The sequence below is a fragment of the Python bivittatus genome, unplaced genomic scaffold (assembly GCF_059951505.1).
Source record: "Python bivittatus isolate LINGU-HERP-01145 unplaced genomic scaffold, Pbiv_v1 ctg000700_np1212, whole genome shotgun sequence".
Taxonomy (NCBI): Eukaryota; Metazoa; Chordata; class Lepidosauria; order Squamata; family Pythonidae; genus Python; species Python bivittatus.
Window position 1 is genome coordinate 82,994,076 of NW_028277098.1, and position 144,179 is coordinate 83,138,254.

Here is a 144,179-nt window from a genome sequence, read left to right on the forward strand (position 1 = left end):
TTAAGTCTAGGTGGCTGCAACTTACTTCTATTAGTTCTGGTCCTAATTTCTGTGGCCATGGAAAATAGTTCAGCCAGAAGCTGCAACTGCTGAGACAACCACTTTTTAATTCAACGAGGTAGGTGCTGAATAGACATGTAGGGGTTGTCCTAAAAAGCACTCTTTTCTCCAGCCATCTGGTAGTGCAGCTAAATAATTCCAGAAGATGGATGATATTTAATATTCCATGTCGCGCTCTGGAGCCGAACCTCAGGAGCCTAAAACAGTGGGTAGCCGACTCCGAAAAGAAGCGAGAGCGCGTGCGCCTTTGCTTTCCGCTTAGCAACAACCCCCGCCAACCAGGGTAGTAGCTCGGCCCCTTTAAGACTAGCGTCCCCCCCCCCGCGCCTTTCTCCAGCCGGCTCTGATTGGAGGCGCTGCCTTCCAGGAATGACTTCACGGCAGACTCCGCCCCCGACGCTGGAGTGAATGAAGGAGCAAAGCGAGAGGAGCAGCCGCCGCAAGGAGTGCAAGGGACGTAGTGACTGGGAACCGGGCGGCGGAGTCGAGGGCGTCCGGGAGACAGGACTGAGCAGCAGGTGGTCCCCTCGCCTGCATCTCTGGAGAAGCGCGGAGTCAGCAACTTCAGCATCCCAGCAGCTGCCGCATCAGGGACAGTCGTAGCCTGTATCCCTCTGGTCGGGGCTGGCGGCTGCAGCATCAGCCTTCTCCGACTACAGCAGCTCAGCTCTCCTGACAGCATCCCTCCTCCCAGCCTCCTCTCCCCCCGGGTACCACTAGCCGCGTTTTTCTCTCCCGCCCCGCCGGCGTTTCTGCGGCTCTTTCCAGCCTTCCCATCGCCGCGTGGGTCCCGGCCCCTCTTTCCTCGCCGCCGCCCCCTCCTCCCATCTCGGCTCGCTTCATCTTTCCTCCTGCAACCCTTTTCTCACCGCCCCGAGGCCCCCCACAGCAGCCAAGACGCCGCGGGCTGTACTCCGAGTGAAGAATGGGGCGTCGAAGCTGGCCAAGCCGCAGGCGGCGGCCGAAGCTCCCGGCGGCGCCCCCGGCGCTGGGCTGTTCATGGAGCGTTCGCAAAGTCGCCTCAGCCTGTCCGCCTCCTTCGAGGCCCTCGCCATTTATTTTCCCTGCATGAACAGCTTCGATGAGGAAGAGACGGGTAAGGTTGGGGGGAAGGAGGACGAAGTGGACGCGAGTGGCTCAGTCCGCGGTTTGGAGAGGGAGCAGGGGAGGCATGAGATCTAGCGGAAGGGGTTAACGGCTGGAGTGAAGCAGAGGAGGCGGCCTACATTACAGGCACTACAGTGCCTGCGCCCGAACCCCTTTGTGAACTTTCTCCAACCAGGTGCCCTGATAAAACCCCTGAGCCTCAGACAGCAGGATGGGACACAGTAGAAGATTACTTTTCTCCTCCCTCAGATGTTTTTATTCCCCCCCCCCCCCATTTCTGGCTGAGGGTGTACAGCTGTAAGAGGGAAAGGACTGGGGTGAGAAAGAGGCTGTCTCCGGTAGTGCTGATCATCCTTTCCTTACTGTCTACATCAGGGTGCAAAGGGAGTGTTTCTGTGTGGTTTTTCCTCCTGGGTGCGTTTCAGCCTCCCACCGTTGCAGCTTGGCAGCGGTGAAAACCATCATGAATGGAACGGAAAAGGAGGAAGCTTACGTTTTTGTAAGGCTGCTGGCTGGGGAGAAGTTCACCCACTTTGTGAAAGCTTTTCTGCCTGTGATACGTGGAAGCAGGGTATTAGTGAAATTAAACAAGCTGGTAGGAAATAAGTAGGCTTCATGCTGAATGAGCCAAGGGCATTTTGCGGACAAGCAACCAGGAAAGGGAAAAGTGGAATCCAGTCATGTCAAAAAAAGAAAGTAAGAAAGATGGGGTGCCAGCTTTACCCAACTTCATGCCTTCCAGAGATGTTGAGTGACAGCTTCCACCCAATATGGCCATTAGCTATACTGGCTGCTGCTAAGAGGAGTTGCTGTTCAACACATCAGGTTGAGGAAAGCTATAATATGCAGTGGTTGAATTCTAGAGAGGAATGAATGGAATGTGGGAGTAAATGGTGAGGAGGTTAACATATCAATGAAACTGTGCTACAGGATAACAGTGTTCAAAACCAGAATGGTGAATAAGAAGCTTGGGCATGCGTGCAGTTTCCCTCTCACTGTCTTCGTCTGAGTTTGCAGAGCTAGGGCTGCTAATGTAGGACCAGTGACTGTTATTAGGTTGCAGGACAGCTGTCTGCAACCCGCTGGCCCCCAGATGTTGAACATCAGCTCCCATAATGCTCAGCCAGCACGACTAAAATGCTGAGTACAGGATGGAGTAGATTTTGGAGTTTTGCTGGCCTTTCAATAGAATGGTGCGGTCATAGATGCGCTGAGTCAATTTGTACCTGAGTCAGTATGATGACAGTCCTTATGTCATCTGGCTAATTCTTTTTCACAAACTGCCAGATGCTGCCCGCTGTGCATCTTGACTATGTGTCTTGTGAAGTGTGCTGAGGTAGATTCCAGAATTAGCGTGCATGGGACTAAAGGGTCATTCTTACCCATACTCAAATAAACTCCTTACTTTTTGATTTACATTGAAGTCAGTGTATTTATAAAAACATCATGCAAATCTTAGTCCTTCTACTAAACTCCTCAGCCTTCTGGAAAAAAACACTGAAAGGCAAAAGTTTAAATATGATGAAAAGGCTTCTACTGGCATTGTATCCTTCTAAGCATCCTAAACATCAGTTGTTGTCATAGGAATATACTGATTTGGCTCTTTACGCAGCAAACCCAGGAAATACTTTATACGTAGTAAATAGTTAAAACATGCTACTAATTGAAGAGCAAAATTTTAATGTATATTTATATTTGCAAATTAAAAGGAAACTTTATTGCATCAATACACTGGTCCACAACTGCAATAAAGATCTTGATTTAATTATTGAATCAATGTGGCTAAAATTCAAGCAAATTTATGCATTTTTAAAATAATCCTGGTTGTGAGGAATGCAACTGGGACTTGTTGACTTTGAAAAGCAGGAGGTGCACACACACACACACACACTCTGCTTTGGAGGAGCAACAAGTCTGCTTCCTGAGGGAGAGATAAAAGCATTAATTAATGGATTTACGCAAATTCATTTTAAAATGCCAGATATTAATACATCATAGATACACTTTTTATGAGCTAGTACTAGCTACCTCTTACAGTACAGCTTACATTTGGTGGCCCAGTGCGATTGTTTTGTAGAATCTAAGAAAAATGGCCATGTTTTAAAATGAACGAATCGTACATCCTTATATTCTTTGATCTGGTACTGAAGCTGTTCTCCAGCTTAAAGTTTTTGAATGTGGGAGAAAAAAATGGAGGCACCTCTAGGGGAAAAAAAAGCCAGTTTCTTTCTTATCTTTATTGTCTTGACATCCCATGTGTAGCAACTTCATGCTGTTTTATGCTGAAAGTATAAAACAGGAAAGAGGTTTCTAGATTTGCCTGCTTCAAGTACACACAAACTGCTCTGTAGAATCAGAGTTGCCAATTAATGAAGATAAATGTTCACCCATACTATCAGGTCAACTGTGCTGGCTGCCTCAGGCAGCAATAAATGCTTTGGGGAGGGGCTGATTCAGATGTTTTGGGACAAATATATGGATGCTATACCATCTGCCTTCCACTTCTAGATTTATCTTGTCATCTTCAAGCAGTGAAAATATTGCCCTTCTATATTTGGACTGGGTGGCATGCAATTTAAATTCTTTGCCTCAGTCAGTACAGTACCCTGGATTGGGCCCACATGTGTAAACTTGTGGCCCTGCTTTAAAAGTTTTCATTCAGTTTAACAGTAACCATCTTTGGATATTATACTGCTATTTTCATATTTCCTTTCTACGTATATTTCTAGTCTTGGATCTCTCTTTTAAGTGATGGTTAATGTGCAACCCTTGTAACCCTTGTTTATTAACTTTATTTCTAGTTAGGATTTCCCTAATGTGACATTCACTGATAATTTCAAATCTCTCTGACACAGAGTTGTTTCAAAAAGGCAGCATAAACTGCGTGGAAAGGGGAAGGATGAGGCCAATTTGATGAATAGCTGGGTGGAAATGCACATATTAAGCCTTACTTTAAGAAGAAAAATGGAAAAAAATCAGTTGTGGAAGAAGAGCAGTGTCCTAGGATGTTCTACAGAAATGAACATTCATAAAGAGCATCACACAGAGATTAGCGTGTGCTTTAAATCTGAACATGGACAACTAGTCACACAGAACGTGGGAAAACATGGGCTGAACAAATACTTTCAGTAACATAAGCTAATCACTTGAAAAGAACAACTGAATAAGTCAACATAGGAATAGTTTATACCACATATGAGAACATTCTATCTGGGACAGATTAGCCCCTAACTTAAAATTCTCCAGATGTGCTAGGGCTGTGGTTCCAGAAGTAAAACACCATTGTAGTGGAGGTGTAATGGATGGCACAAGCGGGGAAGATTCTGGAATGGAAGTTCAAGGTTGTCAGGAGGGGGGAGAGGCATTCCAGAGCATGCGCCTCCTCAGCCCGCAACAAGAGTGTGGGAAGGCAAAGAGGATGAGGCTGGCCCCTCCCTAGAGTCTCATGGGGTATAACCACTAGTTGATTTAGCATAGGTTTAGTCTGGCGAGATTCTGTCTATTAGATGCAAGCTAATAAAGGAACTGAACTGTACCGGATTGCCTCATTGTTGTTCTTGGGCTGAACCTGACAGGAGGTGATCTAATTCTAGGATTTCATCTTTCAAATGCATATGCTTTGATCAACTCAATCACTTCTGAGTAATGATATTAATCTAAACAGAATAATTTGGAAAGTGTGCATGCAACTGGGTAGCTAATTGATCATATAGACAGTGTGAAAAGAATAATATAATAGAGAAAACATTCTGTTTCCATCTGTTTACCCCTGTTTATTAATGAAGCCAATAGTGATATTAAGTTAGTAACCCCAAAGACTTTCTGTGCGTCCTGTGTGTATGTGACTTTAACTGCAGAACAGGTTGGGTACACAGGAAGTTTTTGGGGTCATTAATGTATCTGATTAGATGGAAGGTGACCAACGTAGTAGCTCTAAAAGGTTGCAGTTCAGCATGCATTAATCTTATGTTGCAGGGAGCATTGTGAGTTAGTTGAAAAGACAAAAACTAATATAGCATTAATACATTTTAAATAAGTACATGTACAACATGCTTACTGCCAGCAGATAGATTATTCTCTACTGAACAATTGGTCTTGTGTTCCTCCTACCCTTCTTAATTTTGGGGGGACTAATAAAAGCAAAAAAAACTGTGTCGTCTTCTGTGTGCAATCTGATGTTCCTCTAGAGAAATGCTAACTTAAGTAAGCAACTAAATGTTGTAAGATAGCTTTCTTTTTATTAACAAAGCCATATCTTGCCAAATGTCTTTCCTCTGTAATACCATTCCTGCTCTCATAATTCTGTATAATTTTTCTCTACTGACTTTTTCTTTGATATTAGTTTTCATATTACACTTTTTTTTCCTCTTCTTTTGTGAACAATTATGCTTGTAATTTCATTTTTCATACAGATGTAGTGGGATTACTGTTATATTTTTTCTGAGTGCTGAAAGGGAAATGGTGTGTGCCTAAAGTTGTGCTAGGCAAAATAATGGCTTTAACAAGTCTGACTTTCTGACAAATAAAGTGATTTCACAGCTGAATGGCCTTCCCAAATCTATCTCATAACTTCTGACCCTGTCATTCCAAACGTAACTCTTGGTGAGTTCTTTTATCTCCTTGAAAATATTTAACCAAGCCATCAAATAGGCTGAGTTCTGATAAGAGGCCCTCTTTGAAGGTTGACCTCTCTCTCTCTCTCTCTCTCTCTCCCTCCCTCCCTCCCTCCCTCCCTCCATATATATATATCATTTATTCTAAATTGTTTGTCATCCATGTTCTTTGTGAAACAAGATTATTTTCTGATTCATTTTCTTCCGTTACATCTAGAGAGGATAAGATAAAATGCATACTTTGACCGACAGGAGACCTTAAGACATTTCCTAAGGAGTAACAGAACAAACTACTGTAGTATTAAAAATACTATAAATCATATAAATATTATTTATATGGACAGTTAAAACAATGGCAATCCTGAAACAAATGGATAAAATAAAATATGTAATAATTTAATAAGGGGAAATAGAGGGAAGACTAAACGAGAACCAACTCTGCTTCGTTAGAGGTTTCTGGAAAGACAGACTACAGGCAGCTGAACAGTTTTATGGCATTTTTGAATGCATCATCCAAAATACTTTTGTATATGTTATTTCAGAATCCTTAAGATAGTCATTGAAAACACAGTAGCATGATCATTCTTCTATTATAGGTAAGAGCTGATGTTCAGTGTTAGTGTCTTGTTCCAACAGGTCAAAGCAATGAACCTGGTCTAACGGTCATGATCAGAAAAGCAGATGGAAGAGAGCAAGAATAATCAATCCCACCCATGGCTTAAAAAACAAAGAGGTTATTGTTGAACTCAGATGATAGACATAGAAAAGGTTCAGAAGTCTAGGTGTGAATTATAAGTCAAAGTCCTGGCCAGACCCCCCCGCCCCCAAACTGCAAAGCTGAAAAGGTTGTTATTTCTCACACTATCTCTTTTTTTTTAAAAATAATTTTATTAGAAGTTACAATTAAAAAGATAAAAGCTAATACAAACTAAAAAATAAGAGTAAAAATAAAAAAGTGCAGAAAAGAAATAAGAATAGGAAGATAGAAAAGAAAGAAAAAATCAGAATATAATAAAAAGAAAAGAAATATATAAAGAAATGACATCCTCCATCACAAGTCTAAACAATTTTAGTAACTTATCACTTTCTCTTAAAATACAATGATCTCATTTCCCCATATCTCATCTCTTATCTATAAACAAAACCTTAAAGCCTTGTCATTCAGTCCTGGTCAGCAAAAGTCCAGAGATAGCAGAATATCTATTTAGCCTTGATCAAATAAACCAACTTTATATTCCTTCCTTTACTTTTGACAATCTTGACCTTTAATCCCTTCAAATAATGTCCTAGAACTTGATTTCTTTGCATTTTTTCTTTGTCCCTTCTTACAAAATTGTTCAAAACTCTAACAGGTCTCTTTTGTAATTCCAATATACGAAAGTTATCCAAGTCACTCTTCTGGCTTGTTATTTGTATATCCCTTTTAATTATTAAGACATCAGCCAGTTTCATTTGTATATCCAGTATATCATCTTTTCCCATATCATTCTTATAGCCTGTCATTTTTAAAGCCACACTCAAATCAATTTCAGTCTTGTCCAGTAGAACCTGTTCCTCTTCTATAACATCATTTACACACAGGCTCTCTGTAATGGCAGACATTCTTTAAATTTACTTCTGAGTCCATTGTTCACAAATATCCTTCAATATGTCCAGTGTTAAAATATTTTGCTCCATTTTGTGTTAGCAAGTCAAATTTAAGTGTTCTTCTCCTTTAATTGTAACCTTTAATTCCTTCTGATTTCTTCCCGTGTTCAACCTTCAAAGTCCCATCCTATCATATTTTCTTTTTTAGAATTCAAAACAACAGCCATTTCCCATGGGAAGGATTCTTATAATTAATTTCAAAATCTTATTTCAAATTTCAAATCCATCTGGACCCTTAGTCTATTTATAACTTTCCAAAATTAACACTATAATCATCCTTTTGCTGTTTATTCAAAAAACATTTTTTTTCTGAGTCCTTAAACTCTTATTTAAAACTTCTTTTGCTAAGGATTGAAGGAAATTTACCCAGTGAATGCCATAAAACTTGCCATTTTAAAGGTTCTTAATATTTGAAAAACAGTAAAAAAGTAATTCTAGAAGTGTTTAAGAAATGGGGCTGGGCTGAACTTCATGTCCCAGCCGCTCAACTCACAAGGCAACTGCAAAAACCTTGGTTTCTATAGTCTACTCATGAGGAATGGCTGTCCGGAGTACATGTGGGCAATCTCACAATCTCTCCTTTCTCCGGAGAGATTTCACTGGCCAGGATCCACCATCTGGCTGCTGATCTCCACTGTAATGGCATCTCCACTCTTTCAGGGACATCTAGTTCACCATGTTCTCACCAGAAGTCTCACCATTATCTCCCACACTATTTTGAGAACTTTTTATATTAGTGTTCTCAGGCCTTCACTCCAGTTAATCCACATTCTTACTCAAAATGTAGTGCTATTTAGGAGTAATAGCAGCTCCTGAGTGTGTGTGTACACACCCCCCCCCCTTCATCACCTGAGGTTTGTGCAAGATAATCCAAACTGGAGTTTGAGGAGTCAGATCCTAGGCCTATGAGAATCTGCTTTCTCCAGTTTTTGAGTTGGGGACCAGCTCTGTGAGTGTAGTAGCTTCCTGAGTTACCCTTAAGTTTATCTTCCTCTGAAAACCAGTCATTTGAGGGACCCCTGAGAGATACTAGTTTGCCAAAGACAACTTTGCAAGTTTATTGTTGTGATAAATTTTGAATTAGGGAACTCCAAGGTCACATAATTGTTGCTATACCCCTAGTGACTATGATCCACTAGCTCTTGGGAAAGTTAAAAAGCAGAGAATAAAAGTAAGAGGCCAAAAAGCAGTGGACTTGAAACCTGCTTGATCCCAGTGGAATCATAAGCAAGCAAATGATTTGTAAGAGCAAGAAACCAAATTGTTGCTACTAAGAAATTATGTAAGAGCTCTAAACTAGGATCAGTTGTTTCCTGTATTAGAGCTGTAATCCCTCTTCCTCTCTTTTTTAATGGAGTTTGCACTGATGATTTTTTCAGGAAAGTATATGAACTGGGCTGGGAGCCAGTGTTTCAACTGATTTGTATGGAGATTAGTTGCAGGGGGATTAAAATAGTAGTACTTAACAAAGCTCAAACTTTGTAGGTCTTTATCTGAAGGAAGACCTTCCCCCTGTATATCTCTTCCATTTGGCTGAGATGTTTGAGAGAAGTCTTCTTCCAAAGTATGCTATTGAGTTGAGGCCAAGAGCATAGTTGTGTGGTAGAGTTTGGCTTGCAGAAAGTCAGTCCCTTGGATTTCCAGTTTAAAATAACTAGGTATCAAGTGATTGGAAAGTTCTCCATTTGAATCCTTAGAGGGTTTGATGAACAAATATTTTAATTGATTAATTTTTTTGTAGTTTTGTATTTATACTTTTTATTTGTATATTTTCTTAGTTGCTCATTGCAGTGGAGGGGTAATCCAAAATTGTCAGGCCTAGCCCAAGGAACTCCAGGAGACCATGCAGATTCAGTTCAGCAATGTTTATTAGCTACAACCTCTAGCAAGAATCTTCCCAGACTGAAACCTCAGTTCCCAAAGTCAGCCAGTCAAAACAGAGTGAATTCCTCAGGGAGGTGCCAGCCTCATCCTCTTATCTCTTCCTTGTCCCTCAGGAGACGAAAGCGCGTGCTTCCCTCCCTGAGTTTGGCCTTCATAATTCCATTCCATCACAAAAATACACCAAATAAAATTGTAAAAAATTAATTAAAGGTGTTTAAGGAAGTTCTCTATGTATAGCTAGATCCATTTTAACGTTATTTAAAGCTACAAGATTTACTAATACTCTCAAATTTTCAGCCCTTATGACAAATCCTGCTTGATTGGAATTATTAAGCATGTCATACTTTCTGTAGTTAGTTAGCAAGAATGCCAGATTGTATATTAACATTAGTGAATTAGTTCATTAGTGAAATACTGTAGGTCTAGATGTGCTGTATACCTGATTTAAAAATTGGAGTAATAGAAGCTGATAGAATAACATATACACACATGCTGTGATAAAGATGTAAAAGCGTTTTAAATGTAAAAATCTATATAGGCTTCATTCCATTCTATAGGAAAACCAGTCCTTGCATTTTAGTGTTCCCCGTATAATCAATCATCTTCTGTCTTAATAGGTTCAGAAAGTAACTCATTCTGTTGATATAGAATATTCCATTGAGAGAAAAAAAGGCCTATGCATTGTCCATCAAATTCTTATATTTTTATAAGAATTTGAATAAAACTTGTGAAATTTGAAGTTTATCTCTTCAGGAATTGTATGTATTGTGATTTCCTCAAATCATTTGAATAACATTCAGAGCTTGCTGCTGCTTAATAAATATGCCAAAGAGTCCCCTGTCATTTTCCAGAATGAGCAAACCTTAGACATGTTAATGCATAGTTTGTCTTAGTATAAATCAATTTATTCAATTTTTTTACTTAGAACTTTGCAGTTCCTTGAAAAATTCTAGAGAGGGATGAGTAGCAAATTAAGTTAATTTTTCTTCTTGGAAAAGCCATTTCCTTTCTTTTATGTGCAGCATATAAAATGATTTGTCTTGTATATGTCTTACATGTTTCCCATCATTAACACAAGAGAATGCTGAATCCTCATTCATATTACAATATTTGTGAAGCTCCCTTGTGTTTTGTTTTTTGAAATTATTGTTTCTTAGCCAGGAAGTATCCAAACACCAAGCATTCTCTATTTTATACGAATTCATCTGGAGTATGATCAGATATTGCAATTATATTTTAGATATCAAATTCATATATTATAAATAAAGATAAAGAAATATTTAAAAAATCCAGTGAGAATGGTTTTGATAATGGAGATATAATCTCTTTCAGTTAAGGTAATTTGACACATCTATAAAACTATGCTTGCCCTTATAAGCCATCAGTGCTAACTGAATTAAAGCCTGCAGTTTCTTAGATGAAAACCATTAAAATCCTCACCAATTATTGAAAAATTGTGGATAATAAGGGAAAGATTGTTTAGACAGTCATGAAATATACTAGGAGTATCAGATTTAAGGATTTAAATATTAATCAAAACATTTTTTTTCCAGGAGAATTACTCAGCATAAATAAAATAAATGTCTTCGGCATTCTGTCATTAGCAGCATGGAAAGAAAAATGTTTTTATTAATATGGCCACTTCCATTTTGTTTTTTTTTAATTCACTAATCCCATTCTTTCTGCAGCTAATCCTTATCATCCTTTAGGCATGTTTCTTGTAGAAAAAAAATCTGCTTGGAGTTCCTTAAGTTCAATAAAAGTTTGTTTCCTTTTATCGTGGCTATATAGCCCCCCATATATTCCACATGACAAGAAGGCCCCTTACCTGGCATCTTTTTCAATATTCTTTAATTGATTTTAACCAACAACCCATGTAATCTCCCCCTGTTCATGAGCTCACCAAAGTATATCTTCCTGGGTTGATAATTAAATGGCCAGGGATATCTATTCCTGTTCCAGCAAGGAGGGTGGAGGTAAATCGGATATTTCATACAAAAAGTTCTCAGTTAAAGCAACAATATGTCTATCAGTTGACTCTTTCCTTTAAAATTATGTTTATCTAATATCAAGAGGTTTTTTTTTAAATGTTTACTGGTGAGTGAAGGAGAAGATGGTCCTTTTTCCACCATTCCATGGATCGGAGGCTTCTTCTCTTATTATCCCCCTTTTAAAGATTTATAAACAGTTATAGGTTATAAACAGTTTCCCTACTGGACCCACAAAAGCAAAGTTTAGTCATTAATTCTAATGAAAGAGCATCACTGTTCTCTAGATGAAACAAACCAGAAGGGAACAGATGGCAGCAGGGTGTTACCACTGTCATCTTAATGAGAAGTCTTGGTATGTCATTGCTGAACACAGAATTTGGGATTAGGTGGATTCAGGGTGACACTTAGTGCCGCTCATCAAAAGAAATTCAATGTTTTTGTTTTGCCTTTTTAGTGGATTGTTTTAATGGTAGGTAACAAGCTAGTAGAAGAAGTAGGAAGATGGAAAAGGGATTAGTAAAGCAATGTTAGTTATGGCATCTGTTTATTTTATCTGTTTAATACTTCTCTGACCAGATTGGCGCTTTAAACTAAGAATTGGAAGGTCTAACTTTAGATCAGTCAATCCAGAGTTCTCACTCAAATTACAGATGACCTGGTTTATCATATTTTGGACACATTGTGCAAAAACTCAGCTCTTTTGAAAAGTCCATAATGCTGGGAAAGGTGGAAGAAAAGAGAAAAAGAGGGCAACCAGCAGCAAAGTGGATGGACATGATTTCAGCAGCGATGGTGCGCTGTTGGGAAAATTGAAGTGGGTGAACGATAATCTTGGAGAAGGTCTATCTACGTGGTCAACATTCACTTAGTGGCAAATAATCAGAGTTCAGGTTTTCATGAAAATAAGCCTCTTGCAGTCTTGAAATCTAACATAAAAGCCTGTATGTTGTAATAATCAAATCAGAACACAGATGTTCAGTTTAATCACTTTGATTTAAATCTTTACATTTCTGGGCCTGGGCAAGAATTCTGTAATCTAACATAACAACAATAATAATAGATTCCACTTTAAAAAAGGTAAGATAAGAAAAAAGTGAACATGAGAAATGAAATGCTGTGCTGTGTGGATACAATAGCACTGTTCATACAACATATTGAACCTAGTTATTGATTTAACCTATGTTCTGCATTTGCACAATATATAGGACCATAAACTAGCAAATTGACCCAAGTGTACACTTCAGGTTAAGTCACAAATCATTAGGCTAAACCAGCCCAGCTTTACATGCTGTAGATTTGCAGCTAGGTTTATAAATAACCTGTGGAGTCCTTGGTGCTCTCTGAGCTTGGTTGTTTGATTGCAGACGTTTCATTACCTGACTAGATAACATCATCACTGCTAGTTAGCGTGGGGTTTTCTCCCTGTTTATACACAGCAGCTTGCCCTGCCAGTGGTGGTGGGGGTGTTGTTTTCTCCTTGGTAGTTCCTTCTTGGTAGTATTGTTTTCTCTTTGTTTCCTTGGCAGTTTCTTGATTAGAGTATTGTTTTCTGCTTTATTGTTTGTCTGGTGTTAATCCCTGTTTATCTGGGTATAGGCTAGAGAGGATGTGTTCTGGTCTTTTTGTTTCCTTCTTAGCTTTCTTATTGTCTCTTTTGAATGGTGTGTAAATGTGGTTTATCTCTATGTGTCTGTTGATGGCTGATGTGTCTGAGTGCCAAGCTTCCAGGAATTCCCTAGCGTTTTTGGATTTAGCTTGGTCTAGGATGCTCAGAGTTTCCCAGCTGAAACTATGGCCGAGTCTGTCCATATGTTTTGAGATTAAAGAGTTTTAATTTGTCTTCTGACTGCCAGTTGGTGTTCATGGATGCACTCTGCTAGTCTTCTGCCTGTCTGTCCTACATAGTGGCTGTTACAGTCCTTACACTGTATGTTGTAAATGACTCCTATTTTTTCTTCTTGGGCTACTGGGTCTTTTGGATTACTTAGGATGTTTTGGAGGGCTTTAGTGGGTTGGGTGCTATGTGATGCCATGAGGTTCTAAAAGTCTGTTGGTTGTTTCTGAGATGTTTCTGATGTATGGCAGCATTATCCTTTTCATAGATTGTATTGGTTGTGCTCTTGTGGGTTGAATGGTCAGGAACTTTTTGTTAAAGTTGTCTGGGTATCCATTTTGTTGGAAGATGTTGTATAGGCAATCTGTTTCCTTTTTCTGGTGTTCTGGGTTGCTGTTGTGTGTTTGTGTTCATCTGAATAATGTTCTTAATACAGCTCCTCTTGTGGGAGGTTGGGTTGTTACTTTGGTAATGGAGTGCTTGGTTAGCGTGGGTTGTTTTTCGATAGACTTGTGTTTCTAATTTGCCATCATTTCCTTTGATGATGAGGATACCCAGGAAGGGTAGTGTGTTGTTTTCTTCTTCGCTTGTGAATTTTATTTCTTTGAAGATGTTGTTGATTGTTTCATGTGTCTTCTCTAGTTGTTCCTTTTTTATTATGACAAAGGTGTCATCTACATACTGGATCCATACTTTTGGTTGTACGTGTGGGAATACTATAGTTTCTAGATGCTGCATTACAGTCTCTGCTATGAGTCCTGAGAGTGGTGGTCCCATGGGTGTTCCTCTGATTTGTTGGTATATTTGTCCATCAAACTGAAAGTAGGTAGTGATGCAGAGGTTGATGAAGTCCATGATTCTGGATATTTTGATCTTCGTGTATTTGGTTAGGTCGGGTGTGTTGTGGTGTGTTGTGTAGTACTGCTGCCATGGATTCTTTTGCTAGTTCTGGGTTTTTGGATGTAAAGAGTGCTCACATCGAATGAAACCATAATTTCATCTTCATCTATTTTTAGGTCTTTGATTTTCTGGAGGCACTGTAGTGAGGAATTGATAGAATATTCACTCCCCTCTGTGAGATGTCCAAGCTTTTTTGTAAGTTCTTTTGCTATGTTGTATGTTGGAGTCCCTGGTAACAAAGAGGTGTGTCGGGCTTGTATTTTTGGGTGTCCATAGGAACGTGGGAGGATGAGTCCATTGCTTTTCATCCACCACTGTTCTTCTTTTGTGAATGACCTTTCTTGGTTAAGTCATTAAAGGTTCTCTTCATCAGGTTGTTTAGTTTTGGTATCGGGTTGGTGTTTACTGGGATGTAGGTTTCTTTGTCCTCCAGTAATTTGGCTTTTTGTATGTATTGTGATCTGTCCATGATAACTGTGGTTCAGCCTTTGTCTGCTGGGAAGTTGATGATGGTTTGGTCCTTATTTAGGTTTTTGAGGGCTGCTCTGTCCTCTGCTTTGAGTTGGTTCTGATTCTGTGTTCTTCTGGTCTGTGGTATGATTGTCTGCCTGTTTGTTTCTTGAGTCTCTGTGGGAAGTCCTTTCATTTTAAATGCTATTTCTAAGGCTGCAAAGAATTCTAACTGATTAGCGTCATTTGTGTTATAGTTGAGGCCTTTCCAGAGGATATTGTAGTCTGCAGTGGATAATGGGAAGCTGGACACATTGACTACCCATTCAAGTTCTTTACTTCTGGGGTTTAGCTTGAGTAGTTTGGTTTGGAGTTTTGTTTTCCTTTTTTCAGCTTTTCTTAAGGATGTAGTCTTGATGGTGGTTGTCAGCATTTTTGTGTGTTCTGGGGTCGTGATTTGTTCCAGTTGCTCTTTGAGGTTATCTATGGTGTGCTGGTATTTGTTGGTGTTTGTTTTTGTGTAGTGGTATTTGCTGGTACAAATACCAGCATGCATATGGTGTGCTGGTATTTGTTAGATTGTAAGTGACCTGGTTAAGCATGATGTGTGAACACAGCCATACATCAGCATAAGGCTTACCTTAACATATTTGAGTGGTAAAAACCATTGAGAATGTGCTACACAAGCTAATTTTCAGTAATTGCAATATTCAGTAATATTCAGGCAAACAAGCTAATATTCAGTAGTGCCCTAATAGATGTTGGGTCATGTGGTGATTTATGAGATTTTTCATTTAAAAAGGATTTCTTGGGTGCTTTAGAGGCAAGAGCTTTCAGAATGGTGGGAATCCAGTGGCCAGACAGCTTGAATGGTTTGTCTGTTGCTGCTGTAATTGTGGTGAGCGACTGAGGCTTTTTGATCTGAGTAGTATTGAAGCTGCTTGCAATGAAACTGCCTGTGTCAAAATGCTGCACTGTATGAGGACATTTCCATGGCAACGTGCAGATCCCAAGGTACACTGCCTTGAACTTCAAAATCAGCACAGGCTTCTGTAGCCACCTATGCATTCTTCTCCCATTAGATTGCTTGCAAACAGTATAGAAATTCTAAAATACTGTATGTTTTAGCGAGGGTACACCAGTGGGGTTATGCAACTTTGGCTGAGCAGGTGTAAAGAAGGTCAGATGGACTGTATTCTGGCAACCATATCTTATATGTAGTGGTATGATAGTACAGGTTCTGAGCAAGATGTGGGGAACCTGTCATTGTTTAGATCTGATTGTATTTGATATGCTTTGCCTACCTAGTAGCCAACACAATACATACAGTTTTTGTCTTAATATTCTACTGCCTCTGTACTGCCAGAACTCCTATTGGGATGATTATAGTGATTTATTTAAATTGTAAAAGATCTGTAGACTAGCCTTTTAATGCTTTATAACGTAACATGAAAATAATGCCAAGCAGTCATATTTAAGTGTAATTGTACAGTAATTGTAATTTAAAATAACAAAAGACTACTGAGAGAAATATAAATAATATAAATTGAGATGTATGTGGCTTTGTTAATGAAGATTGCAGGAAAAATAGTTCCAACTCCCTCCAGCTCAAAAGCTTCAGTTAACTTTTCATGCATCGCTAGGCCTCCCTCAAATGGCAAATAGCAGGTTCAGAAATTAGCTTCTTTTTGTGGTGTGGTGGTAGTTTAACCAACCCACCTCTAACTTCAGGATCTGTTCTAAATTGCTTTTTTTTATAGCAAAAAGTAATCCTCTTCGGTCCATTTTTCTTTCATAGCTTCTTTGAGCTGAAATGAAGCTCTTACCAGAAAGAACACAGGCACAACATAAATCTTAGATAGTGATGTTTAAAACAGTCCTCTTCATTTATTCGAAACGAAACGAAACGAAACGCAAGAGTATGTTACAATTTCATGGCAAACTCATCTGTCAATAAAGGCAGGCAACAGATGGAGAAGCAAAGTGGGGTTTTGTCTCCTCCTTCCTCCTCTTTTAACTCTTTATTAAAAGTTTAAATAAAACAGAGAAGCAAAACGTGCCTTTTCCACATTTCAGTGGGCTGTCTGTAGTTTTGAAGCCAGCCATGTGTCGCAGCTCAGCAGGGACTTGATAAACTTTCCGTCTTTTTTTCTGTGCGCGTGATCAGCCAAAACAGAAAAGTTGTGAAGCTCCTCATAAGCCGAAATGCATTGTTTAGCTGGGTAGTTAGAAGTTGCGTTAGACTTGTCGCCATTAATAGATGCTGAAGCAGTAAATGTGAAACAACTAAGCTCTTTAAAATACAGGCACCTGAACTTTCATGCAGTTAAAATCACATGAAGGCAAGAATAGGTTTGAACTCTCTGGCCCAGCTTCCTCCTTTTGTATCTTCCAATTGTCCTCTTTTTTTTTTTTGGTCCTTCGTAGATACAGAAAGTCTGAAAGGGGCACCGTGCTGTATTAGGGATATAAAGGCATTCTACATTGTTTCTGCTGGGAAACTATTTGGCTGCCATGATAGCACAGATCAAATGAAGTCCAGCTAACATTTGCTTGCCCTTAAAAAGATCTTTGAAGAAGTGGATAGGGAAGATTCCACTAATTCTTATCAGTGTCTTTATACTGTATGGCACTATTTTCCACTTGCCTTTTCTTTAATATTTAAAACATCAGTACAACTTACTGGAATGCATTGTGTGATCAAGTAATGTCACGCAATATAGGAATTCTATGAAGTTCTGTAGAAAGTGCAGCCTTTGAGCAAAAAGCCTCATATTCCTCTGAGTACTGTACACTGATCCTTAAGACTATAGTAAGGAGAAACAGAAGACTTCGTAATTGAGCTGGATATGGCTGTAGGGGAAAAAAAACTGCCCAGCAAAATCAGGCAGTGAAATAGAGCAGATCTTGAATGGATTTTGCATGTAGGCTCTTTGTATAATCTTCAGACTCAGATTATGCTTGGTATTAAATTGCATGCAGAATATGCACGTAACTAATTTTACATATTCCGTTTTTCAGGTGTGCTCCCTATATCAGCATGTTGATGAGGGGCGGGGCCTGTGAGCATGGCCCTATTTTCTCTTGATGCAGTGGCTAATCACAGGACTAGGAAGCCTAAATGGAGCTTTAGTCTTGTTGTTGCTGTATTTTAATGTTTGTTATAAAAAGCAGATTATTGTCTTTTTTTCCTTACTTTAAACAAATTTTCGTTTTTAGCTGTCTGTCTTTTCTGAAATATCCTGTTTCTCTATCTCTTCTTTGTACATTTCTTAAGAGCATCAACTTTATGTTACTTCTCCATTGCTTAGATCTACTCTCTCTCTGCCCACTCTTTAAGTTGTTTTGCAAAAATTAGTCTCATTTCAGTATGCCGGCTGACAGGGCACTGACTTTTCGCAGCCAAATATCAGGTATTCCTTGACACCACTGACATTTTTTCTTCTACAAGGGCCTGCAACCTTTTTATAGTATCTGCTTTCTCCCGTCTTTTGTCTACAATTCTACTTTGGTTTTGTTATGTCTTAATGTTTTTGGCATTCCTATAAATATTTGAAAGAGTGCTGCCATTTTGGCATACAGCCTGATTCCTCCAGGAGTTTTCAGTTCCCATCCATGCTACATAAATACTTTATGGTATTTGGATTTTTTTGTATTTATTACAGTACTGTAATACCTTTTCCCCATGGGTACATTTATTAGACTGTCTGTTATGAAGGACCTTTGCTTGTATTTGCAATTGTTTATCCTATTTATAAAAAAAGAATATGGTCTTTACATCTGTTACGTTCATTAACAGTTTGTAAGTACATAATTGCTATTTGCTGTGCATAAGTTATTTTTTTTAATTTGATCTTATTTTTTTCTCTTTTTCCAAACATAAGGTTGCAATACTCTGCAGTTAGATGGAAGAACATCCTATTTAACTTGTAATTTACTTCTACCAAAAAATATTGAAATGCCTATGCATCAGTTTCAATGGAAACAAAATAGTCTCTAACAGCACAATCCTGTACATGTCTACTTAGAAATAAATCACAGATTGGGATTTCTTTACACTCTTATATCCTGTTATATGGGGTTATATTCTTTTAATTCAATGGCTCCTCTTCTGAGTAGAGAATTATAGGATAGCTTCTAATTAAAATATTGTTGAGACCAAGCATAATCTGGTAGACTATAGTAAGGAGTTTAAAAGGAGTTTCCTTTTTTAAAATTATGGATACATTTTTTGTGCCATGAGACAATGCGAGAGTGCTAATATGTCAAGCAGAAGCTTTTCATTGAAATGTCATGCGCTAGAAAAGCTACAGAGTTAGGTTATCCATAAAACTTAACTGGATGAGCATGCTGCTGTACAGATTTAGGGACAGATAGATGTGGTTGTTCCTAGAAGCTATACATGGAGAATTTATCCTGCCTAGTTATTCAAGAAAAAATTAATCATCTCAAGTTAGCATATTATTCAAAAATCATCTTCTCCTTGTTACAGCTGACTTGGTTTATTTAACATGCTAAATCCTACACCATGGTTTATAAGACACAATAACTGGGTTCATACAACACATTGTCAAAACCAAGCACACCACTTCACTACAAATTCTTCTGTTTATAGTTCATTCATTCACTTTTACTTTCAGACATGCCACAGAGGCACATGTAGATTCCATCTCCCTTGCATTCTACCTAATCCAAGACTAGATAGATGTGGCTGAGGCTTTGTGGCGCATATCCTTGGTCATATGTGTCTCTGATTTATTAGTGGATATGCTCACACACTATCAAACGAAATGCTCAAGGGGACACACGTGGAGTCTCCGTTAACCTACAAAAGCTTTACTGAATACAATTTGGATTATGTTATATTACATTACATATTATACACTTTTACTCACACTTCCCCACTACAAATTGGCCAAGGGGTTTGGGACAGATGAGGTGCCAATGTCCAAATCGTCTCAAAGTGAGGTCCCTTATGGCAGAATTTTTAATCCCTTGCCAACAGCATTTGTGTAATGGTGTATGGGAATGACCTTGGGAAACAAGAAAGAGCTGCAGACTAGACAATAGTCAGATAAGAGGCAGCTGTGTCCCGCAGAAGGAATGGGGGCATGGCAAAGGTCTCAGAAGGGACCCTCCCTAGTTTATTGGAGTGTAAAGGGGAGGGGGGAGAGGTGTACTTTCAGACGTGCAAGTTTCTGTTCATATGATCTTACAGTAAAGTTAGAGCTAGTACTTCTGGGTGTGCTTCTTGTCTGGACTACCTCGCAAGGGTGACAGTTTGTCACACATTCCTTTCCAGGTTGTCTCAGCCTTTGGTTGACCTTATGTGATCTGAGAATGGATTGTTTCCCCATGGTATGCTGCATGGTCATTCATATCTCTGGTGGCTAGTATCCAGACCTGGTCTGGTTGCCTCCTTGCTTCTAAACCTCTTTCACCTTTTACCTCAGGTTCAAATTCCATTTTTCTATGTCTCCCAATATTTTGTTTCTTGTGACAATGTTTGGCTCAGTGCAATATCCGGGATCTGTTGTAGTGTGAGCGTTACCTCATAAAGAATGCTGTTGAGATTGCTGCTGAAGTGACAATTTGTACAACTGTAGATTTAATACCAGAATTATCACTTCAGTTAGTTCATTCACACATTCAGAGGCTGCTGATACACTTCAAGCCAATCTACATGTGTGACTGTTGACTACTGTTCTTATGAACTTGGCTCTGAATATTTGGTGATGCCATCTGTGGAAGAGTGGAAAGTCTTGCTTTTGTGTTTCAGTTTCATAATGTGATTAGTTTATTTGTCCAAATTGTGAGAGATTAGCCAATAGCCTGAGGTTCTCAGGTTAGATATGCCAATAGCCACTTGGCTTCAAGGCCATGAAACAGAGGGCAGAGAGTCTGTTGAAACATAGGAAAAACTGAAAGAAGCAGTAGGTTTAAATAGGCACACTACATTTATTTATTTATTTGATTGCATTATTTCTATACCTCCTCCCCCCCAATTCATCAAGTGACTCTGGACACCTTACTAAGAATTAAAAACATTAACATTACAAGAAGCAAAATATGAAAAAAGTAAAACATCTATTAAAAATGTGATGGAGGCAAGTTCTCTCCAAATGCACATTATTAGATAGGTTCACACAGCGTCCTGGCCCAGTGCCTGAGGGAAGAACCAGATCTTCTGGGCACTCTAATGGTCATTAGGGTCAGGGCCATCTGGGTCTTGAGGGGAGGGATGCTGTACCAGAGAGCAGGCACAGCATCAGAGAAGTCACACTTCCTGGGACCCATGAGAGGACATTGTTTTATTAATGGGACCTGGAGAATGCCAAACCTTTCAAATCTAGTAGGGTAGGCAAAAAGAATTTGAGAAAGACAGTCCCATAAACATCCAGGCCCTGTACCATGTAAGGCTGAATAGGTGACCATCAGCATCTTGGATGGCACATGGAAAACAATTTACAACCATGCAACTTGTAAGAGGACCATCAGGTTGCACATCAATTCTGTCTGGTGAAGTGCAATCCCATCCAGAACAAACAATGGAAAGTCTCTAGAGCCAGATGGCCCCTGAATTCATAGCCACACTATGACGGGGAATTGCACTCTCATACCGACATGTGGCAATCATCTGTTTAATATAGCTATAATCTAGTTGCAGTAAAAATTACTGTCCAGCCATGCCATGTCAAGTGTCTGAGGCATGAGTCTGAACCTAGCAGCTAAATTAACCTGTGTAAAGTTGGTGGTTGTGATTTACAGCTGGCTCCTGGCCTGGGGAGCCTGACACAAGTGGCATTTGGAACAGGATTATATAAAAATAGATGCAAAAGATACATATTTTGAATTAAGCAATTCTTAGCAAATTGTTATTTGCTAAGATATTCTGATTAAGCATTTTGCTTCTTTGTTCTGCTTGACTCTCAAATGTGCTTCACTGACAACCTGGGAAATTTAAATGTCATTGGTGCTGAAGTTGTTGAAAATGTTATCTCTGAGAATTTTTTTTTTTTAACCTCTGGTATTCAGTGTGTGTGTGTGAAGATTTAACTGCAAGTTATGACTACACTGTTTTACACAGACCATGCTTTTTAATAAGATGGTAGGAGATGGACATCTTGTATTACATCTTTACTGTCTACTGATTTTTCTCTGCCATAGGGTCACAGTTGATATTTTTCACACTGTGTTTAAACAAGGAATAAATGGGCTGTCGGATGGTAGGGTAGAAATGGCATTGGGGAGAATTATAAGGGAGAATTGATGAGTAAGAGATGTCCATTTTCTTCCCTGCATCATTTCAATAAACATCAGAAAATGCATTGGTAAAGATAGGGCCATCTTCTGCCCTCAAATGGCAGTCTTGCCAGCTGTAGTCCAGTAGCAACCATGCCAATTAGCCAGTTAACCGAGTGATGTATCAATTAACAAGTTGACATCTCTCTATCACTTCTGGCAAACCTCAGTTCCTATGGAGTCCAAATCTTCCAGAAATTCTTCTGCAGTACTCATATCCATTTAATTCAAAGGGTCACATCTGAAGGTTTTGTCAGTTAGTTTATTTGTTCTTGAGTGATAATATTTTCAACAACACTCTAAAGGCTGTTTCTGGATAGTGTCATTATGTAGATTAGCCACTGGATTTAGCAGCATATGTAAGGAATCAAGAGTTTCTCTTGGTTGTTCTTGCTGGAAAGTGACAATACACTTTTTCCTCTAATTTTCTGATTGATATCCAAATGATGGTGATGTGGTGACTTCACAAGGCAGGTTTGTAATAACATTATTATATTCACACATACATTTGTGATTTATAAAGCTTCAAATGATATTTAAAACCAGTTTTATCTAGTCTTAGAGGGGTATGGTCGTGTAGAGGGAAGAAGGAATTGCCTTGAGGAATAGGAGGAAGAGCTGCTGCTAAGAGCTCAGATAAAAGAAACCTGAATCTAGGGCAGGAATGTAACATACAAACATCTGAGACAAACCCCTCCCTAGTTCACATGAAGATAAAAGGAGGGAGAGGGGAACTGCATTCAGACTTGCAAGATTCTGTTGTTATAACTTTACAATAAAAGTAATATTGGCCCACAAGACTGTAGTTTCCTAGTGTGGTCTACCTTGAAGGGCTGACATGTTTATTAGTATTAGTATTATCTAAGAAAACAAAGCTGAAGAAAGCAGAAGGTGTAATATTTTGCTCCAAGATTTAGATTTCTGTTCTGTTTTATCATTTTATGACATCTTTACCATGTTGATAACCACAAGTCTTAATCAAATTTCAGCACTTTTCTGCACTTCAGATGACTCTATTGTGTACACAAGCAACCCTGAATATAGTGATTGCTAGAGGATGGCTCTTTTTCCCTTGAGAGGTGATAGAAGAGCTTCCATGTTCTCATCTGTGGGAACTTTTCAGGGGCAGTGTTAAGAAACACAGTATATACAGCTCCATGTTTGCACAAGCCCTAACTCACTGAGTTTCTGTTTTTTAATATTCATTTCGTATTAGATAAACCAGCCTTCTGATCTGGAATTCAGATGTAGTGCTAGTTCAGATCAGTGATAGACAGCTATCTTCTTCTCATCTCTTCTTGTCTACCTCATTGTTTATGACATTGCAGAGAATTGCTTAGTGAGAGCAAACATCCTGCCAGAGAAACTCCTGCTGTTAGATTACTTTTAAAGGTTTTGCAGCATTTCGAAGGCATTTTCACAGTAATTTTCTATGTAGAGTGTCTATAACCAAAAATTTAGAAAATGTACTACAGTTATGGTGAAATATAAGAACTGTCCTTCTGGGCTATCTCTGTAATCTATCTCCATTTATTACTGAAAAGTATTTCAGTGAATCATAGAGTTGAAGGCAGCCAGATCTGGGTTTAATCCCCTTTTCATTGCAGGAATTCAAATTAAAGTTACCTCAACAAATCTGTGCACACTACATCTCTTTGCAAACAATCCCAGAGCAGTTTGTAATATTTCGGAATAAAACCAATCTATTAAATCACAAGTATTATGTGGAGTTAACAACTGTGGAAAGCCAACATAAAAATGTAGTTTTAAGGATGAGTGAAACAGAAGGCAGGCAGCTAGGAAGGCTATACAATCTGTTTCATTGCTATACTCATTCCCCATCAAGTATGTGGTGCCGGAAGAAGATTTTGGCTGATGGACTATCTGTGCCAAGAGGTTTGTGTGGTGGAAGAAGGATATTTGAGTGTAGGGTCTGCAACTCACTGAACAGGTAAAGTACTTAAGTTTAATAGAGTTGAGGCAGGAGAATATTGTGTATGAACATTTGGGCTTTGTGGGGGCTTCTTGATCAAATGCTAAAACTCCAAAAATGTTGCCATGTAATTGATCAAGTGCACAAGAAAGCTTGTCATGATTCTCTGGAAGAAATTATACTGATATTTCTATTTCTGTAGACTGAAGTCAAGACAAAGCACGATTTCTTGCTAGGCATAAATTCATCTTTCTTGGGTCAAGTTTCATAAAGTATTTCCTTTTTGTAATGCTTCTTTGTATTTTTGGTAGGAGAAAAACTGGAAGCACAAAGTGGATCTTGTTTAATTATACTGATAAAAAAAATAGCACATTTTAGTTTAAGTGGCTCTTGTCCTGGTTTCTTGGTGCTTACATTGTAAGTCCTGCAGCTGTACAAGCCTCTCAAGCTACTTTTATTGTTATTTTTTAAAGACAAAATCTAGGCCAGATCTGGATTATATTTAACACTGTTCTGTTTCAACTTGACAACTAGTTATCAAGCTGATAACCGGAATGAGATTTGAATCCATGAAACACTCCAAAAGGGATGTGATTAATTTCATTGGGTATATATAGCCACATAATTGTACCCACATTTAGGAAAGAGCTTCATTAATTACTTCCACAAACAAATACAAGTGATTTGAACAACACGGACATGAGATATATGCAAAAAGGCATGCTTTTTCTACAGCCATTTTTTTCTGTTTACATCCTCCTTTGCTAGGCATCACTCTCATTTAAAATAGGTAGGTATTTTTTTTTTTTTAATGTGTGCTTTGGAATAATGGAGCTGTAATGGGAAACAGATCCCCAGGGTTCTGTTTATAAAATAACTTAATTGAATAAAAGTGTTATTTGCTTGTAAGGCATCTTTACATTGCTTGGTAATGGGCAGACTAGGTCATAATACTATTATAGTGGCTTTGATTTGTTTTGTGAGTTTACAATTTTTGTTTAAATTGTATGATGGAATCTGCTTTATAGATGGCATTTGATCCATCTGGGTAATATTGTTTAGGGTTTCAAACATGTAGCCTGAAGTCATTGTGGACTGAACTGATTTTTCATGCAAATCATAGACACCAACTTATAGGCTCTTCCCAGTGGACTATTTCACAAGAAACATTAAACCATGGTTTAATGCTATCAAAACTAACATGTGGCTGTTCAACTCTTTGCATCTTTGATTTCAGTTCCTTTTCTAGTTTAATGGTAGTTTGTTACATACAGTTTTATAGTTATTGTTCATTCCATCCAAAATCATGGCCTATGCATATATTCTATATCTAAACTGGACAATACCTTTAAGTCATGGATTACCATTTCAATTTGCAGGTCAAGCATAAACCATTGAGCCAGCTGAGATGGGCTGTATATGACTAATTAAACATAAAGAGGTCAAACAATATGAAACAAAAAGCCAACCGAGAAACAAACAAAAAGACACAATAAAAATTAGAAGCAACAATAAGAAGGACAATGAATATAGCACACAATCACAATAAAGTAACTACAAAATATTAAAATTGTAAAACAGCAAAATGGTTTTTGAATGCTTGGGAAAATAAAATGTTTCACCTTGAACTCCACTATATTCACCTTGCCCTATATTTCACCTTGCCCTGCAAGCCTCTCTAGAGAGACCATTCCACAGAAGGAACACAACCCCTGAAAAGATCCTTCCTCTGGTAGTCACCCATCTTGCCTTACCAGGAGGTGAAAATTAAGGTTCTAATTAGTGAATATGGAGAAGATGCCCCTTGAGATAGCTCTCCCAAAGCCAAACGTGGCTGATTTCAGAGAGTTAAGTAGGGTTGGACCTGATTACTACTTGAATGTGAAGACTGTAAAGGTTGAAGCTTCCAAATCTGGAAGCAAAGAGCTTGAGACTAGACAAGACTATTATCAAAATATTATACAGGAAAGATGAGAGGCAAGAAATCCATTATCATGAAAAAACAGGAGAAAGAGATGTAAGATTTATACCTGAGTCTATTATAGTGAGCAGTATTGCTAGATTCCACAGTAGCTGATCTTCTTCATTATTAGGGTTTCTGGTATCTGTAATAAAAGCAACTTTTCTATATGAGTGGGACCTTTGACACTTCTGCTGCTAGCACATCTGAGTGCTGGCTAAGTTTCTAGAGAGAGATTCATTGTTCTAAAGAAATTCCAAGGTTTCAGGCTAGACTGCAAAGTTTTAAAAATATGCTAAAAGAAGGCAATAACAAACCATTTCCATATTGTTGTCAAGAAAACTAAATGGATGTAGCCGGTAAGTCATTATGAGGTGATCTTGACCTGAGACATTTGAGCCATTCTTTAGGTTAATGCCTGCTGAAAGATGGACTTGTAGCCAGTACTGATGCTAAAATATTGGCATAATATCATAGTTCTTGCCAGTCCCAGTTAGCCATTTAGCTGGCCTGTTTATAATTAATTGAAGTTTCTGGACTGTTTTGAAAGACAGCCCCATATAGAACATATTGCTTCCTCCAGTTTTCTCCAGTGTTGTTAATATTTGGGAAGCAAGATAGCTCTGGAATGCAGAGTCAGGTGAGTCTAATAGTTTACATGAAGTCTCTCTTATCAGCCTCCTAATACTTGACTGGGGAAGAGAATGTCCCCCTCAAGATTTTACAGCACAGACCCTGGGAAAATGATGGCCTAAATACATAATAACAACTTTGCAGTCTCCTTTCCATAAAGGAGTGCAGCTTCATTGGATAAGATGGTATACTTTATTTTGCTTTAGATACTGTGTTTATTGCAAAAGAATTGATTGTAAGCTATCCCATGAAAACTCTCTGCTTTTTATGGTGGTAGAAAAGTAATTAAATGAATTAAGATTACAGATGTGCAAAACATTCCATGCCCAATGTGTTTTGTCCATAGGACTGCCACTTTCAGGGAATCTTTTTCAGTCTGAAACAGGGGTGTTCTAGGTTTAAGTGTTTTGGGGTGGGGTAACTGGGAAAACGATGAGGCCAGCAATGGTGGGTGGCATGTGGCAGTGGTAATGGCTGGGGGAAAGGAAGGTCCTGGGAAGTTCAGGGGAGAAGCAGGTAGGTCAATCGTTATGCTGGGTTTGTTTTCAAGGGTGGCAGTACATAGCAGCTAAGTGGAGGTGGGAAAAGGAAAGGACTGGGAAGATAAAGAGGAGCAGCAGGCAGGCTGCCACCCTTGCATTCCAATGCAGTTTATCCAACTGAACTGCTGATCTCTTTCCCCCACCCCCCAAACATCTTCTCCACCTCCCTTTTTAGTTGCTGCCAACTCTGCATTCAAGCAAGGCATATTCAACCCGGTAGCAGGCAGGCCAGCTGGATAAGCTGCCTGTGAATTCACAGGAGGCAGTGGTGGACAGTAGCTAAGCGAAGCATGGAAAAGATGATGCTGGGAAGGTTGGTGAGTGGGCCAGCACATACTTATTCCAGTTTATTTGAAACTGACTTAAAGCACGCTGCTCCAAGCTGGAAACATGAGGTTATTTTTGATCAACAAAGATAATATGAGCTATTGTTCCCATGATTTGGAAACTATACTTTTATTGATGAAGGCTAAAACTAGTGTTAGTGATCTTTGTTTTTGTTACATCACACTGCTGATTCGTATTCAATTTATGATCAACTATTATTCTAAGATATATTTATAAGTAATACAACCAAACCAGATATACCTTGTTCTATATCGGTTTATTTGATCTGTGTTTCTGTGAATTACTTCTCAATTTTGTCAGTTAATCTTTGTTCTGTTATTCTCAGCTCTTCCCTAGCTGTCAAGTTCAAATTTTATTTCTATCTTCTAATGTACTGTTTTAGTTATTCCCCTCACTATTAATATCAGCTGCAATTTGGTAAGCATTCTCTTTACTTTCTCATTCAAGTCATCCATAAATGTGGAGAAATGCATGGACCAAGATTGAGCCTTGTGGCTTCCCATTGTAAACCTCACTCTAGTTTGAGGAAGAACTGTTCATGAATACTCTGAATATGATTTTTTACCTTTTGTTTTCATTTTTGAGAAATGTTTTCAGAAGTTGCTCCTATATTCCCCATCATTGTTGTTTGATAGCACACATAGTTGAAAAAAGTTCAGATCAAAGGAAAAGCCATGTTTTCCATGTTGAAAGCTCAAAGAATGAAGAACAGTCTTTGTAATTTTTCAAGCCAGCAGTGTATCCACTCAGTTGTCAGGTTATCCCATTCACATTTAACTAGTTTGCTAATCAGACTGTCATGGAGTACTTTGTCAAATGCTTTGCTGAAATCAAGATATATATCCTCCATAGCACTTGAAAAATCTACTAAGGAAGTGACCCAATTAAAGAATTACATGTTTTTTAATAAATCTGTACTGACTTCTGATCATTATTTCATTGTTTTCAAGCTCTTTATGATCCTTCTTTTTCTCTAGTCTGAATGCAGGGACATTTATCCTCCTCCAGTCATTTGACACTTCAGGATTTCTCAAAGATAATAAATAAAGTTTCAGCCAGGCCATCAGCAAATTCCTTCAGCACCCTAAAATGCAATTCATCTAGCTGCAGAGATTTAAACTGATTCAAGGTAATTAATTAATTAATTATCTACCATCTCAGTCCAAAGTGACTTCTCTGACTGCATCTCAAACATACTGTATATCTTGCCACTCCATCCAGCCCATCATAGTTACATTTTTAACAGCATGGAATTAGTGGCTGGTGTGTCTCAAGTACCACTGTTGTTTGTAGGGGATGGTGAGTTGCATAATTTCCTGTGATTTCACTCTTTTTAGCTATCCTTATTTTCCTTGTTTCTGTTTTGCTTTCTTTTTTTCCCCCTCCTTCTGATAATGAATAATTCATCCACATTTCTAAAGATTTGCAGGCTGACTGGTTCTTCACCATCTGTCATTCTGTCTTTAATATTTATAAAAGCACTTGTCACCTTGATATGACTTTGTTTTTCCTGACCTAAAGCTATTAGGAAAAATTCAGTGATTATCTGTTTTTCTTGTAGAACTAGAAACAGGCAACTTAGAAAATTAAGTAAATACAAACCACTACCACCCTGCCCCCCAAAATCTCTGAAGATAGGCATAGATCATATATTTGCCCTATTGGAAGGTCTTTGATACTTATTTATTTTTTAAACTAGGTTTATATGCCACTTGCTGCCAGCTTTCCACTTCTGCAAGATGTAGGACCTAATCTTTATCCTCTCCTCTCTATCTGTGGCGGTCATCCAATTATATTCTACTCTATTTTTTATTTATATTATTATCTGATTAAAATATTTCTTACCTGACCTGTGTCCTAGAGTTGTTTCTAGGTGGGTGCAATCAGTGAAATAACAGCTTTAAAGAAAGCAGTAAGGCATGCTATTTTGGGCACAATAAGTACACACACTATTGTTGTGTGTACTAGCTTCTAGTATGCTTCTGGGTACAATTCAAGTTGCTGGTTATCACCTTTAAAGTCCTGCATGGCATAGGATTGCCTCTCCCCATGGTTTTCTGCCCATTCCTGAGATCCAGGAGGCCATAATTCTCTTGGCCTTCCAGAAGGCTGTGAAGACCTGGCTTGGCCCCAGGCATTGGCCTGGGAAGTTTTTTGAGCCCAATATAGATGTAGATGTATTGGCAATGTGTTATGATGCCTCAGATATGTTTATGTTTTATCGTTTTTTGTTTTTTTTTTAATGTGTGGCTTGTTATGAGCTGCCCAGAGTTATGTATTTATGGTGGGCAGGCATGTTGTTGTTTAGTCGTTAAGTCGTGTCCGACTCTTCGTGACCCCATGAACCATATTGCGCCAGGCCTTCCTGTCCTTCACTGCCTCCCTGAGTTTGCTCAGTTTCATGCTCATTGCTTCAGTGATGCTATCTAACCATCTCATCCTCTGCCATCCTCTTCTCCTTTTGCCTTCAATCTTTCCCAGCTTCAGGGTCTTCTCCAAAGAGATCTCTCTTCGCATTAGGTGACCAAAGTATCTGAGCTTGAGCTTCATTATCGATCCTTCCAATGAGCAATCAGGGTTGATTTCCTTTAAGATTGACTGGTTTGACCTCCTAGCAGTCCAGGGGACTCTCAAGAGTCTTCTCCAGCACCACAGTTCAAAGGCATCAATTCTTCGGCGCTCAGCCTTCTTTATGGTCCAGCTCTCACAGCCATACATTACTACTGGAAAAACCATAGCTTTGACTATGCGGATCTTTGTCGGCAAGGTGACGTCTCTGCTTTTTAATATGCTATCTAGGCTTGCCATAGCTTTCCTCCCAAGGAGCAAGCGTCTTTTAATTTCATGGCTGCAGTCTCCGTCTGCGGTGATCTTGGAGCCCAAATAAATGAAGTCTGTTACTGCTTCCATTTCTATCCCTTCTATTTGCCAGGAATTGATGGGTCCAGATGCCATGATCTTAGTTTTTTTAATGTTGAGTTTCAAGCCAGCTTTTGCACTCTCCTCTTTCACCCTCATCAAGAGGCTCTTTAGTTCTTCTTCACTTTCTGCCATTAGGGTGGTATCGTCCGCATATCTGAGGTTGTTGATGATTCTCCCTGCAATCTTAATTCCGGCTTGTGATTCTTCCAGCCTGGCATTTCTCATGATGTACTCTGCATATAGGTTAAATAAGCAGGGTGACAGTATACAGCCTTGTCGTACACCTTTCCCTATTTTGAACCAATCGGTTGTTCCATGACCGGTTCTAACTGTTGCTTCTTGGCCCGCATACAGATTTCTCAGGAGACAGGTAAGGTGGTCTGGTACTCCCATCTCTTTAAGAATTTGCCACAGTTTGTTGTGATCCACGCAATCAAAGGCTTTTGCATAGTCAATGAAGCAGAAGTAGATATTTTTCTGGAACTCTCGTGCTTTCTCCATGATCCAGTGAATGTTGGCGATTTGATCTCTAGTTCCTCTGCCTCTTCGAAACCCAGCTTGTACATCCGGTAGTTCTCGGTTCATGTATTGCTGAAGCCTAGCTTGTAGGATTTTGAGCATAACCTTGCTAGCATGTGAAATGAGTACAATTGTGCGATAGTTTGAGCATTCTTTGGCATTGCCCTTCTTTGGAATTGGAACATAAACTGACCTTTTCCAATCCCGTGGCCACTGTTGTGTTTTCCAAACTTGCTGGCATATTGAGTGCAGCACTTTAACACCATCGTCTTTTAGTATTTTAAATAACTCAGCTGGAATACTGTCATCTCCACTAGCTTTGTTGTTAGCAATGTTTCCTAAGGCCCACTTGACTTCACTCTCTAGGATGTCTGGCTCAAGGTCAGTGATCACACCAGCGTGGACATCAGGGACATTAAGATCTTTCTTGTATAGTTCTTCTGTGTATTCTTGCCACCTCTTCTTAATCTCTTCTGCTTCTGTTAGGTCCCTGCCTTTTTTGTCCTTTATCATGCCCATCTTTAGGAACTAAACGTTCCTTTCATATCTCCAATTTTCTTGTAGAGATCTCTAGTCTTCCCCATTCTATTGTTTTCCTTGATTTCTTTGCATTGTTCATTTAAGAAGGCCTTCTTATCTCTCCTTGCTATTCTCTGGAAATCTGCATTCAGTTGCTTATATCTTTCCCTTTCATCCTTGCTTTTCGCATTCCTTCTTTCCACAGCTATTTGTAAAGCCTCATCAGACAGCCATTTTGCTTTCTTGCATTTCTTTTTCTTTGGGATGGTTTTAGTTGCTGCCTCCTGTACAATGTTACGGACCTCCGTCCATAGTTCTTCAGGCACTCTGTCTACCAAATCTAATCCTCTAAATCTATTCATCACCTTCACTATGTACTCACAAGGAATATGATCTAAGTCATACCTGAGTGGTCTAGTGGTTTTCCCTACATTCTTCAATTTAAGCCTAAATTTTGCAGTAAGAAGCTCATGATCTGAGCCACAGTCAGCTCCTGGTCTTGTTTTTGCTGTCTGTATAGAGCTTCTCCATCTTTGGCGGGCAGGCATGTAAATTTTGTAAATAAATAAATGAATGAAGCAGCACAATATACAACTTGCAGAATAAAACACACTGAACTGCAGACTTGTTCCAATAGCCAAATCTTGAACTGATGCTGAAATGAAATTAATCTGTACCAGAGTAGAAAACTAATTAGAGTACCACAGCTGAGAATGCTTTCTCCCATATCTCTTCATGATGTGCAGTTCCTGGTGAAGTGATGACCACTTATTCTCACACCAGAGATCTCTGCTTGATAAATGGAATAATGGCACAGAGCTTCAAGGCTGAGAAAAGCTTGTCAGCATTCAAGGTGGGAGAAACAGACCCAGATATATAGGGCAAGTTTCCTGTGTGCTGCTCTATGCAGAACCTCTTCGTATGTATACTTTCCTAATTCCCTACACCAAAGTTCTAGTCTAATGTTCTTGTATTTGCTTGGGAATCAGAAAGAGCTTTATTGGTGTGCCTAGTAGGAAGCCCTGACAGCACCTATTGATGAGATAATCCCCTGGATTAGTTTTTTGGCAATGGCAGTGCAACAGATATGGAAAAATTAGGTGGCCACTTTCACTCTCACAAATTAGAAGTACCTTTTATTGATACAGAGCTGTCACTCAATACATGTCCTCCTATTCTGTCAGTGTATAAATTAATAGCCATCTAGTCTTCCAAGTCACAGAAACACTTTATTGATTATATTTAGATCCTACTTTTCCTCTGCAAGCTAAAAGTTGAGGGTTAGTACCAGATACAAAGGAACCAAGTAAACAGCATTGCCTAACAGGAACTTTAGTTGGGATCTCCCCAGTCCCAGTTTAATACTTTAAAGCAGGGGTCTCCAAACTCTTCAGCTTATTGACCTCTTCATGAAGTTTCAGATTGTTCATTGACTCCCCAAACAATTATTATATGAAAATAATTTAATAAATACTACTTTAATAGTACTATGAATAACAGCAACAACAACAATAATAATAGAGCAACTCAGGGCCACTCTTGCTGGTGGCTGACCATCCAACCCTGGATATCACCATCTTGCTGCTAGCCACCTCACCTTTAAGACTAGGGACTGGCATGGAGCTCTACAGAGACCTAAAAGGTTAACTGACCCCAATTGACCTTCCATCATTTATCAACCACCTATTGACCCCCAGACATTTACTCAGCCTCTTTTGATCCCCAGATATTTATTGACCCCTTGGATAGTCCCATCGACCCTTGCAGGTCAAAATTGACCACTTTGGGGAACCCTGCTTTAAAGTAAAAAGAGCTTATACATTGGACCTGCCCATTTGCTGTGTGATCAGTATACTCATTTAAGCTTCCATTGGCTTGCTACAAATTATTACTTTATACATTCTCTAGTGAACTATAAGAACTCATTGTATTATTCTCAACTTGTATCCTCCACTTGATTAAAGCCAGGGCTGAGAGTTGTAGTCCAAGCACATTTGGAGGAGACAAGGTAGGGAAAGCTGTTCCAGAGACTAAAAAAATGCTTATTTATTTTTTTAAGGTGATTTATTACATCATTTTTCCTCAATGTCCATGAGTAGTATGCCTACATAATTCAAATATTCTAGAGACATCTTTTTACACATAACATACCTTTTAAAGTAAATTAACAAAAAAATTTCTGTCATTTAGAGACAGGCTCAATATAAGTATGGGGGAAAATCTTTGCTAGTCTTCCCGTTTTCAGATCTCTGCAAACAGGTTGTGATATAAATGGGCCATTTATTTGCTCTCTACTCCTGCATGGGCTGCCAATGACCTGTTAGCAAGCTGAATTATATTTAATAATAAATTTCATTTATATTGCATAAATGTTTTAGAAATTGGTGATATACTGTGCATTTAAAGCATCAAGCCATTTTCCGGCGTAAATTTGGTGGGTTTCATCAGCATGTGATACTGAAAGGTGTAATTAACAAGGTATGTAACACCAACTTTGAAAAAGAGAGAGGTGAAAATAAAAAGAATTTGAAAGGGATAAAGTGGAGGTTAATGATGCATGATAAATGCCAGGTAAAAGAGTTCACTAAGCTATTGTGATTTAATGATGCCTGCTCAGATGCATAAAGAAATCTTGCAAGTGGTTCATGACTTTCCTAACTTGGATCTTAAAGAATACATGGACAGAGCTGGTGCTAGTAGCCAGTCCTTGAGCCAGAGGACAGTAAAAGTCATTACCAAATGACTTAGTGTCTCTGTTAGCTGGTATAGGATATGAATCAGGAAATCCCTGATCCAAATTCTGCCTCTGCCATAACAAGGTTCAGTGCTAGGCCATTTGCCTTTCCATCCAATTTTTTTTTTTCCCCAATGGGAAAGAGGCTTCCAGAATCTTCCCATAAAAAGATACAGTTTATTCAATCTATGCCAGTAATAGCATATTTACCCAAAGGATTTTTTTCCCCCTAAGTAACTGCCTGAGAATTGAGGACAGGTCAACTTAGACTCACCAAGAATAGAGAGAGATAGTGAAACGCTGGAAGGTGCAAAATGGCTGAAAGAGAAGCCGAAGAGAGCCAGAAGCTCCTGCTTGGAGCTTCAAGGAAGAAAACAGGCCCTGCTCTTATCACCTTCACATATAAAGGAACAATGAATGTTTGCAGTGGAGAGACTCTTCACTCCTTCTCACACAAATGAGGACCCAATAAAATCAGAATCCACATTTGATGTATGTCTCCATTGATAGAAAAGTTATCATCACCGGAACAGGATGAGAAATCCCACATATGCTTAGCTGAGAGTAAGAGCTGCTGCACTCAATGGGACGTGGTACAGAGGAAGCATAAATAGCTTATCTTGTGCTTTCAGTCCAAAGGACTTTATTGACTCATTTCCTTCTGCAAATAGGAATTAAAAACAGCTCAGTGCCTCAGGGATCTCTTCCTTTGTTTCCGCACTAACTTACAAGGAGTAAGTTGGGCTAAAGCAGAGCAGCAGCCTAGACATGCTTACCTGGGAATAAAAGCTGTTGAAGTTGGTGCTTGCTGAACCCAGATTTCTGCAAGCAGCCTCTCACACTCATTGGTGGTCTTCAAGCAGGAGCCATGAGTCCAGGAGGATCCCCAAGTTATATACCAGTTCAGACTGGGGGAGTGCTACCCTATCCAGAAAGCTGTGATGGAAAGTCCTCAGATCTAGATGGCCCTAAAACCCATAGGTACTCAGTCTTGATAGAGTTGAGCCTAAGCCTATTCCACCCCATTTGGTCCCCCTCAGTCCAGACATTGAGAAAGAACCTTGACAGAATCATTTAATCAGCCCAGGATAGAGTTGTATAACTGGATATCATCATCATATTGATGATAATCAACCCATGCTGTCAGGTGACTTCATCCAGTGGTTTCACATAGATGTTGAATAAGAATAGAGAAAGTAGAGCCCTGTGGAATTCTGCAAGGCAGGACTTAAGACCAGACTTCTTCCCCTCTACCAAAACCATCCCAAACTGTCTGCGAAGGAACAAGAACCATTACAACATTGTGCCTCTCCTTCCAGCCTTCTGAGCTGGCCCAATCCCATGATGTAGACCAGACCAAAAAAAAAAAAACCTCCACAAAAGTATAATACTACTTTTATTAAGATGGACTATAGTAACAGAATCTTGCAAGTCTGATTATACTTTACATCCTCCCTTTCCGATATTATGTGAATTAGGGGTGTGTGTGTTGGGAGCAAGTGTTCTGTATGACCTTCTTGTTTTGGGCCCAAGTCATGTTTTGCTCCTCACTGCTTTGGCAACTCTTCTGTCTCTGGCATCTCTTTGGCATCTCTTCTCTCTCTATCAAGGCCATCCTCTTTACTCTCTATATCAGATAATCTATTTCCTCCAGGGACCTCTGAAGCTGAAGCTAACAACCTTCTCAACAACTTTTGCCAGAAAGGTATGGTTGGAGACAGGATAAAAATTATCTAGCACCATTGGATCCAACAATGGTTTTTCAAAGAGGGACAGATCACTGCCTCCTTAAGCACAGGTGGGACTTCCTTATTCAAGGATGAATGTCCCACTACCTGGACCTAACCACACAATATCTCCAGGGAGGTCTTGACCAACCAGGAGGGATATGGATCTAACACATAAGTGGCTTCATGAACAACCTCAATGATCTTATCCACTTCCTTGGGACCAACACACTCAAACTCTTCCCAGATAACCAAGAAGTCAACTCAACAGCACTGTGCAGTCAGAGTCCATCTCAGAGCTGATCCAAGTGACTTTATCCATCAGATGCCTCAAATATTCTTCACAGTAGTCCTGTGGATTTTCCTCTGGCCCTTCCCTCCCTAGGAAGGACTGTGTCATCTTAAGTAGGACTCCTGGCCAGCAATCTGCAGTCATGATAACAATGGGAAAATAGTTGACACAAGGTAATCCTTAATAAAGGCTCTTACCTGTGTTCAGTCAGATCTGCTTTTTGTTTCCTCTAGGGCACTCTAAAATGTCTTTTCTGACATTTTGTCTCCTGGAGTTTCTCCAAAAATCAGGTAGCTCTCTGGGATCTGCAAGCAGGCAGAGGCTACCAGTCACAATCCAATCCAGGACCATCATCATTTTCTCATTCCAAGTGGTAACTAAGTCCTCAGTTGAACTGTGCATCAGAGCCTCAGGAACAATCCCAAGCTCCCTCTGAAATGCCACTGGAGAGGACTAATTGAATGGGTCCTATCTATTTGTAGGGGAAGCAACTGTAGGAGAATTCCAAGGCAATCAAAAAGTGATCTGTCCATGACGAGAGACATCCCTCACTTCCAGACCACACTGGTACTGCTGTAAGGAAAAAAACAAAACAAAAACAAAACAGGTCTGATGTGTGACCTCTACTGTGTGTCAAGTCCTCAATGATCTGGACCAAGTCATGATTACCATGGTGGCTGTGAACTCCTGACCTGCCTTAGACTCTACATCCAGGGAAATTAGGTTGAAGTCTCCCAGTGCTGTAAATCTAGAAAACTCCACTGCCAACCTGACCACACAGCAAGTAGCTCAGGCAGGGAAGCCACTTTATAGCAGGGAGGCTGATACTATAGTAGCAGTCTAAATCCTAGAGTCCAATTTCACAAACAAGGTCTCAAGAGTCTCCTCAATGACCATAGCCACACTATGCCCTGCATTCACAGCTGGTGCCACTTTTTAATCTTGGGCACATTTCTGAGAGGCGGAACCTCCTCATGCCCACTCAGGAACTGGTAATGCTAAGTCAGCTCTCTCATCTATAATTAGGTCCTGGATGAGATCACCATATTATAGGCCAATCTGGCATTCAGTAGCAGTAGCCAGAAACCAGAACCACTGAAGGTCCAATGGCTGGGCATTGGGCAGAGATCAGGAGGATGGAACATGGAATTGGCATAAGACATCAAGTCTGCCTTTCTCAAGAGCAGCAGTCCCCCCCCCCCCATTCCCCCTCAACTCCCTTTCATTTTTACGAACACATATATCCTAGGAACTAAATGTCTCTCAGTGAAGAAATTAAAGTTGAAAAGAGGTTGGATATTTCAGCATGAGTCTGAAACATGCTTCCAAATTAAAAGTGAACTACACGAAAGAAATAGCAAGATTTGAGAATGCTCTTCACAGTCCCCAGACTTCAAAATTATTAAAACTCTGTGGAAAGATCTTAACATGCAGTGCATGCAAGCAAACCTAAGAATATTTCTGAGCTATAAAGTTCTGCAAGAAAGATTGGAGAAAACATTCCAGAAGTAAGGACAGAAAGACTTGGTTGGCTATGGAAAATATTTGGAAGCTGTTATTTTTGCTAGAGGAGGTCTTGGAAAGTACTTTGGAAAGAAACCCTACCCCTAACTCTTAAGTTCTGCACCTGCTGTATTCAGTTTTCTTATTCTGAATCTCTAAACAACTGCCATAACTAGTTGATATTCATTCAAGTTTGCTGAAAGATGTGTTTAACTTTTTTGTCATGCAGGAGATGTGTCAACTTCTATTCTATTAGGGCAGTGTTGTCCAAACTTGGCCACTTTAAGATGAGTGGACTTCAACACATGCTGGCTGGGGAATTCTGGAAGTTGAAGTCCACTCATCTTAAAGTGGCCAAGTTTGGACAACACTGTCTTAGGGAATCATTGAAACATACAGCTTGATTAGAGGAGCCTAAACATTTGCATGCAGCTGTACAATAGTTCATATCAAGCAATTAAAATACTGGAAAAACAAATTGGTTTTGCATTGGTACTGAAAAGCAACATTCCTGACCACAACAAAGAAGACACATTATTGACTTGTTCTATAAATGTACCTGGAGGTCCTTGAAAAAGTGTCTGAACTCATGGAATATCTGATACAGGAAAAATACTATTTTGTGTATTTCAGTTCCAAGCCATCTAGGTTTTAAAGGAAGGACGTAAAAGACTCTGAGAAATACATGCAATTTGTTAAAAAAAAAAATCATGTTTTTGTCTGCTTTTTTAAAAAAAACCTTCCACAAAGTCTTAGAGGCATTAAAATGGAAGATTGGGTAAGTTCTAATGCTCAAATTGCAGCAAACCTAGTACATACACATAAGAGTTCCCTAATGATTTATTTATACAGGTGTAAAACCCTGCCTTGTTACATTAAAGAAATATTGATTTTCTCTCTTGCTTTCTTTGTATAGAATGTCATTGTTACTCCTACTTTAATGATGGAGTCCAAAAGTGTTATTTCAATCCCAATTAATATTTGCTAGATTGGCAATTTATAACTCATCAATAAAAGCATCCCTGGGCAATCGGTTTCTGCATTAGTTAGTTATTTGCTTATGCACTTTAGGTTTGTGCCTGGCTTAGTAAATTACTTTCTGTCAATAATTCATTGCCCTCTAACTGTTTATTGTCATTTTGATTTATTAACATGTTTGGCTGTCCTTGTACTGGGGAGTGAAACAGAGCCTTGCAGTGATCACATTTTGCAAATTCACAGCCTTTCCTTTAAGAACACCATGCGTAACTGTGGCTAAGAGAGCCTGACTGTGATATCCCATGTAATTTGAAAAAAGGAAAAGCTACAATTTTCCATACAGTAAGTGGCAAATAAATTTGGAGTTCTCCTACCACTAGCATTCTCAATTGAGCATCTCAGGCCACAGATGGCAGGAAGAGTGAACTGAATCCATTTTCTGTGCTGGATTGACTGTGACCTCTTCTCCCTTGAGGAGGGCTGTTTACAATAAGACAGGTTAAGCTGCTAGTACCAAGATCAGCATCTCACTCCCCCCCCCACTCTTTATTTCAGGCAAGTTTGCTTGTAGCCCCCCGAGCCCAGAAAATGTGCTCATGGAGGAATGATGTCCAGGATCAGATATAAATCTCCAGAATGAACTTTTTTTTTTACAGCTCTCATTTGCAATGTATTTGAAAACTAGGATTGGTGCAGTGTTGGAAACTCCAATGGCCTGTTTCACGCGTAATGCTGAATCATAGAGTGGTTTGCACTGAAAAAAACAATACAACAAAATGTCTGTGAACCAAGCCAGCATGGATGAAAATAAACCATTCCAGTTCATAAATTGCCATTACATGATTGTAGCCTCAAACCATGACTTCCAAACTCAGAAAGTACTGTGCATAATAAAGAAAAGGGTAAAAATAGAAGAAATGATGTGTATTAGCTCAAGATTACATTTTCTTTCATGAATATATTTAAAACATTTTATCTCTTTTATTAAAATAATATACAGTACACATTTGTCTGGGGTCTGATGAGTGCATAGCAAATACTATCAATTGCTGTTGTCTTTCCTTAGCATTTGCGGGAAATATGTAGACCTTTCTCTTTCTTTCTTTCTTGCATCTATCCTTCTTTCCTTTCCTCTTCTCTTTTCCTTTAGCTGCTCCTGGAACGATAAGGCTATGTATATATTTAAAGTAGTAGGAACATTAAAAATTACCCTTTGTGCTCAGCAATTCTTATGTCTGTCATGGCTCAGTCAATCCAACATGTGATTTGCTGATTGATTATGGCTTTGACTTTGGTGGGTTTTCTTGCAGAAACCGAATGGGCTGCCTTACATGTTAATAAATGATGAGAATTATGTTGCAGTAATTCTTGCCAGCTCTTGCATTTTGAATTCTGTATGGGAAGAATGATTAATTTGCTCCACACAAGCTATAACATGTGCTACCAGCAATATTAGGATAGATGGATAGCAGAAAATATTTAAAATGGCATACAGTTCCTATTTTATCTAACAAGTATGATTCACTGATATTTTCTTTTGGAATATAAAGGGGGCAATCTCATACTTCATATTAAGGGGCAATTGTAAGTCTTCCTTCTGCCTCTGCAAATGCAAGAACAGGGCAAACAATGGCTGACATGTTTCAACATACTGAAAATCGAAATAAGTTGCAACTGGAATATGATTAAGTTCTGAACACATCTTGGGTAGAACAGAAAGGCCTTTTGAAAACCAAATTAGGGAATTATGTGATTTCTCAAAGAACAAACTGCAGAGATTAAATAGTTCAAATGCCAATAAAAAAAGATTCACTTAGATCTAACCCAATAATATTCTGCAATAGAAAAAAATGAGTCCAGTCATTATTTAACATTACAGGTAGTCCTTATTTAGCAACCACAATTGGGACCAGCAACTTGGCCGTTAAGCGAAGCGGTTGCTAAGTGAAACCCTGACTCTGCTTATGATCTTACTTAAGCTAAGTTACTATAGTGTTGTTTTGTAATGTAATAATATCTTTAAAAGGCAGGGTTTCCCCGTTACTGCTCAAGGTTGAATAGAGCCAGCACAGAAAACAGCTATCTATATTTTTATAGAAACAAGACAAAAATCCAGTGCATGCAGCTTATGACACCAGGGTGAAAAAAAGTCAGTACCCACCCTGGCATAGCATGGTATCTGAACTCAGAGAATTGTGATTCATGCAAGAAATCAGGGTTTAAAAAATTATGGCCAGGATATATCAATCCACCTTCAGTGCAGAACAGTGGTTTGATTTAATCATGGTTTGCTGAACAAGCCACAATACTTTGGTTCATATTTCAGACTAAGTTATAATTTATAGTTCAGAAAAGTCTTGGTTCATGCAATGTGCCAAACCGAATCATATTATGGCTTTGTTAGTGTGGGGTGTGGATGTAGCCTCTCTCTTGTTAGGAATGCATCTGCATCTTATCTTAGGGGGCTAAGTAAAAAATACCTCCTGTTTCTCTTTTCTGCAGTTCTTTGTAAAATTGAACCCGTTTCTGTTCTGTTCTGATATTATTTTACTGAATCACAGGGTATTTAATACTGGCTTTAACTGAAATAGTCAAATAGTTACTATAACAGATGTTCATCAAAACAAAGGTCACGGTGTCTTCGCTTCTTTTGCATTTGTAGTTTTCTCTTCCTCTGACTGAGCTGGCTCCAGCTCAAACATTTTATGGCCACTTATGAGCCAAGTCAGACACATTTGCATTTATGGAAATGTTCTGCACAGAATCCACCTAAGCTTGCCAGAGGTCTGCCAGACTACATAGAACAAATTGCTATAGTTTATGATCTGGCATTGTCAATTGGATGCTACAAAACGCATATTATGAATGCAAAATCCCACCTCGGCCAGGAGACTATTAGATGAACTTTGCACAAGTCACAATCTCTCTCGCACACTCCTGCAATTGCATAACCATAAAATATAAGAATAATTGACACAATAATTGAAATCTGTCTCTTGGCAGAGATACATTGTAAATTTGGGTGGGTAGTTTTCCTTCCTACATTTTTTAAAAAATTATAGTCTGGGTTGGTGATGTTTTACTAACAGCAAACAGGCAGCACAGTGCTAACAACGTAACGAGAGCCCATTGGGGGTAGTGGTTAAAGGCACCAGGCTAGAAACTGGGAGACTCTGAGTTCCAGACCTGCCTGAGCCAATGGCAAAACCACATCTGAAAAATCATGGACTTGTCTGGCAGTCTCCAGGGGTCAAGACTGACTTGAAGGCGCACAGACAGAAACACATGAAACCAACTTAATACTTGATTGCATCAGAAACTATATTCTGCACTAAAAGATGTACTGTATTTGTTTATTTTATTGATTAAGGATGCCTGTGTTTACTATTGCTGCTTTGTCACTTTATCCTTGTCCATAACTCATTGAAGTTATGGAAATTTTGGTAAACAGCAGAAAAACCTGCTTCTGGCTCAAGTGTGTCTTGGTGGGGCAGTAGAAAAGACACAAGATAAGTCACCACCTAATTAGGGATTACAAAGACTCAGCTCCTAAATCTGAATAAATTGTTGCACACAACTGCTTCTTAGAATCAAGTCAGGGACATAATACAGTTGAAAAATAAGCAAAATACTGATCTCCTTTTGAGACACAGTAAGTACATACCATCTCATTCTCAGTCCATTGCTCTATAGTGCAAGTTAAAGTCAGATATGTGCTCTTAAGCAATCTGTGCTTTTATGTCCATTGCTTTAGAACAGAATGTGCAACTTTCTGTTAACCAAAGGATGTGCTTGGTCTTTGCATAGAAAACATGAAGTGTGCTAAGTGATGACAAAAATTGTATTGCATTTAATTTTAAGATGTTATTGAACTTTAATTAAATTAAGTATAATTTAAATGATTATGATTATTCCCATGCATTTAATAATTTTCGTCTATTACATTAAAACTAAAGATTTTGGAAGTACTCTTAGGATCCAGTCAAGGTTTCTGATCATGTATCTCTGTTCTAGTGATCATACCTGGTTGATTCCTAAGGAGAAATAACCTGAAGTGAAAATGATACTGTATGCCAATGAGTTTTTCCCTGTGCCATGTAGTAACTATGATATTTTCAAATGCCAAATTAAGTACAAATAGAATTATGCATCCTTAACACCAATAAGCCCATTTCAGTGAACTGCAGGTATTCCTTTGAGACTTTTTGTAGACATGTTGTCAGCATTGAATCAGTTGTGTGATAAATTATTTTTGCGTTACCTCTGAGCCAGTGGGGTTTTGGTGCTTACCCTGAATAGCTGCTGGCAGCCACAATGTAACTGAATCTGTACAGAACCATAGCACAATTACAGTGCCTGTCAGAAGAAAGTTCATGTTGCTCCAGATTTTCAGACAGGAAATTTGTTGTGCTGTATATTAAATTAATTTTCTTTGCTGCCATCATCCACCCTTCCACAGAAAAAGAGAAAAATCCAGTGTGTGTTAGATTCCCAAAAGCTCCTCAGTTAATTATGAGAACCTGTAAACATGAATAATGACAAAAAGATGACAGGAATAAAGGCAAGCAAGCTGCATCATTGGCACAGCATCAAAATAATTTACAGGGCCTTCAATAATCCAGACTTTCCCTACAGGCTGACCTTGTTTTAATCACAGTTTATTGCAGATTGTTTCCAGTGCGCTCTATAAATCTGTCCCCATGAAATCTATTTCGATAGCAATGGCAAAATGAAAATTTCCCTTCCCCCTCCTTTGAGACTGCATGCTGATACGTGACAAATGAGTTTCACAAAATTATATTTAGGCACAGGTATGACATGCTTCCTTTCCATATTGCAAGCGCTTGTGATGAGAAGCCTGAAGCTATTCCTATAGTCAGAAAAAGCAGGATGGACTTAGTTTTAGGGCTGATTGCTTTCAGGCTTGGCTAATAACCGGTCTTTCTCTTTCTCGGTGATCCATGGTTGAGATTTGGCATAGTAAGGCAACAAATGCTAGACAGGAGTGGTGGGGTAGGCAATAGAGAATGACAGAGCTCTGTTTTGTCATTGGATCTGTCCTGTGTCACTCAGCTCAGCTGTTGCACTCAGATGCAACAGAAAGGGTGCAACATCACCAGCGCTAGAGTAAAATTTGGCTAATTTGGGCAACATTTCTTGGGCCAGCAAGCCCTGATAGTTCTGTGACTTCCCCTCAAAAAAGGCAAGAATGTGTGACCTTTTCAGATGGTGCAGAAAGCTCTGCACATTCTAGCAAGGTTGTTGTGGTCTCTGCTTGTGACCTTGATTATCAGTTTGCGTACAGGCCCAGTTTATGGTGCAGCACTTCAAGCTTTAACACTTCTTTATTCTCACATCATTAGCTAAAGTTCACTTACTTGGTAAGCCAGAGGATTACACAAAGGTGACATTTTTTCAAGTACATTATTTACTTTTATTTTATCTGCATGCCGAGTTCGTTTCTATCTACCACCTTGTTCCCAGCACACAGGGTCAAAGAAAGTGGTTTGAAGCTTTCTGTTGTGCTGGAAAGATAGCAACCCCCATCATTTGACTCTAAATTTGGACAGTTTATACCACTTATTTCTTCATCTATGTCTGAATTTAATTAAATCCCTGTTAAAAAGCCTTTTGTACCTAATGCTCATTAGAGCACATTTGCAAATTCAAGTCAACATAGTTCCCAGTTCCATTTCTACAGTGGATTTGGATGGTTTGAATTAAATTCAGCTAAGAATTTAATTTTCTGCAATGATTGCCATAAAATATAGAACTGCCTCCATGAAGAACTTAGAAGTGTTTTCTCCTGGGTTTGGGGGTTGGTTGTGAGCTCTCCCAATTAGGCTTTCATGGAGAAATTGCCTTTCTGTGGCTGTCTTAATTGGTAATGTTGTAGTGCTACTATTTGGATTCATGCAGTATAAAACTCCTTATGAACTGTTTCTGTGATTCTATGGGGATGCTTTAATTTGAATTCCTGCACCAAGCAGGGTATTGGACTCAACGGTGTAAATTGAGTCCGTTCCATTCCTGTGATTCTCCTGAAAAAATAGCATGGAGATATTCTAACACAATAAACAATTTTAGTAGACATTGGCCTCACCTGAGTCCAGAATTTTTGGCTGATCCCAGAGTACAGAAACAACATTCTGGCATTCATTCTAACAAATCGGTTTTACCAGGGTTGAAAAATTGCACTGTGTTTAGAGTATTGTGTCATCAAGTCCAGAGGTACTGACCTCTGGAACCTAAACTTAATTGTTTGGAAGTGAGACATCTAATACATTGTCAGTTTTTTGAACATAATCAATAAAACTAAATGCTCTTATATGTTCAGGTTGAGTAACTGTACACTTGGAAATTCTTTCATTGAATAATGGCCAGTTGTCAGACAACAGCTAAAGGTCTTGGAAGAGTGAAAAGTCATGCCAGTGGCTTTTGGACATTTGAGGATAGACTTGTTCAGGAACCTAGCACAACAAAAGAGAAGTTCTAATATAGTCATTTCCCCCAATGAGTTTTTTCTTCTACACCCAGGGAATTCTGAGTATATAGGAGTATGGAGTCATTCTTTCTGATTTTGGCATTTGACTCCTAATTCATGAAAAGATATGTCTGTATAGATGGATCTTTCTGGTGCATTCACAAGTTCATTTCCAGGTTCCAAGATGAATAGGAAGAGCTCATTAATAGTTTTTATTTCTTCTGATTTTCAAAATTTAGATAGTTAGAAAAATTATTGGCCTGGTCAATGGTTGTTTTTTTTTAAATGAAGCAAAGAATCATAGATAATTTCATAATGATTTAGCTTTCATTTTCAACTGCTTTTTAGATATAGGAAACTTTGGTCATTTTTAATGCTGTCTCTTAAAGTTCTGTTTAACCGCTAGCACAGGAACAATTGTTTAATATGATTGCCAGAAGAAAAGGTCAATCCAAAGATAATGAAATTGTATTACTACAGAAGATTAGTTCCACCCCAGAGAAGGGGTATTGATGGGGCAGGGGGCAAGGCCATCTCAGTTGAGCTCCCCTCAGTCTGGCAATAACTTCTGCTCTTCTCCCTTGTCATTAGAGGAAAATGACTTGCATTTATTTACTTTTTGACTTCCAGTCTGCCCTGCAATCCTGATATTCCTTGGTAGTCTCCCTTCCAAGTACTAACAAATCCAGTCTTGTTTAGCTTTGGAAGTCAGTCAAGGTCAACTATTTATTGACCCTAGCTGGGCTTCTTAAGAATAAAGACTTTGAAATGTTTGACAATGACACTTTAGCTCTTCTACACACTCAGTTACTTAAACTGCATTGACTACATTTTTTTCATTAAACCTCAGGGGCATCTCACAGAACTGGAAGCAGATTCAGAATGCATAATTAGAGAATTCATTGCCATAGGATATGGCAATACCAAACTGGCTTAGATGGAATAAATATAGTCTTAGATATGGAGTCTAATAAGCATTAGATCTGATATCTAAATGACATCAGAGAATAGCAGTTGCTAGCACCAACAGTGGAGGACTATCATCTGCCTTTGTGCTTTGATGTGGACTTCCTAAATGCATTCTTCTGGCAAACATGGAATAAAGTTTGCTGCACTAAAAAGAACAGATTAGTCTGTTCCACTAGAGCTTTTCTTGTGTTCCTCTGACTTCAGTCATTGATTTTGGCTTCTCCCTACTAAAGAGTGAGCTCTTTTATTCACCCTCCTTCCTTCTTTGTCAAAAGTATAACATTTATCCTTGTATGCTCCTGGCACAACAGTCCACAGGGGTTAAACATACTAATACAAGAAAATGAAAACCTGCATAAAATACCCAGTGAAAATAAATCATTTTGTGAACTTAGAGTTTGCAGCAGGATGTTAAGTATTCATGTCATTCGGCTGAGTTACTATTTTTATCGCTTGTATTTTGGACGAAAGGGATTTTTTTTTTAAATTCAGCAAAGAATGAATGTGTAATGAAATACCTCCTGGCAAATAATCCATTGGATTTCTGTTCTCTGCATGTGAATTAGAGAGAAAAGGAAAATTAAAAAACAAATTGAACCCATCTCCCTGAGACTAAAGCAAGAATCAAAAATAAAATTGGAAGAAAAACTGTGTCTGTTCAAGACTAGGGGAGGCTCATCCTTGAAGCTCAGAGGATGACCTTGAGCCAGTATGCTTGTCACAGGGAAAGCTGGAGAGAATATTGTTCACTGATTTGAGCTCCTTGGAAGAAAGGTGACAGATGCAAATACACGAAGTTTTGGATGTGACCTCTGAAAATATGAGCTGAGCTTGTTAAAGAAGAGGGAACCTGTTAGGATTCAGCAAAAGAGCTTTACATTCTTAATTCACTAAGAAGCCTTGGTGTATGTTAATGTGGCCACTTTTATATTGTCACACCAGAAGAAAGACATCATTAAAAAACCATCATCCTCCTGATAATTTTTGCATGTATTAATTTACAAGGATGAATGCATCTTTTTAAAATTTAAAAAATTAAATACGATACATCTTACCATAAAATGGGAACTTATGCCCAAGTGACCTGTAAGTCTGCTCAGTTTGTTGTTGATGGGCACCATTGATGGGCACCTTTAAAACACCTACTGGAATTCCTTTTTATAGTTATTTATTCTTAAATTGATTTGGACCAGATGGACCTCCAAACAAGACTGCCTTCAAACAATGTTCTCCTTTTAAAGCCCCCTTTAAAAAATTAAAAACTGCCCTGTGTAAAGTAGGACATATCACCACCCAGTATCCAGATAGTATGCAACTGGGCACAAGAGCAGTTTCCTAAACTAGTCTAAGAAAATAGATGAAAAAATGGGAACAGTGACCTAGTTGGAGATGAGAAAACTGGATTTCTTGCCTATTTCTTAAAAATAGGCAGAAGATACAGCCCACAGAAATAAGCTGAGCTAGAAGATGACTGTTTAATAGTTCTCATGTATCTCAAGATATCTGGCTGTTGCTGATGAGAACTCAAGTCATTGCTGGTGCATTGCTGGACTTTTGTTGACATAAACTTTGGCTATATTAATGCACGCTGTGCTTCAGAGCAAAATAAAAACTCTTGGAAGGTAAGCTAATCTTCTTTATACCAAATGTTTTCTCTCTTTTTTTAGTCTTGAATCAATAGTACTTAATTTAACTGTTAGAAAAGGCACTTCTCAAATGAAACTTTTCTAAATTACTAAATAAATTTAATCCAGTGGTATGAGAATAGAAGCCAAGTATGGACCCAAACAGAAAAACTAGATGATGATCACAGCAAATGGAATTTATAATAAGAAAGGTCTAAAAGGGAAGGTGAGAAATGGCTTTTGGCTAAAAAGAAGAAATTACTTATTATAGCACAACTGAATAAAACAAAGATCAGCTGACTTCTGTGAGCAAGATATATTCAGTTTGGGCTGAATCAAGTCAATATTTTCATGAAGTTTCCCCCAAGTATTCACAAATGTTATTTCAGTAATTCATACATGTGAAGTAAATGTGATCTTTTAAAATTTATTTGTTATTAGAATGCAATAAAAAAATTAAAGGAAAAATAAGAAAAAGGGGAAAAAAGAAAAGAAGAAAGAAAAAAGAAAGAAAATATAGAATTATGAGTTCTGCCCTTCTTTCTATCTAGTTGCCATCTTACTCTTTCCCCTCCCTCTTTAACCCTTTAACCCAAATCCATAAATCATCAATTCAGTCTTTTCTTCTTTCAAAAAAAAAGTTCATATAAGGTTTCCAGTCTTTCAAAAAAAGTCTTTATTGTTTTTTCCCCGACCAAATTAGTCAGCTTTGCCATTTCCCTAAGCTCTGTCAATTTTATATTCTAATCTTCTACTGTGGGTATTTCATTATTCTTCCATATGCAATATTAATTTCCCATATTTCTTTTCTAGTTCAATGTCCGTAAAACCCAATAGAAATAATTCTGGTTTCATCATAATGTTAATCCACAATATCTTTTGCATCATTGCATGGATTTGCACCCAAAATTTCTTTGCTTTTTCACAAGTCTACCATGCATGATAAAAAGTCCCTTCTTCCTTTTCACATTTCCAACACTGATTTGATATTCCTTTGTACATTTTTCATAGCTTGACCAGTGTCATTTACCAATGATACATCACTTTATAAAAAATTTCTCTTAAATTATGACACAGTGTAAATTTAACACAAGTTTCTCACATATTCTCCCATGTATCCATATCTATATTATAACCAAAATTTGCAGCCCAAAGTAAATGCAACCTGGATGGCATTACAGTTAGGTAGCTTGAAAACTGTACTCAAGCAGTGTTCATCAATGGTTGCTCATCATACTGAAGAAGTATCAAGTCGTGCGCCACAAAGATCAGTCCTGGGTTCTCTTCAGCATTTTTATTAATAACATGGATCAAGAGGAATAGGAAATGGTTATCAAATTTACAGATGTTACAAAATTGGGTGGCATCACTGATACTGTAGACGACAGAAATACCATTATATGACCTTCGTATGTTGGAGAAATGGGCTGAAAATAAGAGAATAAAATAAAATAGAGTCATGCAGAATATTTCACTTAGAAGCAAAATTCAAATGCCAGGTGTAGGATCAGATAATAGAACTTGTGAAAAAGATCTTGGAATAGTAGTTGGCAAATTGAATCTCAGCCAGCAATGTGAATTGGCTGGAAGGAATGGAAATGCAGTTCTGGGCTGCATCAACAAAAGTATATTTCCAGATCATGGGATGTAATTAATAAATATTCTGCTTTGCTCAGATCCTACTTCAAGTACTATGTTCAGTTCCAGGTATGACGTTTTAAGAAGGACTCTGAGAAACTGGAATAGGTTTAGGAAAGGTCAGCAAAAAAATCTAGAAGTTAAACCCTATGAAGAGGGATTGAAGGATCTGGGCAGATTTAGACTTGAGAAAAGACAGCTGAGAGCAGATATGATAGTATGCTTCAGTTACCTGAAAGTATTTCACATAGATAGTAAAGACCTGTTTTCCCTCATCCCAGAGTGCAGAACATGGAATAATGGATATAAGTTACAGGAAAGGAGATTTTGATTGAATATTAAAAAAAAAAAATCCCTAATAGTAAGAGCAGTTCAACAGTGGAACCAATTACCCATGTAGGGAAGGGCTCCTTTTCATTAGTTGTGTTCAAAGGAAGGCTAGAGAGCCATCTGCCTGTGATGCTTTAATTTGGATTCCTAAATTGAGAAAAAAATTAAAAGCATCGAGAGTAGTCATGTTGTATTTAGTTAATTTGATCAGGTCAAATTTAGTGGTTCTTCTCACTTCTTTGCTCTGTTCCCACCCATTTTTTGAACCTAGTACACTACTAAAATGCTCTGGGTGGCCTTAGCCCCCCAAAAAGTATACTCCACCCCCTTGACCTAGAACTACTTAATGAGTTTAGAGCTGAATGAGGTTTTCACATCACTTAATCTTTTTTAATCACTGCATGACACGAGCCTTTGATAAGGAACAGCAAACAGGTTCCCAGAAGACTGGAATAAATAATCATTACAGATTCTAGTTTTAGATAAGTGGTGGCTTCATATGTAATTACTGCTTGTAAGAACTCCCACGGTAGTTAAATTGATATACAGTAAGAAAGAAAGGCTTTGACAGGCTTTGACTTCTGCAGAAGCTAAACTTAACTGATATATTAGTGGGTCAAGCATTCATCATTTTACCAACCATCACTTGGTGGCACTGTGTAAGACATTTTGTCTGGTCATATTTTTCTGGAATGGTTAACTGCCTCAGAAAGAGCTTCATCTGAATGCGGTATAAAGTTAAGAAACAGGAAGAAAAATGAAACAGAGAACCACATGCAAGGAGGAAATAAAATAGAGTGGCTGAAAAGGAAGGGAAAGGAATTGTTGCATATGTAGATATTAAAATCCCCATCTTATTGGCTACATATGCTTTTCCTTACTCACACGTTTTTAAATTTTACCAGGAACAGAAGCAACAGGTGCTCATGAAAATAAATGCATAAATCCAACATTTTAATCTAGTTTTGGCTGAGTTCAAACATGGTACTTGGGCTCTATTTCCCATTAAGCAAGCAAACAAATAATAGATGTATGGGAAGATTTTTTTTTAGACTCTTGTTTTTTTATATACACTTGCTGTTTTAATACGTATATTTTAATGTCTTCTAGCTTTTCATAATTTTTCTTTTAGATCCCTTTTAAATATATATTTTCAATTTTATAACTTTTAGCTTTTAATTATTATTTTTCTGAAGTATTTTCTATACTTTTTAAACTGACTGTACCCTATCCTCCTTATGCTAGTCTTGGCCATAATAAAGATTTGATTGATTGATTGATTGATTGATTGATTGATTGATTGATTGATGTGCAGTTTCCCTAGATCAGTGTTTTTCAACCTTGACAACTTTAAGATGTGTGGTGGCTGGGGAATTCTGGGAGTTAAAGTCCACACATCTTAAAGTTGCCAAGGTTGAGAAACACTGCCCTAGATGAATCATACCTTTACATTCCTGGGCTCCTTTTGTTATCTCATTGGCAAGATACTTTCCTCATTAGCAAAATCTCTGAATCCATTGATAGCTTTTTAATTAACTAAATCCTTTTATGTCAAAATATTCCTTGGGCCAAAAATTGTATACAGAATTATATACATCTCTTCCCTCAAACATAAATGATTAATAATAATAATAATAATAATAATGATGATGATGATGATGATGATAAATATTATTATTTATGCTGACTATATCACCATAATCACTTAATCTCCTCTACCACTACTCCAACTTTCAGAAGGGGTTTTACTCTGTAGAACAGCCTTCAGGGACTGTTCTAAGGTTTCTTTACAGTGGAAAATGGTTCTAAAAGCCATGAGATGCTTTGGGACATTTCCACACCACCAGGGCTTCCAGTCTCATCAAGATCTTTGGTTGCTCTCTCTTCTGCCATTCTCACAACACCAAGATCAAGGACCAAACAACTACTTTACCACTTCAGCTCAGCAGATAGTAGAGCAGCAAAAATCGAATTATCCACACTCCATGTATAATGGAAATAAGATAATCTGCCTGTGCATGTGAAGACATGACATGTACAACTCACCCATACTCTTATTTTATAAATCTGTATACCTAGCCCTGTTTTAATAAAAATCTTAGTGGTTCCCTTGAGGGAGAGCTGAAGAAATGGTGAAGCCCTCATTCTCCTTGAAAGATCAAGCTTGGAGCAAGGAGGAAGGTAAGGGAAGAGTCCTAAAAATAGGAAAATAGACTGCCCCAAACTCCACAAAACCACAGTGTTTTTTGTAAACACAGCTGGAAAAAAATAAATCAGCTTAGATTTCTGACATGACTAGTCGCATGAGCTCAAAGAGGACTGGAGTTAGTTTCAGATTTGCACAAACTCCTTGTACTGAAGTGGCCTTTGCCATTTCTTGTGTGTCTCATCACTCCCAACAGAAATTCAAGCAGTCATGTCATGTATTATTTGATATATTACTACAGAACTACCCATAGTTATTTTTTATCTACCACAGCAAGGTTTTATAAACCATCTGAAAGTGTCTCCATTGAGGGTGCTTTGATCCAAGGTTTTAGCTGTTATTTCCAAAATAAAGTACAGCTTAGAGTTGTTTCACTCAAAATGGGGAATATTGTACAGCAGTTTTGCCCAGCTTGATGTCCCCCAGATGTATTGAACTTCAGCATCCATAACTGCCAGGATACATTTGAAGAGCATCAGATTAGAAAGGTCTGTTTTATATAATATATAAGTATGTAATTACTTTTATGTAAGTAATGCTCGGGGATACCAGCACGAGAAGTGACCTTCAGCTGTTCTTCCTTATCTAATAGTCTGATATTCTCTGCTTCCTATCTGTAGGAATTGCAATAGCAACAATTGAGGTAGGTCATTTTGTTTTTCCTCTCTCTCTCTTTTGGGGCCATATATGGCATTGCTACCTGAAAGACAGTGCAGAAACTAAGATGCTACCTCTGAATTTGTTCACAATTCCAAAGCAGCTTTAATAATGGTAATTTTGGCTTTAATAATTGTGGGTATGTAGGTTTAGGGAAAGACAAAAGCAAAACAAAAGACAACATTTGAGCAACGCGGGTAGGAGGCTTCAGTTTGTGAGCCCTTCAGTTTATAATGCTTGAGCAGGCTAAAAATATGTATTTTAAAAAAAAATTATTGAAAAGTTTTATTACAGTTGTAAAAGCAAATACAAACTCAGAGAGAGAAAGAGAGATAGAATAAAAAGTGCAAGGAAAGAAAAAAAGAAAAAGAAAAGATAAAGAAAAAGAAAAAGAAAAGAAATATTTAAAGAACTGACTTCTGATCTTCATCACAACAAGTATAAACAAACTTAATAACTCTTCATGCCTATAAAGTTACAAACAAATCTCTTCTTCCCATAACTCATCCCTTATCTGTATTCATAAATCCATAAATCATCAACTTTTCAGTCCTGGTATCAGCAAAAAATCTGTATAGGGTTACCAGAGCTTTATAGAAAGATATCTTATTTCAACCTTGGTCAAACAAACCAACTTTATATTTCCTTTCTTTTACTTCCAACAATCTTGATCTTTAATTCATGCAGATGTTGTCATAGGATTTGATCGCTCTTCAATTTTTCTTTTTCCCATCCCAAAGGCTTCTTCAACGTGCCCCTTATTCATGCCACCTACTCGTTTAGCACGTAGAAGGAGGAGTTCTGCATATTCCTGTGTACATGCAAAGGTTTCTTCCATGCAAGAGGAAATATTGGCTCAGCCAGAGTCTATCCTAATGTACAAAAGTGCTGTGTATGTCAGTCAGTCTAGTATCTTTTGCTTGAAGTTTAAAGTTTATTTACAGTCCAAGACCAATAATTAAAAACACATCAAATATAGCAGATAAAGCACATAATTACTGTATATATTTTTTAAAAGTGTAAGACGTGCCTGAAACAATTATTATAATGAAGAGGGCATTAGACAGCTTCTATAAGCCATAGCTATAAATAAAAAATTTGCAACCTTCTTGGAGATATCTGAAAATTGGTCACACAGAAGGAGAATAGTCACCTCATGATCATAAAAGAAACCAAGTTTTCTAACAATAGGTAGGATGAGATATGTTTGACATTGTGTATAAACTGAGCATATTAATAATGCATGTGATACAGTTTTTATATACATATCTAAGCATGCACAAGTGTGATTTTCATTAGGGAGGCTGATATCTTTTGTCACCTTTGCTAACAGATAAACAGTGGAGATGGGTGATTACCAGGCACATCAGTTGCAGAGAGGAGACCGCTTGTCCACGCAACTCTGCAGCCCTCTCACTTTCTTAAATAATACTGGGCTTTAGGAAACAACTGTCTGATTCTCCAAAATGTGTATTTAAGAAGTTGAGTTTTAAACCTTGAACAGTGTTATGGTAAAACATCCAAAAGAGCAATCTACTTCAAGTTAAATATTACCTATGCTAGCTTCAAATTCCAGATTTCTTAGTACTGGTGTTTTGGCCATGCTATTAGTATGTAGTGTTTCATTATTGGATACTCTTCACACAATGTCTAAATGCCTAATCCTTTTTCTTTTCTCTCTCTCTTCTCCCTTTCCCTTTCCCTCTCCCTCTTTGCTTTAGAAGGAGATGGCCGGAAACTCAAAGGTGCTATCCAGCGGAGTACAGAAACTGGACTTGCTGTCGAAATGCCAAGTCGAACTATCCGGCAAGCCAGTCATGAATCCATTGAGGAAAGTATGAACAGCTATGGATCAGAAGGAAAGTAAGTAGTGAGCAAGGAGGCAAACTAGTGCACATTGGAAAAACAAGTGGTTCTACGTTCCCTGCAATTAACTGTAAATGTTTTTGATACAGTTTTCCATCAGCGTATATGTGAAGGTAGGGTTTCCTTTACTCCATATGCATCCCTTTACATTTCTTTATATTGAATTGCATGAATCATTTTATCCCCAGTTTGGGGAGACCCTTTTTGAGTTCCTCATGATTATTTTTTGTTTTCATCAACTGAAATAACTATTTAACTGTTTTCTCTGTTTTTCTTAAAAAAAAAAATCCCAATCCATGTTCCTCTTATCCCAAGGCTGCCTTGCAAAAGTTTTTTTTAACATATCCAAGTGTTATTCAGCCAGACTTGTCCTTCAGTATGGTTTATAATGTTATCTTTAAACAACATGTGATATCTACAAGCCACAGGTTCAGATAAACGAAGTTCTGAGAAAGATCCAGTCACCTAGATAAAACAGTGGAATTTCATATTCTTAAAATCCTGTTTTTAAGGATCAGTGTAGGTCTCTTCTGCCCTCCCTAACAATTATATTTCTTCTTTATTCATTACTGCTATCCTTAATTTTAGCAGCTGTGGCCTCTCAGTGTCTTTGAGGATGGAAAAATCAGCAATATTCCTCCTACGAGATCCGCATCACTATTGTTCAGAGCCATTCTGTCCCATAAAAATCTGGTAGCAATCTGGTTAAATCTTTTATTTAAGATCAAAGAATCATGATAAACCCATGCTGGCTCCTGCCAAATAATGTTACATTACACAAACTGGGTGCTTAATAATCTGTTGTATTGATATCAAGCTGACCACCTGTAGTTATCAGGGCGCTCTTTTGTCTTCTTTTTGAAGATAGGAACAGTATTGCCCATTCTTCAGTCCTCTGGAACTATGCCCATCTTTTATGATTTTCAAAGTTCATAGAAAAGGACTCCAGGATTATAGCCACAAGGTCCTTCAAAGACTCTTGGATGCAATTGATCTGGCCCTTATGACCCATTTATGGTAGCCTGTCTCTTTGCTTATCTACTACCTGTCTCTTTTTCTTATCTTTTTCTGTTGTTTCTGCTTTGGTGCATTGGAACATAGTGCCTCCTGCAGGGGAAGACTGAGGCAAAATGGACACTGAGGTACTCTAGCCTCTCCCATCACCTATAAGTATCATGCCATCTTATCCAAGCAGCAGACAACACCCCCCCCCTTTAAAATTTCCTTTTACTGCTGACAACCCAAAATCACCCCTTTTTTGTTTCTTTTAACCTAAATTCCTTTTGCATTTTTGTCTTTTTGACTTTCTTTTTCCAGGTATGAGCTCCTTGCTGTTATTCCTCCTTGATGATTTCACCTATCTTCCATTTCCTACACATGTTTCTTTTAACTCTTAGCTTGGTCAAAAGCTCCTTGTGTATCCATAGCAGGTATCCATACCTGCCCCTCATTGTTTTCTTCTTATTGGAATGGTGACAATGATGTTGACTCATTTCTGAATCTGCTGAAGACACCATTTTTCTCTTCTTCCTCCTTTCTCCAATTGCTCTTTAAAACTGCTCTTCACTGTACATTCCATCCCCTTAGCAACCATCTCCTAGCACCAGTTGCTGGGACTAGTCTTCTTCCCAATGTTCCATTTTCTTGGACCACTTTTAACCAATGTCCCCTATGCTGCAATTTTTTTCCCACCAATTTGCTTAAAACAGACATTTAAGCTAGTCAGCCTGTAATTTTCTTCATCTCTTCTCCATTCTTTTTTTAAAATGGGTGTTAACACTGGCCACTTTCCAGTTCTCCAATATAAAGGACAAACAGAGGGGTGTGTTAGTGTTTTTATTGGAAAGTTTGAAATTTCACATTTGCATTCTTTAAGAATTCACAGATGACTCTTATGTGGACCTGGTGATTGTCTTCAGTTTGTCAATAAAATCTAGGTTTTAGATCCTAGACCCTCACCTCATGTCATGACTATTTGCCTTATTGCCTCTTTCTTCCTGAAAAGGCAGCTGCAAATAATTCACTCAGCTCCTCTACAATGTCCTTATTTGATTTTTGCCATCTCTGTCACTCCCCTGTCATATTTTGGCTGTCTCCCTAGATAGTTTCCTTCTACTGATATACAGAGAAGTGACTCTTAATTTTTGAAGGATGATTTAAAACTAGGAATCTTCACAGGGTTGCTTTTTTCATCATCATATTACACTATCACTGCCACCAAGTTGCTTTCCTTTGCAACTATAATACAACTTACAGTGTCCATGAAAATGCCTTCAGCAAATAATTCTCCTGTGTAATTCCAATCGTGTAGCTCTGCTCCTTGTCTGTATTACAAAACTGAGATGAACAGAAATTGATTTTTATGCCTTTGACAGTGCTAAAGCTGTTCACCATATGACAGCAGTTCTTCCTATTCAGTGTATTCAGATTTTTCCTTAGAAACAACAAGCAAACACCTTGCATCGTCTGAGCAGCCGTATGGCAGAGTGTGCCGCTTTCACTTTCCAGCTGTGATTAGAGGGGAGAAGGCAACAGCAGTGCAATCCTAAAAATAGGATTGCATCTGGACAAAATATAAAGTTGCTCCGTTACAGCATGCACCTGTACTCTTGGTTTTGGCAGTAAAGTCATGAGAATAAGAGGAGGGATGAGAGGATAAAAGAGGTGCCGCATATTCAGGGCCTTCTCTTGTATTGACCCACAAAGGATTCTTTTACATTATGCTGAAAATAACATGCTTTTAGTATTTTTAAATAAATCAATGGGATGTGGCATAATTGTGTGGATTTGTGCTTATCTGTGAACACTCATTTTCATTCTTGATCTTTTGCTTCCCTGCAGGTTATGTTCTTTTCCTTAATGCAAAATGTCAGTTGATGCCTCTAAGATATTCATGTCATGGGATTAATAGCTGTTATACAACAGAAAAACCAATGGCTCCATAAAGCATGATAAAAGCAGAATTATTACCTTGTACGATTCCTTAGTGAAAGCTTTCTCCCAGATGAAAAGGTTAAGGTTCCCAAATTCAGGTAGACTCTCAGGTTTCTGATAGTATCTCACTGTTGCAAAATTTATAGGCAGTTTAAGGAAGGTGTGAGATATGTGTCCTTAAATTTATTCTAGTACCAATCTCTCTTTTTTTCCTGGGCTTGTAAACCGTTTACTGTACCAGAGAATCTTCTATCTTTATTACTGCCCTTTCCTGTGCAAGGAAGGAGGGCACTTAATAAATATTTGCCATGGAATCTTCATTTTAATTTCCCTTTCAGCTGATTGCCAAAACCAAGCAATGCTAAAGAATTAATAAAGAAGTGCTTGAGTTAAGATTTCAGTTATTGGCTGACCAAACCTGTACTGTGGAAAGTAGTATTGGGCAATGATTTCTTAAGGCTGTATTTGATTGATTGATTGATTGATTGATTGATTGATTGATTGATTTTGTGCCATCAAGTCATTTTCGACTCCTAGCGACCACATAGATTTTCTCCATGACAATCTGTCCCTAACCTGTTGTTTCAAGTGTCCCAACAATGTACTCATTGACACTGTAATTGAATTAATTGCCAAAGACAAATGTATGGTATGTATAATTTAAATGATGTAATTATGGAGTCCTTGGTGCTCTGAGCTTGGTCATTTGCTTGCAAATAATGATATAATTACATTATTCATAACCTATGGCTTGAAGTAGTACATTCAGAATATATATTACTATATGGTAATAATGACAATGCATCTTCTACCTCCCATCATTGTCTTGTGATAGCACACATAGATTAAGATGGCTGATGTTATGATTCAGTAGAAGAACACATACTTTCCATGCTGAAAGTTCAAGATTCAGTCCTGGCATTTTTACTAGGGATTGAACCTTGGAAAAACATTGCTGCCAGTCAGTGCTTAAAATACTAGGCTAGATCTTACATAGTAGAATGCAGTTTTCAACGTTCCTGACTTTCATACAGGTAGTCCCCAGTTTAAGAACAAGTTCCATTCCCAAGGTCTGTCCTTAAGTCAAATTTGTACATAAGCCAGAATAGTATTATTGCATAATACTGTATAAGTAGTATTGTGTAATGAACTCAAACCATTGTGTATTTAACCTGAACCATTGTGTATTTAACTCAAATTTTGCTACAGTAGGCTCTTAATTATGGGTCGTCTGTAACCCGAGCATTCTTAACGTGGAGACTACGTGTACTCTTTAAATTAGGAGACTTGAATTCTTAGAAAAGCAATAGCTTAAGAAGCTAGCAAGCAGTTAAATTGATTCTCCTGTCTTTTGCACTGTCTTGCCCTTGGGATAGATTATCTGGAGATGAGTGCCCTTCATACACAAAGCCATGAAGCTGTTAAGGTATAGATTTGATCCCTTTTAATTAATCGTATTCAGATTGGAAGCCATCTTTGAAAATGTGCACCTCTTCCTTTTTTTTATGCTTTCAACTATGACCCTCCTTTACCTTGTCTCCTATTAACTATGGTTCAGTATTACATCTGAACTGATGCTAATCTTGTATAATATTTATTAGGGTGCCTGATGTTCTTGAGGCTGGCTTCTGATTTCCGAACTATGTCTGACAGAAAGATAGCAAGAAACCAGATTAAGTTACTGCAAAGCACTCTGCATGGGGATGCCTTTACAAAGTGTTCACGAATTTCATCCAGCGTGAAATGCAGAGCTAAACTGCTGGCTGTTATTTGCTTTGTAGAGTGCATTATCTTGCTCCATCTGCATTGGTTTCAAAGGTCTAAGAACAGCTTATTTGAAGGGCTAGTCTCTCCCACATGAATCTGTTCCATATAACATGAATTCATGCCTTACTCATATAAGAATTGTAAGAAAGTCCACAGGACATGAGCTATAGCCACACGGACTAGCCCATCCAGACATAGTCCACTTCGTAAAATGGCATTATGTATACATTGAAGCACATAATGAAGTATGAAAACAAATCTCCACCCAGTCAGAATCCATCCTTTATAGAGAATCATACCTGGAGTACTGTGTACGACTCTAAGCACCACATTTTCAGAAGAATGCTGACAAGCCATTCAGAGGAAGGCAACAAAGATGATACAGGGACTTGGGAATGTGCCTTATGAAGATAGGTGAAAGGAAATGTGGATGTTCAGTCTGGAGAAAAGAAGACTGAAGGAGACATGATAGCCATGTTCAGGTATATAAAGGAAAGTTATAGGGTAGCTGGCTGAGAACTATTTTCCATGTCCACAGAAACTAGAACCAGAAACAAAGGATTTAAATTGTAGCTACCTAGATTTCTTTTAAATATAAGGAAACACTTCCTAACAATGGAGCAAACCACCTAGGGAGGTTTTGGGATCTCCATTTCTGGAAGTTTCTAAGAAGAGGGTCTCATGGATGGTTTTCCTGCACATCACAGGGGATTGGATTAGATGATCTTTGTGATCTCTTCCAACATGGCAGTTCTATGATTCTAGATGGGCTATATGTGTATATATCAGTACATGTCTAAAATTCCTTCATTGGCTTACAGACATCATTTTAGCTGGAAAGCACAGACTGTAGCTAATTCCCATAACCTTGTAACCCTTTGCATATTCAGTCTATATGAAGGGGGTCTTCAGAATACTTTTATGATTTTCTTTCATGTACTACTGCCTTCAGAACTCTGGTTGGCAGTGAAGAAAGAGAAGATCCATGTAAGAGTAACACTGTTGTCCTGCAGATTTGGAACTAACTCTGATAGAAACTCAGCAGGCTTTTGTTGTTGTTATTTTTGTTTTTCCAGCAGATTATTTTTCTTTTATTGACCCTGTGGGATGCTTCCAATCCACTGCAGGAATAGACTGTTGAACTGGACCTCTGCGCTCATTCAGCATAGTTTTTATGATGCTTTCATGATTGTATATGTATCAGTATATGTCTGAGAGAGATGTTTTCTTGTTTTAATTATTGTAATCCTTTTGAGGAAGAGGTTGATTTGGCCGGAAAGTGGAGTATAAGTGTTTAAATGAAGTACAAGAGCCCTAATGTGTGAGAGAGCTTATGGGTCCTTGCAGACACAGAAAAGAGAATTTTATGCATACCATCCTAAAACATTTTCCAAGCCTACAGTGTGCCAACCAGTCTACAGTGCACCAATCATCCACCAGCGCAAAAGGTTCTTACAGCCCACAATGAGTAGTATTTAAAGGCTTTCTTGTTTTCTAATTTACCACTGGTTTGTTTTGCTTGCTGAAGCTAAGATAGCCTTTTTTAGAATACTCAACAGGCTGACACTGTGAGAAGAAGAGGAGACATAGTCTTGTTTCATATGGGGAAGTAAAAAGAAAGACATTATTCAAGGACACTTTGTCACTGTGTTTCACCTTCCCTTTCAGGCTTTATTTGAACTCTTAAAACAAAATGTTCTCTTGCTGCTTCCCTAGAGACTTGTGTGAGCCTGTTTCTCATCTACTCCACTCAAAAAGGCAACTTGAGTGGTTGAAGAGCCTGCAACTCTGTTTGTTACACATCTGCTTGTGACACATTTCTGTTGATAGCACACACAGGTGTGCTACAGCACACTCAGAAAATTAATCTGGGTGCAACCCCCATCCAGCTGGACAAAATTAAAGCAACATGAATTATACAGACTGCAGGAAGGTATCTTTTATACTAGTACTAAGGGTAAATATAGAATCTGGGAAACTCTATGTTTATTAAGGCAGAGTGTCTCAGAATGATTTGAACCCATTCTTCCCAGATTTCTGGCCACCTCAATTAAATTGTCATTTGAGATAACTCTGCTGCTCTCTTTTGATTGTTCATGTCTAACATTCCTTTCGGCATTCTCACATATCTCACACTGGACTAAAGCAGTGGTAGATGCAACCTTGGATTGCAGAATATAAGGGTTAAAAAACACCTCCCTGCCAATGCCCAGTGAATGTCTAGGATGCATAATATATTGAAGTGGCAGATCAGGAAGACGAAGAAGTCCGTTAGCTGCTGAAGTCTTGGTATTTAACCCTGGTGATGGGATAGAAAAGAAAAGGAAAACAAAAAACAAAAAAACAAAATGAAAATATCTATTCTTCTACTGTATAGGACTTTTTTTCAGGTGAAAGAAAGGAAAAAGGCCACCTACTCTCAAGAAAATCTACCTTTAGTGATCTTATTGAGATCAAGGTCATACTGACAGTCAGATTCAATCCCATTCCTCCCAGCATAGGTCTCTTTCCTTTTCTTCTTCTTGAAGCTCTTTCTCTTCCATTTCCAAAGATGTCTGCATGCTACTGCGAGACTTCTGGTCTAAGGTGACCAAGTTCTCCTCTTAAAGGGAGACATGCATTGCAACATTTAATCGCAGGGCCCACCTGTATTTATTGTTGACCCTGCTTATCACCATCAATATTTGCAGATTTAATTTATATTTATGTATTTATTTCATTAGATTTATGTACGTATGTTGTAGATATATGGATGGTATATATAATACATAATACTTGCATACATAATATGTTATGCACATATATTGTGCATACATATATAAGTAGTATCATAACAATTAGTCATTGTTAGCTGACCTTGATCAATCTTGAAAAAGCTAAGCAGGGTCAGTCCTAGTTAGCACATGGATGGGAGATCCCAGGATGGTCAAATAGACTGGGTAATTAAAACAAAAAAAATCCGGATGGAAAAAGCAAACTACTTTCATTTTGTTGCCAAGAAAATACATGACCATGTCCATGTAGTCACGAAGAGTGGAGCTTGACTCCAGGGAGGACTTCTCTGTATACTGTAACTAGTAATGTTTCCTCTCTATAGCTCTATAATGGTTATTAGTCACTGCAGAGTCTAACCAGTTCAGTTTTTAAATGGGAATTCCAATAACTCTAAAGGACAATGTGTTGGGAAAGGCTGTTTTGGAAAAAATAAATGACAAGGTGGTCCAGGGCTGCTTAACAATAAGAAGGAAAATGCTTCTGAAAATTGCCTGGGAAGAAGAGAGAATAGAAATACATTTAATTATCCATACAGTATTATATAACATCAGAAACAGCAAGGGCTAATCCCTTTTAAGGAGTAAAGCAGTAAACAAAAAGCAAGTTCTAACATTATTTGCTCCATTTATTATGTTAGGTGATTAATCAGGCAACTCAGTGCCCACAGATTTTGAAAAATGCCAATTTTGGAAAAACTTTGATGCAGCATTTAATAGTTAAGACAATGATTTCCACTTCCTTTCTCTTCTGATCATTAGTGCTTGATTTATAAACCATGGACCTCGATAAATAACCTGCAGGAATAAAGGGGAGCCACTGCAAATCTCTTTCTTTTGACTACATACTATAACACTATCTTTGATTCAGCTTCTATCAGTTCTCGGGTCAATGTCCAATAAGCAGAAGTATGAAACTCACCCCCTTCATGGATCACTGCCTTGTCGTGGCGAAGGGGCTTGCGTAACTCAGTGAAGCCATGAGCTATACCGTGCAGGGCCACCCAAGACGGACAGGTCATGACAGAGAGTTCTGACAAAATGTGGTCCACTGGAGAAGGAAATGGCAACCCACTCCAGTATCCTTGCCAAGAAAACCCCATGGACAATGTTAAAAGGCTAAAAGATATGATGCCGGAAGATGAGCCCCTCAGGTCGGAAGGTGTCCAATATGCTACTGGGGAAGAGCGGAGGGCATTTCCAAGTAGCTCCAGAAAGAGTGAAGCGGCTGGGCCAAAGCCGAAAGGACGTTCAGCTGTGGATGTATCTGGAAGCGAAAAGAAGGTCCGATGCTGTAAAGAACAATATTGTATAGGTACCTGGAATGTAAGATCTATGAACCAAGGCAAGCTGGATGTGGTCAAACATGAGATGACAAGATTGAACGTCGACATCTTGGGAATCAGCGAACTGAAATGGACGGGAATGGGTGAATTTAATTCGGGTGACCATTATATCTACTACTGTGGGCAAGAAACCCTTAGAAGAAATGGAGTTGCACTCATAGTGAATAAGAGAGTGGGAAAGGCAGTAATGGGGTACAACCTCAAAAACGACAGAATGATCTCAGTGCGTATCCAAGGCAAACCATTCAATATCACAGTCATCCAAGTCTATGCCCCAACCACTGATGCTGAAGAAGCTGAAGTTGACCACTTCTATGAAGACCTACAACACCTTCTAGAACTGGCCCAACCAAAAGATGTCCTTTTCATCATAGGGGATTGGAATGCTAAAGTAGGAAGTCAAGGAGTAATCGGAATAACAGGCAAATTTGGCCTTGGAGTACAAAATGAAGCAGGGCAAAGGCTAATAGAGTTCTGTCAAGAGAACAAGCTAGTCATAGCAAACACTCTTTTCCAACAACACAAGAGACGACTCTACACATGGACATCACCAGATGGTCAATACCGAAACCAGATTGATTATATACTTTGCAGCCAAAGATGGAGAAGCTCTATACAGACAGCAAAAACAAGACCAGGAGCTGACTGTGGCTCAGATCATGAGCTTCTTACTGCAAAATTTAGGCTTAAATTGAAGAATGTAGGGAAAACCACTAGACCACTCAGGTATGACTTAGATCATATTCCTTGTGAGTACACAGTGAAGGTGATGAATAGATTTAGAGGATTAGATTTGGTAGACAGAGTGCCTGAAGAACTATGGATGGAGGTCCGTAACATTGTACAGGAGGCAGCAACTAAAACCATCCCAAAGAAAAAGAAATGCAAGAAAGCAAAATGGCTGTCTGATGAGGCTTTACAAATAGCTGTGGAAAGAAGGAATGCGAAAAGCAAGGGTGAAAGGGAAAGATATAAGCAACTGAATGCAGATTTCCAGAGAATAGCCAGGAGAGATAAGAAGGCCTTCTTAAATGAACAATGCAAAGAAATTGAGGAAAACAATAGAATGGGGAAGACTAGAGATCTCTACAAGAAAATTGGAGATATGAAAGGAACGTTTAGTGCAAAGATGGGCATGATAAAGGACAAAAAAGGCAGGGACCTAACAGAAGCAGAAGAGATTAAGAAGAGGTGGCAAGAATACACAGAAGAACTATACAAGAAAGATCTTAATGTCCCTGATGTCCACGCTGGTGTGATCACTGACCTTGAGCCAGACATCCTAGAGAGTGAAGTCAAGTGGGCCTTAGGAAGCATTGCTAACAACAAAGCTAGTGGAGATGACAGTATTCCAGCTGAGTTATTTAAAATACTAAAAGATGATGGTGTTAAAGTGCTGCACTCAATATGCCAGCAAGTTTGGAAAACGCAACAGTGGCCACGGGATTGGAAAAGGTCAGTTTACGTTCCAATTCCAAAGAAGGGCAATGCCAAAGAATGCTCAAACTATCGCACAATTGCACTCATTTCACATGCTAGCAAGGTTATGCTCAAAATCCTACAAGCTAGGCTTCAGCAATACATGAACCGAGAACTACCGGATGTACAAGCTGGGTTTCGAAGAGGCAGAGGAACTAGAGATCAAATCGCCAACGTTCGCTGGATCATGGAGAAAGCACGAGAGTTCCAGAAAAATATCTACTTCTGCTTCATTGACTATGCAAAAGCCTTTGATTGTGTGGATCACAACAAACTGTGGCAAATTCTTAAAGAGATGGGAATACCAGACCACCTTACCTGTCTCCTGAGAAATCTGTATGCGGGCCAAGAAGCAACAGTTAGAACCGGTCATGGAACAACCGATTGGTTCAAAATAGGGAAAGGTGTACGACAAGGCTGTATACTGTCACCCTGCTTATTTAACCTATATGCAGAGTACATCATGAGAAATGCCAGGCTGGAAGAATCACAAGCCGGAATTAAGATTGCAGGGAGAATCATCAACAACCTCAGATATGCGGACGATACCACCCTAATGGCAGAAAGTGAAGAAGAACTAAAGAGCCTCTTGATGAGGGTGAAAGAGGAGAGTGCAAAAGCTGGCTTGAAACTCAACATTAAAAAAACTAAGATCATGGCATCTGGACCCATCAATTCCTGGCAAATAGAAGGGGTAGAAATGGAAGCAGTAACAGACTTCATTTATTTGGGCTCCAAGATCACCGCAGATGGAGACTGCAGCCATGAAATTAAAAGACGCTTGCTCCTTGGGAGGAAAGCTATGGCAAGCCTAGATAGCATATTAAAAAGCAGAGACGTCACCTTGCCGACAAAGATCCGCATAGTCAAAGCTATGGTTTTTCCAGTAGTAATGTATGGCTGTGAGAGCTGGACCATAAAAAAGGCTGAGCGCCGAAGAATTGATGCCTTTGAACTGTGGTGCTGGAGAAGACTCTTGAGAGTCCCCTGGACTGCTAGGAGGTCAAACCAGTCAATCTTAAAGGAAATCAACCCTGATTGCTCATTGGAAGGATCGATAATGAAGCTCAAGCTCAGATATTTTGGCCACCTAATGCGAAGAGAGATCTCTTTGGAGAAGACCCTGATGCTGGGAAAGATTGAAGGCAAAAGGAGAAGAGGACGGCAGAGGATGAGATGTTAGATAGCATCACTGAAGCAATGAGCATGAAACTGAGCAAACTCAGGGAGGCAGTGAAGGACAGGAAGGCCTGGCGCAATATGGTTCATGGGGTCACGAAGAGTCGGACACGACTTAACGACTAAACAACAATGAAACTCACAGCAGTGATGAAACAATATTCTTGGTATTGGACATCTGCTAGCGTGCTCTCCATTATATTCCCTCTCAGTGGTGATGGCATTTTGAATTCTCTTATGATCATATATTGGAAACTTCACTTTCTTCTCTTCCATTTAACCAAATTATTGGGGCTTGTGACTATTAGATGTCCAACCATCATGGTTGGGCTACCAGATTTTTACACCCTTGTAGCTTTGATGCCATCTAGTAGTCATCTATAGTTTTGTGGTCCATATCTGGAGTATAGTTGTTATCTTCCTGACCAATCAAAAGCACAGAATGATGGTTTGAACTTCTCTCCATTAGGTCTCATTCCATTTCATTTTACATCCAGCAGCAAATCCTGTATATGTTCCCTAATTCTTCCTGCACTTTTCCAGTAGCATGCTTTTTCTAGATTAATGACCCCTGGGCTGGAAATTTCTTTTATTATTCTACTTCAATTTGGTGGGGTGAAATAGGCTTGCTGAGTGGCAGAAAGGTGCAGGATTTTGTCACCTACTTTAGTTATCTGGTGGCATGAAGTATGAGCATATTCTCTCTTTCTGTGTAACATCATTTCCCCAAAGTCAGTGGCTGGAATTTTACTGAATTTCCTATGTAAAATCCTTTCAACTAAAGTTGCCCTGATTGAACTTGAGACTCTTTACATAGAAAACAAGGGTAGTCTTGCTGAGTTTAAGGCCTTCACCTGCTACAAAATGCCATAATGTAAGCCCAGGTAGGTAATAAAGGATAGAGCTTTTGAATGTCATTGAGGAGGATCTTCAACCTGTTTTTGCTACATGAATCTCTTTTTGAGATTTGGATCAATAGCTGTTGGCTATTGGGGTTGTTGGGGAATTTAGAAAGCTGAGAAAGACAGAGTTAGAAAAATACTAAGTTCTTGGTCTGGCATTGCATAGCAGTGCTTGGCATGCAATATCTTAGAAGCGCATTAAAAATAGATTTGAAAAGAGGTCACAAACTCCACACAGTCAAGAAAAGAAATTAATGATATGTTGGACTAAACTTAGCTGTGCAAAAGATGCTTTCCACCTGCTAATGTGTCACATTTGGCACATTGGAGAGGAACTGCTCCCACTTGGGATTTCTTCAAAGCCATTCCTTGCTGCAGGCGATTTCTTTCATTAGGCTCTTTGAAGACTACGACTTTCCAAAATAAGAGTTTAAAAACAGGTCAAGAATACAGATAATTTATAAGGGAGTGTATGGAAAAAAGATTATTAAATCCAGCAAACACAGCAGGGTGGTCTCTTTGAATATCTAACTGATTTATGTCACAGAACAAATATGATGCTGAGAACACTGAGCTAGGAGAGTATTTACGAGTTAGAAATATGTCAGGTTCAACTAAGAGCAGAAGAGCAGGTTAACCAAGCTGGGATTAGCCACTAGGTAAGCATTAAAGTAATGACTGACCTAGTATTGTCATGAACAACTGCAACATCTGTGACATTGTTTTGCGTTAACTTTATTGTTGATGCTGCTATTGCTTCTGCCTGTACAGAGTTAAGTTTTTCAACATGCTTTGTTGTTATTTAATATATTTTTATGCCACTTCTTGTTAAAAAGCACCTCAAAGTGGTTTACAAAATATAAAATACAGAATAAGAGCAATACACACACACACACATACATACATACATACATGCATACACACACATACACGCACACCATAAACAGTAGAAAGGGGGGGAAAGCTGGAAAAAAATAATGTAACTTTCACATAGAGAACGCCCAGGTGAAGAGAGAGGTTTTCAGCAGAGGTGTAAAAGATGTAGTAATAGGCACCTCATGAATTTCAGGGAGAAGATCATTCTGGAGCATAGGTGCCACTCCAGATTGGCTTTCCATGACAGTGAAATCTGTAGGAGCCCCCCTCCCCATATTATTTAGCTGTTCTTTCTGACAACAAACAAACTTCCTACTTTGCACACCCAAAAACTACAGGTCATGATCTTGTCATGATTTATTTTTAATTTATTGGCTCTCATCCACCCTATTGCTGTCTTCAGGCACTAATTTGGAACATGCTCACACTCCTGATTCATGTTATATGGAGAAATATAGCATCATCAGCATAATGATGACACCCTGCCACAGATCTCTTGATATAAATGTTAAGTATCATTGAGGACAAATTAGTGATCTGTGGTACCCCTGTCAGTCATCTAATACTAATCTTCAAGCCTATCCCTGCAACTAAGAGCAGAACTAGTGGGCACTTTCATAACACCATTGTTTCTAATCTTGAATCCTTCAAAAGCAGCTTCAATCAATCCATAATTCTCTTCTCTTCCAACATAAGGAACAAATAATCGCTGGTGGTGGCCCTGGGGAAACAAAAATCCGCTAAGATCCTAATCCATGCAAAAGAAGAAAAAAAAACACATTGCTTGTGCCCGCCCTCTGGCCCTATGTCAATATTTCAGCTGGTGTGCATTTATCTGCCCCCCAAAAATCAGATCAGTTCCTTTGAGAGGCAGTTGAAAAGCCATCAAGCTACCCTTCCCTTTGAAAGAACTGTAGGAGTTTGAAACTCAAGAACTGGGAGGTAGGGTGAGGCAAGAGTTCTTCAAATAAGGAAATGGTCTACTCGCAAGCTTCAGAGAGCCTAGCTTTTAAAAGAAAATATGAGCTGTACTGCAGTTTCAAATAAAGAATGGCGAAACCAGAAATAAGTCAGCTCAGCAATCCATCACAACCAACGTCATGTGATCAAAAAGGATCAGAGATTATTTCAAATTTACAGATTCTTTACATGGAACTGCCCTTTATCCTTTTTTTAAAAATGTCTCCTAGTTAGCAGGATATAGCAGTTCAACAGAATTACTCACAGTCATTCTCAAAATACTATTTTTGAAGGTACTCTGATCCAAGGTTTCAGCCGATAATTCTGAAAGTAAGAGACAGCTTGAAGCTATCTAATTCAAATGAAATTTTGCATGGTTGCTTTCACTAACCTGATGTTTCCTATTGTGTGTGTGTGTGTGTGTATGTGTGTGTTTGTGTGTGCCTTTGGGTCATTGTTGAGTCCTGGTGACTACTTGGCCTAGTCCCTGCAGTTTTCTTGGCAAAGGTTTTTGGGAGTTGTTTGCCATTGCCTCCTTCCTAGGGCTGAGAAAGAGTGACTGGTCCAAGGTCACCCAGCTGGCTTTGGGTCTAAGGCAGGACTAGAACACACGGTCTCCTGATTTCTAGCCTGGTGCCTTAAGAACTACACCAAACTGGCTCTCCCAAATATCTATATACACCTATAAATCAGTGCCTATACTGTAATCCCCAGGCCAATAAATCTGAATGGTACCAGATTAGAAGAGGCTTTTCAACTATGTTTTAGTAACAGAAGTTCTAGAAGCTGTTCCTTCTTATCTATCAGTCTGCTTTTTTCTTCTCATCTGGCAGGCAGTAGGGGATGCAGAAAATATGAAGTGGAAATTGCAGTAGCGACAACAGCATCATAAAATCTTAAGGTGGAAGGGGCCTTGGAGGTCTTCTAGTCCGATCTCCTGTCCAAGGCAGGAATCTTCAGACCATCACAGACAAATAGCTGTCCAACCTTTGTTTGAAAATCCCCAGAAATGGAGCACCCATGATCCAGGAAACAAGCTGTTCCACTGCTTAATAGCTGTCACAGTCAGGAAATTCCTCCTTATTTGGGGTTTGGGTGTCACTCTGTAACGCTTCCACCTGGTTGGCTCTTGTTCTACCCTTTGGTACTACAGAGAATAAATCCACACCCTCTTTCCTGTGATAGTCCTTCAAGTATTAGAAGATTGCTATCATGTCTCCCATTATCTTCTGTAAGAAACTTGCCTAGTTCCTTTAACCATTCTTCATAGGATTTCCTTTACATCTATGTTGCTTTTCTCTATATTCTTTCCAGTTTCTCAGCATCCTTCAATGTATTGTGATGACCAAAACAGGATGCAGTGTTCCAGGTGCAGTCTGACCAGTGCAGCATAGTCCAAAATGATCACTTCCTATGATCTTGACATTATACCTCTGTTGATGCAGTCCCAGATAGCACTGGCTCTTTTAATAGCACGGCACTATTGGCTCATGCTTAATCTGCACTTTACCAGGACATCCACGTTCTTTTCATAAGCTCTATCATGCTGTTTCCAAATCTGAGGCCACATATAGTATTTATAAAAGGGGGGGACAATGTAGCAACACTTTCAATTTGTTCATACCTCCTAATTCTGCTAACTGACTGACCAACATGGCAGAACTAATGATCACATGAATGTGGGCAAGAATTATATACCCAGGTCAGAAAGATTTGGGACTGCTATTGTTATCCACTTTCTATTAGACATGACTTGGACTTTTACCTGATTTTTCCACACAGAAATGGATTCTTATTTTGCAGTCGTTTCAAAGCTCCATTGGCAAAAAGAACATGATTTGCTAATTCCCCACTTCAGCCTTGCTATCCCTTCTCCTCCCCTCCACTTCCTCCATCTTTCAGCTTCTGTGCTAATCTGTAGGGTTTCTGGTAAAATGCAGATCTCTTAAGGTCACTGAAAATGACGTTAGGTATGTCCTGTGATCAAGTTCCAAGCTGAGATTTTTTTGAACTGGTCTATAGGAAAGCTCCCAGTGCCTGAATGAATATGGGCTCATTTCTCCATTACATCCTCCTTTTCTTGCTGATAGCTTTCTCGCCACTACAGTGCCCCAGCAACCATTTCTGACCTCTGCTGACTTTGTTCAGACCTGATGATACAGCACATATTGGTTCATCAGCTCTTCAGGGCAGGTTTTTCCATCAGTATAAAGTTTTGAGGAGGACTCTTCCTAAAGGCCATCTGATCTAATTTTATAAAAATCATTAACATGCTGCTGAAATTAGTACATCGTTAATTATACTGACTAGAAGGCAAAAGTGATAGAAGGCAAGAGATTGGATTTTTTTTTTATGGACAAAAGAGGTGGTTCATTGAATTCAGTGCTGTTTTTGTTCCTTGTGCTTGGATATGTAAAGATTAGACATTGTTAAATAAGGAATGCAGAGGTTTCTTCAGGATTGGTAGAATTAATAGAACTGTGAACTTAACATTTTATGTAATAGGGCAGGGTTCCTCAACCCTGGCAACTTGAAGATGTGTGGACTACAACTCCCAGAATTCCCCACCCAGCATGGGTGGGGAATTCTGGGAGTTGAAGTCCACACATCTTCAAGTCGCCAAGGTTGAGGAACCCTGTAATAGGGAATGGGTGAGAGCCTCCCCCCTCCCCCAATTTTCTTCTTGCCTGATTTATGCTTTTCTGTGGAAGAAACAATTTGTAATACTTTTTTTTTTGCTAGGTTGCACAGGAACCCATTTATGATTTAGTTAACTGCTTCACGTCAGACTTAACTTCTAGTGATTATATGGACAAATCCCTGTAAATTTTCCCCAGTTTTGTTTCTGCAAGTCACCAAATTCTGGGAGAAATATCTGCTGATCACAGTGCTGCAGCAGGAGTCGGGTGGGTCTGGCAGCAAGACTATCCATTTTCCCATTATCCCATAGTGTCATAATCAGATGTGAACTGCTCCCATTACTTTCCTGGCTTTATATAGGCTAGGAAATAAATAATGACTTCCAAATTTCTCCATGTTCTGTTGGGAGATAATGGAGGAGATTAGACTGTCATTCCTCTGTTCCATGATAGCGCTAAACTATTGGGCTAAAGAATAAGAGCCATAGAATTAAAGCACATACACTTCTGGTGGCTGAGTGATTCTGCTATTACTGTGAGGTTCTGGCTCCCTGTAGGTTCTGCTAGGTCACCAACACAGCATTGCTAAGCTGTTTAGGGAATGAACAGGAGAATGGTAGCCTATAGGCTGACCAGGAACTGGAAGGGAAAGGATGTGCCCACATCAGCCCAGAACAACTACCATGGCATCTAGTAAAAACCAGTCAGGCAAAAATGATGACACAGCTTACATCATAACACAAACCCCGGCCTTTCAGCCTCATATTGGACCCAAATACATAAGAAGTACATAAGTTAAATAGTTTGCATTGTGAGATCACAATGCACTTTTCATCATTTGCTCCACTCTCACCCCCAGCTATAAGTGGTCCCTCACACACAACTGGTCACTTGACATTGTCTCTGATGTAATAGGTAGCAAAGCATGACAGATCTTCATATGCTTTGTGTTAGTCATCTTATTTTAACACCAGCTAAGAATGATTTAAGCCTGCCTCACTCAAGGGCTAGAAACAAAATGAAGGCAACATGATGGGACACAATAGAAAACAAGATGTTGCCAGACAAGTCTGTGCTATGATTAAGTGAAAGTGGGGAAAGGCCCTTTCTTTCATCCAGGACTGGCCGACCAATTCACTTGCAGTCCATGGTACTATTATCAACCATCTTCAAACCCAGCTTTCAAATATAATTGAAACTTAATAAATTGAAATTAATTCAATTTGTTTATATTTTTATTTATTTTTATATGGTCAGAATCTATTCTGACTCCACATATTACTAGTGGAAAGATATTACTTTATTCTGATATTTGTTATCAGTGAAATCGCCTTATCTTTCAGGAATTTGTCTATGATATTCATTCTCCCAGGGATTAGTCTTCTCTCCATCTTTATTTTTTCTTGAGCCCAAGAAAACAAAACTTTTCACCATCAATTATATATGTAACCTAGCAGTACATAATTTACTTTATTATGTAAATTATATATATCAGAAGCAAAAAACCCAAAACATTAAATATAGATCTTCAGGGAAGAAGAAATGCCTTATGGTTTTGTCAATGTGCTATGTTATAGTGAAGCTTAATGTGGACAAGAATTCAAATCTTGAGCCAGTCCTGGAATTCTTGAGCACTATTTAAAACAGTGTTTCTCAAGCTTGACAACTGGAAGATGTGTGGACTTCAACTCCCAGAATTCCCCAGCCAGCATGGGTGGGGAATTCTGGGAGTTGAAGTCCACACATCTTCAAGTTGACAAGCTTGAGAAACACTGATTTAGTATATACAAAATACCATTCTGTTCCATTACACGGTCTTCCCCAACAGGATATCCTTAAGATGTACTGGGACTACAACTTCCAGAATTCCCAGCCAGTATCAGGAAGGTCACATCACAGCAGCAATATTTTTAGGTCATTATGAAATGGTTAAATTATATCCAAATTAATAATGAAAAAGCTATGTGCAGTGACTATTTCGATAATGAAAAAACATAGAAGATCTATGCACCTCTAGAATAAAGGGAAATTTTTGGATTAATGCATCCAAATCAAGAGTTGAGGATTCTAACACCTCTGATTATAAATTAACCACCATCTAGCAGGACTTATTTTATTTTTATCCCTTTGGGTTTATTTCAGTATGTGAAATAGACCAGCTACTGATTGTTAGTTAACTACATAAGTCTCTTCTTACAATCCACACATGTTGCACTCTATATTCATATAATTTAGTTGAATGGAATGTTTCTTAATGTGCCATTGAAACAAATATATTTTGCAGGAAATTTGTTGTTATCAGCATTCTGCTGTGCAGACTGATTCTATTTATTTTTACACTGTTGACTAAAGACTACACTTGGGTCACTTTCTCATTAGTGATTTCCACAGTCTTTATGTCATCCAAACATCACTGTACTGATATAACGATAATGAGGACAGGTTTTGTACTGTCTCAGTGATTCTTAGATGATGCTGTAAAAATGCTTTAGCTTCTTAATGAGGAAGAGCAGAAGGTATAGCATAAGGCAAAAACAAGTGGTAGAACAGAATGTATCACTTTAAATTGCAAGTAGAGATGATGTTATTCATGAAGGTTTCCTTACATAAAATTCTGGAGCTCTTCAAACAGAACTCTAGTACAGTATGTTGGGTTGGGATCTTTCAGCTTCCCCCCTCCTCCAGTTTTTTTTTTTTAAATTTACAAAGGATTTGGAGGTAAAAGTTAGAAATCTCCGTTCCAAAGGGATTCCCACCAACTGATTGAAGTGGTATAATTAAATTTTCTCCTCAACTTTCTGCCATTTTCCTTTGTTGGATGTGTTGATCAGGCATCTGTCAAAGGAGCTTACTGCTATGAAATTCCCAATAAAAGGAACTTCTAGACCATATAGACATATTGAAAGCAAACAGGCACAGTATCTATCTGAGAATTCTAAAAAAACCTCAAATGTGGAGGCGATAATGTTTTCCTAAGACCAATTTCTATAATACTGGAAAATAGCCAATGCAATTCCAGTTTATAAAAAAGGGCCCCAAAAGGATGTTACTGGCCTACAGTCTATTCTAGATCATTATCAAGAAAAAGTCAAGGACAGATCTTAAGGATCAATATGGCTTCTGCAAAGAAAGTCTGCAAACTTAATAAAGTTCTTATTTCCTCAAGACTGTCAAAAGCATGTAGACTGAGGATTTTGCAGTTATTGTTAACTTAGAATTTCAAAGAAGCATATGATTAAAATCCCTCAAAAAACATACAGTTAAAATATAGGATAGAAGTGGAGGTCCTCTAGTGGTCAATATCTAGCTAAAGAACATACATAAGTGAAAGGGTATAAAAAGTGTTATTCCCTTGGATCTGTCTTAGAACTAGAAATTGTTAATTATTTCATAAATGCTCTACAGTTTATGACAAGAAGTGAAGTGTCCAGATTATTTTTATATTCTTAAATTCCAATTACTGTATTGTGAACTTATTGATGGTATAAAAAAAAGTATAAGAAAAAGAAGAATCCAAATAATAGAAATAGGAAGAGTGTTAGTATAGAAATGGAAAAAATACAGGGACAAAGAGGTGCCAAAATAAAATTAATACAATTAAGAAAATTATCAACTTGTTCCTTAGCAGATTCAGTATGTCACACCATGTTATTTTAATTTCTGAACAGGATCTATTAAGCTTAGCAATTTTTTAAAATTCTGTGAGGGTAAATAGATTTTTTTCCCATCTCCTGCACTTTCATTGAATATAAATAACGAAAAGCTGGTCTGTGCAATGTTAGATTCATTCCCAAAATTTATACCTCAGAAGAGAGATTCATTAAAACATTAATTGCAAACTACTTGGCTCTGCAGGCTAGATATTTTGTGTTTTTCTACAGTGTTGGTAGGGGAAGGGGAGTAGAGTTGAGAAGGGGCAAACATCTAAGATTGGTCTAGAAAATTATATTTTCCCCAAATTGTTTTACTAAGAAGAGAACTCTTTGCCTGTAATTATCTGTACCTGCTCAAACATGTATCCTTTCTGAATTAGAATTAACTGAGAATTAATGTAACAACCTGTGTGAAAATCAGTGAGAATGGTATCTATAGAAATAGTTACTCATTCCATGTATATATCCAATAATTGAAGGCTATTTAATTATCAGGTCATTGTAAAGACTTGAAATAATAGTTAGTGCTAACCTACTGATTTTGCAGCTTGAATTTCAATGGAGTTCATCTGGCATCTGCTGGACAGTTCAGTGATTTCTTGGGGAGCATGGGACCAGCACAGTTTGTGGGTCGCCAGACCTTGGCCACTACCTCCATGGGTAAGAAACAAAAAAGTTCTTTTTCCCTGCATGTAAGTATTCATTTAGCCTTATCTGTCTTGATTGTGCTTTAGAAAGAATAAGTTTGATGGATCCATATCACAAGAAGTCAGGGAAAACAATGGGGGGAGAGAGATGAACAAAAACAGGAATGACTAAGTCCTAATTACAATGACATATACTCTGTCTTAGCAATTAAATGGATATAGAGACTAAAGGGTTTTCCAATGTTCACAAGGAAGCCACCAGTGTAACTGAGACTGGGAGATGAAGCTGAAGGAGAAGCAAATGAAAAGGTTTAAACTATATTCTCTTCAACTCAACGTCAAAGCCTCTGCTGCCATAATCTTCTGTTCTATAAATGCTATATCGTTGTTTTATGAAAGTGGCCCCATTTTCTTCCTAGCTTGCCAACACTCCCTTAGATATAGGATAGCTAAAGGATCAAGACCATCCTTTCCTCTGTCATCACAGTCCCCACTGTTTAAAACCCAGGGCCCAGCCCTTGATCCCAAAAGAATCATTCAAAGCTATGGTAGACAGCATGATGACCATAGAGACAAATGTGTTTCTTGTTGATTGCTGGACTTGGTTCCCCTTCTTACCTTTTTTAAAAGAGGGAGGGAGGGAAGGAAGGAAGGAAGGAAGGATGGACAGACGGATGGACCAATCTTATTATTAGCATTCAAGGAAGCAAATGAAAAATTGCTGCATAAATAATTGATACATTTTTGTTAGTGCCTTCTAGACAACTTATAAATCATGAATAGAGGGAGTAATCTTTCAGTGACCATGGTGGCCAATAGTCCTAGGGAAAAGCTGATGAGAAAAAAAGAGAGAGAGAGAAAAAAAGGCTTTGTGTAACTGAAGATGATTTTCTAACAGTTTGATATAGCTTTATTGAGTATAAACAAGGTAGTAGCAGGGGTACCTGCTAGGAGTTGCATGTGTCAGAATCTGTAAATAGTGGGCATTACATCGCAATCAAAGCCCTGACCATATTGGGCATGGATGCAAGGGGGCATAGCTTCTGACACAATGCCATGGCCACCATCTTGTAGATTTTGCCACTCCACCCCATACCATGGATGTCCCTAGGTGGTACCAACTTACACGGTAATCTATGATCAGATATTTATTAGTTTAAAAAGAGGTACTGAATAATGTACTACTCTGTAGTACATGGTCTAGTACCATATTTTACATATTAGGAAATTCTGTTGAATAACAACATTATCTAATTGTGCTATGAACTGAGGGAGGGAGGGAGGGAGGGAGGGAGGGAGGGAGGAAGGAAGGAAGGAAGGAAGGAAGGAAGGAAGGAAGGAAGGAAGGAAGGAAGGAAGGAAGGAAGGAAGGAAGGAAGGAAGATCTGCTGCAAAACAATCCCTTTGGTGTTTCTCCTTCAGCAGCAACCCCTTCTTTATAACTCTACCCCATAAATGGCAAGGATTGCTGGAATTAGCTGAGGCAAGGAGGGAAAGCAGAATGATTAGCAGTATTTCTGAGCATATCTTGAGGAAAAGGTCACAGAGAAGCAGATGGAAAAAGTGCAAGCATGTTCTTCCTGGGCAGATGGTCTCCCCCCCCCCCCCTTTGTTGATGCAGATACTGTCTGTAATTGCAGCCATCTTCTCCCATCGTTTTTGCACTGTTGCCACTATAGTATTGTTAGAGGAAATGTAGCAGTTAAGATGCTGCCCTTTGATCAAAGCGACCCAGGTTTGGGTCCTCACTTGATCACAGAGCTTACTGAGTGATCTTGGGCTAGTTCTTTTGTTCCAGCCTAAGCTACTTCACAAGACTGATATTGGATAAAATCACATGGAAATCTCCATGCAACTGCCTTGAACTTCCCAAGAAAAGGTGGTATGTAAAATAAACAAACACCAATAAAAGTATTTGAGGATTTAGGTCTCACATGAATATGTGTGTCTGATGGTGTGTGTGGGATATTGTGAGGTAATTACATCTAATTTTAAAACTAAGGACTATTTGACTTTTAACTTACATCTTGCTTGGTGCACAGGAGATGTGGAAATCGGATTACAAGAACGAAATGGACAACTGGAAGTGGATATTATTCAAGCCCGAGGATTGACCCCGAAGCCTGGCTCCAAAACTCTTCCAGGTACTATATTTCAATCTCTCTCAGTTGTTTCTTCCCTTTAATAAACTGTTCTTTCCTCTTTGTTGCTACAAAATGCTCGACGATCACTGGATGCCTGTTGTGGTTAAAAGGAGGCGCTGGATTCTAGAAAAAATAATAGGTTGGATGATTTTACAACAATTTATTTCTCTGTTTATACAGTGCAGCCACTTTAGGCAGATTGAACAGAATATATTTTTTAATGCCATTGTCTAAAATGATCTGATGTCACAGAGATGATAAGAAGCTTTCCTAGCTTTTTGGTGCTCAGGGTCAGCAAAGAGATTCATGTACTTTGATTCCTAAATCCAAAACCAACTTTTGATTTCATGCTAAATATTTTAGCAATAGCTGAGTGATTTTAAATCCTTCTGGTGAGAAGTTATCAGAGACGGAATGAGTGTTTAAAATGAAATCCACACCATTTGAAAAATTGCAATCCATTCTAAGGCAGTCCCAGCCCCAAGCAAGTCTAGATTAAGCCTTGAAATCTTTTGCCAATGTTCTACCTCACCCAGCTAGTCTTTTCCTGCTAATCCCCCTCTGAAGTGCCCCTTCACACTTCATTAGCATTGTGCAGGGTATAACCTGGGGACTAACTGGAGAAGGACACTGATTTGCTACCATATAAGCAGATAGACCAACTTACCAGTTGGACAATTTACCCAAACAATTCCTGAATTTACAGTGACATTCCTAAGATTTCAAGATAGGAGGTGGCTGGATAGGCAGGACTGTTAGTTAGTCTACATGGAGTAAACAATCTATTATGGCACTTCTTTGCTTGCAAAAGGGATGAGGAAAGGCATGAGAAACAGGAGGTCAAGCAGTTTTGTTATTTTCCTTATACAGTAGTTCCCACTTTGTTGCATTTCTGGTTTCAAGGCATTGAGGAGTACTGTTGCAAGATGATGAACCATGAGTAATATATCTTACATTAAAACTTAGCAAGACCTCTTGGTTGGTATCATCTAATTGGCTAAATTTATAACAAAAATCTCTTATAGAGATAAAAAGTCCGTGCAAGATAGTGAGTAAAACTCTTCCAAGCTTCATTAAAAATGGTACTTTTCAGTATGTTTGTGAACTGTCATTGTAGCTGTAGGTAAATCAAGCGATCACCATGGGAAATTAATTGCGCTCCAGGTAATGCAATTAAATTAATTACAGATATGAGTGGTCTTATGATGTATCAGCCATAGCAGAAACACAGTACATGGAGAGTAGAGGCATATCTCTTTCCCCTCCCCAGAATGATTGGAACAAAAATCTATCTCCTTGTGCTACCAGGAGCTCTAGGAAGAAAATCCATTTCTTACTTTTCTTACTGGGAAACTTACTGTCCAAGCTCTCTAGCTATGAGAATGGAATGCAATTTTGTTCCAATAGGAAGAAATAAGGTGTTCTGTCTCCATGCACTGCTTTCCCAGTAAGGACTGAATACATACATATTTGCATATCTACCAGCAGCCAATGCAACTCCCAAAGATAGGTGTTAATTCTACTGAACTGACTAATGTTGGTCACTATATGAGGAGTTGCATTCTGCACCAGCTGCAACTTCTGAGTTGCCATCAAGGGGAGGCCCACATACAGCAATTGCATAGTTTAACTGGGAGATGAGTCACTGTTTTCAGCACTTCCTGGTCCAGGAAAAGTTGCAACTGACAAACCAACCAGAGCTGGCTGAAAGTTCCCTGGCCATGGCCTCCACTTGCTGCTCTAGTAAAGCTGTGAGACCAGAAGAACCCATAGACTATATACCAGCTTCTTCAGGAAAGTGCAACTCCATCAAGAGTAGTAAATGGAGTAACTAGGCACCAGAAGGCATCTGTATAAACAGTAACTTTGGCTTAATGGGATTCAGTCTCAGTTTGTTCATCCCTGTCCAATCCCTCACAACTTTCAGGTACTAGGTCAGGGCAGCCATCAAGCAAAGTGAAAATTGAAGTCTTTAAGTTAAGCTCAACTTCAGTTGAATTTCTTGCTAGTGATACAGAAATGGTTTGCCATTGCCTTTTTCCAGAAAATATTTTTGATTTCTCAGCCTAGCTTACAGCCTTGGTATTACCTGGAGATCCAACTATTAGTCAGTTTTGACCTTGGTTAGCTTCTAAGCACAGATCAGCTAAGCCAAGTGCTACCCTTTGCTGAGGCACACCAAGCAAAGGATCCTTCTTTCTTTGACTTCTTAAAAATAAAGCCAGTAATTACATAGGAAATTCTTTCCACAAAATAACCACATTATCTTCATGGTGGATTTTTAAAAAGTAGGCTTTGAACTTATCATGAATCCCATGCTTTTCTTGCAGCGGCATACATCAAGGCCTATCTACTAGAAAATGGGGTTTGCGTTGCAAAGAAGAAAACTAAAGTGGCTCGCAAATCTTTAGACCCCCTATACAATCAAGTGTTACTTTTTCCCGAGAGCCCACAAGGCAAAGTACTTCAGGTAAGGTGCAATTCGTTCACTTCGTTTATATTCCTCCTTTCCACTAAAATTGTCCTCAAGGCACAATAACAAATTAGATAAGATAACATTATGATCAAACTCTAAAAAATGATAAAAAGCACACCGATAGGTAAGAAAAAGCAAGCACCAAAACCTAACTAAGAAGCAAGACAGTTTAGCCATGAAAAGTCTGTGGGAATGAAATGTGTTTGCTTGCTGGCCAAAGGTCAGGAGAGTGCACACAAGGATGCTGCACCACTTGGAAAGTATCTCAAGACCTCTGTGTTCTCACAATGTCAGCAAACCAATTTCTCTCTGACTCTTCTGCAGAATGAAACTAGTATTTTTCTGCTGCAATGTTGTGTCTGTTTGTTGATCTTGAGCAGCAGCAGCTGGAGGAATTTGCTCCATGTTCTCAGCATTTCAAGTCAATAGAAACACACATAATCACAATTGGTCTACAAACAGCTTTTGAGATCTGGGGAAGTGAAAATAATAGTCATCTGGAGTACTTGAAAACAAAGCTACATTTCCCTTCTTTTGCAGGGAATTTCTGAAAGCTATCTCTGGTATTCCTGGCAAATATGCTCCCAGCTTGTTTGTTTGTTTTATTTGATGTATATGGCCACCAATTTGCAAGACTGACTCTGGGCAACTTACAACTGAAGAAACATGAAAACGAGAAGTTAATAATAAATCAAAACACAGTCTAAAATAATAAGTCATTGGAATATTAAAAAACAAACAGGATAATGAAATAGAAGTAACAATAATAACAGAAGCAACTGAGGCCAACTAACACAAATCTCATTCAAGGGTCTTACACTCTACATAAGCTCATCCCATGTTCTGGTGCAATGCTCAGGGGGAAAGTCAGAGTCTTTAGGGCCTTGTGAAAAGAGACACCTCGATCTATTCCGGAGCTTGGGGGAAAAGATCAGGTTTTCAAGAGTCATTTAAAAGCAGTTGAAACTTCTGAAAGGATGGTATTGCAGAGGGCAGGCACTGTGGCAGAAAAGATGTGCTTCCTAGGATCCATCAGATGACATTATTGGATGGATGGAACACAAAGCATGCCTGCTCTGTTGGATCTTACAGGATGGGCAGAAACAGTGGAGAAAGGCAGTCCCTTAGACAGCCAGGCCCTGTGATATGAAGGTCATGTAGATATGTCATATAACCAGTATTCTGAAGTGCCTTCAGAAAAAACTCAGTGACCAGGGGAGTCATATACTTCCCATAATCAGCAGTCTTGGTGCAGAATGGACCAGCTGAACCTTCTAAACACTTTTCAGAGGTACACCCTAGCCCTATAATTAAGAATGACAGCAGTATAATTAAATTAGTAACAGTTACTAGCCTTAAATATGTTGAAATATTTATAGTCCTTCATTTATTTATAAAATTTATGAATGCCTCAGTCCCCAAAGACTCTAGATGGTATACAAAATTTAATCTTCAAAAACATTGTTCAGTGTAGCCCATAAAAGGGTAGATCTCTTCAAAGTGGCTTGAGTAATACATATGCATTACAAAAGTGGGATATAATGAACCATTCCCCAACCCCACTACTTTCCGTAATTAGGAATCGTTCCTTTTCCCATCTGTACCCTAAATTCTTTTTGCTGGTTATAGTAGAAAATGACAGAAAGTGGAAGGGACCATAACTCAATAGGTAGTCCATTCTATGCAGGAGATCTTCAGGCATCTTGTAATTAGAGAAAAATAGGTCAGAAAGTAGGTGATAGTGAGACCCCAGGCAGCCACTGTAAGTAAGAGTAGACAATATTGGGCTAGGGGGACCGAATAATCTAATGTGGCTTAAGACAGATGTCTATGTTCATATAGCTGGGCTGTTAGAAACTGTCCTTTCTCTCCTTTTGCTATGCCTGGTGTAGACACAGATCTTTATTTGTAAGTAGAAGTGCTGGAAATAAACCAACAGTTTGGTTTTTCCACCTTGACAATACTGGACACACCTGATGTGCAGCTCCACTGAACTTTCCCTCAAGTCCTTCCTTTTGATGTTGATTAGATATCAGTCTGGGACAAGACTTTGTCAAAAGTAAAATCCCATACTAATCTCTCATCATCCATGGTTAGTGCTCCTGGATCAAACACAATCCCCATCCTTTTTGTTCCCAAGGTGATCGTCTGGGGAAACTATGGGCGCATGGAACGCAAGTACTTCATGGGCGTTGCTCGGGTCCTTTTGGAAGAACTGGATCTGTCTACTTTGGCAGTTGGTTGGTACAAGCTTTTCCCAACCTCTTCAATGGTGGATCCTACTACTGCTCCCCTTCTGCGCCAGTCCTCACAGCTTTCCCTGGAGAGTACAGTAGGACCTTGTTGTGACAGATCTTAATGAGCAAGGAAGTACTAGGGGTACTGATTCTATTTTTAAGATCATGATCTCAAGGTTTTATTTGCCAGAACGCTGTCCTCAAGTGCATTGCATCTTCAATCAGTCCCTGGGGGAGTCTGAAGGTGAGGATAGCCAAGTAACCTTGATGAAATCAAGATGGAGGCCGATGACCTTTCTCCATCCAAGTAGGAGGAGCTGTGGGGCACAAGTCCTAATTATGAAATGATACTCATAAGACACACTTTTCTGTTTTTCATTTGTTCACTGTCATCTACACATCTTTTCTTCAGATCAATGTAACATCTTGAAATGTTGCAACCATTTATTTTCATTGGGGAAGATGTTCTTTTTTAATACTATTTTACAAATTTGAAAATAAAATGAACTTTTGGCAATTCTTAAATCTTCAAAGCAAACATCTGACCTAAATAATGGCAGTTTCAGGGAAACTTTATGGGGTTTGTAAATTGTTCTTTTTCCTTTTAAAGAGTGGGGAGTAGGGGGAAAGAACTGCAACTATTTCTTAGAGGAAGTTGCATAGTACTATTCAAGGTACAAGCACCATTGCTGTATTTTTTTAATACTGTGCCAAATTACCAGCAGTGTCTTCTACTACTATAGGACTTAGGTCAACAATACTGCTGAAGCATTTTTGTGGGAAGAACTAGAAAAGATTCTAGTTCACTCAGTTGCAACACAGAACATAGCAAACCACTTAGCTGGAACACTGCACAGAAATTGCAAATTGGAAAATTTGTAGAGATTAGACTTATTATTGGATATGAACATTGTCAACACACAAAGACACACACCATACCTTACCTCAGCTTTTGCTGTGCTTTTTCTTGTTGTGTCTTCTTATTCCCACATTCTAGCCATGCTTTGAATTTTCTAATGCATATCTTTTGATGTGGAATAGGCTTTGGTTTCAAGGACAATCGTTTATTCCACTATTACAAGTAAAATTACAATATAAAAGGTTTGTTTTATTTAAAGGGAAGATACAAGAAGATGACATTCCATTTATCATCTGAGAGACGTGTGCAAAGGATCTTGGGAAGCTACATTTAACAGAAGCTAATTTTATTTGGTCTACCAGTGTTGTGAAGCTACCTGGGGGAAGAGGAGGAGGAGCAGTTAGATTTTTCCAAAGTTCAGTTGCAGGAAGTGGTAAAGGCATTTTCACAAGTGACTCTAAAAGCATCATGTGGTCTTTGAAATTATTTGTGTTCATATGTGAATTATTATAATGCACTTTTGAGTTAGTGGGAGCAGGGAATAATTAAAATTGGCATTTTAGCTTTCATGTGGCTTTGTATGCTTGTACATATAGCTGATTTATGAGTGAACTTGCCCCACTCATACAATATTCTTGATTCTTCCATGCATCATTATACAACTGTACATGTCCCAGAACCAGCAAATAAGAGTATGTCTTCTACTGTGCTAGCTATACTGATTCAGAAGGAGAATTTTTACTTTTTAACAGAGTTACTTTGAATCAGCAGAAGATGTGGAACCACTATTGAAGGATTACAGATGGAATAATGACTTTCTAACAGGTCACTTGTGAAAATGCTCTAGTCACTGCAGATTACCTTTGGGAGAGTTTGAAACTGTAAGAATAATATAATGTAAATATTTTAAGTTAGCCAATAAAGAAGATAGCTATATATATACAATATACAGCTAGACAGCAATTATCAACAAGAGTTGGTGGTGATAATTTAATTGCTATCCTAGATTACCTGGACATTGTTCTAGATAAAGGCTGTAGAATCGCCTTTCCCAACATGGTCCTCCCCAAATGTTTAGATTATATGGCCCTAAATTCCCAAGCAGCATGATCAATGTCCATATTTGGCTGGGAATTCTGGGATTTACACTTCAACACATCTAGGAGGTAACATTTTAAAGAAGACTGCATCAGAGGCAGCAGATTTAGAAGGTGTTTCAGGCAGGATCACAAATTCTATTTAGATTTTGTTAGATGTTCCTTTTAGTTCCCACTTTAATTATTGCTACGTTTTTCTGTTCGAAGGGCAACAGTTGACTTCATTTCACAGTTTAAGATGCTAAACTGTGTATTAATATTTAGGAGCCATCTGAAAATGGCTTCCTAACCTGTAATTACAGCACAACGTAGTAATCAGGGGACACCAAAATAAGCATGGCTAAAGCATGACTATAGGGGTGCCTATAGAATGAAACTTAGACAGATGTATGTTATATGTAGCATTTTAATGGTTTGTGAAATAACAGCCAAATGACTGCAAAATCAATAGGTCCAATAATGAACTCTGCTAGGAATAATCTAATATAGATAATAGAATACAGGAATGATATTAATTTTAAGCATATTAAAATCATAAAAGCTCCAGAGTTTCAGTCTGTCTAAATCTGTTTTATTTATGTGCTTTCCAGAGAATTTCTTTCCTCGTTCATATCAGAGAATTTCTATGTACAGACTGAAGGAAGATAGTTGCAGGGTAGATGCTGGTCAAAATATGTTATGACTCTTTCAGTTTATTTTTAAAACACATTAACTATACTTCAAGTTGATATGTATTCATATTTATGTATAGTAAATATTAGGCAATATTGTACAATATCTGTATGAATTAGAATAGTTTAGGTTAGATTTAGTAGTTGGTAGCCATGGACTTTTCTAACAATCTTGTTCTTTAGAAGAACTATAGGAAACTGATGCATTTCAGGATTGGGAACTGAAGAGCAGCTGTTCACGTTTTATAAACTCAGAAGATGTTTTGGTTATTTAAACCTATAAATCTGATCGATCATATTTTGTATGTTCATTGACAGTCGCTGTCAATTCTTACTGCAAATTTAAATATTTTTATTCTTATTTTGCCTTTTAATCAAAGGATTCCCAGGATAATTATCAACAAAATAAAAAAGGCAACAAAAGCTGTAACCAAAAAAGACAAAAACAAAAAACCCAAGGACTCTAGTAAGAGTCTCAATTAAATATAGCAAAATAGAAGATTAAGATTGTTAAAATTCAGATCTTAATGAATGAAAGCCCTGGGAGCATAAAAGAGTTTTGCATGCGTGGGGCAAAAATCACTGATAAAAAGCTGAGTGGGACAAAGATGACGGAGTTTTCAAAATGTTCTCATCCTCTGAGAAATTCCGCCTATTGGTGTCTTGATCGAGAAGTACTGTATACATTATGGCTTATGATTTAATATATGTAAATGTATACCCTGCATTTGGAAATCGGCAATGAAATATAAAATTAACTTACACAGTTGTAGTTTAAACATTTATTTACTGTAACGTACAGCTATCTAACCTGGAAGGTTGCAAACAACAATTAATATGCAAACTTGTACAGGAGGGTACCCAAAGTAGTAGAATACTAGCTGTATTGAAATACTTCTGTTAATTCAAGCTCATTTCAGTATGGGCTTTACGGATCAGGATGAAAGCTTGTTCCAAGCCCGCTGAATAAAACACTTTTAAAATTAGATGCAAATTTCTATTTGATCCAGAATGATTTGGAATGCATTATTAAGCCATATACATCGTGCACACGATTGTTTTTAAATGAAAAATTAGAAATTGATTTATTGAAATTCAGACTTTATGCCCTTTGTAAGCATGCAATTCTATTAACTAGTCTCTATACAAATTATTTGCAAATTATCTGAAATCTGTTGAAAACCAGGCAAGGCTGCTAACTCCTCTGTAAAGCTACATTAGGGGCAGCATTAAAGAAAAATGGTGCAAGTGGGTAAACAGATTTTATAGTGCTCCTCAGAGTCATTTTGTGTGCCCTGCACCTCAATCACATGCAGAGCGGGACAGCAACAGTCACAAGCAGTAGTTTGCACGTCTCGGCCAGGTCTATGGATCCTCTAGAAGAGAGTATGGCTCTGCGCCTGGGTGGGGCAGGCCACCTGCTAGCCCTCCATCAAAGTAGCATCACAACTCAGGGCGAGGCAGGGCCAGTTTTCAGTGCTACTTTGCAGCTATTCCATCCTGTGGTGTTATTGGGCATAGCATAGCTCCATCCCATATGGAGCATCTGCACCATCTGAGCTGGGATGGTGCCAGCTGCAGGGTGGTTTGGCTTGCCCCACCCCGGTGCAGAGCAGTGCTTTCTTCTAGTGACTAAGGGAGGATCTTCCACCTGGCCAGGATTGGCAAGCTGTTGCCCTGCTTCCAGCCATCACTTTCCTATTGCGTGTGCGAGAAATGGATGGCAGCAAATGAACCAGATGGAGTTTCTTGTACGAGGCTGGGCATGGAGTCCTGGGAAAATCCAGATTCAGTATGCCATTTGTGGGTACAGTTTGGATTTTGCCCACTGCATATCAAGGCCTTTTCAGTTTTCAGAATGGGGCACCCCTGGCATCCATCTTTAAGACACGTTGGTCCTGGTTTTGCAAATGTTTGAACTTGTGCTAAATGGGGGCAATGTCAGCTCATAGTTTCAGCGAAATAATAAAGTTATACTACTACAGCAGACCCAGAAATGATATCAGCAGATTGTTTTAATGCAGGCTGCAGGTATTAAGTAACACAAGAATTACATTTAAAAACTGCCTTGAAAGTGTTTTTCCAATTTTGCTCATTGCAATTGAATGGTTGGGTTTGGGACTGTTACTGCTTAGAACCGTGTTTCTCAATGTCAGCAAGTTTAAGATGTCTGGACTTCAGCTGGGAGTTGAAGTCCACATATCTTAAAGTTGCTGACATTGAGAAACACTGGCTTGGAACTATTTTGTGCTCTGATGTTCTAAATTAGCTATCACTATGTCCTCATCATCTGCCAGAGCGCACAGCCTCCAGGTATTCCTTATACAGAAGCAGCCAAATGGTGTGCACACTTTTACACACTGTTTTTGTTTGTTTGTTCGTTTAAGGAATTTATGTTTAATAGCACCACATGATACTATTCCTTTTCTTCATTTTTGACTTACTAGAGATTTTTGTATCACTGTAGGAAAAAGCTTCAAGGTTGCAATCTTGAAACTAATAAACTAGTCCTCATGTGATCCTTGTGAGAATTGGAGGGAGACCTCTGATCTATATCAAATGCCTTATGTGTAATCTAGTCCTTGATGGTTCAGAGAGAGAAAGAGAAAACAAGAGGGGGAAATGGAATCTCCATAGTGCAAATATTAACCAGTTGATTTATTGTAGCTGGAAGCAGAAATATTTAATGTATATTTCCAAACAGTAGCCAAAAATGGTAATTATATTAGCCTAGTAGGGTTTTTTTCTAAATCCAATCCTTGCAATTTTAAGCCTTACTGCATGGCTAGATGCAGGAATTTTCTGTTGAGAGCTGCTAAGCCTAATTTTAAAAAATATATGAAATATGAACAGTGGTGTAATAAGGAGGAGGCAGGGGGAAAGGAAAGCAGAAAGATGTGGTGGTTACAGCCACAGAACAGAAAATGATGGGTGCCTCATCACAGATTGATGGGTGGAGAACATCTAAACATTTCAAACAATAGAAATAAACTTTTGTGCTTGAAAATGACATTGTATTTGCATATTTACCACGTGTGTAGATTGCCCATTCCACCCACTCCTTTGGTGATTATTCCTAAGCAGGGACATCCTGACACCCTGAGATCAAAACAAAATTTCAAGATGGCAGCCACGACCACACAAAGTCCCACCGTGAAGTCCTGCAGTTGCAATGCATGTAGGAAAAAGGGGGGAAAGCCTTCTAAGCTTATAGACATTTTTTTTAGCCCCTTCTCATCCCTACTATTCAAGCCAAAAGACTGCCCCTGAAGATGGAGATATTATAGAAGTAGTATTATTAATAGTGACAAAACTCTGTCATCAGAAGGAATTAGCATCTCACACAGATTTGTGCAAGATTCTGACCATTATTATAAACATGAATGGAAAGGCATCCAGCTAATTATAATTAGGTGCAGTTTTTCTTCATCTGTATACACCTGTCAACAGTTGAGCTATACCAAATGCATTTTTTTTTTTAACTGGGAGAGACAAAGGTGGTGTAGAAATTTGCAAGGATAAAGAGTAAAGTGATATCAATACATTTTTCCATAAGCCCCTTTTCACTAAAGCTCAGACTAAGCCTTTTTCCATTTGGGTGATATTGTCCTGTACCACAATACGATCTACCATGATATGGTCTAAAAATACGATCTTGTCTTGATATGCAAACAAGAAGGGTATTTTTCCCCCCTCTCCATATATATCAACACAGCAATTCTTGATACTGAGCTGGAGTTTTCTGTAGCCTGTCTAAAATCTCAGGAGCTAAAGATCTAATTTCTGCCATTTGAGCTTCGTAAAGTCAGTGTTTAGCATGTTAACCCTGCTGTCTTGCTGTTTTTCAAAAGTTTAGAACATATTTTTATCTGACCGTAACATTTAATTATCACTTCTCTAATGTGGAAGTGGTTGCTTTGTTTGAAACAATCAATCAATTTGTATTGTTTCTGTACTCATGTTTCCTAAAATTCTCCTTATTGAGAGGAACTATTTTATATCATTTTTACACACACACACACAAAGCTTTGTTCTTTGATTTAATCATTATAAAAGCTATGACTGCTAGGAGAAAAAAAAATGATTTTCTCACATACCAACTTGAGAACAAAACATTGGCTCTAAAATCCATTCCTCTTTTCACGTGAGTGATATATCCGTAGTTAGTTCTTTAAAAATGTGTATTTTTAAAAAGATCTCTATCGATGCCACATCTCCCTTTAATTCTCCATCTTCCTAATGGTAGAAAAAGAGAAACTTAGATTTTTCAAGAGTGAAAGGATCTGTCCATAAGAGTAGATGCTAACAGTTCTCATTGCACAGGATGCACCCAGGTTCAGACTAGAAGTCGGTTTTTGAAAGAGGAAACTGAATCTGGATTTCCAGTGCCTCAAAATATCTGATTATTCTTTGTAAGTAGAATTGCTTTTGAAGATCAGAGATAAAACAAAATCCAGACTGCTATAGTTCAACCCATAATTTCTAGCTCTGGGATGAGAGTTCCGAAGAAAGAAAATAACAAATCATGAATGGCTTTGTTGTGTATATAATGCCTTTTTAATGTTTCTAATACTGGATCCCTTATAAATGTACTGTTTAAAAGGTAGTCATAAATTAATGTAGAGAATGAAATTTTGTAGATGTTGAGGCAGTAAGAATCTCAGTGTAAGCATGTGTAGTAGAATCCATCTTAGACAGCAGGGCAACTTTTTAAATGAAATACATTTTAAGTTAGTTTATTACAGGCTATTTAATAATTTTGACATGTCACTGGAGAAATATGTTCTTTAAAAACAAAAAAAATGCTGTATTTTTTTTTTAACAGAGGCTATAATTTAATCTTTTTTTTTTAAACAGAAAATGTTTTATGCTCTTGGTATAATGTATATTAATTCTTTTTCCTTATCCATGGAAACATGTTTAAAAGCCACTAGAAATAAATGGATTACAAGATCATCATAACTGATTTGTCCCACTGAATTAAAATGGAACTTCAGCACAACTAATAATTTAACGTTGAAAGACTTTATTGGTTTAGTATTAGATAATCTACAGTATGTTATAATTTAATCATTTTAATCTGGGAATGCAGAAATATGTAAATAGCTACCAGGAAATCTTCCTATAGAAATTTCACTTGAAATTATAATTTAGTATTATTAATATTGTGTAAGAATATTTGCAATTCTTTATTAAATCACTGCTAACAATCTTAAGAACCAAGCCTTTCCTGAAGGAATCGATGTTGTATTTTGAAGATGAGAAAGAAAAAAAAAAACCCACTTTGCTAGTTTGTCCTAATCCTATATCCTATAAACAACACAAAGTCTTTTTTATAAAGAGTTTAAATAGTCTTACAAGCAATAACATTTTTTTTTTTTTTTTGGTGTGTATTGGTTGCGATGTGCAGATGGCAGTACATGGACAAGAATATACAATGACAGACTTAGTTCTTTGGGATTTCAGCTCTGGAATAGCCATATTAACCATGATCTTTTAGGTGTGTTTTTAGTAATGGAGACAGTGCTTTGCCAACAGTTTAATTCTCAAATTACTTGTGCAAGCAAATCCATTCACTGACCATAACATTTCTGTAAGTTAACTTTCATGATACAGGGTTCAATATCAAATTTACAGATGTGTCAACTTTTCTAGTTTGGAGATCATTAACATTTGTCATTGTTATTCCAGGCACTGCCACTGCCAAAATGTGAACTCTGAATTTGATAGCAGTACTGCCCCCTCTAATGGCCTATTTGGCAAATATTCCTCATTGGAAGAAATAGGAGCAGTGCATATATTTTTTTCCCTGATATATATTCCAATAATATTTCTAACATGACACCAAAGCAGAGAAATACATGCACCTTGATAAACTGCAAGCAGGAATCAATGGCCAAACCTGCAAAAATTGGCTGGTTGTGTGTATTTTCACAAAATTGCAAATAATCCCTGGGAGCTTTTACCTAAGGCTTCTGCCAAATGACAGTGGCAGAATCTACTTCACTGTTAAATAGCATCCAAAATAAATCAGCCCAGTTTACAAAATAAATATTATTCTGCTCCATCCAGTGCCAAATGAGATTGCTGTAGTGCAATCAGAAGGGAAGAAAATGAGCAAGCAAAATCTTACAGAAACTTTCAAGATGGTAAAACATTTTTTTTCCTTGTGCTAAAATTTAGCTCAGGTAGCCCTATTTTTGGCAATCCCATGGAAAATTAAATACCTTTGTGCTGATTATAAACTTATTTAATCACCAGCTACATTTAGAGTGCCAAATTTAAAATAGCTGTCAGGGAATCATCATTCTGGGGCCAAATCCATTTCCTTGCATGCTTTCATCTGCCATCCCCAGAGGCAAAACAGAAAAGTAGATTGTTATTCCCTGACTAGAAAAATTTACCACTTTAATGCCAAGGCCTTGCCTGAAAAGACATATTGTATATACAGTAGTTAAATCATGGAATTCACCATGATAAAGTGATGGCTGCCAACTTAGGGCTAGAATATAAAACTAGCTACAATACCTGCCTCAGCTTGCTTCTGCTGAGGAACAAGAGTAGAGGGGCCTTGTCTTCAGATTGCACCTTTGGCCACAGTGGGAAACAGAATATAAAAGAGAAAGCCCTTTTTTATAAGAATCATTGTGGCAATGGATGAAGCAGCCAACTAACTTAGTAAGCCTTGACCAGTTTGATTATTATACTGTTTTAAGCTAATGTATAGGAAGTGGTATATAAATGTTTTAAACAAATAAACGCTGTATATGTTCCCTTTGCACAGCAACTAAAACAGGAAGTGATGGAAAGCTTGTGGAATTCCTATGTAGTGAATGAGAACATTAGATCATCCAGTTTAAACAAAAACTCTCCAAAGTTTCTGACAGGGGCAGGAGAATTTGTGTGTGTGTGTGTGTGTGTGTGTGTGTGTGTTTAATCTGGAGAAACTAGTGATGAATCTGGAATTGCTTATACGCAAAGGAAGTTTAAGCCAGAGTACATTTGTTTAGTAAAATAGCATGCCCAGAACCAAAATAAACTAAGAGGGATGACTCTTGAAGCTATTTGTTATGTCTTACGTTTGTCTCATAATGAAATTTTTAGGGGTGTTACTTTTATGACTAGTTCAACATCCTAAAGTTGATCAATATTGAACAAGCATCCAGAAATCTAAGTTGCTCAACCCATGCAGTTATAATTATGTATTATAATTTTCTCCCTTTCTGTTTTTTCTCCCCAAAATGAACATTAAGTATGGTTATATAGCCAAGAAGGACTTCAAGATGATAAAAACTCATATATGGAAGGGTCATTGCTTTCAGTGGGACTTGATTAAGTCCAACTTTGTCTGCATTGTACACAATAGCTCTAGGTGTGAAGTCTGTTAAAATTTACCATGTAGAAGGATAAGATCTTGCCAGTCATCTAGTCTGTCCTTCCCTGGTCAAGGTAGGATATGTCATGTCCATCAGCATGCTTAGCTTGTGTTAGAATTTAACAACTAGCACAAGAGAATCCCAGCAGCTGAGCAAATAAAACACTTAGGCTACAAAGAAATTTGGTCTGTTTTATCACCCATTTGCAACCACACTACACAGCACAAGCTCTCCTCCAAATGACCCAGTCCACTAACTTCTACTAATAAATACGATTAAATTTTTACTAAGGTGCATGTATTTCCCTGGTTGGAATCTTCTGTAGCAGATTGCTCTGTTCACAGTAGCAGTGCTGTACATGTGGCAAAGTGTGATTTCGCACATAGTGTCTGGCACCTTAATGTTGGATACTGTTTTTTGTCTTTAAGGGAAGATTCTGATATACTGTTTTCTTTGTTAATTTTATCTGGCAAATACACAATGGTTGGGTAATTTACAATTAAGTGTTAAGCTAATGAAACTGTTGAAAATAATAATAATAAAAATCTTCCTTCATTTCTTAAAATGATTCTGAGGCTTTTTATTGAATGTATGTTTTTTACCGTGTTCCATTGGAATTAAGGACAAGTGTCCCTTTTTCAAGAAAAAATGATATAGAGGGAGCATGCCCGGCTTGCACCATACATATTAAGTTCACTGCTTACAAGGCTGTGAAAAATGTTCACTTGATCTGTTGATTTCATTTAGATTTAACTGTTGTAAAATGCATTTTAGAAAGTGTTGTATAATTTCATTATAACCTTGGTATTAAGTATGTCTAAAATACATTTCTGGCCTGGGACTGTTACTGCTGCTATAAATCTGGGTGTTTTGCAGGTTTGACAAAGGTGTGTCCTCTTCAACAGTAATTGGAAAGAGTAGGGGCAGGAATTCCAACATATAAGACACAATTCCCTACTCTTTTGACCAGTTTTTCTTTATTCAGTGGCTGCTATTCCAAATCAGTTTAAGTCTTATAGTTCTTACCTGTTTTTTGTACAATAAGAGACCCTGGCCACACAAACTTTTCTATACAGTGGTACCTCGGGATACGAACGCCTCTACTAATGAACATTTCGGGTTACGACCAGCTTCAGCAGGAAAATTTTACCTCGGGTTACGAACTTGCCTCTACTTACGAACCGGATCTGCGGCCATTTTCCCTGCTGCCACGCAGTCGCGGCTTCCTGTGGGTGAGGTCGCGGTAGCAAGGAGACATTCAGTGAGGCTTGTGGTGTGTTTTGCGGTGTTTTGTGAAGGTTTTTGGTGTGTGTGTTAGCATGGCTCCAAAGAAAATGCAGAGCAGGCTTGGCGGGAGTCAGGCTCTGAAGAGAAAATTGCCTCGGGTTGCGACCAAATTCGGGCGGAGGGCGGAACGGATTAACCGGATTTACATTGAACCCTATGGGGAAATTCGCCTCGGGTTGCGACCAAATTCGGAGGGTGGAACGGATTAACCGGATTTACATTGAACCCTACGGGAAACTTTACCTCGACTTGAGACCAACTCGAGTTGCAACCAGAGTCACGGAACAGATTAAGTTCGTATCCCGAGGTACCACTGTAGTTTGCATCGCTGGATTCTCTCCAAATTGAGCCACACTTAGAACCACTGAGCTTGCTTCTAGAGGAAGTGATGGAACTAGATAAGTGATATACATAAGATCAATTTAGAGAACCAACTCAATATTCACTATTTTGAGTGGGGAGCTCAGGTTTTTCCTGGGAATTCTTTAATGGGTTATAATGTTCTCACATGTATTACATAATCTATTGAATAGGTAGCATACACATGTTTGGAAACAAATATGAAGTACGTTGCATATTGCTTTCTGGAAATGTATTCATTTCATAATCATCTTCAAAAGCAACAGACCCAGGAAAAGCCAAAAATTTGCATCCCCTGAAAAACAGCAAGAAAAAAAAAATGAAGATAATTGATCTGGCTAGAAAAAATATCAATCAAAATAATACTTGCTTGGCTGAGTTGATCATATACTTTTAATGCAGTCCACAAGCATTTCAAAAGTTAAAGTTCTTGTCTCATTGTATATAGATTAATTTGTATATTCTGCTAACAGAGTCATTAATATTGTATCATGGTTTTGCCTTGTAAGAAGCCCAGAGTAACATTTATATAATTTGAGGTTTAGATTGTGGCTTCTCTTGAGGAATTCAAGACAGTATATTTTACCCACCTTCCTCCTTTTTTCCTCCTTAACATCCCTTCAGGATAAGTTTGAGTAAGGGAGAAGCACTGACTCACATTGACCCTCATTCTTCCTACCCTTAACTACTTAACACCTTAACTAATATACCAAACTGTTTCTCCCTACAACATACCACAGAAGAATGTTAAGGTGAGAATCAGTGGTGAGTCCAAAGTTCATAAATTCACTTAAGAGAGAATCTGAGTTCAGATGCTTCAGCTCCCATTCTTAGCCACTAATCACATTAAAGTGGTGCTCCATATTGGAACAATGCAGGTATCCAGCCGTTCTTGTTAGGGCTTAACCAGGAAATAACCCATTTCAACTGGAGGTTGAGTCATGGCAACTGTTCTTCTTTTCTTTTGGTCTGATACGTTTCGCTGCTTGCCAAAACTCAGAATAATTTAGAATCCTATTTTAAATACTGCATATTTTAAATACTGCATATGATGCCAGTGATGAGATACAGTTTATAGGTAAACATCTCAGATTTTTATGGGTTGTTACATGCTTTTTAGTATTGCATATTCAAGGATCTGAGGTGGAGTGTGAAGCCACAATGGCATTTAAATGAACTTCATCAACATGGGAGTTACCTTCAGAAATGTAGATTTAAATGTCCAAAATTGCTCAACCAGAATAGCCATTGATGAAAACTCTGGAGGTTGATGTCCATTTACAAAGACAATGCTCTCTTTAAGGGAGGCCACACTAGAAATTCTAAAAATGGGATCTTATAATTCAGTTCTACTTCCATGATATTTTCATTCCAGTCTGCCTTCCAAAGCAGTTACTGTATCTCCTTCTTTCCTCCAAATATAGTTAGCATTTTGTGACCACAAAGCACATTCAGATATTGCCTGAAATTTCCAATCATAAGGTATTTTTCCCCTAAATATTTTTAGCATTTCTTCTAAATTCCTCCTTGACATAGATGATGCCATAGCAGAGAGGTTACTGATAAGCCACATTGACTGAGAATAGTGTTATTACTAGACCAGTAAATCTGAAGGGCCTACCAAGTTAGATAAAACTGAATATATGATATAAATAGTGATGGATAAATGCATTGTCTTTATCTGAAGTCAACTACAGCCTCATCCAAAGGTCTTACTCAAATTAAACCTCCCATTGGTCACAGCAATGGAAGATGGAAGGAAACGTTGAAAGGAATGAAAGGAAGAAATAAAAACCAGAAAGAAGATAAGGTAAGGAAGAGGTGGTGCTAAGTTTGCTCCCTTCTTGTTAATCAAAAGTTTAACAAAGGAATGTGAGAGCGCCAACATAAACTCCCTCATCCCAGTTTCCAAAAGCAACATCAATTTCTGACAGTTGCTAGGCAACTAGTGGCCTTAGCATCAATATCACCTAGCAACCTCAGCATGGTAATGGCAACAAATAACAAATGGGTGTTTTGCTTGATGGTTTGCCAGATTCTATATGGCCAACAGTCACATTGCTTTGTGGAACTAACACAGCCCAATGGAAGTCCCACTTAGCAATTTCATCAATTCTGGAGAGACTGCAAAAAGACAACAGTGCAAAAAGGAAAACCATTAAGGGAATAGCAAGCAATCTCTGTTTCACAGCATCTGTTTCTGCATCACTGTGATCATACACAAATATATGATCCACAAAACAGAAGCAGTTCAGAAAAAAAAAAAATCTGGATCCTGATTCTACCTCCTGAAAATTCCTTTTAGCTACATTAGATATCTGTAACCTTTCTGGGCTACTGAGGCACTTTTAGATCTTTGAGAACATATTGTGAGGGCACTCACAAAAATGGCTGCTGGAGGAAGTTTCCAATTCACAAAATGGTTACTATAGGGAACATGACCATGCATAAACTCTTCTACCATCTCAAGATGTTCCTACAACCTCTGCTTACCTTTTCCTACGTCTGGGCTGCATCCACCAATCCTTTTTATTTTTTCAGAAAGCTTCCAGAAGCATTCATGGAAATAAAGATGATGCCAGAGGCTATTGCTTTTAGCATGCCAGTTTCCCTTTTCTTTTTTTAACTAATTTCAACGTAAGAAGGTGATTGAAGCAGGGAGCCCAAGGGAAGTGACTGGAGACATCAAGATAAGCCAAACCATGGTCTGAACCCACCCATCACAGTGGGTGGGTTCAGACTGATTTACACAAGATCCAAACTAAACAAAGTACACTATGTCTTAGCACAGTTTGTAAACTGCTTTCTTGCATTATGGGCTATCCACTCACTAATTTGTATCATCTGCAAATTTAATTAGACTTCCCTAAACCATTTCATCCAAGTCATTAATAAAACATTCTGAATAGTAGAGGATCCAAGACTGATTCTTCTAGAACCTACTGGATACCTATATCTAGTTTGATGAGGAACCATGTTATTGGTCCTGCAAGACTTGTTCCTGATGATTCCTTGCTGACTTCTAGCCAGATGTAATTCATCTGGTCATTGAGATTTAAACTCATTCAAAATAAAGAGGCATTTTCTGACCATATTCCTAAAAATCTCTAGCTTCAATCCTGCCTTTCATCTTGCTCTTCACAATTTCCTGGTGGAACACGTACTTTTTTGGTGGAGAGGAATAATCCAAAAGGACAGTTGGATTATTCTGCTTTCCCTTAGTTACCTTGTTAGGGTCTTGCCATCTTCATTAAGCAATGATATGCTTCATTCCTTTCTTTTTATTTTGAGGGAAACAATAACCCTTTTTTGTTATTCTTAACATCCTTTGCTCATGCCTGGCTTTTATTTTCCTGACACCAACTCTGTAGTTCCAGACTATTGAAACTCTTCCTTTGTAAACAAGTTGTCTTTCCTGCATGTCCGTCCTTGTTTACCAGTCTTCATTAAGTCTACAACCATGAAAAGCCACCAACCTTTGTTTCTGGATCCAAAAAAAGTCCAAGGTGCTGCTCTGTTTAGCACACCAGCAGCATACCAGCTTATTCTGCTGAAGCCTACTGAAGTGGTAGGCACTGCGAAATAAGGAGTGATGGCTTGTGTGTGTGTGTGTGTATGTGAGAGAGAGAAAGAGAGAAAGAGAGAATGAGAGAGAGAGAGATGCAGTAGAGAGTGCAACCTTGCAAGGAGTTAAGTGCCAGTCTTGTGATTTTATATGTACCAAAGTGAGGAGAGGTCCCCATCCTAAGAAGTCCTTTGGGCTGGCTGTGCAACCATGTCAAAAAACCCTTCCTGCTTGACAAAATTCTGGAATCATTGGATATTGTTGAATAGTTGTTCTGCCTGTAGACCACAAGATGGCACTCATTTCTGTGAAATGATAACTCTTCTTCATCAACTATTCCCTTTCCATGGCTTTGCATTACTTTCTTCCCACAAGAACACAGTAGCTACGTAGCCTTCATATGCCATGCCATTACAAAGATTTATAGGCTTGATACCATACATCATACCCATAAATGGATCTCCCTATTTCTGAGAATTGGAGGAATGTAACCAAAAAATGGGATTCAATTCTATTCCAATATTTGCTACCATGTTTTCATATAAGTCTACTGTATTGCAAACATCTGAACAAGCACTAGATGACAGCAAAGAGATACAAATTACTCTCATGGTTCCTATCTAGTGGCTATCTGAATTTTTGCAGCCTTGCTATGGTATACCTAGGTGGGGTTGTGCTTTGGTCCCCCCCCCCCAGCTTTATTTAATTAAACTAGGGGGGGGGGGAACCAGAAAAGAAAAAAAAATTACAAAGGCATCTCATGCATATGTATAAATGTAGAGAATTTGACACAAACATTTCAATAAAGGACAACCATATTATGGTCTGGATCTGTAAGGAACTCTTAGTTCCAAGTCTTGAGTCCATTGAGAAATTGGTGCCATAAATGTATCTTTCTAAAGTTAAAAATCAAGCCTCTTAGCAATTAGAAGGTGAAGAATCCATTTTTGTTGTCCAGTCATCAATTTCCGAAAATATGAAAGCCTGTCTCAAAGTATACTTTAACTATCCAGCCACATTCATAATTAGGTCAATAAAGCAGGTCAGTGGAGAAATGAAATTTTAGCAAAGGGGAATGGGGGAAATTCAAAATGGTCCAACCCCCCCATACCTCTTGTGGATTAATTCAAGGTAGAATTGCAAATGCCAATCTATTTTGAGATCACTGAACAAAAAAAAGCACTCAAAATAATTGCAGTATGTGTTATCAGAGTGTATTTTCAGATAATTTGTATTTTTAAATCCCTCACAATTAATTACAGCAGTGTTATCAACATAGCAGTTACTTTTTTTTAGCAACATACCAAGTATGTTGACCTACTTACTTCTTCATAAAGTATTAACACGCTGAAGCTGGATTGAAGTTGGATGTTTTTTTAACTGCTTTCAAGCAATGTACAGAAATTGGCTTGGTTTGCCCCTCCCATTAGATGAAAACATGGTTGACTGCTTTGTGATTCAGAATGTGTGAGAATGTGCTAATTTGATTAGTTAGATTAAGAAAACCAGGGTGGTATGTTATGGCCTAAACAGGATAGGAACAATGAAATTGCCTACCATGTAGAAAAATACAAGGTGTTCCCTCAGCTGTTCTGAATACTTTCATTATTTCAGCAAAATTTAAAAAGGCATGATGCCAATGATCTCTTGCACCAGGTCTAATGAGCAAGAGAATCAGAGTTATTTTATCACAGAAAGTCTATCAGGTATACTCTATCTGGTCCAGCAATTTGGTCTCTGATTAAATGCACATTGAGATTCCCAAATCTATAATCTATTACTTCTTCTTTTAGCTAGGGTTAAGGCAGAAATTTGCTCTGGATTTAGAAATTTGCCCAGCTACTTTGCCTATGATAAGAAAATAAAGCAGGATATCCTATGAAACAGCAAAAGCTGAATCAGAAAAATTTGTATATGATTTGATGCTTTAGAGCAGTGTTTCTCAACCTTGGCAACTTTATGATGTGTGGAGTGCAACTCTCTGGCTGGGGCATTCTGGGAGTTGAAGTCCACACATCTTCAAGTTGCCAAGGTTGAGAAACACTGCTTTAGAGGACAGAAAAAAAGGGAGACACTTTATCAGCAAAAATCAATTGTTAATTTTGTTTTTTTGTTTTTGTTTTTCCTGTAAAGCATCATGATGGGAAAAGAGAGAAAGGCAGGAATAGGGATGTCCAAAAAGTTCTGGGTAAGGAACAGCCTGTGCCTGAATGGAAACACCTGTTTTGTCTGTGCACAGAATAAAATGAGGATCTTTTGGTCCAGGCAGAATGGTTTGGGCAGTGGAGAGAAAAAGTTGAGGGGATCAGCAATTGAAAGGGAGATAGGAAGGGAAGATTGGGTTGGAGGAATTTGCCTTGGTGGCCCTTTTGAGGGGCGAGACTGAGCAATAGGCACCAGCCTTGAATACTCACCCCCATTCTGAGTTTCAGTTCTACAGAACCACGGCTGGCCTGAAATGTTCAGCATGATGGTTTGGAGGCAGGTTTGAAACAAAGCACTTTCCCATTTTGGGGACCCTTGTAGACTGGAATAAAGTGACTAGGAAGTCACGCAGTAATTTGAAATAGTTCTTTACTTAGAGCAAGTAGAGAAATATTTGAAGGAAGAATATGGAATAGCTTTCCTCATGAAGGTGGTCCTTCTGAATGGACATAAGGATCCACTGGAAAAGTTTAGGCACCCTCCACATGTAATAACAAAATGGATCTGAGTGGTTTTCTCTTTTTAGGAAGCCTACCCAAATTAGAACATTTGTTTGAACAGAGTCTTCCAGGCAAACTCATTTAAACCAGTACTAAACTTTGCTTCAATTTTGATATTTGCTGAAATCATTTTTTATTCCCTGGATATTTGATGTTCCATGCTGCTGCTGCGCCCACATTATTTAGGCTTGGTAGTTTACATGTTTTAATATAGATTAATCTTTGAATTGCTTTAGGTGGGTTGTCGTTGTCGTTATTATTATTATTATTTTAGATTTTTTATGCCGCCTTTATTATTTTTATAAATACCTCAAGACAGTGAACATATCTAATACTCCTTCCTCCTCTTTTTTTCCCCACAACAACAACCCTGTGAGGTGAGTTGGGCTGAGAGAGTGACTGGCCCACAGTCACCCACCCGGCTTTCATGCCTAAGGCAGGACTAGAACTCACTGTCTCCTGCTCTCTAGCCTGGTGCCTTAACCACTTGTTCAGCATCTGGTGCGTATAGCATAGAAAAGTTAAAATAAATAACAAAAACCTCCTTCTATTGTTAGAATTTGCAGGTTCCTTGCCTTAAACTCTACAGTGAGACTATATTAACATCATCCATTAAACAATCGGTTAGATTAACACTTTCTCCCTCCCCACTATCAAATTAGCACCACTCTAAATTTGGGTAAGATTTATACTCACAGGAGTAACCTGCAAGTGCTGTTAAACCATTTCCAAAAATAATATTGCAGTCATTAAAAAAAACAAAAAAACAAGGAATTTAAAGGGGCAGCTTTGCTCCTTCAGATATACTTACTGTTTCTTCACAGTAAATGCATCTGTTGAAAAAGATGCAGCCATTTATGGTTTCCTTCATGCTAATTGATGGGAGACACAAACCTGGTTTCAGATCAGGCCCAAAGTCAAAGCAGATAACCTCTGATTCAAGGAAAGGGGATTTTTTTCTAAAATGCCAGATCAAGCCCAGAATCAAATCATGTGTTCACTGTACATCCTGAGATTAAATCGCCTACAGGCAAGCATAGAGGCTCTGCTTCCAACTACCACATAATGTGATTTTCAGCTTCCACATTAGCAAGACTGTGTGTTTGCAGAAACACATATCATACACGCACAACATGCCACAAAATTGGGATTTTTAAAAAGGAAAAGTATGCTCATCATACATGCCTTTCAGCAATCATTAGGAGACTTCATATCATAGCTTCACAGGCCCACGTTGTTCAGCAACTCATAAGTGAGTGCCAAGCAATAAATAGAGTCATTTTTTTGTGAAAGAAATAAGAAAGTTTCCTCAACAGCAAAGCACCTGCTTTGCATGTAAAAGGGTACACGTAAGACTCTAGCTAAAAAAGATCACGGATAAAAGGCGTCTAGAAATTTCCCTCATCACCAGATAGGCTAGCTAGGTTATTCTGGACTAGACGGGCAAATTGACCTTGTTTAAGAAACAGCAACTTCTCATGTACTAGCAAGTTTCATGTGTCACGCTAAGCCACTGTTAACCAGAGGCTGTTGAATAAGTCACAAATAACGAGGTCCACACATCATCCTAAGCCCGATTTGCAATAATTACTCAACTTAGTTTGAAGCAATTTAGGACCCTGCTCACTGCTTGCAGAAGCCTCTTTATGAGCAAGCCCTACTGAATTCCTAGGGAGTGGGAGCTCCTGTCCTCACTGTACAAGAAACTAGATTGAAAGGTGATCAACCATTGTGCCAAATTAGTCATTACGCTTAAGACTGGAACTCAGTGTTAAGACATTACCGCTGCTCTCCGCTTTTTCTGTATAACGCCTATTTTAATTATCTAAATGAAAAAGGTGCCATTTTTGCTCCCAGTGCTGTAGTTAACATTCCCAGTTTCAGACAATGGAGGCCAATCTTCTAATGCCTAGGGATGAAGGTGAGCTTCCCAACTGTAGGAAAGATGTAGAAGACTGGGAAGAGTCAGCATAAATCACAGAACATGTTCTATCAATGCAGAAGGACACACAAAGTATCTGAACTGGCCTGAATCCAAAGGGTATGTGGGTGCTGCCCAATGAGAAAATGTAGCTTAGGGTTTTCTATGATGGAGGGTCCCCATATTTTGGATACATTTTTAAGGCCGAGAGATGGGAGTTATTTTTTTTGACAAGCAAATATTTGTGTATATCAATCAAAGCACACTGAAAGTTCAACAGAAAAGTTGCTTGGGAGGAGGTAGCAATAACAGAAGTAGCAAATCACAACGGGCCGCTCCAGTATTCCCCAATCTGTTGCCCCTCAAATATGTGAGTGCTGCAATTCCCAGCAGGAATGGTTGAGGAAAACCTCCATTTGCTCTTCTAAGCAGGAAGGGAAAACGAGGAAATTTTTGTAACACTGACTGGGATTTGCAGAGGACCAGGAGAGGTGTTCTGATGGTTAGCAAGGATTGCTTGCTTGCAGAGGTCACTAAGGATTGCAGAGAGGAACTGAAGAAAGAGTGAGCAAATGTAAACTCAGGGGCCTCAAGGGGCAATGCCACCTTAGGTGCTTCGTCCAGTTTTATACTGGGAGAAAGGCAGTTGTTAGATCCTTGCAACACTGAAGACTTGGAATATAAATAATGAAGAGAACGGCTTGAGACCTGATTGGATCCTGTCTATATATGAAAGTTGGCTGTATAAACTGCTGCTGTGTTACCAACATCTTTATGGCTTAAAAAAGCCACACAGCCTGTTTATAGCACTTTTCTTCCCACTCCTCTTGAATACTGCCTGCAGTCCTCAAACTGATATCACTGTACAATTTTATTTCCTACCACTGTGTATGCAAACACATTTCTAAAGACATCATTTATATGGCCAAAATGAAGTGAGATGCGTAGCCTGAGTGATGAGACCATTATAGATCATCATCCATGCCTGTTTGGACAGCTGTACGGCTGTTTTCAGTGGCCTAAAAGCACTTGTAAATACAAGTAAATAAATAAATTTGATTGAGACACCATTAGTCCTCCCCATTTCCAGATGATAGAGGTTACGGAGAAGCTGATTGGCTGGAAAAAGCCATCTCTTTCCCTCCCCTCCTACAAGCTGAGTATAGTCTAGATACTCTGGTTCCTGACACCACCCTTAAAGCGAGCCCACCCCCACCCCCACCCACCTTCAACCGTGAATAGCATTTCACATCCAGAACACCAAATGGCAGATCAATTAAAATGTGAAAGAAGGATCTCCTATCAACCTCTCCGCAAATTACTTTGATGTTTAAACATGTGCACCATTACAGTAGAAGAACAAAGACAGATGTGATGAGAAAGCAGAACTTCCCCACAGTAATTATTACAAAGGGGCCCCAGTGGGGCACAAGTACAGGTAGTCCTTGTTTAGCAACCACAGTTGGGACCAGCAACTTGGTTATTAAGCAAAGCAGTCACTAAGTGAAATTGTGACTGTGCTTATGATTTTACTTCAGCTTTCCTTTGCTTTACAGACCTGTGAAGGTTGTACATGGGAGGATTGGTTGTAAAGTTACTTTTTCATCACTGTCGTAACTGTGAACAGTCACTAAATGAGGACCACCTGTAGCCACAAGGCAGATCTGGCTTTGCTACTAGAATTGAGTGATTTGAACTAGAGCTATAAGGATTTTCAGTTCCCAATTCTTTAACATTAGCAATACTCGTAGCCTGAATTTTACCTGCAGAAATTAGGACTTGCGATAATCAGGAGCGGATTTTTGTGGGGAAGGACAATGAACTCTGTTTATGTTTGATTCTTATGATACGCTTCTAGAAAGAATCCTTTCTTCCCAAATGGAGATCAAAAGGTGGGATGGGGGTGGAAAGAACCATGTTTGTCTATGGCAATAAAAGTCTGATAATACCTTCAGAACTAACCAACTTTATTATGCCCCAAAGCTTATGCCTTATTAAAGTTGGTTAGACTTGAAGATGCTCCCAGACTTTGTGTTCATCCTTTGCTCTATTGAATACTGGAGTTCAGTAAAGCCCACAAGCCTGACATCTGCTCATTGTTGCTGTTAGGGTGTAGGTCTATAGATTCCTTCAGCAAAGAATCCTTGAGCATACAGGCTGTCTTGATACAACTGGGTATTATCTGTATATTTCCCCCAAAGGAATAATTAGAACTCTCTACAGATGATATGGCAACTCAGATGCATTGTGGGGTTCTATTATTTAAATCCCTTGAACACTTGGCTTCTAATGCAAACGTTGTGACATATGCTGGTGGGAGAACTATTATTCAGCATTAGTTTTCAAAAGGCATTGCTCAGGCAGTATTTCACGGGCTTGGCAGGAATGCAATACACATGGGTAGCCATTTCAGAATGTGCCTGCAAAGAAAAGGGGAGAAGAAAGAAAGGAGGGCACTCCACAACTATCTGACAATTCAATTCACAATTTATCATCAAAACACATGTTCAGTAGCAGGACACAGGTCAGAGTAAAAATTAAAACAAAAACAAAAAAGTTCCAAAGAGCATGCATGTTTTCAGATAGACTTTCTCCGGACTCTGGAGTGCCCTCGGCAACTGGGACTATCAGATGACAAAGTACTGCCAGGGGAAGACAAGCCAGTGTGATCCTTACCACCCAGCGAGACTTCCATGATTTTGTAAGAAATTGAGTTATAATAAACAAGATTAGTATGACAGTTGAAGGGTTCTGGGTGGGGAGGATCTGGGCTTCTGCTCAGCCGTGGCCTGTAACATAGACATGTACAAAAGGAAGGGACTTTCGTGGTAGAAACCAAGGATTTGCCCCTCTGCCGCTCAGCATCATCATGGATCAATGGAATGAGGTTCATCTGACTGGTCCTATCTTCTACAGGGAGCAAGATCTCGTTTGTATTCCTGCTATCTTCCCTGGGTTTCAAGTTGATGTAATTTCTGGCTCTTCTTAAAGATGCCTTCTCTTCTTCATCCCGACGCTCATCTTCTGAGTTCATGATCAAAAATCTAAAGACAACTAAGTTAAGAAAAGCCCCAATCACAGTCAAGCCCACTAGGATGTACATAAAGCTGAATGCTACATAGGGGGGCTTCTTCTGCAAAGCTTCATGTTTCTGCAGGGCAACAAAGTCTCCAAATCCAATGGTTGTCAATGTTATGAAGCAGTAGTAAAAGGCATGGAAGAAAGTCCAGCCTTCAAAATAGGAAAAGGCAGCTGCCCCAATACCTAATGTCCCCATACATGAGAGAAAACCAACCACAACCATATTTTTCATGGAGACTGTTGTCTGCCTCATACCCAGGCACTGCTTTATTTTCTTTAGCACCATCCGAACAAGAATGTTCATGCGCTCCCCAAGACTCTGGAACATAACCAATGTGAGGGGGATACCAAGGATTGCATAGAACATGCAGAACACTTTGCCAGCATCAGTTCCAGGAGCTGCATGCCCATAACCTGCAGCAAAACAAGAAAATAAAAAGAGAGAAAAACTTGTATTAGAAATGAAAAAAAAAAAATCACAATCCACCCTATTTCAAGAACTTGCTTAGTAATGCAAATTTCAGGTGATTGCCTTCCTCTGTGAAAACAGTGGGCGACAGGCGATTTAGGTCTCAAGAACTGGATGTTCCACTAGGATACAGAACAGACTTTGTACAATATGATACACAAAGAAAAGATTATATAACTTCACCTGCTTTGAAGGACCAGATATTTAAGGATATCTCAGGAAAGAAGGATGATAAGAAGAAATGCATATGACATGACACCTTAGAAAAACACAAGCAATAATTTATTGGCTCAATGTATGCTGATTCTTGAAGAACACTTGGTGTTAACCCATAACAGACTATTAGAACACGGCTTCCACATTTTCACTGGAGAACACTGATAATCCTTTCCAAGAATTAAAAACACTTGCTCCTGAAGAATTTAAAGATGTGAATGATGACAGCTCCCAGCACTATACAACTTAGTTTCCATTTTTCCAAACTTGATCGCTGTTAAAAACACCAAGAACAATTAATTAGTGGAGCATGCTCAAGAGGAAAAAGTGGAATTTATTATGCCCAGTGCCAAGTTTGAGAACCACTGGAAAAGCTTCCTGGTCTTCTCCATCCAATACCTTTCTTGAGTAACCAATTAACCAAAAGGTGCTCCTCCAACAAAATTAAAAACAAAGATGCCTATGAGCAAGCTTGTAACTCTGGCTTGTTCGTAATGAAGGCACATGCCTGGTTTATTGGGTGGAACATGAATTAGTTCCAGGCATGAATTTGTACAGATAGAAAGTTAGCAAATATTTGTCAGGCAGCTGCTTTTGTGGACTTATTTGCAAGGCTGAACTATGAATTTTCATCCAGAACTCACAGGCCTGATTTTCTTTATGCATTGACAGTATTTATTTTTTACCTTATTTTTATACTACCAGATTCCCATGGATCTGGCAGGATACCTCATAAAACATATAAAAATTATACAGCAATGTCTCCCATTGCCAGAATTATGCTAACATAGGTGTCTCCCAACCATAAGCTCTAACTATTAGAAGCTCTCCTTAACAGGCCTGTTTTCACCACCAGTGGTTTACAAATTATAATGGCTTGGGTTCACACAGCAGAGTAAGCCAGAACCAAACCAATCACATTACGTATATCTCAGTACACTGTACAGACATGAAACACATAATTTACACGAGGAAAATTGGCTTCCCAATTGCTCTAATTTCCTATGGAGTTGCTCAGTTTAGGATGGCCCAAAATTCCAAGCAGTGGGTGGTGGAATCAGGTTTGTTTAGGATGTTAAAATCCCATAGCCAGATTTAGAAGTGGTGAACTACGCAGGCAGACATCAACAAGGAAATTTCTGCCCCTCCCCCCATCAGACTAGAAGTGCCAGAACAAGTGAGAATTATGAAGTGTTTTGTTTTTTGAGGGAATCCTCCCACTTTCTTAATTCCATAATGTTTGTATGATCAATTGCCCCCAATGTTTGCCTTTCTTCAAAGTGTTTTCTTTAGTTCATTTCTTCACTGAGCTCAGCAGCCCTATTTTTAATCTGACAACCTGAGAAGTAGTGAATGGAGATTGGTACACTTGTCTCATAAGGCCAAGTCCAGTCCAGTATGTACGTCTCCAATTTCCAGGTGGACAACATAGGTCAATAATGAAGCATCTATGATCTTCTAAGCATTGGTTGGTCGTTACTCCCTGTAGCCCCAGCTTACATGAACAATGATGAAAGAGTGCTGGAAATTGCAATAACTGAAAGGTGGCATATTTGCACATATCTGCCACATGTTCTAATCTCAGTAGTTTTCCTTAGCAAGCAAAAGAAACCAGAGATTTGGAAGTTGTAAATTTTGGGCATTTTAATGCTAATTTTAACATTCAAATTTGCTGCAGTTTTAAAAAAAGCAAGTGGAATTAAATATTATATTTGTAATAAGCTCATTATATCCAAAATTACAGACCATGAGCACTATTTAGCTGGAGGTTGATTACCTCTGTCAGACAAAAAAGAATTTGTACTTTGCTGGACCACAATTGCACAACCGTTTCCTAAAAGCAGTAACCAAAGGTTACATTCAAGATACAACAAGTACAGATCCTGTTTGTCAGGGTCTTTGGCATCTCATCTTCTGAACAGAAAGTAACTCTTTTCCAAGCATGATTCTGTTGCTTGGAAATCAGAATCTCTTTGGCAAGATTTATTCAGAAGAAAGTGTTGATGTTACAGGTATACTAGCAACTAAACCATTTCCCGTCTAAAAATCAATATGTTCCAAACTGCTTTATGGCAGAGCCTTTTTAAATATGTTAATAACATGTCTCCATCATCATAAAAAAACCCTCCAATGCAGGAATAGAGGAAATGTGGGATAGTGCTCCGCAAAGTGTTAATTCATAAGTATTCCCTGGGACAATATAAGGAATTCTACAAACATTTGAAACTAGTAGAAAGTGGCAGAATAACATGCACATTTTTCTTTTGTTCACTTTTGCCTATATACATCTTTAAAACCCACAAATCGTGTTTCATGAAAGATGACTGAATAAACAAATTGTTTGTTTTATTTATAAAATTAACATCCCACATTTTCACTGTTCTTCAAACAATCCCATAGCAGGGATTTAGACAACAATGCCTCTTTCATACTACTTTCAAGTCTTGGAATTTTTCCATGGGTTTGCCATTAGCCAAAATTAAGCTGATCTCAGCTGAAGAGTTCCGCTTGAATCCGCTTTCAGAGGTGGAGACTGTAAATGCCTTACATACATACGCAGTGCACGTACAGACCCATTTAATTTCTACTGATTTTTTCAGGGCTGCTTCAAGACTACATTTGTGACTATTACATCTTAGGCCTTCTTGATCTATAGAAAACTCTTGATGGGAAAAATGCATGCATACACAAAGAGAGACACCCCCATCTATCTGTATCTATCTACAGTATCTTTCTATCTATCCATCTATCTATCAGGATGTGGGGGAGGTGTAAGTCTACCCATTATGGTTCCATGTCTGGCACTGGAAACAATAAATAAATCCCCTTCCTCAAGTTAACCTGACTACAAGTCAGATGGAACTGTTGGCAACTAATTTCACCCTAACCCGAACCATCCAAGGAAGCTATAAGAACATAACAAAGCTGTATAAAGTCCACCAGCATCCTATTTTACCTGTAGCCAACCAGATGAAGAATTATTTGTTGTTGTCTCTCTTGAATCCAGTTTCACTGGATGACTGAAACTTCTAGTACTTTGAAAACAATAAAACCTTATCTTTGCATTTGCTTGCTATCATATTTATAATATCATAAACTTCAGTCATGTTCGCATTTCCACTAACTACAGAATCTTAAATGTTATAACCTTGTGTCATAGAGAAGTTGCTCCTTATTATTTTGGTTGTTATTTTTCAAAATCTTTCCTGATTTTGCATTTTTTTTGCCTGGAGTGGGTGGGCGAGGAGATGCAACAAACAGAATGAATATTTCAAATGTCATTCCTCTATAGATTTGTTTAAAGCCACTATAAAATGACTTTTTTTCTTTTCAGTCCCTTTCTTAATGAACTGTGCTATGATATTATCTTTTTTTCACAGTTGCCAAATGTCAGGTCAGTGTTTTCCTTGGGTATCTACACTGCAGCCCTTTTTCCAACTGATCACTATCATGCATCTGTAAAGATGTTCTATCCTAACCCACATCTACATTTTTATTGCTCATCCATTCAGTTTGGAAACATGCTTGGAAAGCTCTCTGTAATCCCTTCCCCCCACCATCAATGGGCACCATCTAAAAAGTTGGTCACCCTTCTCCCCATCTTGATCTCTGCATTATCTGTGAACAGATTAAAAATCACCATTCCCATTGGTGATCCTCCCCCGGGGCTCCATGTCTTATATCCCTCCACTGAGACAATTGTCCATCTTTTCTACTGTGTACTTCATTCTTTAGCCAAATTGTAAGCAGCCCTATTCCCAAGTCCTGGGACTCCTTCATTTCCTAAGAAGCCACTTGATAAAGCCAATCTTTGCATGACAAGAGAAAGAAAGTAGGAACCAAAAACTGGATGTTGATGAAAATAAATTGCACAAAAGTACAGTGGAAGAGAAGCAGCTGTAAGGGCAGGTTGACATACAAACCAGCCATGCCAACTAGCTTTCTGCAAGTTTTGGCAAGAACAACCTTGCATGGATTCTTTCCCGTTCATTCTCCTCCCCTTTTCCTATGTGTAAACAATGATGTCAACTGTTCTTCTCCAAAGAAGAGACAGTTAAAAATACATGTATATATCACCATAGATGGAAATCATACTTGCTATTATTTATGTTAACACGGGAAAAGAGGAGACCCATTATGGAGCGATCACTATTTTTATTTTCTATAAAATACTATCAAATGCCCTTTTCTACCAAAGCTCAAACTCAATAATTTGGGCAGTGGGGGTTGGGAAAAAAATAACCTAAATTGTATAGTCAGCAACTGATGTGTAATTTTTAATATTTGAAACCCACTTGCTGCATGAATCCTAGGAGAAGCAATCACTGTCACCTCCCCAAAATGTTGGGGAAAGCAGAGCAAATACAGGGCAGAAATAAGTGCCTGAAGAGACATTTATTCTTTCCAATAAATATGTCCATATGCCAAGCTTAATAACAGCACACAGAATCTCACTCTTGTTTTAAATGATTTGTGTCACTGGTAATTGTTCTTAACTCCATGAGTGTTGCACATGCAATAAAAGAATAGGATATACACAGAGTGGCCATTTCTATCCCTTTGGCTGTGCCATTACTTCCAATGCCCCTTTTTGCCTTTGAGGACTAGATCAGGCAACAATAATGGGGGCAGAGATGAGGTCATCAGCCTTTAATTGGCAAGGGCAGACCTGATATGAACTCTGCTGACAATTTACTGCTCCAGATCAAATGGGGATGGGTGGCCAGTTGCATTACAGTGTATAAGATTGCAAAAGTCCCAAATTAACACTGGAAGAGGAGATCTGAAGCAAGATGTTAGCAACCTGCACAAAATCTCATGAGATGAAGAGCTAACACATTCTAATTTTCTTGAAAATTGTGGAGCAGGGTGAGCACACTAAAACATGAGTACACTGGCATCGATGCTGGACCTCTCCAATGAGCAGTATTCATGTCTCAAACCTGCCTTGGAAGTAACGTCCTTTATTTTTTTAAAAAAGAAGTGCCCCCAATTCCAGGTGGAAAGTTGATTGTGGTTAAGCAGACAAAATACTCTGTACGTATTCAGAAGTGCCTTTCATAACAGTTATCTCATACATTCTATAGTTCAGAAAACAGCCAAAATTAAGCTTGAAATGTAGGCTTGTCAGGGGGGTGAGGAAAGCTCATGTCTACTGATGGTCACAATGGCTGATTTCTGGTGGTCCAGCCTGGTTGCGAATTCCTCAGCTTGTAGCCCCAATGCATCTTGAGACCACCAAGCTGGGGAAGGCTGGCGTAGAGTTCGCTAGAAAAGAAGATGGAATACTGCATTACTATAACTATCTGGTCTCTTCCAACGAGATACTTCCCCTATTCTTAAAAAGTCCAACTAAGGAGCATTTTTCACACAGAGAAGAAGCTGAACATGAAGTAGGCAAGATCACACTGACCAGGGTCACATCTGTTTCCTGTGACATCATGGGCTCTCTGTCCACTGAAGAGCTAAACGCCCACCTGAACGCACGGAAACTCTCCAAAATGATCCTCACGAGGTGCAAATGCCAACGCCCACACAATATCTATGCCTTTAAGATCTTGTGCCCGTTGCTAGCGGTCAACCTAGATGGATGCCTCAGGTCGCCCTGCTCCACACCCACAGCTGGAGTCAAGGAGGAGAGCCCGGCGCACCCACAGGTGGCTTCCTGGAAGGACGGCAAGGGATGATGGGGCGGGGGGAGGGGAGGGGAGGGGAGGGCCATCCTGCCGCCTCGTGGCCAAAGGGCAAGCGGACATCTGAGGCCGGGAGCCGCGCACTCACCGATGGTGGTGATGACCGTGATGGCAAAGTAGAACGAGCCGGCGAACCGCCACTGACGGCCGGCTCGATGAGGCTCGGCCCGCAGGACCAGCCGCTCAAACTCTCGGTAGTCTTCGGCCGTGAAGCGGTACTTCCTTCGGAGGTCGCTGCGCTTCTGCTCCAGGAGGCGCTTGTGGCCGATCTCGGCCTCGGACTCGAGCGCATCGAAGACGGCGGCGCCCACCAGCAAATAGGAGAAAACGCAGACGATCAGGGAGACCGTGCGGAGGTTCTGCCGCTTCATGGCGAGCAGGCGGCCGCCCCAAGGAGGCATCATCAGCCGGGGCGCCGCATGGCCCCGCGCAGCCGATCAGATCCTCCTACACGCAGCCCGCCATCCCCTCGGCGACCCCCGGGCTTTACGGGGCGAGGGAGCCCAGCTGGAAGCGAGAGCCAGAGTTCTCCGCGGGCAGCTTCCGCGAGCAGCCGGGTCGCCTCCCGTCCCGCGCGCCCGGGCGGCCGCCGGGCGGTCGATTCCGCCTCCCCCCGCGGTTCAGCTCGTACCTGCGGCGGTCTCCGGCGTGTTGCAGCCAGGAACGAGCGCTCCCGCCGCAAGCAGCAGCCACCACGCCCCCCCTTTCCAGCTGCGGGTGTGGGAAGAGGGGCGGGCGGGGCCAGGAGCGGTTGCGCCAGCGGAGGCCGCACCCCGGCGAGCCGAAGGAGCTCCGCTGCGAGCTCGCCCTGTCCTGGGGGAACCTCAGCGCCCTGACCCGGGACAGTGAATCGCCTCAGCCCCTCACTGAGGTCGGGAATCCTAGCCGTACTGGAAGCCAATCCCATCGGTTTCTCAGTAAGGCAGTCACAGGCATACATATCCAATGGAACACAATGGGATTTATTTCCAAGTACTGTATGTATTTTTTCATTGCAAGCCGCACAGCTCACTTGGCCTTTGAATGACGTCAGTAGGCCCACTCTTTGCCCTGGCTCTCTTACGTTTTGAACAGTGCGCCACCGTACCAGGACAAAAATTAAGGTGACTTTTATTTGCATTTGATTAAAATTATAATATATCTCCCCCTTTCTACTGGCAATAACTTTTGGAGGTCTTCAGAAGCTGTAACTGAGGCTTTGAGACACCTCTGATTTCATATATCCTGCCCTTTGCTTCATGTTGCTTGGCCAGAAAAAGCAATAAGGCAGTACAAGGATAACTGATCCACTAGAAAAGAAAAAGAAAAGAAAACCAATAAGAAAATAAAACAAGAATGATGTTTGTTAAGTGAATAGAAAACATCTCTTCTCCTTAAAAGTTATCTGTGAGGGAGCTACACAATCCTCCCAAAGGTCAGGCATCCTGACGCTGGGACTATGGAAAAGTCCCAGTGTCTAGTATCCACCAACCTAGTGGTACTTCACGATGTGCCAGAGAACAAGGCACCTGGGGGTGATTTCAGAGGAACTGTACAGATATGGGTTCTCTTTAAGCAAGTTGATCCCCCAACATCTCTTCATCTGCCTAAGCACAACCCAGCTCTTTGAAACCTTTCTTCACTGGACATGGCATCAAGACCCTTCATCTGATTAGCCATGTTCATCAAAAAGTCTTTTCTGAAACCATGGCATCCAGAACCGGACAAGGACAAAGAGCAGTTTTTACTTCTGTGGTCTGGGATTTATTGCAACTTAAGGTCTTTAAACTTCAGGATCAGGTTCAAATTTGTTTCCATTAAGGCACCTTTTTTCAGGCATTGCGTCTGATCTGATCTCACATATTCTTGTACCTCTGATTATTTTTATTTAATGAACTGTTAACTGAATGCAGGACTAAAGTCCCGATTGAGTCATTGATTGATTGATTGATTGATTGATTGATTGATTGATTGATTGATTGAGACTCCTGGCAACTGCCTGGACAAATCCCTGCAGTTTTCTTGGCAAGATTTCAGAAGTGGTTTGCCATTGCCTCCTTCCTAGGGCTGAGAGAGAGGGACTGGCCCAAAATCACCATTTCCTACATCAGCATTAGCATAGGTGAGCTGCAAAAGTCCAGACCACGAGTGAGTTTTCTGTGTCTTTGCCGTTTAGTGGGCTTCCACATTTTTGCAATCCAGCAATGGTGGGGCTAATCTCCTTTGAACTTTATCTTGCTGATTTTGGTTTTTTATTCTAGCATGTCACCATCATTTTCAATCTTAATTTCAGCTTTTGTGGTATTAGCTATCCATTCTTTATTACCTTCTCTGCCAATGTATTATCCGGTCTAAAGTCTCATCCAGGGTCTTTATAAAATGATAAAGGCATGGGGTCCTTAAGTTCACATTTTAATTTCAGACAGGAACCATTACTCATACTGAAATCAAGATATTTTATGTCTATTGCATCTACCAAACCACTTAGAGTTGATTTTGTTCTATTTCTGTTTGCAACCAAAGTCTTCTATAGTTGTTGTCAAAGTGTGGTAAATTTTATGTCAGCATTTTCTTAATGTATCAAACTAATGAGCAGGTAATTTATCAAAAGCTAGGCACTTGGATTAAGAAAAATGGTTTAACATGCAATATGGTAAAACTGTGAATTTGATTCATTTAGATCAAAGCCAAAATGGTGTCAGTATAAATTTAGCTCTCAGCAATTCTAGTGAGAGATATTATACTGCCCCCCGCCCCCGGCTGCTAGGAGCTTTGAAGAGCCCTGCGGCACAGTCAGCACGGTGGGGAAGTCTCATGCTTACTGTATTTTCCTTTTAGTTCCTCCTTTTTTATTTTATAAACCATAACACACCCAGCAAATGGCAAGCTTGCTGAAAACGACTTTGCATATGAAAAACAAAATCATATTCAGAATAACATCTGATAACTTAATTCTATGCCATTCAGGAGCTTTACATTGAATTCAAACATCCGTGTTTCCTTAACGCACCTTCATATAATAAAAACAGGGTGCTGCATAAACCCAACGGATGCAGCCTCACACAACAAGGCCCCAAGTCATGCAGGTATCCCCAACATTTACATCTGTGTACTCACAGGGAAAATGCTTATGCATAGTGATCACCGCATGAAGGCTTTCTCAGATGCAGGTACCTGATGGGGAAGGATTTGATCTCCTGGAGAGCTGGTGGGTTGTGTTGCGTAGGGTTTCCCTTTGCAAGTTCACATTTGTTAAAGCGTAGATGCTGCAGGTGGGGCCAGACATACCAGAGAAGTCCAAGAGCCTACAAGTCCAAGTCTAAGCACCATGCAGGCATATAAGGGATAAAGGGTTATCTGGATCAGGGGAAGTACAGTGAAGGCTGTCTCTTTATAATCAGCTATAATTTCATAAATAAACATTTACTGAAACGATGGCTGGTGTGGGTCTTCCAGGTTGTGTGGCCGTGTTCTTGAAGTTTTGTTTCCTAATGTTTCGCCAGCAACTGTGACCGGCATCTTCAGAGTGCAGGAGCACAGACAGGAGCAGTTCTCTCTGTGCCCAGGTTGATGTGACCCTTTTGTGGGTATTTATAGAGATCTGGGGGGGGGGGGACCCGGAAGACCCACACCAGCCATCGTATGCCGGCCGTGAAAGCCTTCGACAATACATTTACTGAAACCTTTTTTTTCCTAGCAAAACAAGAAAACCCCAACAGCATTAATTCAGCTGGATAATTCAGACTTTCTTTTGCTGAATTCACACATCGTATTAAGCCATCATGTGGTATATTTGATTTTTTTTCTTTTTGGCTTAGTTTTTTTTTTAGATTGCAAGCCATGGTTGTTTTTTCAGTAAAACACTATTAAAATAAATGAAGCTCAAAGCAAGGTTAAAAAAAAAAAAAACTATAGGAATTTTATTACCGCCTAACTATCTGTAATAAGAGGGTTTCTGGAGCTGGGAACAGTAGCTCCATTAAGTGTGTCCTGCCCGTTCAGCATCAGTCCTCCCCATGTGGCCCCAGCTACCTCAAAAATTGTGGCCCTTAGACCAAAAGGTTGCCAACTCCTGATTTACAATTAGTTTGAAACTTTCACTCTTTGCAGTTGCTAATGAAGAAAATGGTGTTGCTGGGTGGCTGGCCATCCCCCAAAGCCTGAAGTTATCTATTCTGCTTACTTCCTTGCCATCAGTGACATCCCAGTCAGAGCTGGTGTGCAATTTGGGGGTTCTCTTGGACTCACGGCTCCTGCTAGAAGAGCAGGTGGCAGCCATGGCTAGGGGGGACTTTGCACAGATTTATCTTGTGCATCAATTGTACCCTTTCCTGGACTGGGAGGCCTTGCTCAGGCTGATTCATGCTTTAGTCACCCCCCACTTGGATTACTGTAACACGCTGTATATGGGGCTGCTCTTGAAGAGTGTTTGGAAGCTGCGGCTGGTCCAGAATCAGCAGTGCAGGCAGTTTTTGGCATCTCCTGTTCTGCTGCAGTAGCTCCCAGTAGGCTTCTAATCTAATTCAAGGTGCTGGTTACCACCTATAAAGCCCTGCATGGCCTAGGACAAAACTATTTGCTTGCCCATTCCCCACTGTCTCTGCCAGCCCCTCCAGGTCTAGCAGGAAGAGCATGCTTGGAGTCCCCTCAAACAGTGCCAGCTTCTTGGACCCCGGAGTAGTGCCTTGTCTGTGGCTGCACCTGCACTATGGAGCAGCATTTCCCCCCCCCCGCCCCAGAGATCCAGGTGGCCCCAGTTAGCCTTTTGTAAGGCTCTGAGGACCTGGCTGTTCCCTCAGGCTTCTGGCCAGGCACTTAAGCAAGCTCTGTTGATGTCAGTAATGTGGTTTTGTTTTAGGGGTTATTGTTTAATTGGGGCATCATGAGTTTGTACTTTTGTGATGGTTTTAAATCTTTGTGCGCCACCCAGAGCCACTGCTGTGAGAGGAGTGGCTCTGTAAATCGTTTAAATAAATAAATCCAGAACTTTCTCCATATGTCATAGTCTGGCCATAATCATTCATTGACATCATTTCTTCTTTCTTGCCAAAACTGACATCACTGAGCTGGGATAGCCACTTGTTAACATTCCCTTTGGTGTGAGCTAAGCTTAAAAGGCTGGATAAAGGATTAAGATGGGGCTAGAATTTCACTTTGATTAATTCTGGCTTTGCAGAGGCCCAAGTGTGTTGCATAAACATGAACCGTTGTCTGCAGAACCTTGGTTGCTTGGTTTAGAACATTTCTCAATATTCAATGCAATACAAGAATCAACAGCCATAGTAAAATTTAGGCAAAGTCTTTTCTTAACATCCCTGTAACCACAACTATGGAATAAGATTTCAGGTGGACCTTATAAAGGGGCCCACTCTGTGTGCAATCTGATCCACCCCACATGTTTCTCTACTTGCATTCCAGTCCTCCACTTATGTACCTCATTGTCTTCAGCTCTTGGGTAAAACAAGATGCCAATTAAGAAGTTTAGAGGGATTGAGATGCTTAGGAGCAATTGTGTCAACTGCCCAGGCCACTTCCATGTTCTATAAAGTGACCAGGATTTCAGCAGTAGTGTCAGCAGACAAAGTGAGAAATTCTGCAGTGCATTCAGGAAACCACCCAGGTCTATCAGGCACTACAGAGGTTTATAACAGATGGCCCTCTAAAACTGACCGGAGAATGATCTGCCCATGAAAACAGAGCTACGAAGAACTTGTCTATTTTTGGATTACTGGCTTCTGTTGAATAGAATGCGAAATCCAGCTTGTGCCCTGCTGCAGATATACCGGTTGGGACAAGTCTGTGACCATTATGGCAGACATGAAATCCTAAGCTGCTCCTAACTAGGCAATGTCAGGATGGACATTGAAGTTCTCCAGGATAAGAGGTGTAGATAGTCCACTCTTTCATCAAAGATCATGCTGGCTAGCTCAAGAAGAGAAAATGTTGTTCAGTGGAAGGACAGTATACTAACTGTTTCCTTTTAGCCATTCAGACATACCAGCAAACATTTAAAAATGGCAAATGGAGGTTCTGATCAGTGAGATGGAATTCTTGCAGAGAAAATTCATACCACTGCCCTATCCTTGTATTACAGACTAACTCAGCAAAGAAAGGTAAGAGATATTAAATCCCATTCGTCTCTCTCAGCCAGGTGTCACGCTTGGTCAGCAGTTTCTCATGCCAGGTTTGAACATTCATTTAGGAATTAATTTTTGATAATGGAAGTTTTACCAGCAACTGGCTTGGCATTAAAAAAAATAGGGCTACCGTATCCAGGTTGCAAAACTCAGGTTGAGCTCTACAACCACTAGATGGTAGCAGACAGTTGGTTATCTGAATCTCTTTGCTGCCTGCCATCTAGTGGTCACCCACATCTTTGCAGGCAAGCCCTTAAAAACCAGGACGTTTAAAGCTGGAAGGCCATCCCTTCTTAGTCTGCAACTGAAAAGAAGAGCGGCCAATTAACAGCCTGCTTTCTATCCCCTGTGCCACTGGATACGTACACAGGTTCAAATCATTTGACTTATACAGACAGTGCTGCATATAGTTCCAGTTTTTCCTTATTTTTATAAAATGGCTTACATGCCACCTGAGCTGAATGCTGGGTGGACAGGATCTGATGAAATGGCAAAGACAGGGTCATGCAACCTTGTGAGGTTTTTGAGCCTTTGACACTTGCAGTTAAGGCAACCATCCTTATTTTGCTAGACTTCTCAGCAACTGTTGATCACAGTAGCCTGGATCACCTACCAAAGTCAGAAAGCTGAAGGTACCATTTTACAATGGTTCTGGTATTTCCTGGGTGAGAAGTCCTAGTCAGTCTTCAAAGGGAAGGAGAGGTCAGGCCACTGGAAACTTTATTATAAGGTTCCTCTGGATTTGGTTCTCTCCCCTGTCATTTGTGACAGCTAAATAAAATTACCGGGAGAGATTATGATTTGATTTGATTTGATTTGACTTCAGCTCTGCCTAACTCCAAATCAATTCTGGGTGACTCACAATATAACAGGATAAAATATGATAAGATAAAGAAAGCTAGAATAAACAAGAGAGCAGATTTGGACACCAATACCTAGACATATGCATCATATGGTAGACATATCCAACAAGGGGTTCTATGCACCCAACTTCAAGGCCAGAGAAAACAACCAGGTCTTTAAGACCATCTGGAATGCTGTCAAGGTGGGAGCCATGAATAGGGGATTTCATTCCAGAAGACAGGTACCCCAACAGAGAAGGCACGTTGGTGGGTCTCAAAAGGTGACAGTTTGATCAAGAGGACCCAAAGTGTACCCAATACTCATATTGACCAGGCAGAAATCATGGGAGATAGGTGGTCCTTCAAATAACCTGGCCCTATGCTGTGTAGGGCTTTATAGGTGGTAGACAGCACATTGAATTGCATCTGGAAGTTCACTGGCAACTAGCTCATGAAGCAGGGATGTCACATGGGTATAGAGAGTAAGGAGGATGACCTTGATAGAGATAAGCCAGATCTATTACCAAACAATGAGGGGTGAAACATACCTTAAGTCCACAACAGAGAGAAAAGATGCAAAAGAGGCTCAGACTGGCACCTCCCTAATTCACAAGAGTATAAGAAGGGGGAGGAGGCACACCACAATCAGACTTGCAAAATTCTGTTATTATAGCCAGTCTCAATAAATAAAGTTTTAGCCTTCCTGTGGAGTTGTTTTCCTGGTTTGGTCTACCCGTTGGGGCTGACATCCACTATGGCCTCTGCCACTGTGTTCCAGACCAACTGAAGCTTCTGAGTAGTGTTCAAGGGCAGCCCCATGTACAGCACATTGAATTAGTCAAGTCATGAGGTGATGAGGGCATGAGTGACTGCCTGAAGGGCTGCCCAATCCAGGAAGGGGTGCAACTGGTACACCAGATGGAGCTGTGTGAAGACCCTCTGGGCCAAGTTGTGGGTCAAAGAGGACCTCCAGATTGCACATCACTCTTGAAGGGAAGTGTAATCCCATCCAAGAGTAAATATGGAAGATCCCTGGACCTAGGCAGTCCCAACAACCACAGCTACCCAGTTTTGCTAGGATTGAGTCAGAGTCAGTTTTTCCAGAGTTTTCCAGTTTTTTGACCCTTCTGTAGGCATCATTTTGAGAAATACAGTGCCCAGCTTCTAACAACTACCTAAAACCAAAAGTGATTCTTTCTGAACATAAATTTCATAGACACTTTATGGATCCACAAGTCTTCAGAGGGAATTTGGGTGTTTTCCCAACAATCTGGCAGACCGTTCTGTTTCATACCTGGATGAAATTGCTTATATGAGGGCTCTGCCCAATTGCTGATCCCAATTGCAGTTCGTTTAGGATGTGCATAGCATCAGGAACATTGTAAAAATCAATCAATGTGTTGTACAGCTTAATGTCCAGGATAATACTGCTCAACATTTTAAATCAACTCATTGTTCAGGTCTGGAAAAAAGAGAATCCAGAAAGGAATGGAAAGCAACAAGTTGTGCCTACCATATCTGGGCTACAAAAATCCAGACAACATTAGACAGCAAAATATTAATTCTTTGATGCCATTTAATGGTCATCCAGGTTTTGCAGCTTAGATCTGATAGCCCTAGGGTGGATGCATCCCAATTCAGAGTCTTTCATTCAAAGGAATGAACAAAAGATGGCAATTCCAAATTAAACCATGAAAGATATCATAATTTTGTTATTCAAGTAAACTGTTGACTTCCAGATATGCCTGAACATCTAGCAGTCTTAGGCAAAATAGCCACGGAGAAATTCTGAGAACTATAGTTCATCAACATCTGGAGAGTCATAGATTGCCCAACCTTCAGTGCCTAAAAGGTTTACCCGCCAGTCAAAAGTTATACCATAGCAATGAAGGCAACATTCTTTACTCACTATCCTGCTCTAGTCTTCTGCATTGTCTCCTCTTTTATTTAGGGAAAACAGTTCATGCAAGCTTATTTTCCCATCTCATAGCCTAAAGTAATAGATAGTAAATTGAATGAAAAAGAAGAAGAGCTTTCACTTTCTACCACTGAAGTCCTGAGCCTGGGATGAGTATTTCACTGACAGGTGCTATGTACAGTTTGAGGCTGAATTTAGGAACCTACATTACTTCTCCTTGTAACAATACTGTGCACCTAACAGAGTAATAGGATTTGTGATGCCATTTCATATTTTACACTTATCTGGGGACAGTTATTTGTTGCATTTAGGTCAGATTTTCTTCTCTGAAATCTCTGAACATTTTCTTCTTCTGCTCTGAAAACCTGACATAAATCCAACAGTTCAGAACAACTGGCAAGATTTTTTTAAAGAATTATATTCTAACATTAACATTCATGAAGCTGTCATGAACAAATATACTGAAAAGTCAGTTATCAAAGAATGCAGTGATCAACCCAGGCAAATACTAAGAACGCCTATAACTTTCCAAGAAATGAAAAAAGCAGTAAAACAAATCAAATTAGGAAAAGCACCAAGTCCAGATGGGTTGAAAGCTCAATATTACAAAAAACTTGAGGAGGAAATGTTATAGGTATTGATGAACACAATGAATGAAATGAAAGAAATGAAAACAATGCCACCAATGTGGGAAGAGGCATTCATAACTCTGATTTACAAAGAAGGAACTGACCTGGAGAAATCACAGTCATATAGACTAATCTCCCTGCTGAATGTAGATTACACAATTTTTACAATACTAGAAGATCAATTGAAGACATGCGCTTCAGTTATAATGCATATTGACCAAACAGTCTACTTTCCAAAGAGAAATAGCAAAGTCAACAATAGGTTCATAATCAGTATAACAGAGCACGTTAACAATTACAACAACAAACAAAGAAAACTGCATTAATCTTTTTGGACATGGAAAAAGCCTTTGACCATTTGCAGTGGCAATTCCTGCTGGCTGTACTGAATGAAATGAATCCCAGAGGAGAGTTCCAAGCTTAAATCAAAATCACATACCAATGGCAGAAAGCAAAGATTATGGCCAATGCAGCGCTCTCCGCAGCTTTTCAAATCAGCAAAGGTACAAGGCAAGGATGTCCACTCTTTCCTTTACTATTTGCCATTGCTCTAGAAATATTGGCAGGAAAGTTTGAGACAATAAACAAATGCCAGTTCTCAAAATCTGTGGAGAGGAATATCAACTCAAATATTAGACAGATGATATACTGTAATATTAACCATCAAAGTACCAGAAAAGGCAATAAAACAGTTAATGAAAACAATTCATTGTTTCAGAGAATTCTCTGGATATAAAATTCATGTCCAAAACCCCCAAATAATTACAAGATATTTAATGCAAGGAGAAGTTATTTTTTTGCAGGAAGAATCTGGGTGTCAGATAGCACACTCAGTGAAATATCTTGGTCTGCATTTGACAGGTAACAATCAAGAAATATTTCAAAATAACTATGTTAAATTTTGGCAAGAAATCAAAAATGATCTTGAAAAGTGGAGGAATCTAAAGCCATTCTCGTTAGGATTAATTGCAATAATTAAAATGAATGTGTTGCCCAAAGTAGATTATTTGTTCCAAATGGCACCAACCTGTAAAGAATGTGTGTACCTAAAGTCACCTTGTGAGCTCTGTGGTGGTGTTGGGGTCTTGAACCTGAATCTTCTTTGAGTCCAATACTGTATTGCTATTATGTAATCTGCTGTAGTTTATTAATTGGCTGGGTTTACATACAGTACAATCCTTTAAACTAAGCCATGCCTTATTTAATTATTGTGTGTTGAATGGATTACAACTGATGTGATTTATTCATCATATTAAATCATTGAGGCCACACTGGCTGGGCTCACACAAACAAGACATTAAGCCACAAACAAGCTTAATATGTGGTATGAACCCAGCTTTAGTGCATTATGGCAATCTAAGGGTTGCGGTTTGTTAGCCATGGATTATTAGTGTGTTGTATAAACCCAACCACTGTATTTTCTAATAATCCATGGTTAAATAAGCCAAGCATAGCACAATGTGTGAAGCCAGTCAAAGGGTCGCTGCTGTGGGTTGGTGGAAGCGTTCTTGTAACACAAGTACATGAAGATCTGGGAAAATGGATTTCCCTTTGGTGGCATTTCTTCCATGCAAGATCATCTGGCTAATACACAAAACTAGTTTTTCCTTAGTTGCAACGACAGTTTCCAAACGAGCTATGCAATTTTGCTTGTTCTTGTCAGTTTGAATTTCCTTGCAGCAATTTATTCTTTTTCCTTAGAGCTGGGGAGGGGAAATTCCTCCTCCCCCCCCCCCCTGCAGTAGCAGCCATCTACCCCAACTAGGTCACAGTGGGCTATCAGCAAAGTGGTAAGCAAATAATAGTAATAAAAAAGGACTCTGCTCAGGTCTCCCCTTCCCCCCAGCAGACTCTCTTCCAGAAACTGATATATTGCTGCTATTAGTGGAATTAGATGCGATGATACATTGACATCAGACCTCACCCCACTCCTGAGTTAATGGAATGGAACTAGAAACCCAGTGAAGCAAGAGAGCAGCCTCCTCTTGTACCTTCTATTTATACTTAGTAAATACAGTGGCACTGCAATTATCAAGCATTTCAGTGAAACAAATACCAAAAGGACTAATTATGTTTCTTTAGGGAGAGGGGTTGAACTGCAGGTTTTCACTCACACTTGAATAGACTGATTCTTCAAGATCGTTAACAATTTTTCTTGTCTCTGATGCTAGAAGGAATAAGGGTGGTCCTTTAGGGGGTTCTTAAAATGTTCCCCTGCTCATTCTGTATTCAGAGATGAGTCCCTGGGAGCAGCTGTGTCACATTAGACATTTTGACTGCATTCATACATCATGCTACACCATGATTTGTTGAGTAAGCCAAAACTGACTGGCTTCACACCTCAAGCTAAGCCATTAAGTTTAATTTACAAACCAGAATGGTTGGATTTTCACAACACGCTAAGCCAACAAGAAACAAACACATTGTGGCTTAGCACAATGTGTGAAACCAGCAAGGGGATCACTGTTGCTAAAAACAAGAACACGAGCAGATGTACCAGATATGAACACAATTATAGCACGTAGTCTTGTATGTGGGCAATTGAACACTCTGAATATCAATACTTTGTCAGCAGGCAGAAGCACCTGACTGACTTCGTTTGGGCATGGAAGTTAAGCTGGGTTAATATTTGGATGGGCGGCCTCCAGATAATAAGGGTTGTAGGCTACACTGGAAAGTTCAAAGAACTTTCTGGAAGAAAACAGCAGCAAACCCATATTTTTGCCAAGAAAACCACAAGGTTGAATTGATGAAATCATCAGGAGTTGAACTCAATTTGAAGGAGACTGTATTTATGTCAAAGAAAGGCCTTTAGAGAATTTCTCCCTCTCTTCATATAGGGAGGAAAACAGCCTACAGAAGATCATTATTGCTAGAAAAGTGGCCCACAAAGAAATGGGTTCAGCATTTCCTATGCTTCTCTTTCTTCAGTTAAATGCACAGACACCAACACTTTTAATTTTAATTTTAAAATCAGGAAACTGTTCCACAGAGCTTATTTATGGATCTGTTTTAGACTGCACTTTGACCCACACCAAGAATATAATAGAGTAATTAAAGACTCATCCTTCATCGAATTTGGTGGTGGCACACTTCTTTGGAAGCAGAATATGCAGAACTGTATGATGTTGGCAAGGTATACATGTAATAAATCTAACAAATAAATAAATAATCATGGAAAGTGGAAAGGAAGGTTAGCCCTTCCCTTCCCAGCTGGGACCCTCCAAAAATTGCCTCTTTCTCCAGCACTTAGATAAATCGTCACAAACCAAAGTTTTTAAAGACCCAATTGCTCCAAAGGACTTCCTAGTTTTTACCCCAACGACATTTGCTGTGCAGTGAAACATTGTCCCAAGTTCAAGGTTTAACTGAAAAAAAGCAGAGGAGACAAAACTGTTGTTTCAAGCTATTGGATCTCCTGTTGATGGGTTTGCTCTTTTCCCCTAGGATCGCATCAGGTTGCACCCTGGAGACCAGCAGCATTTCACCTCCCTGCTTTCTGAGCCAAGGTATAAGCAGCAGCTAGGTTTTGTCCAAGCTCCATTCAGTCCCCGCATGATTTCAGTTATGGGAAAAAGGCATCCAAAGCCAGAACTGTCCCTTTCCAACTGCATCAGCAAAATAAAGGGCCTAGTGAACCTTGCTCCCTGTTCCATATTTCAAGAGACCATTCCACACTGAGGATTTAAATGTAATTTCCCTTTTCAAGCTAATAAAGAAAATTGCTTCTTCCCCTTGCTCCCTCCCCCACATCTTCTGGAGGAGAGGCGTAGATAAGATGCACCAAATGTGGAAAGAACAACTTCAGTTTAAACTGCTGCATTTATTATGAAGTAGCATTCAGACTAAATGGCTCTTAAGAGGCACCACTCACATTATAAAATACTTTTATTACATTGCAGAATATTACAAACTGCAGTATAGCTCATGTTTTGATACTTGTACATTAATATCTTACAATAGATTTCTTATCTTGGAACTTTTGGGGTGACAAGTTTAGGCCCAATGCATTTATTTATATTTCATTTCAGTAATAAGGTCAATTATCCTCTGACTGGGAAGAGAATTTCTCAGTTGTCTGCCAAATTTTGACCACAGTACTTGCTCTTGGTATAATGAACAAGGATGTGCTGCCTCTTCTGCCCAAAGGATAAGGCTTATAGTTCAGCAAAGGAATACATGACTCACATTTTCAAAGACCACCAATTCCATCCAGTTTTAAAATTAGAAGGAGGGCAGGATGCTTTAGGTAAGGTTGTCTCTCCACCTGCACCCTGCCTGTATCTCACTTTCACAGCCTTCTCTTCTCAAAACAAAACATTCTCAAATGTTTTGAGATGCATTCAAGGGAATTAATTTTCAAATCTTTAAGGATTGTTGGCATTCTTTGGACATTTTCCACTTTGTCTGAATCCTTCTTAAAGTGTGGTGATCTGAAGTCAAAACCTAAGGTGGGGTCTAGCCAATGCAGAATCGAAGGGCGGAATTCCCATGATTTTCAGCCTAAAAGTGTGTTTTCCTTTTTGCTATCACCACATTGCAAACTCATATTCCACTTGGGATGAATTACAATGTTAAGATCCTAAAAAGAATTGCCTAGCTGGGTATCACTCCATCTGATTGTGGAGGAACTGGCAAAAATCAGAAGCAAGGCCTTAATATAAAGAGAAATGTTTTTTCCATTTCCAATGGGAACTCTGAGTTCTAAGCCACAGCATAAAATATTAAAACTAGAAACAAAAATTTTGAGAGCTAGAATAGGATTTGTCAACTCCTAGGAGGAACAGAATTCATGGTTTCAGCTACTCTTCTCTACCTGATGCCTACCAGATCTGTTGCAATCCCAAAATATCAAGTTAGGAAGGCTAGTTTAAATCCTGCCATTTTCTGTTAGGATGGTCAGGTAGCGGATAACAGAAAAGTCCTCTACTTGACATCCTGAAGAATTGTTACTAAAAGAAATCCAAAGCAAGGGTCAGATACCCAGACAGGATCAAAGGCACCTTCCAAGTTTCATTCTAATGGACCCAAACAGAATTTCCAATAAACCATCCATATATCACTTTACCTAGTTCTCAGCTGTTAGTTCTGCTTGCTCTTTATCCTACCCATAATCCTTTTTTATGCCCCAAGCCATCTGCACAAACCTCTAAATTATTGTAAAGCTTGGAGTCTTCTATTATGTGCAGTTTCTATAGACAGCTACCCTGTTATTATTTCCTAGTTCTACTAATGTGGGTGATATGTCACTGTGGTTATTGTTCATATAATTCCTGTTGTTATAGTTACTGTAACATTAGCTCATCCTCTTGCACAAGAATTTGAATCATAAAATCATTACTGTTTTTTAAAGAAAAGTGTAGGTCAAAAGTAACCTGTTCTGCTACCTGAACAGATGGCTCAACAAGATGTGGGGAGCATATTCAAAACCCAGCATAGATATAGACACTATTATGATGGACTTGTTATAATGCAGATACTAGCTTAAATAAACTAAGAGCACAGAAAGATACTTTGTATACTTAAATATATTTTAGAGTGATGGATATAATGTGATGATTGATGTATCCTGAAAAGACTTGCCATCTTGCTTTGATTCAATTTTACTGGTGGGAAACTGAGATAGCATTCAATACACTGAATACAACTCAAATGAATTCATGGGAAAACATGGAACTGAATCCAGACCAGAATGTTCTAGAATTGGGATCTGAGATCTAAAAAATGGGCTGGGAAGAAAAGTGCTCTTAAAAAGTGGAGTGATCCAAAATGAGTTTAAACATTAAATACAAAGGGAAAATAACTGGACTGAACATGAGCATTTTATGCACTGCTGGATGACCTGAAAGACCAGGTTAGGGATAGAAAGTCATGGAGAAAATCTATCTATGTGGTCACTAGGACTCAGAGAGGACTGGATGGCACATAATCAATCAAAGAATGCTATTATTAGAAAAGGAATCACTATCCACTAAGAGGGTCTCCAGGGCGAGAGAAGTGGGGGCAAGTGAAAAAAGGTGTCAGCCCTTTGAGGTAGACCAGATCAGGAAACAGATCTCCACAAATTTGACTGGAACTCTACTTGATTGATATAGGCTATAATAACAGAATCCTAAATGCCTAACTGTGCTTTCCCTTGCCTCTTTCTTATATAGTATATATAGTGAATTAGGGTGGAGCTGGTCTAGCTTCTTTCTCATATATCTCATACTTTCTCTCTTTTCCAGGCTTAACACCTGCTTTTGTTTTCATAACCATTTCTGCATATTTGTGCCAAAGACATATCTGTGGCCCTGCCCACATCTTGACGCAAAGCCCATGACTTACATAGTTAAGTCAGACATAAGAATGCAAATGCATAAAGATGGGAATTACATCATGATGTCATCACATGCATGTTGTCATTTTGATGTAATCTTGGTTTGCTGCAGACATCTATAGGCTGGTGCACATAGCTGGAATTTTGAGAACATTGCCAGATGTTTGCAGAGGCTCTGCCAAGGGTCCCCAATGAAAAGGTATTTTTGATAGTCTGCCACCAACAGCTGAACTTCCTGACACATTCCCTACTCTATTCAGAAAGTTGACCCAAAAACTGTATGAAGGAAGGGTTGTACCAACTAAAGACATATTAGGGTCTCCAAGCACAATAAATATTTCATGGAAGACAGACTGGGTCATTAGCCAAACTGATGAGTAGCCATTCTTCTCAGGATGATTTATCCACAAATATTCTCTCATATTCACTTACTCATGCCCCCAAATGCTTTCTCTCTCTTCAATCACCCCCTATTTTTCACAACATCTTTATCCCAGATACCTCTTTATCCATCTTCCTTTCCATTTCCCTTTTCTCCCTTCCATCCCCCCCCCCACACACCTACTATTCACTTTCCCTCCCTCCAGTTGCTTCTCAGCCCTCCTCAACCTTTCAACCTGGCTCTTCACAGGTTTTCCTAATCCTAGATAACTATTCCTGTCTTGTCCTGATTGTTTTCCACTGTTCTCTTCAAGTTACAGCCTACCCCTTCCATCATCCTCAGCCAGCATGGTCATTGGGTGTACTGGCTGAAAATGATACCAAGATAATGCAAGAAGATGATGCAAGACAACATGTCTACATCTAACATTATTGGGTAAAGGCTGTTGTGTGTCCTATCTGGACCTGGTTCACAGTAGTATTGCAATATTATATGAACTCAACCACTGTGGTTTGCAAGCCATGGTTTAAGACTCAGTACAATGAAGGTTTTGTGTACCTTATACCACAAACCATGGTTAAATAAACAATGACATAACATGATATATGAACTGGGGCATCTATAAAGGTAAAAAAAGTCAAGATGTTGACCAGAACTGCACAAAGCCCCACCAAAGGGGCAGGCTTTGAATGTGTGGTTGAGGCTATCATATTGCCTTTTTTGCCCCTTTGCAGACACCCCTGACATGAACTCAGTCATTGACTGCTTTTTATCACAATATTTTTTCCAAATATCTGAGCTGCATATGGGCCAAAAAATGCTGAATAAACACAGAAGCAAGGCTATTTTAAGTTTTCTCAGAAATCGATGGAAAAGCTAGAGTGCCCTTTAATCTAATCCCCTTCTCTTCTCTGATGCATCAGTATAAAATAATTCCTTCTTATATCTGCTAGAGGTTATCCAGACCTGCCTGTCCTTTAGGGTATTTAGTTACAAGTTGGTTAGTGTTATTCCCCTCCGCTCATACCATTTACAAAAGCATCTCGTAAAATTGTTCAGTTGTACAAAACCTAATGAAGAATTACAGGAAAATTCTTGCACAGCAATTGATAATTTGTGACCTACCCTCAATCCCTTTTTGATAAAACCATACACTTATATTCTGTATTTTATCAAGGCAAATGTGCATGAAATACAATCAGGAATAAAGGTAAGAATACCTGGAAGTTACAAATACTGCCATTCAACCTAAGAGGGAAAATTAAAGTAAGCATTGCTAAGATTTTTTTTTTTCTGATAGTATGCGAAGGCATGTTTATTTCTGAGATTGTGACAGACCGGGGGTGAGATTATTCTCTGTAAGAGATCTTTTCAGACTGAATGATGAGACAATACTGTATTTGCCTCCTAGTTAGCTTTAATTAGCAATTTCCCATTACATACAATGAGAACCTCCTATTTTTCAACAACCCTATTGCTGTGTCTTTATAAACAAGTGAGATCTGAAGGCATTAGCCAATTATGACATTAGCTGTATTTGTATCATAGTTTATTCAAAATCCTGAACCATAACCATGTGGGCTGCATTCATACAACTTGCTAGGCTAAAATGTGGTTGCTAATTTGTGTTTGGCATATCAATACAGCCATTTTCTTACAAAACACTTAATGTACTCATTTCTGCTTCTTACAGTCCCAAGAACAAATCTAGCCATCTTTTCTGATCAGTTAACAATTCTTAATAATTTAGCTTACACCAAAAAAGTAAATAACTTATGAAATATGTGCAAATATTCCTAGGATGGTGAATTGGGTGGTGAAATAGTGGGCCGTGTCAAACAATGATACAAGTGTAATTATATCACTTATATCCAAAATTTAATACGCATGTAACTTTAATTGCTTCTTTTAATTATATGACTCCTTCTATTCCAGATGTTCACGTAAAAAGTATAATGATTAATGGAGCCAAACAGCAACCCCAAGGTTTACTTCTTTATCTGCAGTTTTGGCTACCTTCCTTAATCTGAAGACTCTGGAGTGACATACAACAGAATAAAACAGCAGGGAAACAACACATAAAATTAATGAAGTCTCCCAAGCTGACCACCACTGAACAATCAACTCAGATTAAAAGTCTGGTGGAACAGGGTTACAGTATTTGAATGGCTTTGCAAAATGTCAGGAGGGTGGGGACTACACAAGCCTTCGAGGGGGGGAGGCAAGGAATTCAAAACCACAACAAAAAAGTCCTGCCACTCAGTTCACTTTGCCCTAACTCAGTATTTCTCAACCTGAGCAACTTTAAGATGTGTGGACTTCAACTCCCAGAACTCCCAGAATTCTCCCAGAACAGTATTTGGCTGGGGAGTTCTGGGAGTTGAAGTCCACACATCTTAAAGTTGCTCGGGTTGAGCAATACTGTCCTAACCTCTTGTGGAGTGGGGACTCTTTGCAGGCCTTGTCGATATGTTATCAGAAGGGTACACTGACAAAGTGGTTCCTGTTTGTGGCCTTCGGTCTGCAATGATACAGAAAATTGATAGGGAATATATAGCCCAGTGAGACCTGAGAATGGGCAAATAGCTATAGAATGCAGATTAAATGTTTGGAGGAAAATAGAAATGCATTACACCACTGGAATCCTTGGAACTTGAACACGCCACATCTCTCTCTGATTTGTTTCTATAAAAACACAATTTAAAATTATGACAAATTCTCCAACCTGGTACCTTTTAAATGTGCTGCATTTCAGTTCCTAGAGTTCTCAGCCTGCAGAGCAATTCTGAGTGGGAATTCTGGTTTTTGGATACAGCTGAAGGGCATCTGGCTGGGGATTGTGGGTTTACTATCCCACTGATAAGGTCTAGAATGAATCTGCTGGCGTAGTTCACTGCCAATTTGCCTCTTTCAGGAACTATATTCCATCCATACCCTTCGAATCCATTACATTAATTAGTTGAAAGAGTGCTTGTATCTAGAAAATATCTTGGCTCTTGAGAAGAATTGCAGATTGGCAGTCTCTACTGCAGATGTCTTGTGTTCAGTGATCCAGTCCAGAATATTTCTTCAGTTAAAAGGTATGGAAGTAAAGTAAATAAGTAGAACAAACATGGGAATTATTTTACTTAATTATTAATAGTATACATTCTGCCTTTCAAACATAGGCTCTAAAGGTTACAAAATAACCAGCCAAATAAAATAAATGTTTTTTATTACTTTTATAACTACAAAATTTAGTAAGATAGTAAAAGAAAGAAAATCAAGAAACAGCAGAACAAAGCTGTTATGTTGCTCTGTCCCCAACCCAGCAGGGTTAGGTTGTGAGTTCTTTTGGATTCAGAAGCAATGACCACAGTAGTATGCATACTTAAGGCAGTATAAGGAAATAACATAATCACATAACATGAGACAGCAATCAAAGGGTATTCAAGGATGCAGTACAACAAAGAAAGGAAGACCTTACAACCCTTCTGCCAGTCAGGGAACCCAAAGAAATGGTATACGCTTCACAGCCAGCAAATACACACTCTTCCCCTCCATTAGGTCTGCATTGAAGTTCCATTCCATGCCGTTTTTTGATTAGTTTACATAGTCTCTGAACCACCATTACTCACACTTGTTTTCAGTGGTCTCATCTCACTGGATTTTACCAAGGACAATGAGTTTATCTTATCTTAGAATGCATTGCCTACTCCCGCCCAGAATGAAATAATCAGGTCCAAGGTTATGGATTCCTGCAAAGGAGGAGACTATCAAGGTTAAGGAGCATTTGTTTATATCAGGTGGAGATGAGACCAAGTCAAAGTTAAGGAGTATCTGTTTCCCAAGGTCCTGATTGAAGATGAGAAAGATCCTCCTCCTCTACTCAGGCATTCCACCAAGGATAGGGCAAACCAAGCTATAACCCAAGTATAACCCTTGACTAAAATGAATGCTGGCTTAACACTGTGTTACATAGCTAACCATTGCATGGAAATATGAAGTTCTGTGTATCATGCACCTAAGAGAGAAAAGTACACACCGCTATTCAATTTCTCTTCGCTAATCTTCCAATAAAAATACCAGTATTACAAGTGTCCATGTGTACCTAGATGTAAGAAAGGGTTTAATTCAGTGACAGGAGGTAAAGCAGCATATTATGGGCCTGGGTTGGATAATCTGTCACGTTTCAGAGGTTGCTGAATTACAGTTTGCAGCATTTGCCACCATGAACCATGCTAACTGGGGCTGATAATGGTTCAGCAACATCTGGAAAAGGTTAGGTTCCACATTCCTGAAGGCTATTGGGAATCAGGACATTTTGATAATTAAATACATATCATACAACAATATGTATCTGATGGCCTGCAGCTGTGTTACATTGCAATCCAATCACATCCAACAAGCCTGGCCATGATAGGAATCTTATTCTTGCATCTGGAGGACACCAGGTCATTAAAGGTTCTAGATCTTAACGGAAGCCTCAGAATAAACAATTTCCTTAATTGTACTGCAGAAGACAAGTCAATTCTGGCCAATTGCCCAGGAGCTGAGCATTTTTTAAAATAATAGCAGGCAATATTAGCATATACAAAGACTGGGTCCAGATATTACACTAAGCTGTAATATCACCCATGCTGGCTGGGGAGTTTTGGGAGTTGATGTCCACTCATCTTAAGGTTGCCAAGGTTGAGAAACACTGCTCTGGTTTATAGCATAGCACAGGCAACTGTGGCATGGCACCTTGGGTGAACAAGATTGTATGTGCTCCTCTCTCTTGCCATTTGCCCCACCAGCCCCTATTTCCTGGCTTCCTGCAAAGTTTTCAGTCAATTTTGTTCTTACGTGTGCCTTCTGGGGATTGCCTTCTTTTAATTAAAAAGTCTGCAAACTGCAAATGTCACTTTTCAGGATTCAGTGGCTTCCAATTCTCCTAGCACTTGACCTTCCATAGAGAAGACTTATCTGAACACTTATGCTTGGATACAAAGGTAACTTGTAGCATACAGGCCACAGTTACGTACCCTGCAGAGGCTAAGGTAGATTTTGAACTCTTGATATTCATAACAAATTGTACGGCAATTACATTTTCCCAAGTTTATCATTAACTCAAGTTTTCAGAACAATGGAAACTAAGGCACATCCATGTGTAGATATAACAAAAGGCAGATGAAATAAAATCTGCAGAAATATGTACACTCATGCAATGGCTTATGCAGTGGCTTTCACTAGAAAGCTGAATTGTTGCAAAGGTATGCCTATGTTCATCTGAGATACATTAGAGCAGTATTTCTCAACCTGAGCAACTGGCTGGGGAATTCTGGGAATTGAAGTCCACACATCTTAAAGTTGCTCAGGTTGAGAAACACTATACTAGAGAGTATGAGAAAAGGATGAAATTTGGCCTAGGTAAGCCTGTAGAAAAAAACATTTCATATATAGCTTAATTTAGGCTCTGTGTTTGAGGGGGAAGTCTGGGCAAAGTGTATTCTGCTAGAGCTACTCATTTGTCATGGAGCCCAAGCAGGCTTAGTTGGGAATGAGTGACAGCAGCAATATTAGGTGATCAAAAACCAATGATAATTTTAACCTCTCCCAATACCTCAGGGCTGGGCTACTTTAGCACAATCGCAGGAATTAAATCAGCACCTATGCAGCCACCCAGTGCTATATCTTGGTGGGGAAGATCTGGATCACTGATGGCAGCAAAGAATTAGGGTTTTCTGTATCTCTTTGCTGCCACCAGATGGTGGTTTGGATTTCTGCAGAGTAGATATGGTAGCCTTCTCCAGTACAGCTCAAGGATGGCTCAGGGGAAGAAAGATAAGGACTTAAAGCGGAGCCCAAGTTAGGATTTAGCCTTAACCCCCAGGAGGATACTACTCAAGAATGCCAGCTGTGGCCACCATCCATGAAAAGGTTACAGGTAATGCTTGACGTTGGTTGCTGTTCTTCTCCACTAGCCTGTTCTTGGAACTATACTGCCTGCTGGTTTTTGTTCTTTCTGCTCTTATTTCTTGCTCCTGAAGGATTTTCATTTTTCATCCAACTATGGCAGACAATGCCCTTCACATTCGTATGGCTGGCGCTGCATAGATGGAAGTTATAGTCAATTACCTTCTCAGAAAGATCAAAGAAACCCGAAAAGACTATGATCAAAGAATTATTCTCTCTGCTGTTCCAGACATGGGTTCCAGGAAAGATTGCAGGCTTCTCTCCTTGTTATTTATTCCATGGTAAAGGTGAAAAAAAAAGGGGGGGGCAGGAAAGGGACAATATACCAACATGCAATCTGGCTGCAACTGCAGGATAGCTTTCACAGACTTAGCCATGGTTCACTCAACACAATTTTCTGGGGAGAATAATTACAAGTGCTGATTTCACACATTATACTAGGTTAAAATGCAGTTGGCTTGTTCAGCATGTCTCATGAAAACAGTATTATGACAAATGTCATAAAGGTTCTTAAAAGCAAAAGCAAATACCAAACTTGTAAGAACACAAGGCAGAGTTCACTATGGAAGAATACTGTAGTTTCATTTTTCTACATTCACTTCTGGCACAGACTCCAACAAATAAAATATAGGGCACCAAAACAGCTTCCCACATCCCACCCCATCTCCATTTTTGTTACAGCCAAACAATATTATTCATGTAAATTATAACATAACATGAATAACATGAAGACTGCAATAAATACAAATCTGTAAAATATCACAAAAGTTAAATGTCTTCCCAGTTGCCTAAGTCACACATCATACTAAATACGTGAGGTTTGCTTAACCATGGTTTATTGAACCAACAACAATTCCTGAGAGCACACAGCTCACTAAATTGCATACAAGTAAACTACATTTCAGCCTAGTGTGTTGTATGATCCCAGTTGAAGACTGGCTGTATTCACACACCACTGGCTGTATTCACACCACCATGATTATGGAAACCATGACTTGTTAAAGAGTCTGTCTAGCAGACAGAGTAAGATTAGCTTCTTTGGTCAATTCCTTATTTGTTTTTAGCAGCATCCATGGATGGATAAAGGCTTGGTGGGACACACAACCAAGCTAGGAATACTGAAAATCACAAACTATGCATCCTTAGTCACAACTGATGAACAGTTGGTTTGTGAGCATCTGGAAAAGAAGGCAGTGCTTAGCAGCAGCCAGCATGAATTTAGCAAGAACAAGTTATGCCAAAGTAACCTGAATTGTTTTGATAGAGTGACCTGCTCAGTTGATAGGGTAAAACAATGGACATAGCTAGAAGAACTCAGGAAGTCAGTGGATACATATAATTAATTTAACTAAAGGCTTTTAAGATCCCTCAGGTCAAAATCACATCTCCAGAATATCAGTGTTGCGAAACAAGTCAACACATTCCTGGACAAAACTAAGAAAGGCCAGCCAATCAAAGCTTTGATTTGGAGGATTTTTGCTCTCCCTGGGGATTTTTGGCTAGAATCAGTGTTTCTCAACCTCAGCAACTTTAAGATGTATGGACTTCAGCTCCCAGAATTCCCCAGCCAGCATGCCGGCTGGGGAATTCTGGGAGTAGCTCCACACATCTTAAAGTTGCTAAGGTTGAGAAACACTGGGCTAGATATTCAGAAAGGTCATTGCATTCAGGCTCCCCTTTTCACACAGCTGATAAGCCCAGCCATTTAGTTCCTTCAATTTTATGTGAGAAATGAAATCTTACAGAAGGCCCTCTTTGCTTGTGTAATTGAAAGAGGAGATCAAAAGTCTCATGCGGAAATATGCTTCAAAATACAAGAAATACCACTCAAAGGAGAATCTTCAATATTTCATCAGGTACCTGGCCATCTATTTTAGAAATCGTAACCACATGGAAGCTGAAAAGTGCTTTGCTTCTTAAGCTTCTGCTGAAAGATGAACATTTAAAATGTTCTTAGTTTTTTTAAAATTCCATTTACTTGTATTAAGGCTGTTTTTTTTTTAAATCTCTGGTTCTTAATTACACATTTGCTTTTATATCTGTATGACCTTGATTACAGAGGAAGTTTATACCCTTCAGTTTCTTTTAGTACAGCTGCACTCTGTTCCTCATTTTCTCTTCTCCTCCCCAGTTCACCCAAACTATTATATTTTGAACTGATACAAGTTATTCCACATTTAAATCATGGGTTATTATTAATGGCAGTCCTTTGCCTTAGTTAAATTTATGTAGAGGTTCACACCAAGATGCTTCAGGGGTCTTTGCAGAGTGTACTCAAAAAAAGTCAGGATGGCCACTGCAATAGTGTATCAGCCTCTGCCTGTTTTTTATGTGTGCCCTGGAGCTTCAATTGCACAAAATCCATAACCAGCAGAGTTTCAGTCACACCATCATGATCGCTGTCTTGACTTTTTTGAGCATACCCTGTGAACACTCCTGTCCTCTTCTTTCCTTTTCAATTTGGCTTTAGACCTCTTGCTTGCAAGATTAGAAATTGTAGTGAGACAGGCAAAGAAGTTGCTGGTGGAGGCAAAGCATACTGTAATAACAAGGAGATACCGAGCCCTCTTTAACCAAAAAACAACAATCCTGAATACTTGGGCTGTAGAATCACGGCTTTTTAATTTTTGTTAAAATTATGCTAACCGACGAAAGAGAAGCATAAATGCATACAACACTGTTAAAGAATGAGTACTTCTAGTCTGGCAGATTTTCTTGCTTTGTACATCCTCATTTATTTGTCACCTCTGAGCAAGAGTCAGGGGTATGGTAAACAAGTCAAGATTGCAGCCATGATGGTGCAATAGAAACTCCGCCTGGATTTTTTGTTTTTAATGTGTTGTAGAGCTTCAACTGGGGAAAACAGAATTCTAGACAAGATGAATGCTTGGTCTGATCCATTGACCAGGGCATTTATGTTCTTGCTTGTTAGCCAGTTGACCAAATATGTCCATTTCTTCCCCAAGTTTCCCCGTGAGTAGGAATCCTGTAATGCTGTGTGGGATCTCAGGCCAGTTGGCTTGTATTCATGTGCATTTGAAGCAAGTCAAATCAAGTCATGTCACTCTCCAAACTGTAAATATTTATTTGGTTGCTACCATTATCTGATAGGAATAGAAGATCTGGTTTCTTTCATGGATGCCCAAGAAAGATCTATTACTTCATACAATCACAGCTTGATGTGATGGATCTTCACCCAGTTTCCAAATATCTAGGGGAAAATAGTTTGGTAAGTATTACTGGTCCAATAAACATTTATCATAGAAATTTCTTCTGAAGTTCTAAGCCGCTGTGGAAGGAAACTTGTAGAGAAAATCAAACATTCATAACTGACTTGAGTGTCTGCAGGAAGATAACTCTTTATCTCTTTCTTTCTCTTTTTTAGATATTTTTTCTAAAGTTGAGGGCCTTACTATTCCTATCACAATGTTATGGAGAAGGTGTAAAGCTATATATAGTCCCTAAATACTTTGCTTATGGCCTCGGAGACCACTGTCACTGAAGATCTGTAGCATGGTTCGCATCATTGGGATGGAGGATGAGGGACAAAGGGGCAAGGAATGAGACTTTTGAGAAGATGGTCATTTTTTTTACATTTGTTTTTACAAAAGAATTGCCCAGTTAGCATGGTCCCAGAATTCTGGGAGTTGAAGTCCATACATCTTAAACTTGCCAAGGTTGAGAAACATTGATCTAGATAAAAATTCTGCCTTTTTATAGCCCAGGTTAATCATTTCCTGATTGAAGTGGATGAAATAGGGCATGCGGCTGCACTGGGTAGGGATTGGATTAGATAATCTTCAGAGTCCTTTCCACCTTACATTCCATGACTCTAAATTCTGTTTTATGATTGGTTATCTAAACTGACTCTCATACTTAAATTTGGATCCCTAGGCTACTCAGCTTTCCTAAAAGAGCAGAAAAAGAGAACAGCCTTTTTATTCTCCCCAGTGAAGAGTTAGATGTAAATCAAATATAATTCTTCTAGTCATGTCAACATAAGTTATTACATTCATTCATTCATTCATTCATTCATTCATTCATTCATTCATTCATTCATTCATATAAATAAATAAATAAATAAATAAATAAATAAAAAAAATTTGTTGGCTGCCCAACAGCTAAAAACATTAAATCAGAAAGTTGTATTCATTAAAAGGAATGACAAGATGGTCACATACTCTTTCTTTTTCTCTCTCTCAAGCAAGTCCATTTTAGGGTTTTTATAAAGATAACACAAAGAATTCTATTCTAGTTTTGTACCTCATATCTTTTCCCCCACCCCCACCCTGGCACACAATTCAAGATGGGATTAAAAAGAAACTGTTAATCACAGAACAAGGTAATGTGTGCTAAAATATTTGTGATTAAAGGAGTGAAAGTGATCTATGCAGAAGTTAGTTCCACCAAATTCAGTGAGGTTTATACCCTGGTAGTGCGTCTAGTATCACAGAGTAACTGGTATAGTCACTTCAGGATATCTACATATGGATGTGTGTATATGAGATATATTAAAAGATAATATCTGTACATTGTGATTTTGGGTGATACCATAATGTAGCCTTTGAAAAACAAGCCCACGCATTTCTAGTTTTTTTATATAAGCCATTTTTATACAGTTTTATATAAGCCATCATATGCCAAAGTTCATCACTCCCAGCCTAAAAGAAAGAGGGAGAGATGTCACAGAAGTTTTGCATAACTTGAACCCATGCAGTTTTAACTGGCTAGCTTCCCCCAGTAAGGAAAAAGAGACATTTCACATTTCATTGAATAGCTATAGCTATACAGATATACATTAATGGCAACTGAATGTATCTTCTGTTTGAGTCTTACGTGGTCTCCCACCTCTACCATAAACACACACAGAGAGAAAGGAGTAATATTACACATAATCCATACATGGTGTTTTCAATCCAGCAACTTTTAAAAATCCCAATCTCTTCAAAAACAAAAGGCCTCCCATAGAAAATACCCATATAATAAATTAATAAGGGTAGCGCTATCCATCAGAGTTTATTATTCAGGGAAATAATAAAACTATAGGCCCATCAAACTTAGTTGTTTACCTTTCATAGCCCTACCCCACTGCATTCTATTCATTCTCACTTTACAGCTTCTGCACATTTGCATAGTGCTTCAAAATTGTTCTCCAAACGCCATTTTCAAATTCTATTAAAAAACGAATACCTGTATCGATCCAAAGACAGGAATGTTGGAAAAAAGAGGAAGGAACATTCATGCATTTATGATATGCCCTTTAAAAAAACCATCTGCAGATCACTAGATAATGTCTCCTCACATTCTTCATCAAACATAGAATTTGATTTACTTTGTTCCAAATGGTATTGGACTTTGCTGTGCCAAACAGTCTTCAGACTCAGTCTAATACTTCTACCAAATGTCCTCAAATGCACCCCCAAATCCTCACGGGCCAGCAGGTATAACAAAGGGTTCAGGACACTATTCAGGCTAGCCAAGACTCGAGTTACTTGGTAAAAGATATAAATGTTCTTTAAAGTCTGATCACAAAATCCCTGATGTTGCCACCTTCGAGACAGCAAGTTAAGGTTCCTAAAGATGTGATAGGGGAGGAAACAGATATAGAAAAGTGCCATTACCACAACCACCAATTTGATGCTCCTCCGCTTGAGGACAGGATCCATGTTTTCATTCTTCCTGAGGACAATGACCACATGACAATAGCATCCAGTGATGACAAAGAAAGGAATGGCAAAGCCAGTCACTGTTAAGATTAGAAAATATAATAGATACTTCTCCAGGTTTTTGTGTCCTGTTGAGTCATGGCACTTCTCACCCTTGAGGTCCATTTTGCTGAAAGTTAAATCAGGAGAAAGCTGAATCATGACCCAGACCCAGACAAAAACACTCAGAGAGACAGAAGAGCCAAGTGTCTGACATCTTCCCATCATCTTCAGTGGATATACGATGCGCAGGTAACGATGAACACTGATGCAGGTCAGAAAGCCAATGCTGGCATAAAGGTTGACATGGAAAAGAAGTCGAGTTAATTTGCACCAGCTTTGGCCAAAGAGCCACACATGTCCCTGGAGGTAGTAGGACACAATGAAGGGCAGTGTAATCACATAAAGCAAGTCTGCAATTGCTAAGTTACACAACAGCACATTGAAGGAATTCCAACCGTTCTTCCGCGAACTTCTGCATAAGCTCCACAAGCCCAGTCCATTCCCCAAAAGGCCCAAGAGGGAAAGAATGAGGTAGAAAGAGGGCAGGAACCATTGGGTGAAATCTGTATTGACTGGGCACAGAACATCAATGTCAGTGGTGGAGTTGCTAGAATTATTAACTTTTTCCATCACGTCTATGATGAACTTTGGAGGGGGCAAGGGAAAGTGGGCAAGTAGGAAGAGGAGGAATTTGCTTGAGTGGGTGCAGGATGGAATCTGATTTCTCAAAGGAAAGCATCAGGAGAGGGAACACATGGAGAAAGAGCAAAGGAAAGTGGGATGTCAACCGTGGGGGGACTTCAGGAAAGCAGACCTGGGAATTAAACCTGGGGGTGGATGGTGGATACAGAAGGGATTTTGCCAGTGGAAAGAAAGTAACGAGGCTTCAGAAGATAGACTTATGGCAGTTTGGAAAGGAGGAAGAGCCACCAGGATTCTCTTTTCTCCGTCGAAAGACTGCAAGGTGGAGGGAGGGAAAGAGATGCAAGAGAACTCCACGGTCGTGGTTCTGATCCCCTTAAGCCCGCCGTCGACCCCGATCTTCTGGACCCCTTAAGCTCCGGAGAGTCGACGCGCGCCGGACTAGCTTGGCGACCTGGGCTCTTCGCGACTGAGGCGCCTGCGAGCCGAGGTTCCAGGCAGGCCGATTAAAGTGCTCGCAGCTGGGTGAAGCTTCGGGGAAGAGCCGAGACCAAAGAAGGAGGGAGGGGACGGGAGAGGAGAAAGGAAGGGCGGGGATCTCCAGAGATTAGATGGAACCGAAAGTGAGTGTGGGACTAATTGCGCTGAAAGAGAAAGAGGAGAGCGAGGGAGGGGCGGGGGTGTGTGTGATAGGACTACCCTTCTGGGCTCCTCCTTTGGACTCGGTGCCCCGGGAAAAAAAACTAGTCGGACTTCAGCACCAGGAGAGGAAAGTGGAAAGATTTCTTCCTCCGCAGTTCCACTAGGCAACCAGCTTATGAGCGCGTCGTCGGCACCGCTGGAAAAAACCTCCCCGCATTTCCCGAAATAGGGAATGAGTGAATGAGTGAATGAATCCCGGGCGAAGTCAGGCCAGGACAGCCGAAGCTTCTTCCCGGCGGGACTGCACCGCGGCGCACTCAGCGCGTCTGGGGGGGAATAATGGGTTAATGATCCCCTTGAACTGGTTTCCGTGGTAAACTTGGAGAACCCGTGTGAAGCCTCTCCTTCGGGTCTGCGCTACTTGACCAGCCCAATGAAGATGGCTTCATTCAGCCAGTAGAGGTTGGAGGCACTCAAGTTCCCCATAGTTTTAAGGACTTTGGACTCCTACTTAGAATCTCTTGTACTTGCATCCATTCTGGAACACAAAATAAAGTTTTCATCATCTTACTGATTGTCAGCAATGGGGATACTTTATGATTCCCTTCCTGGAACACAGTCTAGTTTTCCCACCAAGAGCTGAGGAGTGTCTGCAGAGTAGGGTAAAAATAGTCAAGATGGCAGCTGTGATGGTACAACTGAAGCTCTACCCATTTTTGGGTGGATGATGGGTGTCATTTTGGAGTTGGGCAGCTTCTAAATCTAATGAAATAAACAAATGACCCTTTTTCATCCAACCTATAACTGGAGAATGTGAGAAAATCCAACTATTTTGCAGGTGTGAATCTTTGTAAGTCCCTCAGTGGTTGGGAAATCTTTCCAATTAATTTGTAACTCTGGATCTCCAACTCATTGCCTAATTATTTCCATGGCCTTATCCAAATCTCAAATCAATAAGACCAGTTCAATCTATTTTACTTCTCACCTGGGTCTGCCAACAAGATCTAAAACAAGTTCTGAAAGTTCTGGACTTTGCAAATAGCTTACCAGGGAAATTATGTAAATATTAAACAGCAAGGGGGTAAAATACAAGCAACCTCACACTCTTCTCTGTTGTAACTGCATTTGACAATTGGCCAGCACAATCACACCCGACTCTGACATTGGTGCTTCCTTATAAACTTGACATCAACAGCAGAAGATGATTGTCAGTGGAAGAGTTTTTAAGCTTATCCCATAACTGTGGTCTAGAAACTGAATTAAAGGCAGCTTAGAAATCCACAAAAACTAATACAGTGTTTAGTTAGTGCCACATGAATGAACCTTCTGCTAGAGGTTGCAGAATTACTAGTTTATTGTAGATCTCACTTCCCTAAAACCTGCTTGTCCCCTAAGGTATGTTTTTGGTCCATCAATTCATGCAACTTCCTTGTCTTGCATTTGCTAATTATATTTAAGAGGCTTATGGGCCTATGGTTTGCTGGTATGGTTCTATCTCCTTTCTTGAAGATTGTGACACTACTGCACACACACACACCCCCCCGTATTCTTGGATGTATGCAGTATTATTAATATAGGTAAATAAGGATGAGAGGACTGGGACCCACTCATCTATATTGGCCATGATCAATTCTGCTGATAGAAGTCTCAACTGGGGGCTTTTCCCTGATTTATCTGATTTATCATCTGCTTTACCTCAGTGACTGTTACTCGGGGCCAGTGTGACAAATCTTTAGAATCAATTCTGAGAGCAACCCATGAGAATTAGAACAGCCAAAGAAGGCCCAGAAATGTGAACCCCAAACATCCACAGCTATACAGTTGATTCATCTATGTGGGCTTGCACGGACCTCAGGAAAGAATCTCTCAACCTCACTATTTGCATCAGCAGTAGCCCATTTTAAAACTCAAAAAATAAAAAAAAATAAAACTTTACTAGGGCTTTATTTGTTTCAGAAGTGCTAAAAATAGAATTCGCTTCAAAAACAGATTTTCAGTATAGGGCTGCTTGAGGTCAATACAGGCAAGTAGAGGTTTATGTCAATCATGAGTCTTAGGGCTGGCAAGCATCCCTTCTTGATGAGATGAAGGAAACATTGTACCTAGTATGATTGCTGACCTGGTGACATCTGTACTACGTAGGTTTTGTTGACTTGGTGATGTCACTGATTAAAACATTGATAAGCTTTCACTATAAGTGAACATACATTATAACTGCTAACATCGACATGTCCTTGTAACATCACCAGGAGCTGAATTTGAAGTGAGGAAGGTCTTACTGGGCACACCTTACGCCAGTGTTGTCCAAACTTGGCCACTTTAAGATGAGTGGACTTCAACTCCCAGAATTCCCCAGCCAGCATGGCTGGCTGGGGAATTCTGGGAGTTGAAGTCCACTCATCTTAAAGTGGCCAAGTTTGGGCAACACTGCCTTAGACAGCTTAGCCCTTGCTGTGGTGATGGAGCTAATGGCATAATGTTGAACTATCTGACTCTCTTTCCTGTGCAATGTTTTTGAGGGTTGCTGGGTGTTCTGCAGTATGAGAAACAGAAGGATAAAGCTCTGTCAATCCTGGCCTGGCCAGGAGAAAACATCACTGCAACAGAGGTAACTCTGGGGTTACTAAGTTGTGCCAGTGACACCATAAATAATTTGTGGGAAAAGACCCTTAGTCCAGATCTTCTGCATGTATAAGAAGTACAGGCTTCATTTCCAAGGTTGTACTGCCTTATGGTTGTTTTATGAAATGCAAGGAAACTGCTATCATTTTATATACGAATGTTACCTGATTTATTCATCCATGAAGTGTGCACAAATTTACATTAAAGCCCTCAGTATTTTGGAAACAAGGAACATTTCTTTGGTTTCCAGATAGCCTATGCGTCCTGCATGAGGAAGGAAAACGCATATTCTAAAATAGAGCTAATCAGCTGGTGCATTTGCAAAGGGCTTTGATGATGATAACTGACACCTCATTATCTGCAATTTATAAAGATTCTGATATGACCTAACAGCCACTCTTGTAGTTTGGGAAAAAGAGTAGGTATTTTTGTACAATTGTACTTTAGCAGTATTTGGAAATGTGTCTTCACTAGGGTTGCGATGCACTTTGAATTCAGTCTCAAAAAGGTGCTTTGGAGCATGTGGGAAAGGTATCCAAAGCACATTGTCTGAAATACATGAAAATAGTGCATCTTCCTGGAATCACACAGCAGCTGTGGAGGACAGCCACATGATCCCTGCAAATGACGCAGCTGCCTTAAGGTCCTGCAAACAGGTGATATGCTATGTTCCCTCTAAGGTGTGTGCATGTGCACACTACTCTACACTACTCTACTCTACTCTACTCTACACACTAAGGTGTGTGCATGCACACACTACTCATCAAACTTGTGCACAGGGTAAAAAGGCGAGTGTACAACTTTTTCCCCAGAATAATAATAATGCTCCCTACTGGCAAGGAACCCGTACAAGCTCATCACTTCAGAAAGCCTGGGCTTAACTGCCACACAGAGGGTTATTCAGAACTGCCACAGACTGAGCAGAAGCTTTAGGGAGAA

The 144,179-nt window shown here is 39.2% G+C and overlaps 3 protein-coding genes across 4 annotated transcripts; 1 reads left to right on the forward strand and 2 right to left on the reverse strand.

Moving 5' to 3' along the window:
- Window positions 1–488: 488 nt before the first annotated feature.
- On the forward strand, window positions 489–92,700 carry RIMS4 (regulating synaptic membrane exocytosis 4). 2 transcript variants are annotated; one of them, XM_088153722.1, is made up of 6 exons: window positions 489–1,156; window positions 54,029–54,170; window positions 75,227–75,339; window positions 77,369–77,470; window positions 79,801–79,940; window positions 82,087–92,700. In XM_088153722.1, the coding sequence occupies exons 1-6, from the start codon at window positions 1,060–1,062 to the stop codon at window positions 82,303–82,305; spliced, it is 813 nt and encodes a 270-aa protein (XP_088009848.1). In that variant the 5' UTR covers window positions 489–1,059; the 3' UTR covers window positions 82,306–92,700. The 2 variants fall into 2 exon arrangements, with proteins under 2 accessions (XP_088009848.1, XP_088009849.1); XM_088153723.1 differs by having other exon boundaries at window positions 54,032–54,170.
- An 11,793-nt stretch (window positions 92,701–104,493) lies between these two features.
- KCNK15 (potassium two pore domain channel subfamily K member 15) lies at window positions 104,494–112,262 on the reverse strand. The gene is made up of 2 exons (XM_007420843.4): window positions 111,572–112,262; window positions 104,494–105,519 (listed from the first exon to the last, which is right to left on the reverse strand). Exons 1-2 carry the CDS (start codon window positions 111,885–111,887, stop codon window positions 104,603–104,605), a joined length of 1,233 nt encoding a protein of 410 aa, XP_007420905.2. The 5' UTR covers window positions 111,888–112,262; the 3' UTR covers window positions 104,494–104,602.
- A 25,567-nt stretch (window positions 112,263–137,829) lies between these two features.
- On the reverse strand, window positions 137,830–140,582 carry LOC103059468 (P2Y purinoceptor 1-like). Its single transcript, XM_007420842.4, has one exon. The coding sequence runs from the start codon at window positions 139,962–139,964 to the stop codon at window positions 138,873–138,875; it is 1,092 nt and encodes a 363-aa protein (XP_007420904.3). The 5' UTR covers window positions 139,965–140,582; the 3' UTR covers window positions 137,830–138,872.
- Between the last annotated feature and the right edge of the window lie 3,597 nt (window positions 140,583–144,179).

Bases quoted from the DNA above. Each gene is read 5' to 3' on its own strand.
- RIMS4 (XM_088153722.1), top strand. From the start codon at position 1,060: ATGGAGCGTTCGCAAAGTCGCCTCAGCCTGTCCGCCTCCTTCGAGGCC. The intron at 1,157-54,028 runs GTAAGGTTGGGG...TCTTTGCTTTAG, and splicing joins CTTCGATGAGGAAGAGACGG to AAGGAGATGGCCGGAAACTC. The intron at 79,941-82,086 runs GTAAGGTGCAAT...TTTGTTCCCAAG, and splicing joins CACAAGGCAAAGTACTTCAG to GTGATCGTCTGGGGAAACTA.
- KCNK15 (XM_007420843.4), bottom strand. From the start codon at position 111,887: ATGATGCCTCCTTGGGGCGGCCGCCTGCTCGCCATGAAGCGGCAGAAC. The intron at 105,520-111,571 runs GTGAGTGCGCGG...GTTTTGCTGCAG, and splicing joins CACGGTCATCACCACCATCG to GTTATGGGCATGCAGCTCCT.
- LOC103059468 (XM_007420842.4), bottom strand. From the start codon at position 139,964: ATGGAAAAAGTTAATAATTCTAGCAACTCCACCACTGACATTGATGTT.